Here is a 120,333-nt window from a genome sequence, read left to right on the forward strand (position 1 = left end):
TACAAACCCCAGCATAAGGAGACAATATGGTTGGCTGGAATGGATGATCTGAGCAATGCAGCGCAGGCAGAAAATACTGGCCTTGGACATCACTCCCAATATGAGAGGTTCAGTTTTAAATCATGAAAGCTAAGGTATTATGTATTCATAAGTGCAAAAGATGAACGAGTAGTAGAGTTTTGATGAGCAAGGTTATTAAGTGGAAGCTGGAATACCAATCACTATAATCAAACTGAACTAGATCAAGTGCTGAATGGTGTCTTCCAATCCTAATGTTCCTACAAACATTTCATCTTAATACATTGAAAGTGAAGCAATCAAAGAAATACTGCTATTAACATCCAATGTCATGACTAAATGGCATGGCCAAAAAGCAGTAAGTTCACAACCAAAACAATCACAGTGAATGAGCAGAACTCAGAATTTACATTTGTTCTTTATTCACAATCAGAGTCAACAATGTTTCCAAAATATCATTTCATTTGCAATGTTTGAGTACCCGTGTTTGACCAGGCAGTTTGTGATAAATTGGAACCTTACCCTCTTGATCTAATGTCACCAGTGGGCTTCTGACTGTAGGCAGGATTCATGAGCTACAATATCTTCAGATTGCAGCTTGTTCTCTGATATCAATTAGACCTGATACATGGGTTGGGATGATGCTCTTGGTAGGTTCTGAGGCAACGCTGTGTAACTGAACACAAAGGGCTGAACTTAGCTTCAGCACTGAGAATTACAGGTTGGAAAATAACCGTGGCCAAGGAGCTCTCTGAGAAAATCAAATGATGTCCTCCCCCTGTGATGCTTCCAAACACTCAGGCCATCGAATCTGTGCCAGCTGCCTGCAGGTGTAATCTAGTCAGCTCCTTACCCCAGCTCTTTCCGGTGGCTCTACATTTTCTACACCTCGATTCCCTTTCTCCCTGCTCTCTCAGAATCCTTTGAAAGCCAGGCTGGAAATGGGTAAAGTAAGTGAAGAAAGAGCACATTTCATTTTGGTTCCTTTTACAAATTTCTGGATCAAAAATTCATGATAATGCCTTCTTCATTTATTAATCAGATAAATTTCAATATTTTTTTTTACAAGTTTCTTTCTTTAGGTTTCTTTACATGGTATACTGTATTTCCAGAAAGAAAAAGTAGTTACTGCTGAAAAGCAGCAAGAAGTGAAGACCAGGTAAAACGCTATTTACATAATGTCACTGGTTTGATTAAGACAGGGCTTCAACTAGTTAGTGAAACTCACATTAGAACATCTGTGATACTTAAGGAAATTGCATTCCTAAAGTTATGCTATAGTGTCTCAAATGTTCTGCCTCCCCTCCTCTCATTGTCTCCTAGGCTCAGGCAGATAACATCACCAACACTTTAGAAGGTGAACCAAGAGGATTTGTATAAATTCTGCTTAGTGGGAAGAATAGTTCCATCATTTTAATTTTGCTAATTGTACTTCCAGAATCAAACTCAATCAGCAATTCCATGACAGTTCAATGAAAGGGCGAGATATCAAGAAGAGTTTTATAACATATGCACCATATGAGACGGACAACTAAAATGTCATATGAAAGTGTTCTTAGCATATAAGGTTTTCATTGGGTTACTTTAATTGCTGCTAATGTAACAGGAAACACATCTGTTCAGCTATAAATGCTGCAGTTACAAACCATTATCATAAAACAAAATGTTAAGAACTTGATAAACCTCCAAATTCCAGAAACACACTGAAACTGTGCACGTTTACCTTCAGTGAGTATTTGAGTCCAAGGTCGATCAACCCTATACTGACTGGTTCTTGTATCCCTAGCACTGGATGTTCAAAAAATTCCTATCCTCCATCGTTGGATGGCTGAGAGCTGCAGTGCTTCGTGGGGTTTACCCTTCCAACCCGAGCCTCTTCCCCAGCACGGGAACGGTCTTGAAGGCAGCAAATGGATTTGAGTACTGCAGAATCACTTCCGCTGGACAGTGCTGAACGGCGCTGGCTGCACGGTCTGGATGGACTGAAACACCGGCTTCTTCCTCACATCTGAATTCAGAGCTTTCACCGAGGGCAGTAACTGATTCCTTTTGATGATCTGTAGTGCCAACTGCGTGTTGCCTGTACCCACCAACCGAAGAAAAAGAAAGCAAAATGTACCAACTGGTGAAATTGTTCCCAAACACAACTGCACATTCATTGCAGGCAGAGACAAGATGCAAGCAGTATTAACAGAAAATGTAAACTTACAGTCAATTAATACAATGGTCAAAGCAAGGACTACTACATTTGTACACGAGAGCAAGGAGTTAAAACTTAGGCGGCCATTCAGCCCCTTGAGCTGCTTCTGTCATTCAATGAGATCATAGCTGATACCTTAACACACCATTTTCCTGACACCCTTTTCTGACATGAAGCTATAAATCTGTTTGAAATGGAGTTGCAGATTTCCACTGCCTGGTAAATAGGGAAATGTTTCCAAATGACATTCATGAAGAGCGTGATAATGCCAAGGCGATGCTCCTTTGTTGCAGAATCCCCTAGGGTAATAATTTCTCTCTGTTCTGCTTCAACCTTAAGCACTTTAATCAGATTTTCCTTAATCTTGCATTCTCAAGGGAATGCAAAACTTATCTTGCCTTTCAAATCCTTTTGTAGTCTCACTCTTTATCTTTGCAATCACATCCAGCCCTCTTCTGAGACCTATGCCCCAACAGTTCTACTCTCTTGAACATCTCCAGTTTTAATTGTTGCACGACTGGTGGGAATGTTTACCACTGCCAAGACCAAGTCTGGAATCACTTTCCAAAACCCTTCTCTCCTCATTTATGACATTCCTTGAAACTATCCCTTTTGGCTAATTCCTGCCCGTAGCCTTGACATCTCAATATTAATCATTTTCAGTTTTTCTCATCAAGTATATTTGATCTGTTTTTCATTCAAAACCTATTATATACTGGATATGACATTACTCTGACCAGAGACCCTGAGAAAAGTACTCATATAATGGGAAATTCATCCATGGAAAAGAGGAACACTGACAAATATGGGCTCAATGAACCTTCGTAATTCAGAAATATGACACAGCAATTGACAATTAGATCATAAGATCAAAGGAGCAGGATTAGGCTATTCAGTTCATCGAGTCTGCTCAGCCATTCTATCATGGTTGATCCCAGATCCCACTCAAACCCACACACCTGCCTTCTTGCCATATCCTTTGATGCCCTGACCAATCAGGAAATGATCATCTTCTGCCTTAAACATACCCATGGACTTGGCCACTGCAGTCTGTGGCAGAACATTCCACAGATTCACTTCTCTCTGGCTAAAAAAAAATCCTCCTTACCTTTGTTCTAAAAGGTCGTCACTCAATTTTGAGGCTGTGCCCTCCAGTTCTGGATACCTCTATCATAGGAAACATCCTCTCCACATCCACCCTATCTAGTCCTTTTAACGTTCAGTAGGTTTCAATGAGATCCCTGCACATTCTTCTAAATTCCAGTGAGTACAGGCCCAAACATATGCTACTCATATGTTAACCAATTCATTCCCAGAATCATCCTTGTAAACCTCCTCTGGAATCTCTCCAACAACAACACATCCTTTCTGAGATAAAGGGTCCAAAACTGTTGACAATACTCCAAGTATGGCCTGACTAGTGTCTTATAAAGCCTCAGCATTACCTCCTTGCTCTTGTATTCTATTCCCCTTGAAATAAATGCCAACATTGCACTTGCCTTCTCTACCACAGAGTGAACCTGTAAATTAACCTTCTGAGAGTCTTGCTGTACTTGCCTCCAACCTGTCAGCCACTCCTCTATCCATGCCAGTATCTTTTCTGTAACACCATAGGATTTTATCTTGTTAAGCAGCTTCATGTGTGGAACCTTATCAAATGCCTTCTGGAAATCCAAGTAAATGACATCCACTACCTCTCCTTTGTCCACCCTGCTTGCTCCTTCCTCGAAGAACTCTAACAGATTTATCAGGCACGATTTCCCTTTACAGAAACCATGCTGACTTTGACTTATTTATCATTAATCTCCAAGTACCCAGAAACCGCATCCTTAATAAATGGACCCCAACACTTTCCATACCACTGAGCTTGGGTTAATTGGCCTATAATTTCATTTCTTTTGCTTTCCTCCCTTCTTCAAGAGTGGAGTGACATTTGCAATCTTCTAGTCTTCTGGGACCATGCCAGAATAAAGTGATTCTTGAAAGATCATGACCAATGCATCCATTATCTCTTCAGCAACCGCTTTCAGAACTCTGGGATGTAGTCTATCTGGTCCAAGTGGCTTATCCACCTGAAGACCTTTCAGTTTGCCTTGCACTTTTTCCTTTGTAATAGCAAAAACACTCACTCTTGGACCTCTGGCACACAGTTGGTATCTTCCACAGTGAAGACTGATACAAAGTACCCATTAAGTTCATCTGCCATCTAGTTTTTTTTCCAGCCATGACTAATATGCCTACAAAGTCATATCCACCAATCTCTAATATGCCATGAGCTCATCCACCTTATTCTGAATGCTACGCGCATTTAGATACAGCACCTTTAGTCCTGCATTCTTTGCCCTTTTGAATATTGCCTCTGTGGTACAATTTTACTCTTTGCTCTGTCTGCATCTGTACCCAATCACTGGCTTGTCCTTCCTTACATTCATGTCACACCTATCATCTACTTGTAAACATAGCAGCTCATCCTCCACTCTATCGTCCTGGTTCCCATCCCCTTGCCATATTAGTTTTGTGCCAAGAGGCCAGGGAATTAATGTGTTAAGTTCAACTTGCATTGGGAATTATATACTGTACCAGTGAACTTAAAATGAAAATTCATGTGCTCAGACAAGTCAAGAAATAGTTGCATCAAACTATTTCTCTGGCACTTCTCTCCCCAGAGAAAAAAAGTTACTCTAATTTCTACACACTGCAACCTTAGAGATCATTATCAAATGCAAACGTACCATTCTGTAGCTCAAGATAAACAGCCAGTAAGATGCCTTCTGGTGGAATCTCTTTGGGACTAATCATTGATGCAGCCTTCAATTGATAAAGGAAAACACAAATGAGCTGGTGCCCAACTAAACCATTGACAGACTTGTTTAGAACAGGATATATCAAAACTGAAGCACTTCATTAAGGACTTCCTGAAAACTCAAACAGTAAATACTTTGAGTCATGTTAGTACATTTGCAATCCCCTTTTTAAAAAAAAGGCACAAGAAACATTTACAAGTAGAAAATTTGAGATCAGTAGGAAGGTGAATATGAGATGGAAAAGACAAAAAACTGCAAAATGAATTAAAAAACTATCAACTTCATTTAAGTATTTATAAATAAAGCAGTATATTCAAAAGTGAACAAATTACAATAGTGCAGTAGGGGAATATGTTATTTGTTCATTCAGACAAGACTATTTTCATTGGCCTCCACTGGTCAACACAAGGCTGACATGGTAGTGCAGTGGTTAATGTAATGCTATAACAGTGCCAATTCTGCCACTGTCTGTACATTCTCCGTGACTGCAAGGGTTTTCTCCAGGTGCTCGGGTTTCCTCCCACGTTCTGAAGACGTACAGTCCGTGTTAATGGGTTAATTGGTCACATGGGTGTAACCGGATAGTGCGGGCTCATTGTGGCAGAAGGGCCTGCTACTATACTGCATCTCTAAACAAATAAATCTAAACAAGGATCAAGCTTCAAACATCCACGTGCAAATAGTATGCAGCCCAGAATTCCAAAAGGCCAGTGAAACAGAGACTGAACACTACATTTAAAAATTCAATTGACAAAAAGTATGCAAAAGATTGAGGGTAGTTAAATATTAGAAGGAATGACACCGAGAAGCTAATCGTGTGTCAATTGTAAGAAACTATTAGATAAAATCAAAACACTGAGAAAGATGCTGATCAAAAAACTAAAATAAATAGGATCTAAATATCCTAAAGTTACTGGAATATACTGTGAAAACAGTGGAAATTACAAATTAAATAGATAATGTGGTCCATACACATCTGATAAAATATCATACAAATTAGATGGGAAGTTGCCAGCCCATGGTATAAACAAGTGGAGAAATAGCTGAAAGCCAGAAAGCAAAGCAATACGCTAAAGTTTCTCAGATTGGCAGCTATTGGGAAACCACAGGGACAAGGATTTGTATCACCAGAGGTTAACACACACACAATTCATTCCAGGATTTTTTACTGGATAGTGTCTATATTGACTAGGAATCCAATACCATAAGCCTGTTTGTTATCCGACGAATGATGTAAAGAAGTGACATGATTTTATCTGTTATTTTAATTTAAATGGGATTTAATTTGTTTTCTTTCCCCCACAGCAGGGAAAACATAGAAAATTGCTGTGTGAGATATACCAGTTCAATGTAGGTAATGTTGTATTCAAAGGAATGGGCTACAGCAACAAGCATGGGCTTTAGTGACCAACAAGATAGTCCTAACATTTGACAGAGCCTGGGTACACGTGCTGTAGTTTGGTCACGAGAGCGTTGTAGTGATCTGTGACTGTTGTGGAGGGACATTCAAATGCCACACATCTTGAAGTTACCTCAAACGAAGGTTAAACATTTTCATCCAATGTCAATCATTAGGATTTAGAATGATTGGCTGGAAATTGAAAATAAATTCAAGTGGATAAAGATTGAAGAAAACTAATTTTCAAATCACAGAGTTTCTGTCCAAAAGCAGGGTAGGAGACCGAGCAATTCACTCAGCTGATCAGTAAAAGCATAAAGGACCACACAACCACTCCTTGACAGAAACTGTACACATTAGTAGGCTCAAATGGGGTATCTGTCATCAGACAGCAGAATCAAAATACTGAATTAAAGTGCAGGAATAAAGGCAGATCCTCAACTCCCTAGTAGGTGGGCAGTTAACAAAAATGAAACATGCAGATATAAAATGGGATTATAGCCAGTAAGGAAACAAATACATTTTACTGAAGAACAAGATTAACAAATACAGTCGGCCCTCCTTATCCACAGGGGATTGGTTCCAGGAATCCCCTGATTCCAATCAGATACCAATGATGTCTCCGTGCAGTGGACATTAGGACCTGGCGGCGCAGCTCTGAATCCGCAGTGTTTCTGTTCACGAAAATAATCACGATCGCGATTGAAAATAAGGTGGAAGTAATAAAGTGATTGGAAAGAGGTGAAACGTCATCAGTCATTGAAAAAGCATTAGGCTACAATCGGTCAACGATCAGAAAAATTTTAAATGGAGAATGTGAAAAGCCCTGCCCCAATGAAAGCTACAACTATTACTAAGCAACGCAGTGGTTAAATTATTGAAATACACATGTTTCTTAAGTGTTTTATATGCATAGAAAGGTAAAATATGTACTATATACTAAGAAAAACGTTTGACTAACTGACGCTAAATAATACCGGATGTACCTGTTCCGACTTCAAATCCAACTTAAAGATGGACTCAGGAATGGAACTCATTCATAACCCGGGGACTGCCTGTACTCTTAAGTCATTTCTAGATTACTTAAAATACCTAATACAATGTAAATGCTATGTAAATAGTTGTTATACTGTATTGTTGAGGGAATAAAGACAAGAAAAAATAGTTTGTACATGCTCAAGCAACAAGTGCTGGAGAGAGAACTTCCGGGGTTTCCCGATCCGCAGTTGGTTGAATCCGCACATGCGGAATCCGCGGATAAGGAAGGCCGACTGTATATCAAATTTCATTTAGGAGTGCCTAGTACAAGTGGTGACTAACATTAAATCCTTTACAACCTTCATGAAGGCAATCAGCTAAAGAACACTAATTTATTTCTTGTGGAATGCAAAAAAAATCTTGAGAATCAAAGTTTAAAGTAAGGATTGAAACATTATCTCCACACCCCACCACCTTCCTCCCTCCACACCAGCAGTCTGATGACAACTGTACAGGAACTTTTTTCAGCAAGTGAAAGAAAGAGACCTCTCACACCACAGCTTCCACCTAAGGATTCGGATGGAGCAGTAAAAAAAAAATGACACTCTGCTTTCTCACCTGATGAAGGCACTTGCGTGCCTTGTCATATTCACTGCGTAGACAATATGCACTGCCAAGGTTAAAGAGCATCATTGCACGAGCTGATGTAACGGAATTAGGGTAACACTGCAGTATCTGTTTCCCAGCTGGTGAATGCACAAAATTTAGAAGAGCATGTTAGCTTCTAATCTGTTTGTTGATGACTGACTGTAAATCATTTCAGAAAAATCAGAATCTGGCTAGAAAGCATAGTTTCAACTAATAGAATGCAACAAAGATTTAACCTCATTGGAAGTATTCTGGTACTCACACAGTGGAGGGAGTATACAAATTTAAGTGTTCAGAAAGATATAATTTGTGCCAACTATAGTATTTATAGTAACAAACATACTAACGTATGAATCTAGGTCCTGACACTCAGTCTGGCTCATTTGTAGAAATATACACATTGCTTAATGGAGCAGAAAGCCTGGAAGAATATAGACAGTGTCAGAACAAAAGTTAAGTGGTAAGAATGAAATCAAAGAGTTTTTAAAAATGAAACAGCCGAAGGCTTTTCCTAACTTACATAATATGCAATGGGATAAGGGATGAAAGATTAAGGCCCATTAGGAACTTATCAATAAATAATTGTGGAGGTAGAGGATGTGAACAAGGTGCTAGATGAATATTTTGCAAATGCTTTAATGAGCAATTGTCAGTGATGTTGTTATTGATTATCGAATATGATAAACACTTAAAGATGAAGATTAAACGGTTTACATATTCATTAAATGGACAAACTACTAGGTTGGAATTCATGTATCTGTTTAAAAACAGCAACAGAAGGAATTGAAAAGACTAATTCAAATCTTTTTTCAATTCTCTTTGGCCAATTTAAGCAATGCCACAGGAACTAAGGACTGCCGATGTGGACATTGCTTATAAAGTTTGTTACAGGAAGGTTAGGTGTGACTAAGTTGATTCTTTGAAAAGGTAACAACAAAGATAAGCATAGTAAAATCTGACATCATCAACATGGATTAGAGGAAAGCTCCACTACATAACTGTTCGATAAAGTAAATTCCATGGGATTCAAGTGAGGAGGCAAATTGGATCTGAACTTGGTTTAGGACAGGAAACAGGAATGATTGATAGGTGTGTACGACTGGTAGCCTGACACCACTGGAATTCTGCAATGCTCTGTTCACCAGCCATGCCTATTGTGATATATATCAATTGGTGGGGTCTAGAACTCTCTGTCCAAAAGAGTGGTAGAGAAACCCTCATCACATTAAAATAGTACTCTAACATGTATTTGAACAGTTGCAGTCTGCAGGTCTGATGCCAGGAGTAGGATTAATTTGGCTCTGTGCCTCCTCAGTCATGAATTTATTAAATACAGTGGATTCTGGTTAATTGAGACACATCACAATCACTACGTTTTGGCCAGCTTCTCCAATTTAGCCGAAGTTTGATGGAAATAGTTAAAAAGGTATAAAACAGACAAAGTGAGTAACAAATTGTGTATTTAATTGAAATACAGAACAAATTAGAACATTACCTATACAACTGTAGACTATAAAACCCTGTACTAGTTCCTAATAGTAATTGCTGGCGAAATTCATCCAGTGTATGCAATGAACAAAACCAGTGCAGAAACATAGTACAGCTAATGGACTGCCTTCATACAATGCTACCACCTACTGCAACCTCCAGATCTTCATTTCCATTGTAACATTAAAGATTATTGTTGATACCTTCAAACTCTTTGTAGTTCCTAATTTGTTAAAGTAGTGAAATTGTTTCATTTTCACTCCCGCTCATTTCTGACATCTCCAAGCCTGAATGCTTGAAACCATAGTGAGCAAAGCAGCTCTCAATTGTCTTACTACTTATTCCTCACTGACTATCAGTGACAAACCTCACTGCTTTTTGAACACAAACACAGATGTAACTGATGCTATTTAAAAACTGATTGCTCTAAGCACAGTATAATGCCCAGCAGCCACACAGATGGGTGTGACTATTAGAACTTATTCGGCAACAGTCTCATGCCCAATTAAGTGGCATAGTGTCCCAAATTAACAAAGGGAATCCCGGCAATTTTCTCTTTAAATTTCTGTTCAAGAGTTGTCCCAAATAAGTGGCTGCCCCGATTAACTAACGGCCCAATTAACTGGAATCCACTGTCCTCAGCTGAAATATTCTCCATTGCACTGCATCAAACTAAATTAAAGCTGATGAACAACTAGATGAGCCTACTAGAGACATGTCCTTAAGCACTCAACATTTGCATTCCTGTATCTTCTTTAATCTCTTAAACCAAGTCTGAGACTGAGCCATTTCTGCAAGATAGGTACTTGGTGTTAAGCAGTGTTTGAAGGAAAAAGTGTTGTGGGGAAGTCTTCTATAGTTTGGGGCCAGAATAACTGGAAGTAAGAGGGTCAGTGGCAGAGAGATTAAAGTCAGAATGCACAGGAGAGAAGTGCAGAGATCAGAGATTTGAAAGCAGAGGAGGTTGAAAGATAGGAAAAGTTGAAGCCATTAAGGATTTGATCAAAACAATGAAATTTTAAACCAAGGAACAAATAAAACTGGCAGCCAGATAGATCAGTCAGCAAGTGATTATGTGTAAACCAAACACTAACATATTTATAAACACTTAAATTATATGGTTCCTACCTGATAATGCAAAAAATCCAACATACAAAATCAATTACAGGCATTTTATGCTTGACACAACCACCCATCTTATATATTACACCAATGCAGGTAGCTCAAGATATTCCTAGTTAGTATTTAAAAGCCACAACACTAAGTTTTTGAGCCATAAAATGCTTTAGCATTTTTTTTTAAAGAATCGGACTATTTAGAATAATCTTCTATTTTCCAATTTTCCAACAAAGAGACTTTTGCAATTATTCTTTCTTTACTGCTTCACATCAGCTCTGAGACACTACTCTTAACCTGGCTCTACACTAAACACTGGAAAATCTCTGACCATCTTCCCATTCTGATGGGAGGTCGCCAACACAAAACATTAACTCTGTTTTACTCTACAAATAATGTCTGACAGTGTGAATGGTTCCAGCAGTTTCTAATTTTATTTCTGATTCTAACAATGGCATTCATGTTTCTAGATGTGAATTTTTCTTAAATGTACACTTACAGCTTTCCATCTGTTCATTTTCTCCTCGGTCAGAACCTGAAAAGAAATGCCGAAATGTCTCAATTCACGTCTCCTTTCAAGCAAACAGAATTTGTGTCAGTTTAATTGCCGCAATGCCATTCTTCAAACTGAAGATTATTCCAGCCTTGACACAAAATGTAGTGAATTATAAACTTACATAGCACTTCCCAAACACACAGCCTCCAGAATGAGGGAAGGCAAGGGCAGTACACCCAGAAGATTCCTCAGAAACAGAACCATTACAACCTGGATAAGTGACTGCCCTCAACTTCATTGCTGCCAAGTCAAAATCCTACAATATGCTCTCCAATATTGAGAGAGCACCATCCCCAGATGAACTTCAATGTCAATGGAAACAGAGGTCATGCAGCAACCAACAGCCACATAAAAATTTAACATTAGAGGCCAAAGACCAAATACTCGGATGAAGCACGAGTGCCCTAGGGTTACCAGTGTCAGGATACGGAGAGGACTACTAGGGTCACTGGGAAGACATAGTTGTAACTCTGGCATCTGGGTATGTCACATTTAGAACCATGTCCAAAATTAGGAGTAATCACAACAGATTTGCAATTTCTGAGGTCAGAGGTTCAGGCCCTGGAAGCACGAAATATATCAAAGCTCTTGTAGGAGAAATGGGAGTAGATGGGGGGTGGGGGGTGAGGGAGAGTGGAGTGAAGATAAGAGCACCAGAAGCAAGATAAGTAGTGGGGAAAAAGGACATGTAGATTGAGTTTTGCTAAAATCAGAGAGGAGCTTGTCACTAAACGAGTAGGGATCAGCTACTGATATATGCAGTTACTAAACATGAACCATTGATTCAGGGCAAATTGCTCCATTCCAAAAACCTCCAACAATAATCAACTCCATAACCTTGCAAAATACATTTCAGGCAGCATTTCAGGGAAATTCAGACAATTTTAGGGAAAATTATACTCATTTTTTCAATTTCTTAAAAAATCTTTTACATACTACCTTTTGTTGAAAAAAAACTACATATCAAAGAGAAATAACAGATGGAAAGTATTTTCAGGAAGTGTTTGAATAACGGTGAAAGCTTGCTTCAACTACTCCCAAGAAATCAATTCATTTAAGTCTCAACCTACACTTTAGGAAGACCAGCAATGCTTTGGAAAGGATGCAGACTAGATGACTGAAATTGCCCCCAGAATGATGGACTTTAGTTGTCTAGAGACTAGAGAAGCTGGAGTTGTTCTTCCTAGAGTAGGTGAGATCAAGGGGAGATTAGATTGGATTGAAAATGACTTCAAATGGCATAAAGACAGATTTCAGTGAAGTGGAATAAAAAGGTTATAAGATTTATCTTTTTATTTAAAAACAGTGACTTGTAAACTGAAGCTTCCTGCCAAATAAGAAAGTAGAATATTCTTTTCAGAATTTCTCAGAAGAGAGCTGGAAAAATACTTGTAAAAGAGGAAGGAAGAATGCAGGACTACGGGGAAAGAGCAGGGATTGCTGTTAATCAGTAGTTCATTCCAGTATTGTGTGTGGCACCATTCCAAAACTCTACTGGACGAGGAGTGGAATAAAGGTCTTAAAATGCAATACTTCACAAGCGCATCTGTCTGATATAATATGTTCCCAAGTGGGGAAATATTTAAAACTTGAAATTATTTACCTTGGTCCTGTTCATTTGAAGAAACTCCCAAGAACACGTCAGTAACATTTTCAGGATTCAAATGAGTGATGGCATCAGAGATTCTGTCCAGCGAGATGAGGGATTCTGCTGCATACAAGTGACCCAGGAACCTAAACAGAATTACACATTAGAGAATGGCTGCACAGCAGAGGGGAATTTCTTCCTCACCCATCAGTCAATACCCTCCTGATTCTCCCCTGTCTGTTTCTGGGTTGTGGATGTCATTGGCAGACCAGCAATTATTGCCAATCTTCATTTGTCCTTTTTCCAGTGGCTTGGCAGGTTATTCAAAGACTGGTTTAGGAGTCAACCCCACAGTTGTGGATTAGTATGGCAAACTTTACTCCAAGAGATTTGTACATTCTATGATCTGGTAGCATTTTGATCATGATACATTTTCACTCTGGATTATAACCATTTAAAATTCTCCAGTTGCTGACATGGGACCTCATTAGTTTAGCTCTCTGCAATGCTACCTATTAACTTATGCTATTAACTTCACATTCCACCTCAACATCACTGTGTCTCTACTTTCGCCTCTAAAGTTACTGAATCTTAATGCCCATTGTCATTTCCAATTTCAACAGCAGCTTTCCTTTTTTATATAAAGTAATTCCCTTTTGAAAAATATTCAGAGTTATGGGGAAAGACTAAGACTATTTGGAAAATGGGCTATTGTTTCTTTTCAAGTAAATGCCCAAGAGGCAAAGTTTAAGGAAGCACTTTTCTCATAAGGCTCAATCAATCCTGCTTTAATAATAACCACCTGGTTGCATATCTTCTGTTACTTACTTTAGAGATCCAGACAATTTGGGCTGCTGTAGAAGATTCTCTGCATGATTTAAGGCCATTAGGTTGTCACCGAGTGCAAGGGCAACATATGCACTACCAGCCAGAATGGAGCACCTGAGAAAACAGAATGCAACAATATTCCAACTTCGGAGTTAAAATCTGTCCAAAACTTTACATTGTTAATTCCACTTGGATTCCCACTACTTGGGATATATTCTGTTTTCTCACCCCGTAGCAATTTGGATTCCACTGCAGAGCACAAACCCTTCAGATTTATACAAAACATTGTATGAAATAACACTAAAGAAATGGATTAGATATTGAAAAAAAATTATCACCTCAAATTGTCTAACTCCTGCTTCCTTAATGGAGACGATGGTGGGCCTGGAACCAGGTATTTCTCCCCTTCGTGAGGCTTGCCACTAGAGGATGGAATAAAATAATTTTAGCACGTTACTTGAGCTTTCTCTAGCCACAGGCTCGACTGTGATGGAATTCCCTTCATTTACACGGGCAAGTGCAACAGTTCAACACTGTCCAGGACAAAGCAGTTGTGCTTAAATGTCATCCTATCCACCACCCTAAACTTTCTCTTCACACCCCACCGTATGCCACTTTCAAAATGCTTGTCAGTATGGCTGCTTCCATAACTGTCCTGCCTATAACCTCTCGCACCTATAAGGATTTGGCCAGTTGTGTTTGTGGACTCTACCACTGGGAGGCTCTCTTCCAATTTATTTTAAATGTTTTCCTGCAAATATATCACTCCTGGGTGCTACAAATGAATTCTACAATTCCTTTCCCAACAACATTGTAGAAGAACATTCACTAGAAGGTCTAGTGGTTCAAGGAAGCTTCTCCAAAGCAATAGAAGTAAAAGGAAAGGGATGAACTGCTGTTACATTAAAACAGTAAGGAAAGGATTAATATGTTTGGAAGTGAATGTAGTGACAACGGAACAGGGTTTCTGGTGGAACCATGGCAACTTGGGTCTTACTGATTCTTAACTTAAGGAACTGTTCGTGCATCTGCGAGTTCAGCAAAGCAGCACCAGAACAGAGTCAAATGGGGAAAATGGGAAATGGAAATGACAGGACACACACACACACAATACCAAGGGCAGCATGTTCATGAGGGAGAGGACCAGCTTCTGATATTTTTAATCTAAACACATGTACTGATCCGTTCGGGGGGGGGGGGGGGCGGGGAATGGGTGCTCATCAAATCTATGTGCATTACATTCCACTCTACTCGTCCACTGACCTATAAACACATGTTCCATTGTGCTGTACCTGCATGTCTCACCACTTTCATTGTTAGTTTCACTATTGCCTGACTGATTGAAATGTCTTAATCCATTATCTTTCTTCATCTCTTGTTGATCTTCAGGGAGCAGAAGCAATGCATTTCTTAGACAGATGGCCGCAAACTCCATGCTGGCTACGGGAATGGCTGAAGACTGCCCGTCACTGTGGGAAACATTAAAGGAAGCCAAGTAAATTATAGGATTCCTATTTTCACTGTGCATATTTAAATTATATTAATCTTAAGTGTATCCTTCACTATTCCCAACACCTGCCATAGCCTTTATATCAGGACTCCCAAGGTTCATTGCCCATCATCATGAAGTCACCATCAGCTGAGAGAAGGGAGAATCAAAGTGATACTGCACAACTGTCTCTTTGAAGGAGCTATTCAGTCAGTCCCATTCCCTCCCAAATAGCTCCATGGACTTCTTAAGCATTTATCGAATTCCATTTTGACAGTACTGTTTAATTTGCTTCCACCTTATTTTCAGGCAGCACAATGCAGAGCACAACTTGAAGTACTAAACACTCATTCCCCCATGACAGCCGTTTTCACTCATTTTGTTAAAGTCACAATTTTGAACCAGCAAACCACAGCCAACCTCCAAAGGAAACTGAAGACAAATTTAGCTGTGATGACTGTTGCAGGTGAGTGGCTCCCCTCCCATCTCTCACTTAATCTCCCTCAACCACCAGAAACATGCAACACTGCGCTTCCATAAAACTCGAGCAAGGTGCCCAAACCCGATAGCTCAGCCACTCTTTCTGAGATGCTCAGGGAACAGTAGGAAGTTAGAGTTATATTTTTAGGGAAAAACTTTGATGGAAGCTGGTGCCGAATACCACTTAAACTGTGTGGGTTCCAATTACAGGAAACCTCACATTTCCAATAAACAAGTCTGCTGAGTATTTCATTGTCCAAGTTTTCTAATTTAAAACAGGAGAACATGAGAATTACATCCCAGAGTCAAGCATCAAGAACATAGTTGATCATTTATCCCAGTGCCATTTTCCTACACTAGTTCCACCTCAACAATCTGTTGACCCATCATACAAGTCAGAACCACTGCATCTGCCTAGAACACAGACCATCATTGTTACAAAGTTAACTTTATTAAAATTTTATAGTTTTAAAGTTTCCATGGTGATAGACTGCATACTGTAAAAAGTAATATCTAAATATTGAGTAAGTTTAATCATTTATATATTCAACAGTGAACATGTTGAATCACTTATATCTAAGATTTCTATATTGCAATAGCATTGCCCATGTACATGCTGTGATCACCCACTTGTACACAGTGTTCTGCATGGACTGTGATGCCAATACTATCTTTCGATGATAGCCTTGACCTAGGATCGATTGTACAATCCCTTTTTTACTTGGCAGCCCTCTGGTCTCTTGTTCTGACGTCTGCAGAAAAACAATGGTGAAGTTTAATTTAACAAGATGATTCAGGTATAAGGGAATAGCTTTGGAGAAAATAAACTAGTTAGCATCTGAAGTAATCCACTCACCCCCTTGTTGGCAGCAATGCAACACTCTGCCAGCCTTAACCAAAGACGTGGGTTGGAATGGTACACCTGGACTGCCTCCATCAGGCACTCAAAAGCTGCCAAGGGCCTGCCTATGTGCAATAGTTGGATTCCACAGTTGTGCAACAATTCGTAACGCTTGTTTGTCAGTAGGGAACTCATTGGTCTCCCTGAAAACTTCTTCCCTAAATCACCAACCAAAAGTGAAGAAAAAGCCACAAAAAGCAAAATTAAAAAGGTTGCACTGTTCAATAAAAACATCTGAAAAACTTGCAAACTGCAGCAAAATTGACCACCTTCATTGCGAGCTATTTCACTGTTATTTCATCAAACCACAACCAGTTAAATGGAAAGTGACTTCAAAGCCACCTTCCAAAACAAAACCAGCCTGAAGTTAAAGTTCTAAAATTCTCACTTTACTCTTGAACTTGCAAAAGCAGTCTGCTTTGCTACAAGAATTTCTACACAAAGCTATGTTGAGCACAAATGAGATCAAACATCTATGGGGAAGTACACACAAAAGACACTGACTTAGATTTGTGAAATTAAATGACGTGACATGAGATAACACTAGTCCTGACAAAGGTTCTCAGCCCAAAATGTCTGTTTATTCCCCTCTCCAAATGCTGCCTGGCCTGAGTTCCTCCAGCATTTTGTGCCTGTTATTCTAGATTTCCAACATCTGTTGAATCTCTAACATGAAATCTGTGGTTTTGTGAAGGCAGTACAGTGCAAAGATAAATAAATTACAGAAACAAACAGATGAATAGTGTGGGGAAAAAAGGAATAACAAGGTACTGTTCATGGACCACTCAGAAACCTGAGAGCGGAAGTACACAATAGTAGATTATCAATTTATTTTTTTAAAAACATTTTTCACAACAGCAGGATGCCCTAAAGAAAGTTCATGCAAAGTACTGCTGAAGTGTGATCACTGCTGTAATGTAGGAAACACAACTAACTGTGAACATTCCCAAAAATGACCATGTAATAACAGACTGATAGTTTCTGGAGAAGTGAATATTGGACACCAGAGGGAATGAACCTTCAATTTCTACGTGATGTGTGAAATCTTAAATCTATTTGAAATCTGAAGTACCTTGGTTTAATGTCCCTTATGAAAGAAAGATTCACTTTATTTGTTATATGCACATTGAAACATACAACGAGATGCACTGTTTGCGTCAATGGCCAACACAGTCCGAGGATGTGCTAGGGCAGCCCACAACTGTTGCCATGCTTCCAGCACTGACATAACACGCCCACAAGTTACCACTCGTATGTCTTTGGAATGCACGTGGGAAGAGACACATGTGGTCATGGGAAGAACATACAAATTCCTTACAGGTAGCGACAGGAATTGAACTCCAACTGCTGGCGTTGTAAGCATAATGTTATCCGCTATGCTTCTTTGCTGGCAAGAAGACTGAAGTACTTTACTTTACCAACCCTCATGAAAGACAAGAATTTCTTTGATACATCACTGAGGTGGCAGCCTTAATATTATGCTCGAGTTTGGGAGTGAAATTACACCAAAATACTGACAAAAGCAAAATAGCACCACTTATTGACCAACGAGAAATATATCACAAAGGTGAGCACCAGATAGTACAAAAAAAAGCTTCAACAATCCGCAGCTGGACTGCACAAGCAACAAATCAGTATCCACCATTTGCATGCATATTTAACTTCAATTCATTGATAAAGAAATCAGTTTGATGATTTGTGTTAATTGTTTAGAGCCTCTAATGAGAAGAAACCCACCATGATCTGTGCTCGACCCTGTCAACTGCACACAGGCAACGTCATTCTCCTGCAATGCCTTTTTAAAGTAGAAAATTCCTAGATTGTGTTTTCCCATGGCAAAATGGATGCATCCAAGATTATTCCAGAACATGCACCGAATGCATTCACCTGTGGGTAAAGATTTTTTAAAGGAAAAATGTTAAAGGGTGGCACTGTACAAAAAGGCAACAAATTCAACATGACAGCATTTTGGCATAAGATTAAGATAAATATTAAATTACTGACAGAAGAAAAGGAAAAAATATATTAAAAATTTTATTGGCAGGAAGCTCAGTAATCAACAAGATGGATTTATGAAAAACAGACAATTTTTTGGCACAGGAAGGCAATCAGGAGGATTCAGCATGAAAAGGAAACTTTAAAAAAAAGGGAATAAGTACATATTTGAAATTTGTAAGAAACACAAAGAATGAGGCTGTGAGGCCAATTGCAGTGATTTTTCATGAGCTAGCAGCAGCACGAAGTGTGAACTGGCCTCCTTTTGTGCTGCAACATTCTGTAAACAAATAAGAATGAGCACTACTGTGGTCAATAAAGAGCACGTAAGGAAATTAATATATTCAGTAAAAGTCCCTTTCAAATAAAATGAAGAAGTCTGGGCAAATCTTAGGTAGCACTTACTGGAGATTTATTTCAAACATGTCTAGACCGAAATTCATATAAATAACCAGACAAGATTTTTCCCCACATGGATGAGTAACATACTTTGGCCAAGGGGCCACATGAAGGTAGTCATGGAAACCCAACATGATGTAACCTAAAAGACATTGTATGATACTTCAGTGACACTGAATAATGAATGAGAAAGATAAATAACTATATTAGTTAGATAGAAGATCCAACATTACCTGCTACACCCACATTCAAACTTAAGTTGTAATAAGTCCTGATACTTGCAGATGAAATCAAAATTTTCACCCTATAACTTGAATGGTTCTCCTACCACACTAACACCACTAGCACTTTATCTTTGGTCCATCTGTTTCTCATCGATATCCCAACCTCAGGGATACCACCCTGACAATATCCATTTCACAGCTCTGCATCACCACCATCTATCAAATCTTCTGGACATTACTTACACATTAGATGAGTACGGATTATTTAGGCTACACTTTTCACAATAGCACAACTGCTTTACAGCACCAGTGATGACTGGAGGTCAATTCCTGCTGATGTCTGTAAGGAGTTTGTACGTAATGCCCATGACCTTGTGGGTTTTCTCATGATGCCCCAGTTTCTAAACATGCACGATTAGGGCTAGTGAACTGTGGACATGCTATGTTGCCCCCACAACCCTTGAGGACTTGATTTGACACAAATGTCACACTTCACTGCATGTTTTGATGTACATGCCACAAATAAATCTAATCTTTAAAAAAAACAACAGCAGAATGTCTTAAAGAAGTTCCCAAAGTAGTGTGATCACTGCTGTAATGCAGAAAATACAACAGAGTGTGCACATTGCACAATTTCCCAAAAATGACCATGTTTCTTGAGAAGTGAATATTAGACACCAGAAGGACCAGGCAAACAATTCACATATGAAGCTGTGAAATCTTAAATATGATTCAAGACTGAAAAACCTTGATTTAATGTCCCTTATGAAAGATAGAGCTCATTTGTCACATGTACCGTAGATGTCGGATTATAAGCCGCTACTTTTTTCCCATGCTTTGAACAGCATTGAACACAGCGGCTTATAATAAGGTGCGGCTAATAGATGGTTTTTTCCCATGCCGCCAAAACATTTTGCCTCGTAACAGTAGACCAATAAAATTGATGAGTAGTTCACAGAGGTCCAATGAAATTGTACGATAAATCAAGCGCACTTTCACAATTAAGTTATTGTAAATCAGTCATTTGTACTCACCCTCATCAACATGGAAAACACTTGAAGAAAAGCATATGATGCATCTTTTAATTTAAAGGCGATCAATCTGGCGGTTGAAGAAGGAAATCGAGCTGCTGCGCGTAATCTTGGCATACATGAATCGATGGTGAGACGGTGGAGACGCCAGCGCGAAGAACTGAATCAATGCAAAAAGACGACAAAAGCTTTCAGAGGTAATCACAGCAGATGGCCCGAACTTGAAAACTTTCTTGAAGACTGGGTTAACACACAGAGAGCAGGCGGCCGCGGTGTTTCCACCGTGCAGATCAGACTGAAGGCTAAAGCAATCGCCACCAAAATGAAAATCGAAGATTTTAGAGGTGGGCCATCGTGGTGTTTTAGATTTATGAGACGAAAAGGCCTGTCCATCAGGGTACGCACGACTCTCTGTCAGCAGCTCCCTCCCGACCATGAGGAAAAACTTGCTAACTTCCGCACATTCACTCAAACAAAGATAGCGGAGAATTCCATCGGGCCAGATGAAATCATAAATATGGATGAAGTACCTTTGACGTTTGACCTGCCTCTCACTCGGACTGTTAATAAAAAAGGTGACTCGTCCATCATACTGAAAACAAGTGGCCATGAGAGAACGCATTTTACTTGTGTTCTGAGCTGCACAGCATCCGGACTAAAGCTTCCACCGATGGTGATTTTTAAGCGGCTGACAATGCCAAAGGAAAAATTCCCAAAAGAAATCATGGTGAAAGTCAATAAGAAAGGTTGGATGATGGAGAGTCTAATGAAGGATTGGCTCAGAGAGTGCTACGCCAAGCGACCGGGGGGATTTTTTCACATAAAAAAAGCGTTGCTCGTTATGGACAGCATGAGGGCTCATATAACAGATTCAGTGAAAGCTGCCATCAAGAGTACAAACTCAATTCCAGCTGTGATTCCTGGGGGCACCACGAAGTATTTGCAGCCACTGGACATCAGCGTGAACCGGGCATTTAAAGTGGCACTACGCATTGAGTGGGAGACTTGGATGACGAGCGGCGAGAAATCCTTTACCAAAACAGGCCACATGCGAAGAGCATCTTTAACTCAAGTCTGCCAGTGGATCCTAAATGCTTGGAGCCATGTCACAACATCCACCATCACCAACGGGTTTCGAAAGGCTGGACTGCTGCGTGATGAAGAGGATCGCGTGCGCTCAAGTGAGAGCGACAACGAAGAGATTGAAGTGAGTGATGAGATCCTGAGGTTGTTCAATTCGGACACTGAAGAAGAGGACTTTGATGGTTTTAGTGCGCAGGAGGAAGATGAAGAAGGCGATCAATAACTTTTCCTGGTAGGCTGCAGAATATATATATTTTTTAACCAGTCGTTAGGAGATGTTGGAATGTTGTTCATGCACTGTTCAGTAAAAAAGTATACCCAACTTAATTTGTGTGTTACCGATAGGTATGTATTTTAAAAGTAGCCGTGTTACAGGCACGGTTCGAAAAAAAGCATTTGCAATATGTATTTGTTTATGTTACCATACGGATTTAATTAAAAGTTTAAAAAATCCTCACGAGTGTTAGGATTTAATTTGGGACTGCCGCTTCAGGTCAGGAATGGCTCACGTGATATTAGACAGCAGTACAAGGGAGGGAGGGAGCGAAACTGAGGATTCCGCTGCACCGAAACTGCTAGCGATTCAGTAAACAAAAAAACAGTAAAACTCGTGTGTGAATGGTATCGGGCCAATAAGGACACAAGTGTCCGATGTTACCAAATACCGGTAGGTATAACAAAGTTTAGCCTTACCAAATATGTGTAGCGAGGGCTTGGTTTGGGGGAAAAAGGAGTATAAATAAGAGCAGAATGTAAGGGGAAGGCAAAACGCGTTCTGCAATAAAGCCACGCTGCACTGTAATCCGGTGTTGGTTGTCTCTCTTCCAAAACGAACACAGGGCAGAATTTGAAGCCCAACACGTGTAATATCTTTCTGTGTAAATATCTCATATTACAACGTGGGACACCTGCGGCCGAAAATCCAGTGCGCCGAAAATCCGGTCCGCCGGAAATCCAGTGCGCCGAAAATCCGGTCCGCCGGAAATCCGGTGCGGCCTAAAATCCGGTGCGGCCTAAAATCCGGTGCGGCCTGTACAATTAAAAAATTGATTTTATTTCTAAAATTAGAGCCAGCGGCTTTTAATCAGGTGCGCTCTGTAGTCCGGAATCTACGGTACATCGAAACACAAGTGAAATGCATGATTTGCATTAATGACCAACATAGTCTGAGGATGTTCTGAGGGCAGCCTCTAAAGGCGCTGCTCTTTTTTTATATAAACATCACCTCCTGTTCATAAGCTTTCTTTTACATCACTTCCACTTGGAACAAACATGGCTGAAAGCCACCCATCCCCATCCACTCTTTGTTTACCCGTGAAACAACAAAAGACTCACAGATAAAGCTTTCTTAATATTGGTAAACACTTAGTAGATGTACTCTGAAGGAAGTATTAGGTTTATTGTTCATCACTATTAAGCTACCATTGCGTCACAAGCTCGATCTAGACCACAGCATAGCTATAGAATGTTGTAAGTGTGGATCACCTTGCTTAGTGCTGATCATGAGAATAATCAATATTAGTATATTTAAGTGCATGACTATTCTGTATTGAATCTAATAAGTCTTACTTAACTTTCTGCAGTTTCACTAAGTTTTCACATCAAAATCCCTGAAGAAAGCTTCCAACTTGGGTGATTTTTGAAAAGGTGTTCAACTCCTTACCTAGTTTTGCACGCAATTTACTGAGAGGGCTGTAGAGTGAAAAAAAATAGCTCATCTTCAAAGGCATCGCCACAGACGGGAGATGCATCTGAATGCTGTACGCTACAATGACCCCAACAATGTCAATTGGCTAGCCCTGGAAATGAGGTCTGAACGCGGCATCTTCGCAACACTCTAGCACATATATGTCAAACTCAAGGCCCGCAGGCCGCGAGATAATATCTAATTACTATTAAAGCTGGCCCCAGTAATCGGAGCGCCTATGGCGTATGATATGGCTAATGCTGAGTTTATTCAGGTACCAGGTTTTCAGGGTTTTTAGTGTTTATTCGGCAGTCTTCTTCATAAGAAACGGAATTTGTAAAGTGAAACACTTTGTAGTTATAGCAGAGACTGAGACACATGAGAGCAGGCTGAAAAAACGGAGGCAACGAAAGCTGCGTTCGCACGCGTCCGACTGATCCGGCCCGCATGAAGCTGCATTTTGCTCAATCCGGCCCGTGACCTAAAATGAGTTTGACACCCCTGCTCTAGCAAAACCACACTTAATATAGCTGCAGCACAAGGCAGAGCCAGAACTGAAGCAGCAAGAATAGAAGCATATGCTAAGCGCAAAGCTGAAGGGGTAATTGAAAAAGCAAGCACGGACATGGAGAAAGCTCGTGCAGAAGCTACAGTGAACGTGCTCAAGCAGGAGGGTGAAGCTGAAGCTGCCTGTGCAGTGGCCAAGGTGTATGGGAAGCAGCTGACTTGGACAGTGGTAGTTGTGTCTAGAGGAAGGTGACTGAATAACAGACCACTGGGGCAAGTCCTTTAATATGACATGGTTGCTCAGATGGTGGAATCAAAGCAACAGACAAAGATAGGAACCAGATTCCTGTCATGGTTCACATCAAATCACCTATTCCTCCTCCTGAACTTGTATCCTCTGCTTCATATTCAAGCCCAAAGAAAGAAGAACCCTCATTTAAGGTATAGGCGAGAAGTGCCCAAAGTCACCCAACTTGGAAACGCATGGGTGTTCACCACTTAATAAGAGCACACACGAGCTGAACACTGCACCAAATGCATCAGTGGCCCATCTTTCAATAGAAGCTACCAGTGAACCAACTGCACAGCCCTCACCGACTGCACCAGGCTGTGGTGATACATTCTAAACATACGTCCTCGAACATCAGAAGTTAACAGAAGCAGAGCCAGTGGATCTGTTGCAGAGTTAATAATAGAAGATGTCTGCTTAACCCTGCCAACTCTTGCTGACTGGACCATATTCCCAGCAGGGATGAAAACTCAACTCCTGAAGCAGCACACGGTCGTTCACATCTAATGGTTATAGATGACAAGATCCCCCCCACCCAACTCTTCCCCTGAGATTCTCCTGGTGCTTGACAGAGACACCATCGGTGCACATAAGTGTACGCAGAGGATCATCACAAAGCAGGAACTTCTTCCAATCCAAAGTTACCTCAGTGAACTCTGTCCCTTTCTCGACTCCGAGGGGCTGCAGCGAATTGGAAGACTTATTAGGAAGGCACACCTCACTTCACAGGTACTACACGCAATCGTCATTCTGGGTGAGCACTCTGTCACCGGTTTGCTCATCAGATAATACCACGAGCAAGTACAGTGCTTCATCAAGGTCGACGCTTTCGAAGCGAGAACAGCAAGTCTGCTTCAGGACTAGTTTCTGAGACTGCCCTTCTTTTGATGGACTGAACAAAATGATCATTTGAAATTTAGTTAAGTTTGACATCGTGGATGTCAGGTAGAGAGTGTTCTGCCTCTAGAGGCACTGTTTGTTTTGTTTGCAGTTCATTTTGTACAAACATCACCTCCTGTTTGTAAGCTGTATTTTTTTTAAAAAAACATCATTTCCTGCACAGGTTAATTTGAACTTTGACTTGGCGCAAAAATGGTAGAAAGATATCCATCCCCGTCAAGTCCTTATTTCCCCTTGAAACAGCAATATCTGTGAGACTTAGGCTTTCTTAATATTGATAAACATTTACTGGATGTACTTTGAAGGAAGTATAATGTTTATCGTCATTCAGTATTAAGCTATCATTGCACCATAAGTTCACTCTAGTCCATGGCATAGCTATAGATTGTTGCATATGTGTATTACCTTATTTAATACTGATTATGAGAATAATCGATAATGTTAAATATTCAGGGCATGACTATTCTGTATTGAATCTAATACGCGTTTTGCTTAACTTTCTGCAGTTTCACAAAGTTATCTCATTAAAAACCCTGAAGAAAGTTTCTGGCTTTGGTGATTTTTGAAAAGATGTTTAACTTCTTACCTAGCTTCGTAAACAATGCACCTGAGGGCAGCAGTGTGCCGCTTCCAGTGGCAACATAGCATGCCCGCAACTTACAACCGTATGTCTGTGGGAGGAAACTAGAACACCCACAGGAAACCCACCTGATCACGGGAAGAATGTACAAACTCCTTACAGACAGCAGCAGTAATCATCAGCGCTGTAAACCATTACACTAACCACTACACTACCGTACTGCCAAGACACGAGTTTCCTTGATATACCACTGAAGTGGTAGCCTGAATATTGTGCTATATTCCCTAAAGACTAAATAAGTAATATTCCCTGCAGCAAAATCCTGTGAAAACTAAAGCTTTGTCTGCAGATCTAATTCCCTAGCTCCAATCTCTAGACACTGAGTTGATCCCAAGTTAACTCACAAATATGGGTGTCCGTACAGAGATGAGCTTAAGACCCAACATGTTCATCTCCAGACAGACACACCTGTTTCCATTTTGCTCATCTCCATCCACATCAGCTAAACAGCTGCTGAAACAAGATCCAGGTCTTTGTTAACTGAGCTGGACTAATCCAATATTATTATTTCTACCCTCTAAAAACCCGGGATCATTCCAAACTAGTGTCTGTATGCTAATTTGCAGTAAGTCCCACTCACCCAGAAATACTGCTTTCTTTATTTATTGGGCAACATCCAACCTAACAAACCACAGGAAGGAGAAGTGAACAAGGTTTTTGAAAACAGAGTAAGAAAAACACAAAAGTAATCAATAGCTGGAACATGTCAGGGAAGGCAGTGAAATCAGAATCAATTACTACATTTATGAGGCTTTGAGACAGACACTTAAATTGGCAAGACATAGAAGGACATAGTGCTAATGGAGGCAAAGGTGATTAGAGTTGATGGGGAAAGGCTTGACATGGATATGGTAGGCTGGAGATTCATAGAGCTCATACAACATAGCTCAATACCCTTGATTTCAAATTCATTTATGGACTCTCTCTCTCTTTTCTAAACTCTAGCCTGTAAGCTCTGTCTTTCTTTCTTCAGTTCAGTCCCCTCACACATCTCCAATTTAAACTGTACACCACAGACAATAATTAACTGTCCAAACCCCAAAGCAATAGAATTACACCCATAAACACCACAATTGCACTTCTTTATGTGACTCGGTGACTTTGTTTAATGACCTGTCTCTGCACTGACTTCAAATGGTTTGTTATGCTGAAAGTACTATATCAAACACCTGCTAGCATTGGAAACGACAGCTTGTATTCGACCACTGACCGTAGAATAATAATAACGAGGATGAACAGAACAAGCATATTTTAAGAGCTCACTGGAACAAGGTAGAAAGGAAATCTGTTTCGCAGAAAGCAGTTTAGGACTTTTTCTCATTCCCTGGAGAACTGAAGAACCAATCAAAATTTAAGAGCGCTTCTCCTGTCAAGCTCGTGATTACAACTTCAATTTACCAATAATTAATTCAATGTAAAACTTGTGCCCTTTGGATTCCTACCTGTGCTGAGAAACCCAGGATGATCTGTGATGTTGGCACTGTTCAATAGTTTCACTGCTTTTCGATAATTCCCCCTTAAATATTCAAAATTGCTCTTCAGAAACAGTGATGGAGCCGACTGTGAAAGAATAAATAAAATAGATAGGTACTTACATCCACAGGCATTGTGCATGTAAAAATGACAAATCAAAGCCCGATTATGATAATCCACCAAAATCTACAATGATAATCCTACTGTATACACTAACTTCAAGTTTGGAAAACAAAATCTATTAAATGATGTCAATTGCCAGGCATACAAAGATTACATTTCTCACAAACCTGTTCACTTATATATAAATAAATTGGATTTTTACTGTTTAACCTTAACCATGATTCTACTGAGCACAGTCCTGTAAAATTCCAAAAGTTCTCTAAAGATTGAAGAACAAAATCTCAGTCATCACACCCAGTACAGCACCTTTTCACATGAGCAGGGAACAGGTTAAAGAAGAGCAGTGGAATCTTCGTTATCTTAAAAAATATTCAGAAGATCAAAGTTGAGTTTATTGTCAAATGCACAAGTACACCTAAGCAGAGATACAATGAAAAGGTCACTTGCAGTAGCATCACAAGTACATAGCACTAGGGGCACCACATTCACAAGAAAAGCCAAATTATGCAAAAAAGAATGTAATTAGAACAATAAAAAGACATTTGAACCTGTAAATACTGTACACAAAATCTGGGATACGGAAATATGCTGGATGGCTGTTCTTCAACCTGTGAGGACAAGATGGACCCATAGGACCATTCTCTGCCTCAAATTCCAGATTCTCTTCCATGATCACATCTTAGCCCAACCAACATCACTTACACAGATTATCTGATCATTATTTTGCTGCTGTTAATAGAGGCTTGCTGTGCACAAATTGTCTGCCAGATTTTCTACAGTACAAATGTGATGACACTTCAAAAATCACTGCATTGTCTGTACTTGGCTTAAGCCAAGGTTTTGAAAGGCACTAGATAATTGTTAAAATATGAAATATAGTTGCTCTTTTTAATATATAATAATGGCATATGACGAAAAAAACGGAGGGTGAAGACAACCCTCTCCTCAACCTGGTACAGTGGTACTCCACGCCATAACTAATTGTTAAATCTAGTGCAATCATGCACACTTCATGGGTGAAATCAAGCCTTTACAAGGCACTTCTACAGCCCCGAAGCAGTGCAGCAAAGGACATCCATGCAAGCTGCATCTGGAATAGTTGGTGGAGATCTGCCCTCCCTACCCAAGGAAAGATACACGGCATGATAAAGAATCCAATAGAGGTTCAGAGTCAGAATCACCGGCTTGTCCTAAAATTAGAACTGAAGGAGCTTAAGCAGACCAGACCTGTAGTTGTGTTGAACAAAATAAGCTAACATGGAAACACACAAAATCCTCCCTGGCTGTCGTGTCTAAACTTGGGAGTCACAGCCTGATGAGGAGTCCACCATTCAGGACTGAGATTGGTTGAAATTCCTTCACTAGACAGTGAAGGATCTTTAAAATTCTCCTCCCAGGGAGCACAGACGCTCAGAAAATGGGTACATTCATGACAGAAGCAACTCATTTTTGGATGTTGAAGGAATTAAGAGATATGGTTAATGAAGAAATGGCAATGAAGTACAATGTCAGCCAATAATGGCAAAGCAGGCAAGAGGAGATGAACAGACTATGCCTGTGTTTACTTGCATTATGGTTAGGAAACAACCCAGAAATCAATAGTCACCAGATACAAAGAAACTGAATACTCTGGAGAAGAGCCCAAGAAAGAGTTTGATGTGTTATCAGTAACACATATAGTTGAATTAGAAGCTGCATGCTCAATGTTCTGTGTATTCATATTTCACAGGAGCACAACAGCAAGCTGAACCTCACAATGAAACTGTTTGCACTGGCAGGTAGGTCAGTAACCACAAGACAGATTTACAGAACAAGAAGGGCAACGGGGAATTTTAAACGCACTGATTGTTATGACCCAGTTAAACTACCAGGAAGGGAAAAACAAATTCCAGAATAGCTATTTAAAAAAGAAAATTGATACTTTTATACAACTGCAGGATGAGAGTAGGAGACTGGGATTGATTCGATGGTCCTTTCAAAGAGCTGGCACAGGCACATGGGTCAAATCCCTCCCTGTGGTGCAACATTTAATGTTTTAAGATTGCCATAAACCTCCATCCACCCATACCCAGATTTATATCAGACAGTGAAGGAAGGAAAATGCACACAGATTAAAAGATTCCCAAGATTTATTACAGATTTGCAGAGCAGAAACAGTTATGCCTGATTTACTTACATTTCCAGCTGTATTCATAACAGATTTGATTTCTCGTTTACAAGCCTTCAAAGATTTCATCTGGACATAAGCTCTTACTTTACACTGCAAAAAGAAAACAAAATGGAGATGGCCTTTGTAAGCCATAAGCATTATAAATGGAATACATTTGGTCTGTTTCAGAGAATCCTGGGGCGCTTACACAAAGATGGAATTGGGTCAACATCTCACTCTCTACCAAACAAAGATGATGCTTTCAATTGGGAAAAGATAGAAAATTACAAGCCTGACAAGATAAATATACCCATACCTGGTTAAGCACACACATCACATTTGCTCCATCGTGAGCACAATAAGTGCAAGAGAAGCTCCATTTTCTCCCACCTATTTTGAACCAAGTTGGGCCAATGTTCAATTCTTACCCAAGGATGAATAGAAGACTAATCATATGGTGTAAATACACCAACTTGTTCTCGTACAATCACATAGATGCTATGGCTAAGAGGGCACACCAATGCCTCTACTTCCTCAAGGCTAAGGGAGTTCATCATGTCCATGACGACACAAGGCAATTTTTACATATGCACAAATGAAAGCATCCTATCTGGTTGGTAAAGGCAGCTAGTCTGCCCATGACCTCAAGAAACTATTGAGAGTTGTGAATGCAGTGAAGTCCAACAAACAAACCAGCCTCCCCTCTAATGACTCCATCATTCTGTCTACAGCTCCTGCTGCCTTGGAAAGGAGTCAACTCCTGACCCCTCACACTGGTCATTCTCTCTTCTGCCTCCATTGGGAAGAAGGTACAAAAGCTTGAGAACATTATAAAAGAGAGCTTCTATCTCACTGATAGCAGACCCTTGATTGGATCTTTTATATGCTGAACATGAACCCCTGATCTCACAGTCTACCCTTGCACTTTCTCGGTCTGCCTGATCTGCACTTTCTCTGTAGCTGTATTATTAAACTTTGCATTCTGTTATTGCTTTTCCCTTTGTACAACTTCAATGTACTTACATTTTCAAATGATCTGTCTAGAATGGCAAACAAAAGATTTTCACTATATCTTAGTACATGTGACAAGAAATCAATTTCCACTTTACAGCAAAGGCCATTCAGTCCATCGTTCCCTTTACAACCACATCCCCATGACTCTGCCTTCATTTCCTTTAGAGCAATTATCCTTTGAGGCTTATTACTTTCACCAGCATTTCAAACAGAGCTTTCAAGAAAATTAAGTCAGCTTTGGTTTTTATATCCTTCATTTTAAATCAGTGTCCTTCAACACAGTCTCACCTGCCACTGAAAACAGATTACTACATCATAACTCTTCAATTTTGTTCACTTTATAAATCCTGCCTACCTTCCCCCCCCCCCCCCCCCGCCCCCACACCACTTATATTTGGACAAAAGGAAGTCTGGCTGAAGATAAATTATTCACATACCTGATGAATTTTAGACTTGGCAGCTTCCACCATAACTCCGGCATCAACCTTCTGACTGGCGGCATCTTTGCAAGCCTTTGTTCAAATCATACAGATCAGAATCAGCTTTAATATCATCTGCCTATGTGGTGAAACTTAACTTAGCAGCAGCAGTACAATGCTATATAGAAAAATAACAGTGCGTGTGCGTTATAATAGATAAACCAAAAATGGTGCAAAAACAGGGGGAAAAAAGTGTGGCGGAGGTGAAGATGCTGTTCCGGAATTGCTGAGTGTGTGCCTTCAGGCTTCTGTACCTCCTTCCTGACAGTAACAATGAGAAGAGGGCATGTCCAGGGTGATGGGGGTCCTTAATAATGAATGCCACCTCTGAGGCACTGCTCCTTGACGATATCTTGCATGCTGCGGAGGCTAGTACCCATGATGAGGCCGACTAGTTTTACAATTTTCTGTAGCTTCTTACGATCCTGTGCAGTAGCCCCACTGCCCCCCACCCTACCATACCAGACAGTGATGTAACCTGCCAGAATGCTCTCCACAGTACATCTGTAGAAGTTTGTGTTTTAGGTGACAAACCAAATCTCCTCAAACTCCTAATGAAATATATACAACAGTGAGAAGTGACTAGCAAACTTTGTATTGACACTTACCACAATGAGTACACTTTGCAGGTTAAGATTTAATTAAAAACATTTTAAAAAATGTTAGAAATACTTAGCAAGTCTGTGGAGAGAGGAGTTAACATTTCAGGCTGATGACCCAGCATGAGACAGGGCTGAGTACTTTTAGCATCCTGTTTTTATTTCAGATTTTCCATCTTGGCTGCTTTCTGTCTATCTAATGTCTAAATTATGTCCTGTAACACAGCAATAAATGTCAGAATACATTCCTCTGATTCCGGCATTCCCTGGATTTGGTCTACATTTAATTTCTGTGGATGTGAATGGGACACCCAGATGGCAGGTTGCCTCACAGGTTCCGAGGCAAGGGACATCTCGGATCGTGTCTACAGCATTTTAGAGGGAGGGAGAGCAGCCAGATGTCTTGCTACGTATTGGTACCAATGACATAGGAAGAAAAAGCCTGAAGAGAGAATTTAGAAAGCTAGGCAGAGAGCTGAGAAGCAGCTGAGGGATGTGATGCTGAGGCTTTGCAAGGCACTGGTAAGACCTCACCTTCAGTACTGTGAACATTTTTTGGCTCACCTTAGAAAAGATGTGCTGGCATTGGAGAGGGTCAGAGAAGGTCCACAAGGATAATTCTGGGAATGAAAGGGTTATCATATGAGGAACATTTGATGGCTCTAGGTCTGTACTCACAAGAATTTAGAAGGATGGGTGGGGGGAGATCTCCCTTTTGAATGCTGAAAGGCCTAGACAGAGTAGAAGTGAAATGGATGTTTAATGAATGTTTCCCATGGTGGGGAACGTCTAGGGCAAGAGGGCACAGCCTCAGGATAGAGGGCATCCATTTAAAACAGATGTGGAGAAATTTCTTTAGCCAGAGGATGGTGAATTTGTGGAATCTGTTACCACACGCAGCTGTGGAGGCCAGATCATTGGGTGTATCTAAGGCAGAGATTGATAGGTTCTGTATTGGACGTGGCATCAAAGATTACTGGGGGGGGGGGAGAAGGTCAGGGAGTTGGGCTGAGGAGGGGAGAAAAAGGATCAGCCATGATGAAATGGCGAAGCAGACTTGATGGCCCAAATGGCGCAATTCTGTTCCTATGTCTTATGACCTAACGGCCTTTAAAATGATTTGCAAAACAAATTTGCAAATATACACAGCATCTTGTTCAAATCTATCATTGAGCAATGATTTAATATGAAGATGATTTGGATAGGTTCATACATAGGAAAGGTTCCCAACCTTTTTATGCCATGGACCAATACCAGTAAGCAAAGGGTCCATGGACCCCAGGTTGAGAACCCTGGATTAGAGGGATATGCGCCCAATTCAGGAAGGTAACTCGATCAACATGGATGAGTTGGTCCAAAGGGCCTGTTTCCAAGCTGTGGTGGTTGGCATCCATCTGTCTCAAAGGACAATGGGTGACGAACATCATCATAAGCTTGGGCAGAAGGTATGAAAATCCTGAGATGCCCAGGTATCAAGATCCCCCTCTCGGTCTCACCAGTGTAGTCCAAAGGAAAGCTTATGAAGCAATATGTTTGGCACCAGCTTGGCTGCAGGTGCTGCCGGAAAGATGTTCCAGCCTCCTTAAGGGCTGTACTCCAGATTTACTGTCTGGGTTTACTCCACAGCTTTCATCTCTCCTGAGGATGTCCACCAGGCAATGGGGCTATTTACCCACACCTGGGGGTCTGGCTCACCTGTGTGCTACGTGTGCCGGAGCCAGACCTCCTCACAATCCTCTTTATTTTCGTCTGAGTCCGAAAGGAGTTCAGTTTACACGTGTCACCAGCAAAGAGGTACTACATGAGGCTTGCTGATGGAGAGACTTGCATATTCAGCTCTCCTTTTCACAAGGCTGCTAGCCAGTGGTGGAAGCTGAAAGTGAGAGCGACAAGCACTACCCACTACACTAGACATATCACAACAACCATTTTGAGCTGCGTTGCTCTATGAAATCTGCTGCAAAGAAAATCTTTGAAGTACATCCACTCTGAACACTATCCTGCTAATGAAATCTGATATTCTGATTGTCCACTTCAGATCTTTTTCCTTTAAGATTATTTTCATGCTGCAACATAGAACTACAAAAGTCTTCTGCATGTGGCCTGTCATCACAACTACAGCCATTATCAGAGTGAATCCTTGGAACCATATAGAGATGCACATGTCCAAGATCTTCACTGGGCAGAGTTAAGAACTGATAACATAATACCATAATACATAGGAGCAGAATCAGGCCATTTGACCCATCGAGTTTGCTCCACCGTTCAATCATGGCTGATACTTTTTTTTCTCCTCTTCAACCCCATTTCCCAGCCTTCTCCCTGTAACCTTTGATGCCATGTTCAATCAAGAACCTATCAATCTCTGTCTTAAATACACCCAAAGACCTGGCCTCCCAGCTGCACGTAGCAACAAATTCCACAGATTCACCACCCTCTGGCTAAAGAAATTCCTCCGCATCTCTGTTTTGAATGGACGCCCCTCTATCCTAGACTCTCCCACCATGGGAAACATCCTTTCCACATCTACTCTGTCTAGGCCTTTCAACATTCGAAAGGTTTCAATGAGATCACCCCATCATCCTTCTACATTCCAGCGAGAACAGAATCAGAGCCATCAAACATTCCTCGTATGATAACCCTTTCATTCCTGGAATCATCCTCTGGACACTCCCCAATGCTAGCACATCTTTTCTAAGATGAGGAGCCCAAAGCTGTTCACAATACTCAAGGTAAGGCCTCACCAGTAACTTATCAAACCTCACCTTGTCTGACTCAGTCCTTCTGCATCCTAAACACTACCTGCCCCTCCACCAATCTTCGTATCATCTGCAAGCTTGGCAACAAACCCATCCATTTCATCATCTAAATCATTTATATACAGCATAAAAAGAAGAGGTCCCAAAACTGACCCCTGCAGGACATCACTAGTCACTGGCAGCCAACCAGAAAAGGATCATTTTATTCCCACTCGCTGCCTCCTACCAATCAGCCAATGCTCTGACCATGTTAGTAACTTTCCCACAGCCCCATGTGTGGCACCTTGTCAAAGGCCTTCTGAGAGTCCAAATATACAACATCCACTGTATCCCCTTTTTCTATCCTACTTGTAATCTCCTCAGAGTTCCAACAGGTTCGTCAGGCAGGATTTTCCCTGAAGGAAACCATGCTGACTTTGTCCTATCTTGTCCTGTGTCACCAAGTACTCCATCACCTCGTCCTTAACAATTGACTCTAACATCTTCCCAACTGAGGTCAGGCTAACTGGTCTGTAATTTCCTTTCTGCTGCCTTTCTCCTTTCTCGAAGAGTAGAAGAGTGCAACTTTCCAGTTTTCTGGCACCATGCCAGAGTCCAATGATTGTTGAAAGATTATTTCTAATGCCTCCATAATTTCTAACATTACCTCTTTCAGAACCCTCTGGTCTAGGTGACTTTTGTACTTTTAGATCTTTTGGCTTTTTGAGCACCTTCTCTCTCCCTTGTAATAGTAACATATTTATATTAAACAAGATACTATGAGTGACATCACAGAAAACATCCTACCTAATGCAACACAGCTTGGTACAGCAACTGCTCTGCCCAAGCCCACAAGGAATTACAGTGAGTTGGGGACAAGCAGCTTAATCCATCACAAAAGCCAGCCTCCCTTCCATGGGGCCACCTGCACCTCCTACTGCCTCAAGAAAACAGCCAACATAATAAAAGATCCCTCTCATCTCAGACATTCTAAATTTCTTCCCCCTTTCACAAGCGAGAAGATGAACAAGCTTGAAAACTTGGGCCACCAGGCTCAAGAACAACTTCTATTTTGCTGTTATAGGACTCATTTAGACCTAGTGCATGTTAAAAATGAACCCTTGACCTCACATTCTACCTCATCATGGTCCTTGTTCTTCACTATCTATCTGCACTGCAGCAGTAACACACTAGATTCTGCATTCTGTTATTGCATTCCGCTTTGCCTTGTTCTACATACAGGTATTTATGTTTTGAAATATCTGTATGGAGGACATGCAAAACTGTTTTTTCCACTGCTTCTGGTACATGTGACAAGAATAAACCAAGTCCAATGTCAAAAATCACACAGGATCACAGAGAAAAACAATAGGGTAGATAATCAAAGATGCAGGTTTTAAGCAGCAAATGAAGAGTCTGAACAAGCAAAAGCACGGATACCAATGAGAATGAAGATATCCAGGGATGCACAAGAAATAGGATTTCCACACTGTACACCACATGCCTCCTCAAAATGAAAGGTTTGCAAAGTAATTCCTTGCATCCACTTCCCGATATGGAGTTTCACGGCTCACGCAGGCTCAGATCTCCAGGAAAAGATTCACCTGTTAAGTTTGCCCTCTAATAACCGATGGTGTCAATTGGACTGAGTGTTCCGAGGATCAGTGATAATACTCCATTGGTACTTATGGGGAGTAGTAACAAAAAATGCTGTTTTAAAAAAATGTAATTAATGAAAAAGATTTCTTTAAGATCAATAGATGATGTACAGTGTGATAATCTGGGGTGGAAAGCAAGAGTGAGAACTTTCTTAGAAAAGGCAATGGCTCAACACCTTTTTCTTAAGAGGAGTTGAAGGGTAGTCAATAAAAGATGACCATCTCATTCACGCTCACATCACATGGATGAGTATTAAAAAAATAGATTGGAGACTCAAATTGCTCAAATGCCCAAACTGATAACCCTGAATCAGCAAAACATATTCAGATTAGGAATCACTTTAACCATAAAGAAATCACACCTAAGCCGAGATGTAAATAGGCAAACCCCAAAGTGATAGTGGGATTAACGTGGAATGCACATTGTGTCTCAACATAGCATAGATCTCCTTATCCTGATGAGACAGAATTAACTCATGGCCTTGCTGCCATCACTTTCACGTTGCAACATTAAGCCACTGAATCAACATTCAAGCCATGCCAAGTGAATCAGTTTTGTACTGTGAACCAGCTTCATCAAATGACTCAACTTCATTTAACATCAGATTCAAACACGGATATCTCCTCATTGGAGTTAAACACCAATGCAGATTGTGCACGCAACAGGAATCACCCTGACAAACAAGGCATTGATCATTTAGATGAAAGGTGGAGAAATTTCTTCACTTGAGCCCCATGGCTGTTCAGAAATCCCCATATCAGAGGCAGTAGCAACGTAATCATTCAAGGCGAGTGTGGTGGTTTCCTAAAGGATTGTCGTTTGGTAGGTACTCAGGAGGCTGTAGAGTCCGATCCGACAACCACATATTCTGGTGCAGTGTGGACAAGAGTAAGTGGTGGCTGTGGTTACTAGTCGAGTCTGTCAAGGGACTTTGGGCACTCAGCAACTAAGTATACTCAAGGGTGTAATCAGTCATTTTTCCAGGCACTCAGCTGAGGAACTGCGTGATGTAAAAAATTATCCATGATCATAGTTGTATTCACGATTGACTTCCTGACTCCTGCTCCCATTACACTTCACCCTCTCCAGTTTGTTAAATTTCACTGTTCACCTCTCTTCAGGAAGTCTCTGTTCAATTCCATATAGCTCAGTTATACTGACCTCACCAGACTTGCCATTTTTGTTGTTCCCTTGTGAGATCATCTTTTCCAGAACTGCAAGCAGCAACAAAGCTTTCTCAGGCTGGTACGTCAATAGATAAAGGTCAACGAGCAAGAAACACAGGGCCTGGGCAAATTTCTCTTCTGCTTAAAAGTTGGAGATAGAAACAACATAAAAATTAAATTAGATTTTAGTGAGCAGACCATTAAGCACCTCAAGTCCAAAGACAGAATTCTGACAAAGTGCTACTGACCCAGAACGTGCTGCTATAAGTGTTGCTACTTCAAACATAGTTTTATCAGCTCACCGGTCTAGTTTTGAAAACCAGTTTGAATCTGCATTAATTAGCCAGGTATGGAGTGATTTATACCAGCAATTTACTAGAACACCGAGTGGAAAGAGGCACACCTACCAAAGGGTTCAATGAACTGGTAAAGTTTCTCCCCAATGGATATAGCTTCAGTGTACTGCCTCAGGTGGTAAAGAATAATTGCTTGGTTGTAATAGAGCATACTGTTCTCAACATCGTCCAATCCATCCATTTCTTCCACTGTGGAATGGACCTAGAAAAATTGAACAGTTTGCAGCAATCAAGTGCACATTTATTCTCCCAAGCGCAACATTCTCCCGAGAGGTCGGATATGGATACACTGAGAATTCTGTTCTATCTTCCCACCTTCACCCACGACTGCACCCTCAAACCTGTCTTCCTTCAGCTGGTGACTTGTTCCACTTCGGCCTCAATTCAGTCCCCAACCTTACAGCCTGCCCACTTCCACCATTATCGCAACAAAGTTCACAATAGAGAATAGTAGGCACCACTCTCGAAAGAAATGAGCATTAAACCAATGGTGGGCCTCACCAAAATTAGCATTAACAAAATATCAATAATGAAGCCAATAACAGCATTGCATAGAGAATGCCCAGGACCAGAGTACAAGGGATACAGCACACAAGCAAGAAAGCTGGCCTTGGAGAAAGTGAGGTGTAGAACTAATAGAATGGCACCTTGAGCACCAAGAGTTAAGCTACAAAAACAGATTTCATAAACTGTGTCTGTATCCCCTCTACAATGAAAAAGGTTTTCCAGATATTGAGGAGAACTGATAGTGCAGTCAGTCTGATTGGGGAGCCCTGGACCAGAGCAGTCAAACTTTTCAGACACATTTCTATACCAAGTGTGGAAACAGCATGGAACTCTTCTACAAGCAACAATTACACACTAGGTCAAGTTTAAGACAGAGATTATTTATTAACTATTAGAACAAGGATTTAAAAAGATAGTTAGATCATGCACTAGATACATTTGCAATGACTGATGAAACAGGAAGCAGAATTTAACGACTTCTGGAGAAACTGCTATAGGAACTGACTTAGGATGCACTTCATTGATATTTCAAAGCGTGAGAAAGTCAGACAATGTTTATAGTTCTGGGTACTTACCTGATTTTTCAGCAAGTTGAGTGTCTGCCTCAAGGTGTCCGTCAAGGTCTGCCCATTTTTATAGAATTCCACCACTGCTTGATTCAGGGATATTTTGTAATCATCCTTGTTTAGTTCTTGCAGATGACACAGGTACTGGAGGCAAGTGTCGAACTGCCCTGACTGAAATGAAGAAATACATAATTGCACACATAAAAGCAACCGCAATTTGCAGCAAATTATCTTACAGAAATTCCTGTTAATGTTCCACAGCGCAGAGGATCAATAAAAACAGTAATGGGAGTAGCAAGCAAAGTTTAGAGAGAGCAAAATGTCCAGAAAACAGCCAGAGAATGGCCCATGATACAAAATTCATTCCTGGAACAAACAGTCCCATAGTTACAGTACAACATAGGACCTCTGCCCATCAAGTACATACTAACCATTAAACACCCATTTTCCCCACTGATCCTACCCTAATCCACAAACCCACCAATTCCCCCAATATTCTATCACTTGTCTACACACCAACAGCACCTTAATCCAATTAACATACCAACCTGCACACTCTTTGGGATGCCGGAGGAAACTGCAGCACCCAGAAGAAACTCTCATTGTCAAAGGGGAACATGCAAACTCCACACAGACAGCACTGGAGATCAGGACTGAATCTGTGCCACTGGACCCTCTCTACTAGTCATGTCATTGTGCTGCCCTCTTACAGCACTGTGTCAAACTGCAGAAGCTACACCTTCCCTTAGCTTTAGGTAAACTAAGCATTTATCCATGATACTGTCTATATGAAATGGAGAGAATCGTACAGGGGTTCTGCACTTCACCATAACAAGCATACGTAAAATGTACAAGAGCCTCAGGACTCGTACCGCAAGATGCAAGAACAGTTACTGCCCCACAAACATCAGGCTATTGAACGGAAGGGAATAACTACACTCACTTGCCCATCCATTCAGATGTTCCCACAAGCCATAATCTCACTGTAAGGATTATTTATCTGATTATCTCATGTTCTCATTACTTATTGTTAGTCATTTATATTTGCATTTGTTCAGTTTGTTGTCTTCTGCACTCTGGTTGATCTTCCACTGATCCTGTTATAGTTACTATTCTATAGATTTGCTGAGTACGCCCACAAGAAAATGAATATCAGGGTTTGAATATAGTGATATTTGATAATAAAATTTACTTTGGACGCCAAACTGGTCAAGGGGTTCAACTCAGGGCTAACAACCCTGACTGGTCAAACAAAACTGTTAGGAAAGAGCAATGAAAAATACCTTCTGCTTGCCGCAACATTACACATGAAATTCTCTGGATGGGGTTAGAGTCAATAAGATGCTCCTGATCTCTACAGCTATTTTATGGAGCTTTACAGGTCCACAAGTCTACATCCTTTTCTACAGATCTGAAGGGCTTATGGTAATGGCCCAAAAGATTCGCTTCAATCTGTGCATTTTATAGAGGATCCTCTACTCTAGGTCACCCAATTATAGAGGTTAAATGATTAAGCTAGAAGAGGCACAGAAAATGTGTTGCAATGATGTTATCAGGACTGGAAGATTTGAGCTACAAGGAGAGACTGGATAACCAAGAACTGTTTTCCCTGGAGCAAAGGAGGCTAACAGGGGTTTATAAAGTCATGGGAGTCACAGATAAAGTGGACAGTCAGCTTTTTCCCAGGCTATGAGAGTCTAAAACCAGAAAGCATAGGTTTAATCTAAAAGGATTAAAGGGAACTTGAGGGACGGGTTTCCCCCCACACAAAGGGTGGCGTGTATATGGAATGAGTTGCCAGAGGAAGTTATATCAATTATATTTAGAAGACATTTGGTCAGTGCATAGACAGGAGAGATTCAGTGGGATAACGACCTAATGCAGGGAATTGGGACTAGCTCAAGACATTAGTTGGCACAGACAAGTTGGGCCTAAGGCCCTGTTTCTGTGTTGTCCTTATGACAGGTTTTCCCACTTCTCAGCATGGGAGAGCAATTAGCAAACAACATTTTTGGATTTCCTGTGCTAAACAGGACAAGCGGCATCGTGTTATTTTCTTCATATCATACTACAGCTCTTTTACAGGAAATGGTGCTGAGTAAAAGAGTACAGCAAACAGAGACAGTGACAGCAACCCAAAAGGAAGAAATACGGGAAAACAAAAAGAGACATTTGCTGGTAATCTGAAATAGAAACAGAAAAAAATTGGGGATAATCAGCAGGCCAAGTTCTGATGAAAGGTCATTATTAAACAGAAACATCAGCTCCATTTTCCCCTGTACAGGTGCTGCCTGACCTTTCGAGCATATGACAGCTACTATTTTAGTCGTTATATCATAAAGATCAACAAATGAGAAAGAACGGAACGTGAAAGGTAAAATTTAAATATAATGCTTACAGGCATGACTTACAGCCGCTCGGTTTCTCTGTGATTCTCAACAAGCCAATACTTACTGTGTAAGCTTGATAAGCGTTGTTTGCAAGCTCCTTTTCATGGTCAGCAACTCCTGGTGACAGAGAGTTGTTCTCTGTTTTCACATCAGTGCCCTGATCTACAACACAAAGGCAAACATTTAACAGATCAACTCTAGTGACACTTAAGAGACTACACCTGATAAGGAGTTAATAATTTCTTTGGAAATTTAATAAAATACTACACAGCTAAACTACCGGTAAACTTTACAAAAACAATTAAAGTTCGTCGCAGCATTTCCTTTCGGTATTAGCCTAAGATTTCAGTGGGGTCACAGATATGAGCCATAGGGAAATAATTAGCAATTCAGAGAATCGTTTGCGATTGGCTTCTGAGGAACATGATATGGGGAAAGGACGGCAGATGGGTCATTGCAAGAAAACACTGGCCACATCGGCTCTGCTCCACACAAACTGAGCAACGGGACCAAAGGCAGCGTCCGAGCCGGGGGAGCGGGAGGGGGAGGGCAGGCACGGGTGTCCGAGTCGCGGTGCCAGGAATGTGGGTATCAGAAGCCCCGACCACACCCCCACATCCACGGCCCGGTGCCCACCTCCAAAATCCCGGACCCAATCCCCGACCTCACCCCCCGTTCCCGCCGCCGCTGTAGGCTCCGCCATCGCCGTCGCTAACGACCGGCTACCGTGCACCAATCACGGCGGAGACGCAGCCAAATAACATCACTTCCTGCTTCGAAAAGGCGACGAGTCGAAATAGGATGGAGCCAAGCCCCGCCCCCGCGGTTGACGGACGTCCGCTCAGCGCACCTGGAAGCGCCCCGTCCGGAGGGTCGGTCCAGTGGTCACTGGGGGCAGTGAGGAGGAAGTTTAGTGTTTTTCCTCGCCCGCTGCCTCCTGCAGACCCAGACTGGCTGATGTCCTTCATGTCTGAGCCTGAATGTTATTCACTTGTTCAGATACAGGTCTTTGGTGTTGTACCTCCCAGCGACCCTCCAATATGAATCCTCGCCTAATCACAGGATAATTTACAATGACCGGTACGTCTTTGGACTGTGGGAGGAAACCGGAGCACCCGGGGGAAACCCACATGGTCACCGGGAGAATGGTCAAACTCTCTTACAGACAGTGTGGCAGGAATTGAACCTGGGTCTCTGGTCCTGTAAAGTGTTGAGCTAACCACCACACTACCATGTCGCTGTCTGAGTCTACAAATCAGTACAACGGCCGCTCTGAGCTCCCAACTCAGTCATTCTCACTGGTTCTTCTGAATGTCGTTCAACATTGAGAGAAAGTGAAAGGTGGGACTCTCCCACGTACGACCCGATGCCCTGAGACTCCATGAAGATGGGAAACAAAAATAGGTGCATCTGCTCGAAGCTGAAGCAAACAAGTGCTGGAAGAATGCCGATGGGCAGCATCTGTGGAAAGAGAAAGAGGGAAAACTTTGAGCTCCTGGCCTGGGATTTCCCTTCCACCTAACACCACTGTGCCACTTGCCTGCTGGACTAGTCCCGCTGATGGCGGAAGGCGTGCCCAGGGATCTGATGGAGGAGCCCAGGATATTGGAAGCTGTAATTATGGCTACATCGGGCTGTTGCTTCACTTTTCAGATTCAGATTCACCTATTAATCACAAGCACGCAGTGAAATGGAGTTCGAGTTAACAACCTAGGGATGTGCTGGGGCAGTTCACAAGCATCACCTTATCTAGCGCCCACAATGTTCCACTGAAAAACACAAGAACAACAGCGACACAACAAACCCCTTTCTCCCTCCCTCACACGCCAACAGGTCTCCAAACCCAGAACACACCATCTCTCGGCTCCCAACCTACAGTGCCTGGTCCAGACTTACAGACGTCGGGTTTCTAGTTTCTAGACCGACTGACCAAAGGGACTCAAGCATTGAACCTCGCCAACTTTAGACTTTGACCTTCAGGCTTCAATCTTCGATATCAGCCCCAGGACTTGCCGATTACGGCCTGGCCTTGGACTCTGGATTTGCACGGGCTTCCAACCCCAGAACTTGCCAGCCTGAAGTGTCATGCCTGACTCAATTCTCAGACTTGCAGTCTCTGTGCCTCTGACTTCCGGACATGTTTCCATAGACACCACAAAGTGTATTAGCTCTCTTTGGTCCACGTCCCCATAGTACGGGTGAATGGTAAAACTTGGGGGAACATGGGGAAATTAAGATTTTAAGTGTAGTATTGGTGTAGAAAGGTTCCTCAAGGGCCTGTTTTTGTGCTGATGAGACTGATTTTTTTTTCTGAACAGCGTGCAAGGCAAAATGTCTTCTCGTTTCTCTCCCTTATTTTCTTGTGATGAAAACGGAGGCTCTTGTGCAGCAAGGGCTGCTGAGAACAAGCTCTCCTGCAGACACAAACATGAAAAAAATCTGCAAATGCTGGAAATCCAAAGCAACACACACACACCCACCCCACCGCTGGAGGAACTCAGCAGGCCAGGTAGTATGTATCTGTGGTAAAGAGTAAATCGTCGTCATTTCAGGCCGAGACCCTGTTCTGGTCCTGATGAAAGGTCTGGGCGTGCCTGGGCTGTTGAGTTCTTCCAGTATTTTGTGCGTGCTTATGTAAGGGATGCGGTCGCACAATGAGGCTGATGAGCGCTGGCTCCTGCTGTTTACCGGCGTCACCACTGGGTGGGGCTGCTGTTGTGAGGAAGGGGGGCGTTGGGACTGGCTCCTGCTGTTTACCGGCGTCACCACTGGGTGGGGCTGCGAGTGGGGGAAGGGGGGCGTTGGGACTGGTTCCTGCTGTTACAGGCGTCACCACTGGGTGGGGCTGCTGAATGAGGAAGTGGGGGGGGGCGTTGGGACTGGCTCCTGCTGTTACAGGCGTCACCACTGGGTGGGGCTGCTGAGTGAGGAAGTGGGGGGGGGTTGGGACTGGCTCCTGCTGTTACAGGCGTCACCACTGGGTGGGGCTGCTGAGTGAGGAAGTGGGGGGGGGGTTGGGACTGGCTCCTGCTGTTACAGGCGTCACCACTGGGTGGGGCTGCTGAGTGAGGAAGTGGGGGGGGGGTTGGGACTGGCTCCTGCTGTTACAGGCGTCACCACTGGGTGGGGCTGCTGAGTCGTCTCCCGTCCCAGGTGGCGAGAGTCGCTTCAATTAGTCGATCCCGCTCTTTGAGCTTCGGTTGCTCCGCTTGGGATCGGCTGGGCCTGGCGGGGGTGAGTAGGGGCTTGGGGTGGCGGGGAGTGATGGTAGCAGCCCGGCAATCGGTGTACGGCAAGACTCCACCTACCAAGCATGGGCCCCGCACCTTGCGGTGAGGGCCTGCCGATGGGCTACATTCTCGGCCTGTCCCGCTGATCCGGAGGGGGAGTGCGGATATTCTGCCTTCAGGGGAGGAGAGATGGCATTAACGTGGAACCGGCCTCCAGGGTGCAGGGGATACTCAACGGGGTCGGGCAAATGTTCCCCGGAGCGGAGGCTGAGAGGAGCCGATGGAGATTGACAGAGTTGATAGGGGTGGGGGCAGTAGAATAAAAAGTTTTTCCCCCCACGTAAGAATATTTTATTGTTGAACGTGTACTGAGGTACAGTGAAGAAACAACTCTGCAAGCCACGAGTGCTTTGAGAGAGTACAGGGGAAGTGCAGTAGCAGAAGATGGGAGGAGTTGTGGATGGAGCTGCAGGTTGTCGAAGGTTACGAGAGGATATAGACAGGCTGCAGAGTTGGGCAGAAAAATGGCAGATGGAGTTCAATCCGGACAAGTGTGAGGTGATGCATTTTGGAAGGACAAACCAGAAGACTGAGTACAGGATTAATGGTCTGTTACTTAAGAGTGTGGATGAGCAAAGGGACCTTGGGGTTCAAATCCATACATCTCTCAAGGTCGCTGCACATGTTGATAGGGCAGTTAAGAAGGCCTATGGGATGCTAGGCTTCATTAACGTGGATTGAGTTCAAGAGTAGAGAGGTTATGTTGCAACTCTACAAATCTCTGGTGAGACCGCACTTAGAGTATTGTGTTCAATTTTGGTCATCTCATTATAGGAAGAATGTGGAAGCTATGGAGAGGGTGCAGACAAGATTTACCAGGATGTTGCCTGGTTTGGAGAACAAGTCATATGAAGCAAGGTTAGCAGAGCTGGGACTTTTCTCTTTGGAGCGTAGAAGAATGAGAGGGAACTTGATAGAGGTCTACAAGATTATGAGAGGCATAGATAGGGTGGATAGTCAGTACCTGTTTCCCAGGGCACCAATAGCAAACACCAGAGGGCCAGGGATGGTGGTGGAGGCTAAAATATTAGGGGTATTTAAGAGCCTCTTGGACAGGCACACGGATGAAAGAAAAATAGAGGGTTATGGGTTAGTGTGGGTTTAGTACTTTTTTATTAAGGATTATATAGGTAGGCACAACATGGAGGGCTGAAGGGCCTGTACTGTGCTGTAGTGTTCTATGGTTCTTAATGCAGAATAAAGGTATTTATGTAGATGAGTGTAGTACGGTAGCTCGAGCATAGTGGGCTGGAGGACACCACTGCTTTGTGTGACTCCATGAAGTGTGAGGTAGGATATTGAGTGATATGCAGAAATGGGGATATTAGGGAGGACATCCTCAAAGTTTAATAAGAATGCTCCGTTTACTAACTGAAGAACAGAATACAGAGCTGGTGGGGGGGGGGGGGGGTGGCATGCTAGACCTGAATACAACTGTAGCTTGTCACAAGTTGAATACAATTCTGGTCACATTATAAAAGCACTGCATCAGGTATACTGGATACATCTCTGTGGGGGAAAAAAGAATAAGCATTAAGGAAAGATAGACTGGGTCATTGTGTTTTTGGAGAAATTTAATTTAGATGTATAAAATTACTAGATGGACTAAGTATCTGATTGGAGGGTTCAAAAGCCAGACAGAATAGATGTAATTTGTAGAATAATTATAGGGGAGATGAAGAAACAAAATAGATCCAGAGTGTGGTGGGGACCTAGAATTCACTGTCTGAAGGGATGAGAACACCTCAGCACACCCAGATAATAGTGGAGACGTACTTGAAGAGCTGTTCTCTGCAGAGTCAGGGACCCCAAGCTGGAAGGTGTTGAGAATTAACGTAAAGGACTTCTGTGCCATAAACTTTCTATGAATTTGAGGTGCCAATAAAATGTCCCAATGAGTGAATGGAACAGGTGATCTGAACGTTTTACCAGAACCTGAATTTGTTGGAAAGTTTAAATGCTGTTCTGTAGTCTTCACACACAAAATGCTGGAGGAACTCAGCAAGCAAGGCAGTATCTACGAAAAAGAGTAACCATAGATGCTGCCTGGCCTGCTGAGTTCCTCCAGCCTTTTGTGTGTGTTGCTTGGATTTCCAGCATCTGCAGATTTTATCTTGTACTGTAGATCTCCTCTGACGGTGTGTGTATAAACACTCCTTTTATTGGCAGGAGTAATGGCAGAAGGAAGGACTCGTGCCCTCAGTTTTCTCTCGGTATGCCTGGTGACCTTGCTTTGGAACAAGTGCAGTGGCCTTGCCGATCATGGTCCAGAATGTCCTGTGCTCGGCGAGCATAATCATGTAGAGCAGCCAGATCCAATGTCTGTGGCTATGGACAGGCACAAGGCAAAGTTTGAGCAGAAGTATTACCTGCACAAACTGTTCAGTCAGTATGGTGAAAACGGTACGCTCACGGTGGAGGGACTGGAGAAGTTACTGTGCAACATTGGGGTCGGAGGGATTAGGACCATGGTAACCAACCATGAGCACGTAGACCATGTTGCCAAGAAACGCACAGTGTTAGCGGAAGGAACCATCCGTCACCACTGTTGTCCCAGCTGCCGACAGATCCAGTTGAAAATCGGCTTGCAGACTGCTCCCAAGGAGGTTGGGCACTTGCCAAAGCGGGTCAATCTGTCTCAAGTGGAGGCCCAGAGCGGCTCAGGCACACGCTCTCACTCGGTCTCATCTGGTGGTGAATCGGGAGGTGAGCAGCATGCAAGACCGGCACGCAGCCCTCCAAGTGCAGTGTCCCTGCCAACTGAGCCGTCTCTGCCACTTGAGCTGAACGCCCAGCTTGCCACAACAGTCCGGTACCCCAACAACGCAGTCAGACAACCGCCACCCAAATATTCCACCCACAAGGTTGTCAAAGAGGTCCAGAAAAGAAATCATCTGCCTGAAGAACATAAAGACTTGAAGAAAGAAGAGGTAAGGTTCTTGGTGTCTTTCTAAGAGTGTCAAAGGGTTTACGGGGAGGAGGCAAGAGAATGGGTTGGGAGGGATAACCGACATCAGGTAACGAGAGCTAGCTTTCGGTCAGGAAGATGATTGAAATTTTAAAGGCGGAGCTTCAAGGCAGTTTCTCTGAGTTGAGGAGCAAGCAATTCATTAGAAAGAGCCGATAAACATAGCGCAGGTGCAAGTGGAGCAGCCATTCTTGTGAATGTGTAGAGTGGCTTTGGCTTATCGGGCTTGGGTGAGGCAGATTGTCTTGCAAGTTACTCTCACTCTGTCCTTTGTTCATTTTTGGTCTGTTAGGGCATAATAGATTACAGAGAATAGCTCCAGTGACAGTGTTTTGTACTGTGTGTGGGATGTGGGAAGACTGGGAGACCTCCAGTCTCCCAGATAAACACATCTGCACCAGCTGCACCGAGCTGCAGCTCCTGAGAGAATGTATTAAGGAACTGGAGCTGCAGCTCGATGACCTTCTACTCATATGGGAGAATGGGGAGGTGATAGACAGGAGCTACAGGGAATTAGTCACCCTTAGTTTACAGGAGACAGGTAACTGGATGACTGTCAGGAGAAGGAGGGGAAATGCATATCCAGTGCAGAGTAAATCTGAGGCTGTTCCTCTCAATAATAAGTACACAACTCTATATACTTTCAAGGGGGCGGCCACAGTGACTGAGTGTGGTGCTGTGGCTCAGCAGAGCAGAGTGGTGAGGAGCACTGCTGTATTGATCAGAGATTCTGTAGTCAGAGGAACAGTGACGAGGTTCTGTGGCCGCAGTAGAGGCACTCAGTGATACGTTGCCTCCCTGGTGCCAGGATCAGGGATGTCTCGGATTGGGTCCATGGCATTCTCTCAAGGGTGAGGGTGAGCAGCCAGAAGCCTTGGTGCATGTAGGCTCCAGTGACTTAGGTAGATGAGGCCAGGAGGTCCTGAAGAGAGATTTTAGAGAGTTAGGTAGAAAGCTGAGGTACAGGATCTCCAAGGTAGTAATCTCTGGATTGCCGTCCATGCCATGTGCCAGTGAGGTTAGGAATAGGAGGATTTGGCAGGTGAATGCGTGGCTAAGGAACTGGTTCGGGGGACAGGGTTTCAGGTTTATGGATCATTGGGATCTCTTGGGGAAGGTATGACTGCCACACCTAAACCGAAGGGGATCCAATATCCTTGCGGGCAGGTTAGCTTGAATTGTTTGGGAGTGTTTAAACTAATTTGATGGGCAGGGAAACCGGAGTGATAGTGCTGAAGATGAGGTAGCTGGTTCACAACAGAGGCAATGTGTAGTGAGGAGAGGCTATTGATAGGGCAAATTGCAGTCAGCAGGATGAATTGCAACATAAAAGGCAGACAAAATTGAAAAGGGTGATTACAGGAATTGAAGTTGTTATATTTGAATGTGCGCAGTATGCGGAATAAGATGAATTTGTAGCAGAGTTACAGATAAGCGTGATATTGTAGGCATCACTGAATCATGGCTGAAAGAATACTATAGCTGGGAGCTTAATGTCCAAGGACACACATTGTATCAAAAGAACAGGCAGGAAGGCTGAGGGGGCAGTGTTGCTCTTTTGGTAAAAAAAACTCAAATCAAATCATTGGAAAGAGGTGACATAGGGCCAGAAGGTGTTGAATCATTGTGGATAACTGCAAAGGTAAAAGACCCTGATGGGAGTTGTATACAGACCCCTGATGGGAGTTGTATACAGACCCCCCAGCACCAGCAAGGGTGTGGTCTACAAGTTGTATACAGACCCCCCAGCACCAGCAAGGGTGTGGTCTACAAGTTGTATACAGACCCCCCAGCACCAGCAAGGCCGACCGAAGGCGCTGGCTGGCTGGCAGTGGCTGGCTGGCTGGCTGGCTGGCCGGCCCCCCACCCTTGCACCCCGCGGTGCACGGGCGAAACCCGGGCTCGGCTGAAATCGCTTCCCGAGAGCACCGACGGACGCCGAAGCGGGCGGGCGGAGCGAGCGGGCGGTGCGGGGTGAGCCGAGAGGCGGGAGAGGTGCAACCCGCCAGGGTTTCCTCCATGCGGGAGGGTGCCACGTGCTGGGGGTATACAGACCCCCCAGCACCAGCAAGGGTGTGGTCTACAAGTTGTATACAGACCCCCCCAGCACCAGCAAGGGTGTGGTCTACAAGTTGTATACAGACCCCCCAGCACCAGCAAGGGTGTGGGTCTACAAGTTGTATACAGACCCCCCAGCACCAGCAAGGGTGTGGTCTACAAGTTGCAATGGGAGATAGAAAATGCATGCCAATAGTTTTGAGAGATTTTAATATGCAGGTAGATCGGGGAAAAAAGGTTGGTGTTAGATTCCAGGAGGGGGAATTTTTAGAATGCCTACAAGATGGAGTTTTAGAAAGGCTCCTGGTTGACCCCACTAGGTGATCAGCTATTCTGGATTGGGTGTTGTGCAGTGAACCAGAATTGATTAGAGAGCTTAAGGTAGAAGAACCTTCAGGGTAAAGTGATCATAATGTGGTCGAATTCACCCTGAAATTGAGAAGGAAGAAGCAAAAGTCTGACGTATCAGTGTTACAGAGGAGTAAAGGGAGTTGCAGAGGCATATGAGAGAGGAGCTGGCCAGAATTGAGTGGAAAAGAACACTGGCAGGGATGATGGCAGAGCAGCAACGATGGGAATTTCTGAAAGCAATTTGGAAGGCACAGGATATATACAAACTAAAGAGGAAGAAGTATTCTAAAGGTAAGATGACACAACCATGGCTAACGAGAAGTCAAAGCCGACATAAAAGCCAATGAGAGGGCATTGAATAGAGCAAACGTTAGTGGGAAGTTTTGGGAAGCTTTTAAAACCAACAGAAGGCAAGTGAGTAAGTCACTTAAGAAGATGAACGTGGAATATGAAAATAAGCTCACCAGTGATATTAAAGAGGATTCCAAAAGTTTCTTCAGACACATGAAGTGTAAAAGAGAGGTGAGAGTGACTGTCCAACTGCTTGACAGTGATGCTGGAGAGGTAGTAAAGGGGGACATGGAAATTGGCAGACAAACTAAATAAACATTTTGCATCAGTCTTCACTAGAGGTTTGGTGGAAGTTCCAGGTGTCGGGAGTCATGGGGTGTGTGAAGTTACCATTACTAAAGAGAAGGGTCTTAGGAAGCTTAGAAATCTGAAGGTAGATAAGTCACCGGGACCAGATGTTGTGCACCCCAGGGTTCTGAAAGAAATAGCTGAAGAGATTGTGGGGGCATTAGTAATGCTCTTTCAAGAATTACTAGATTCTGGAATGGTTTCAGAAGACTGGAAAATTGCAAATGTCACTCCACTCTTCCAGGAGGGAGAGAAGCTGAAGAAAGGAAACTGTAGATGAGTTAGTCTGACCTCAGTGGTTGGGAAGATGTTGGCATCTTCTAAGCATGAGATGTCAGGGTATTTGGAGGCACATGATAAAATAGGCCGTAGTCAGTATCCTTTCCTCAAGGATAAATCTTGCCTGACCAATCTGTTGGAATTCTTTGAAGAAATAATAAGCAGAATAGGCAAAGGAGAATTGGTTGATGATGTGTACTTGGAGTTCCAGAAGGCCTTTGTTAAGATGCCACACAAGAGGCTGCTTAACAAGTTACGAGCCCATGTATTACTGGAAAGTTTCTAGCATGGATAAAGCAGTGGCTGAGTGGCAGGAGGCAAAAAGTGGGAATAAAAGGGGCCTTTTCTAGAAAGCTGCCAATAACTAGTGGTGTTCCACAGGGGTCTGTGTTGGAATTGATTCTTTTTATGTTATATGTCAATTATTTGAATGATGGAATTGATGGCTTTGTTGCAGAGTTTGCAGACGATAAAAAGATAGTTGAGAGAGGCTATAGAAGGTCTTAGATTAGAATGGGCAAAGAAGTGGCAGATGGAATACAGTGTCAGGAAGTGTACGGTCATGCACTTTGGTAGGAGAAATGAGATGATGACTATTTTCTAAATGGAGAGAAAATAACAAAAAACTGAGGTGCAGAGGGACTTGTAAGTCCTTGTGCAGGATTCCCTAAAGGTTAATCTGCAGGTTGAGTCTGTGGTGAGGAAGGCAAATGCAATGTTTGCATTAATTTCAAGAGGACTAGAATATAAAAGCAGGAATGTAATGTTAAGACTTTATAAAGCACTGGTGAGGCCTCACTTGGAGTACGGAGAGCAGTTTTGGGCCCTTAGAAAGGATGTGCTGAAACTGGAGAGGGTTCAAAGGTTCACAAGAATGATTCCAGGAATGAAAGGATTGTTGTATGAGGAGTGTTTGATGGCTGTGGGCCTGTATTCACTAGAATTTAGAAGAATGACCTCATTGAAACCTATCAAATGGTGAAAGGCCTTGATAGAGTGGATGTGGAGAGGATGTTTCCTTTGGTGAGAGAGTCAGACCAGAGGACACAGCCTCAGAATAAAGAGGTGTCCTTTCAGAACGGAGATGAGAAGGGATTTCTTTAGCCAGAAAGAGGTGAATCTGTGGAATTCTTTGCCACAGGAAGCTATGAAAGCCAAGTCTTTATGTATATTGAAGGCAGAGGCTGATAGATTCTTAATTGGTCAAAGCATGAAGAGATTCGGGGAGGCAGGAAATTGAGGCTGAGAGGAAAATTGGATCAGCCATGATGAAACGGTGGAGCAGACTCGAGGGGCAGAATGGCCTAATTCTGCTTCTATGTCTTATGGTGCCTCTAACTTTGTCATCCTACAAAAAGATCAGTAATTTGCATTTATGTAGCACTGTTAATGTGGTAGCTCACCCTCAAATGACTCATGGACGATATTAGACAAACAGCCGAGGGTTTTAAGGAGTGACGGGGTTGGTTGGAGTGATGGGTTTTGAGGAGCACTGAGAAGGAACAGCAGAAGCAGGTTTGGAATGGGATTACCTTGGCTGTTGAAAACATGAAAAGCTGGTATTGGAGGATTGCTAGGATTTTGGAATTGCAGGGTTGGAGGAAGAGAGTTGGCAGGAATTTGAAAATATGGAGAATTTTAACTGTGATGCTAGCAGAGCTAGAACCAGTGAAGTCGGCGAGCAGGGGGCCACAGGATAGTGGAGGTGTGGATAATGTAAGCTTCTCGTATTTGTTCATGGCATGGACAATGTGAAGACAGCTAGGTGTCATCCATGTTGATGGAATCACATTAAGTGAAGGGCAAGGATGTATGTGAATACATTTGTAAATATGAGCTCATCAATTATGGTAATGAAAAAGAAAATGGGATTGAAAGGCCTGGAATTAAAATTCCAAGTTTAATGAGCTTGAATAGATTGCAGATGGGGAGGGGTTTGAGTAGGCAGATAAGTAAATTGATTGTTTTTGTCAGACATACCTGTTATACTCTTGTGTCCTTGTAGTGCCTGAATGCAGACAAGTTATTCTTGTCCCATGGAATGCCCCCACATACGACCTTGAGCGCGGAGCAGTTCAGCTACCTTTGCCCTGCCCTCCTGGACCAAATCGAAAGCAAAGCATGTATCGGACGTGAACCTGGAAAGTTATATTCCACCTATTCCATTGGGGCAGGTGAGTCACCTCATGTAGTTTGGCCGAGTGCCTCATATTGAGTAGTATACATGACTACAATCCATTACTGCAAAGAACAAGACTGGGGGGGTAGGGGTTGGTTTTTCAGTGTTTCGGGTTGAAACCCAGCATCAGCTGATGTATAATCCAGCAGATTGCACATATCTCATTGTTCTGGTGAAGCTCCCCGCAAAGCCTTTTAGGCATTGAGAGCTGAATTACTTCATTCAAAGATTTAGAAATATCTTGCATAACCTGCTTTCGTTTCACCATTTTTATGAAACTCAAGGATCCATGCGTTTAACAGCTTTAGTTTGGGGAAGTAGGATTTTTTTTAAAAAAGGCACATTATGGTTTACAGTACCACATTACCCACTACTACAAAGGTGCATTCTTTATGAAGAATGGAGAATAGGAGGTAAACTAGCAAATCACTTATCAATTCGCATCTTTATATCGAATAGACTAGAATAGCATAATATACTTTTTACTAACCTTCCAAAGCAGTCTATTGATAAACTTCAACTCATTTAGAACGCCATTCAACTAAAATCAGGATGAGGAAGCATATCACTCCAGACCTATCTGCTCTGCATGGGCTTCCGGAATCTTTTAGAATTGATTTTGAAGTTTTCTTACGTGTTTTAAAAGCTCTCAATGGTCTGGGACTGAAGTACATCACAGAAATGCTTTTGTCTTGTAATCCTGCTGGAGATCTCAGGTTGTCTTCTACCGATCTCTTCAATTTAAACAATTTCCCTTAAAAGATAATTGGCAGGTTAGCTTTCTTGAACTAAGTCAATACCTAAAACTATAAGGGATACAGACTCAGTCCAGCTCAAAACCTATTTATTTAATTTTGCTTTTAACTGACTATTTGTCTTTTGCTTTCATGTTTGCAGTTTCTCATTGTAAAGTACTTTGAACTTTATTGTCCATATGAAAAGTGCTTTGTAAATAAGTTGTTATTATTATCTAATCATTGAAATGGTTAGAAGTTCTGTTCTTGGAAGATATAATGAAGCATTTATTTCTGCCTGTTCCTCGTTTTACAATAGCTTGGATTGGAGGATTTGTGTCTGTCACAGTCATCAGTCTGCTGTCACTTCTGGGTATCATCTTCATGCCTTTAATGAATAAGACTTTCGTCAAGTTTCTCTTGACATTCCTGGTTGCTTTGGCTGTTGGGACACTGAGTGGGGATGCGTTTTTACACCTCTTGCCACACGTGAGTACTGTCTATTTGTTAAATCTATTTTTTAAGAAGTGTAATTTTTCAGACAAAGCCTACGAGCCCACTGAGGGCACAGCTGAGGACACTGCTAGCACTAGTCTATTGGAACCATGAACCTACTTTACAAAGGTGTGCTTACTTTTGGTAACCATTTCCATATCAATATTTGTTGAGGACTTGCCTAAATTTAAGTCTCGGCATCTAAATGTTTCACTCTAGCTGTTGACAATTCCAGGTTTTCCGCTGCTCTGAGGGACTGAGTGATGAACCAATAGGTCATATCAGAAGGTTGATTTGAAGGAAGGTTGTGCACTAGGTTAAGAGGTCCTTGTGCTGGTTTAAAGGGCAGTACCTCAGGTGTTTTGTTACTAGATCTTAGGCAATGCCTGTGGTGATTCCACCACCAACTGTACTCAAAATCTGGGATACCCATGGTCAGTTTCTCTCCACCTATATGATCACCAGAATCCCAGTGAGATGTGAAACAGACATCTGCTGTGTTCAGTGCTTGTAAAAGATCCCTTAGCTTCTGTTTTGAATGAGCACAGGAGGTTCTCCCGTACATTCTGGCTGGTAATGACTCCACCACTGACATCACCCAAACAGATTACCTGGTCACCAGCATGTCTGTGCAAGGTTGCTGCTATATTCCCAATGTTATAACAGTGCCTACCATTCAGATGTACTAAGATGATTGGGGCTAGAAATAGAATAAAAGGTGAAGCTTGTGGGACTCCTTCATTACTTTGAAACTAAAAAAAAGTATTTATGCTCTTTCCAGTCTCAAGGTGTCCATCACCACAGTGCCGAGCATCATGAACACACTGAAGAAAACCACGATCATTTGAATTATGTGTGGAAGGGGCTCACAGCTCTTGGTGGCCTTTACTTTATGTTTCTTATCGAACATTTGATAACTTTAATTAAATTATACAAAGGGAAAAGGAAGGTAAGGCAGTACACTCTGTCCCTAATATTTTAAAGAGGTTAAAGATCAGCTTTATTTGTCATATATACAGTGAAATGCCTCAGATCAAATCAGCGAAGATGGTGTTGGGTAGCCGGTAAGTTTTGCCGTACTTCTGGTGCCAACATAGAATGCCCGCAACTTACTAAGCCTACCCTGCAACACACACAAAATGCTGGAGGAACTCAGCAGGCCAGGCAGCATCTATGGGAAAAGTACAATCGACGTTTTTTGTCGGCTGTACTTTTTCCATAGATGCTTCCTGGCCTGCTGAGTTCCTCCAGCATTTTGCGTATGTTGCTGGGATTTTCAGCATCTGCAGATTTTTTCCTGTTTGTGATTAAACCTACCCTGTGTGTCTCTGGAATGTGGGAGGAAACCAGAGCAAGCTGATGTCGGGAGAACGTACAAACTCCGTACAGATAGTGGGTGCGAATTGAAACCCTATCTTACAACTGGTGCTGTAAAACTACTGTGATGAGCTAAAGGACAACTTTATTGCCATAGTAATTGTCTAGAATATTTGTCATCTGGTTTCCTCCTTTAGGATTTTTGAACAGGAAGGTAAAACTGCCTTAGTTGTAACTTTTCATGTATGGTTAATTAATGGACGGATTGGAGCCAGATAGCAGGCAATACAGATTGTATTATAATGAGAGAACTAATTCAGTGACACAATGAGTTTTTCAAGCAGAGAAGGTTAGGAGGAAATTTTAGAAATATATTAAAAATGAGGTGTTTGGATGAATAAATAAAAATATGTTTTCCAGTGACAGAGGTTTGGTCAATGGGGCCTGGGTTGTAAATGATTCTCAAGTGAATCCTGGATGCTATGTGAATGTTTTTAATGGACTGAGTTACTTTGGCAGGAAGGAACTGCCTGTAAGTGTGATGGAAGTGTATTTGAATGGGACCTGGATAAATTTTTCTCTGCAAGTAGGGCTGTCTGTGCACAAGTTGCCAGCATTCCTGTAATGTATTTTGCTCAGTCTTTTCAGTTTATAATATTTCACTTTTGTTTAAATCAAGGAAAAAATATGAATATTGAAATATTTAAGGAGCTAGTGTTGATTCACACTTACACAACATGATTTCTTCGAAGTCCAGAGTGCTCGTTAAGCTTTATTTATAGAGTAAATTATTACCTGAAATAAAAACAGAAAATACTAAAAATGGTAGTTCGGGCAACATCAATGGAGATAGAAGCAGAGCAAATGTTTAATGTATGTTTCTAAACCTGGACTAAGATCATCCTGAAACATGAACTTTGCTTCCCTCTCCACAGATGCTACCTGAATCTGTTTTCATAACCAGTAACAAAACAGGTTTGAAAAATTCAGCTGATCAGACAGCATCTGAAAAAAGAAAAAGTTAAATTTGGGGTGAATGCAGTCTTACGTTGCTGAAAAGATGAGATGGGATGGAGGGCACAAAAGGGTAGAAAGCAGTGAATGAATGACAAACAGTGATGGCTAATTGAGGCTTGTAGAGGCTGTCAAATAAAATATCATTCTGGGTGAAGTGTAAATAGAAGTTGAGTGAAATCTCAAACTGCTGGAAGGTGGGATTCTGAGAGTGGGAGCACGAGTGAAGTGGCTGATTGTAATAAATTGTTGAAATCAGTTTCCAGACTGAACAATGGACTCATTGATTTCAGACAAAAATAGCACTAATAATTTCTCCACCGTGCTCATTGCAAATCTTGGCCTATTGCCTGGTCTCCACCCATCAACAACTGCCAAAAATTGTGGTCAAACTCCTCACCACTGACCCAGCTACAGGTTGATTTGATGTCCCAAGCTTGCTTGGATATGCAGTATTCCAGTCAAGCTGCTCTATGCTAGAAGATACAGAGAAACCAACATGGTTGATGCTTTAGGCCGATACCTAACTCGGTAACTGTCTTACTGACCAAATCTGCTTGCAGCATCAGCGCTTTGGGGCAGAACACTGAAACAATGAAGGCATTTGCCATTCAGAATGATTAAAGTAACAAAATATGAATCAGATTATGAATTCTGAGGAGCATGTGGACTAGCATTCAGATCTTCATGCAGCTATTCAAAGGGACTGACTGAACATGATGCATGGTAACATGTTCAAGTAGTCTGGTTAGACAGGGCAAACCCATCTACATTCTAAAATATATGGTCTGTTCAAAAGAACCAGGATAACAAAATTAAATCAGAAAAGGAGATTAAAGTAACTGGAGTCAGAGTCTTAGGTTGAAAAATAGAATGCTGTTGGTGTCAAAGATTACCGCTCATTACAAATGGACATTATAACTTCCTTACACTAATCAATTGCAGATAATACATGGAGTGAGTGTGATTGCAGTGGAAAACAAGGTATCTAATCTCTGAAATATCTTTTAACTGTGTTTGGTGTTAAAATTTTACATAATACAGTACATTAGTATTTTGTTTTGAAGATTAGTTGGTGACACTGAATGTGTTTGGATGCTCCACTGGGCCCCTCAAAGGCTCAGGTTATAAACTGAACTGATTATACACATATTTCTACACCACTCTGGCTCCTGTAATGATCGTGAAGATTGAACACGGGTGCAGCCGATCTCTGTATCTTCGGGCACGTCCGAAGCCACTGCCAGAATCGGCAGCCTCTCACTCCAGGGCAACTTTGGCTGAGCTGGAGTTGGTAATGAATGGCAGGAGGTGGGCGGCACCACAGTGAGTGTGAGTGACGGGTCATTGGAGCTATGTGGGTGGGGGATAGAAGGTCAGAGGGTGAGGTAGAAAGGTGGAATGAGAGGGAGTTAGTGGGAGAAGAGAGGTGCAGTAATGGGCTAAGAGAAGTTGGGTAAGAAAACAGGGTGGTGTCCAAGGAGAGGCAAGTGGAGGAAGGAGGAGGCAGGGATTTAATGGAAATCGGGGAGCTGAGCAGTAGACTGAACGTTTTCTTTGTTCATCTGTGTGTAAGGATAGTGAACCTGTAGGGAATCCTGAGCCCAGTATGTTTGATGCCAAGCATGCTCTCCAATCAACAGAAGGTGTAAGAGTCGGGCCACTCAGCTTCTCAAGCCCATCCCACCATTTAATATGATTGTGGCTGAACTGTTCCAGGCCTCAGCTCCTCTTTTTGACAGTGTCTCATCACTTGCAATTCCCCAATATTTTAAAAACATATTTACTTACTCATTAAATAACCCCAGTGATCCTGTCTTCACAGCACTGAGGTAGAGAATATACAAATATTAACCACCTTCTGAAACTCCACCAAGCCCAGCTGAGAAAGGAGGATGGTTGGGCGTGGGCTAACAGTCCAATCCCATAACAACCCAGTGCTACAAAAATGTCCACAGAAGCTCCCGAGACCTCATCCCCGGGAGAGGGAGGATCTTCGCCTAGAAGACGTATGAGGTTGTATGGTGAGGGCTGCTAGTCCGTGGAAGCCACAGGCCAATAAGCCACCAAACTGGCCCAGGACAGAGGACGCTGGCAAGTTGCTGTTGCCCTGCCTAGGGGTGACAGGCTTAACTAACAAACTAGCCATCCTCTGAAGAAATCCCTGTGCACCTCAGCTTTAAATGCCCAGCCCCATATGTTGTCCCCTTGTTTAAGACTCTTCCCGCTAATGGAATCTCCTCAAAGGAGCTGTGCAGGTTGACTCTGTGGTTAAGAAGGCATACAGTGTATTGGCCTTCATTAATCGTGGAATTGAATTTAGGAGCCGAGAGGTAATGTTGCAGCTATATAGGACCCTGGTCAGACCCGACTTGAAGTACTGTGTTCAGTTCTGGTCGCCTCACTACAGGAGGGATGTGGAAGCCATAGAAAGGGTGCAGAGGAGATTTACAAGGATGTTGCCTGGATTGGGGAGCATGCCTTATGAGAATGGGTCGCGTGAACTCGGCCTTTTCTCTTTGGAGTGATGGAGGATGAGAGGTGTATAAGATGAGAGGCATTGATCGTGTGGATAGTCAAAGGCATTTTCCCAGGGCTGAAATGGCTGCCACAAGAGGACACAGGTTTAAGGTGCTGGGGAGTAGGTACAGAGGAGATGTCAGGGGTAAGTTTTTTACGCAGAGAGTGGTGAGTGTGTGGAATGGGCTGCCAGCAACGATAGAGGAGGCAGATACAATAGGGTCTTTTAAGAGACTTTTGGATAGGTACGTGGAGCTTAGAACAATAGAGGGCTATGGGTAAGCCTAGTAATTTCTAAGGTAGGGACATGTCTGGCACAACTTTGTGGGCTGAAGGACCTGTATTGTGCTGTAGGTTTTAGAACCATAGGACGTTATAGCACAGAAACAGGCCTTTTGGCCCTTCTTGGCTGTGTCAAACCATTTTTTTGTCTAGTCCCACTGACCTGCACCTGGAATAGAGTTTGCAGTTGCTTTGTGAAACACTTTGTACTGTGTCCCTCTGTACAGCTCCTTAGCTTGTGCTTGTGTAGTCTGCATTGCCTACACATAATCACAGTTTTCTAGTGTTAATCTTTTTCACAGACTAGGCATTCTCTAAGTCCATTATCTGGGAGTCTACAGATTATTTTGTCATTTTCTGTGTTACTCTTTGTCAATTGGTGTCGCACGCCCTCTCCACCTCACCTCCACGAACCTTTTATCTTTGATGCACTAGAATATCTTGATCCTTTTGCCCTTCATAGTTGCAATTCTTCTCCATTGAGATATCCACTTTTGTTTCCCTTTGCCAAACCATGTGACCTCACACTTTCCTACACAATCAGAACCACTGACATATAATGTTTGTTGCTTTCTGACAATAAAAATACTATAAATTACAACAAAAAATAAATAGTGCAAGAGGAAAATATTAAGGTAGAGTTCATGAGTTCAGAAATCTGATAGCAGAGGGAAGAAGCTGTTCCTAAAACATCAAGTGTGGGCCTTCAGATGTACCGGGCAAGACCCCAGTACTGAATCTGTCATCGTCTAAGCAAGAGACACTGTAGATATCTGCATTACCTATGTGACAAATGACCAAATTTTTCAAACTGGATGCACAGCCAATCTGAATTTAAGTGATAATCAGTAATATGATCCAATCAAGTAAGATGCAAATCCCATTGTTGCTAAATGAGGAGTGTGTAAAGCTTCCTGTGAAAGGGTGAGACAATTAAAGGCATGAAAGACAACTGATCTCAAACCAACCAATAGCATGGGAATAACTAAATCAAAATTCAAATATTGATATAAAACTAACTGCCTAATCCAGTTTGTTAACTTTATCCAGTTGATTCCTGACTAGAAAACAAAGCTGAGTGCCAAAGGCATCTTACTAAAAGCAGAGACATGGAGTGCCTAGTCACTTCTCAGGTCCAGTATCATTAACACCACTAAAGAGACTCTTAGCTTCTCTGCTAGAAAACACAGATCCCTGTTCAACCCAACAGCTGGTTAATCACAAGCACAAGGTTTTCTTGAACTGGGGACTCCATGTTTGAAAGTAGTTAAATAGCTTTTGAAAACTGAGGTGCAGGAAGTATGTAAAGAACCAGTCAGATAGTGTAGCTGACAACTCCAGCATATGAATTCTTCAACATTTTCCATGGTCCAAACATGAAAACCAAGAAAACAAGCGGTTATCAGTCTACTGAAAGGAGCATCTCAAGATGCCCTTGAAGGTAGACTTGATCTTTGACATGTGTTTGTGATTCCTGCCCATAACAATGTCATGTCTCTATCAACCCCAAGGCAAAAACGAGCAAGATCTAAACACAAATTCAGCAGATGCTGGAAATCCAGAGTAACACGTGAAAAATGCTGGAGGAACTTAGCAGGTCAGGCAGCATCTCTGGAAAGGAATAAACAGTTGACGTTTCGGGCCAAGACCCTTCATTAGGACTGGTGAAGGTCCTTTCCATAGATGCTGCCTGACCTGCTGAGTTCCTCCAGCATTTTGCATATTACAATGAGCAAGACCTTTCAACTCCTAAATGTTGTAGATGGCCCGTCAGATTATGTACTTTCAATTATATTTGAGTTAAATCTCATCTGGTTGGGGTGGTATTAAGATCTCATCTTAAACTGAAATACTGGGCATCTCTGCTTAGCTACCCATAAGGTGATTTTCTACATTCAACCTTGTACTTATCCTTTGTGATTTCAGCAGTACTTCACAATGTTTGAGATGTATTATTTTGCTTTAACAGCAAAAGAAATCCAACCAGGATGAACAGGACGTGGATGTTGATAGAAATGTGGATCCCCAGGAATCGCAACAGTTATCAAAGGAAGAGCCTCCGTCTCTAAAGCAGATTGCAGGTAGGTTTGTGTCTGCACCATTCATACCTTGTACAATTCATTGTGAAGATGAGATTACTATTGTCCTACTCCCTGAGAAGATAACAAGAGTTTTGTATGGATGCTTAGACAAAAGCTTGTTCTGGAAATCTTGATTCATTTTTTGTTTGGCTGGAGTGAAGCTACCGAAACTGGTAAATAGCAGAAATTATGTATTGTAGTAGAAAGGGGTGAAGAGAATGAACAAAGGAAGCAGCAGATGGAGAAGTGGGAATCTAAAGATGTAGTGAGCAGAAGCTATTTCAGTCAGAAATCAATGTGTTTCGATGAATGTGTCCTAAAGATTCAGACTATGTGGCATCTTTTTCCCTTTGGGAAAACGGATAATACTGTTTCAGCCATCCGGTATTTACTGGTGTTACCTAGTGCTCAGGGTGTGTTTTCAGGTATAATTGATTGAGTTTTAAAAGGGAGCCATTGCATACTGTGCTGTCATTGGCCACCATCAGTGACCACCTGCTCCACATGTACGAGTATGACTGGCAAACTGACAGAATGAATTCCCCAAGAGATCCTGCAGATGCTGGAAATCTAGAGCAGCACACACACAAAAAACACATAGGTTGGGCGGCATCTACAGAAGAGAATGAGTGTTGACATTTCAGGTTGAGACCCTTCATGAGAGGTGGAAAGGAAGAGGGCAGAAGCCAGAAGAAGGAGCAAGGAGGGGAGAGAAATTACCAAAAGTTAGAGAAGTTGTTCATGCCATCGGGTTGGAGGCTACACAGAAGGAAAATGAGATGTAGGTTTTGATTTTTTTTCCTTAGTACTTTACAGTAAAACTATCTTTTGAAGATGTACAGACTGGGAGCAATATATAATACTTCCCAGTTTTCATTGAAGACAGCTATGTGTAAATTTCCCCCCTCCCCACACTAAATTTCTTCTTATCTATTGGATGAATTAATTTGTATTTGTAAATGGATACATACTAATCTGGAATTCTTGAATAATTGTTTCATATAATGTTATTGTTCTTTGTATCTTTTTGAAATGTAGGAGGAGATCTGGATGACTCTCTGGTTGAATCCAAGGATCAGTCAAACCTCCCCTCTCTGGATTACAGTCAAAACTCGCTGACTCCAGAACAAGAAGTTATGATTACCCATGCTCTTCCAGAAGGAAATTACAGCACCTATGTGCCGAGAGGCTGTGAGAACAAGTGCCACTCTCACTTCCACGACACCATAGGGAACGCTGATGACTCCCATCATCACCACCACCACTACCACCACATTCTGCATCACCACCACCACCAAAACCACCACCCCCACAGTCACGGCCACTACTACCTGCAGGAGGACCTGAAGGATGCAGGAATCGCAACTCTGGCGTGGATGGTGATTATGGGTGACGGGCTTCATAACTTCAGTGATGGTTTGGCCATTGGTGAGATTTTTTTTCATTCAGTAATACAAAACCACTTCCAGTATGATGATTATCATGTGACAGAAACAATTGTTCTGGGAAGTTGTGGTTGAGGAGAATGTTTAGTTCAGGGAGGGAAATTACTCTTCCTACATTCTGTGACTGTGGAAGAACAGCTTGGGAAGGGGCAGTCAACCCATGTGTTCATTCTGTATTGACAGAGTTATAAGCATACTGGTCTATATAGTCATAGAGCAACACAGCATGGATAAGGACCCTTCAGCCAGGGTGCCTGCCAGTTAGTCCTAAACCACCTACTCGTGCACCAGATCTCTGCAGCCTTTCCACACTACTCCCCTTGCCCGTTAATACTGAATCATCATCTGCCCTTCAAGGCAGTATATTCATTGCATTTTGAAAGAAAAAGTTTCCTCTCAATTAAGACATAGAGCTGTGGCCCACGAGGCAGAATTATAAAATATATTTTAAAAACTGGCAGTAAGGATTTATGTACACAGAAACAGGCCATTCAGCCCAGCTCTTGTGATAATGCTGCTCACAACTTCCTCCCAGCCTGCCCTCGCGGCATATCCTTTCCCTTTCCCTCTGTCCATCAGCAGTGAAGCCCCTCGACTACCACCACCTGGGACTGAGTTCCGCCCCTCCCTACTCGGTCAAAATATCTAAATTGTTCTCTGGATGAAAGCTTGGTCTTTGTAAGTTCAGATTGGTTATAGGGCAGGTTCAGAATGCAGCTCTGGTTGAAAATGATGCTAATGAAATCTCTTTATTTAACACATGCAAATTTGGAATTTGATTTCTGGGATCCCTGTTTATGCTTCAGTATCAGAGCATGCCAGGTGTCTCTCTCTTGCCTTTCTCTACCACATGCTGAAGCAGAAACTCCACAGCACAGTGTTGTGTGGGAGTTGCTGCACTGGATGCCCCTATAGTTAACATCACATCCAGTTCTCCAGGGTAGTGTAGCGGTTAGCACGACACTATTGCAGCTCAGGGTGCTCTGGAGTGTGGAGTTCAATTCCATATTGCATTGGATTTCCCTGGGTGCTCCAGTTTCCTCCCATAGTCCAAAGGAGTACGGGGGAGGTTAATTAGTCATTGTAAATTGTCCGTGATTAGGTTAGTGTTAATTGGGGTTGTGGCGTTGTGTGCTTTGAAGGGCCTGCTCCACACTTTATTGCTAAATAAATAAATAAACAGGTAGTCCAGCTCTCTCCAATTTCCCGCTCTTAGAGCTGGTGCGGTTACATAGCTCAAAAGACATTTAGACGGGTGGATGAATGGGAAGGTTGAGAGGGATTTGGCCAAAGGCAGGCAAAGGGGACTATCTCAAGTAGGCTCCTTGGTCAGCATGACTGAGTGGGGCTGAGGGCTGCTGTCAAGCTGTATGACTCTATAACTTTCTGTAGTCCGCCGGTTATGGCACATCAGATGTTCTCGGTACATTCTAATGGTCACTGAGAGCCTTTCTGCTTCCATCGCCCGTTGCTCTGTTCAGACCCTGTTGTTCTTTATTTGAAAAATAGTTTTCCATAACTTTTCCCCAACCCTTCTGTGTCCCCGAGTCATTCGTACTGTGAAAATTCCTGCCCAGCCCAGTCAGATTTCTCGTGGCTTGTGCACAGGTAGGCATTTCTTGTGATTTGATTACATTTGACCTCATCTGTTCACGAGGAAAAAGATGGCACTGGTTTTTAAAAGGTCTGATAATAGCTAAAGGAATCCCAGGAACGGGAGAAGTTTATTCAGCCCCAGTGTCGGCTGTGCCCATCAGTAAAGTTACAGCTGATGTTTTATCTACATGTTTTTCATTATTTTCACGTACCCTGACATCTAAAAACTATAAATGTCTGCCTGCAATATACTCGCATATGGTGTCTATTTACTGAAATGGGAACACCTTCATTGAAGTTGCATTATGTAGAGGCACAGCTCAGGACTCGCATTGACTGATGGGAAGTAAAGGATTAACCTGTGCAATAAACAGACTTTGTATGTGTCTGCAATTATTATTCACTGTTTTCTGGTTCCACTTATCAAATGAAATCAACATTCCAGACCTGGGGTTCACTACATATTTATTACCCTTTACTGATCCATTTTCCAGACCATTTCAGTGGGCATTCTATGAACAGCTTTCAGAGTCCCAACACAAGCCCAAGCAATGTGACCCAGCTTTCCCCCACTCCCTCAAGGGACCAGCCTCCACCACAGTCACTCATTTGTTTCTTGTTCTTGATTATTTAGTCTCCATGTCTGCCACAGGAACAATGGCTGAGTTTTAAATTGCTGCATTGGCAGTGACAGCAGTGTTCGGCCAGTTAATATTTACAGAGAACTGATGTCCCTTTGAATACTTCTCCAGCATGTGTGAAGGGAGTGCGAGAAAAACCTCTGTTGGAGCATGCACCTATTGTAGTTCAATGGGAGTTAATTTATTTTGGAGTGGTGGTCTGAAAGTAGCTGCTTAAAATTCCTATCGAATAATGACAAATGTATTTTAATTTGAGCATATTTACACTGATGTTATGTTTAGCTTCATCTATTTAAAGCTAATTTTGTCTTTTGTGACTCCAGCATAATCAATGATTCAATCTTTTATTCAGGGGCGGCGTTTACTGGGGGCTTATCCAGTGGACTGAGTACCTCGGTTGCAGTTTTTTGTCATGAACTGCCGCACGAGCTGGGTAAGTGTTTAAACCAAAACACCCACACAATAGCATACCTGGCTGTGACTGCCAAGGGGAAAATGTACAGTTCTGTGCAGAAGCATTCATAGGGCTTCAGGACCTTCCAGTTGGGAAAGTTTCAAAGTTCAAAGTAAATGTATTACTGAAGTACATAGGTCACCATATTGAGATTCATTTTCTTATAAGCATTCACAGTAAATACAAGAAACACTATAGAATTAATGGAAGAACACCCCCAACCTACGTGCAAAAGACAACAAGCTGCAAATACAAAAAGGAAAATAAGTAAGCAATAATTATCAAGAACATAAGATAAAGAGCCAGTTTGCTCATCGAGCTAGTTCAAAAAAGTTTCAAAAATAATTATCACCAACATATCATTTGTGGTACTAGAGGAGCCAACACACTAGACCATTATTATACTACCATCAAGGACGTGTTTCATGTCATCCCACCCCCACATTTTGAAAAGTCTGATATCTTGGCTGTACTTCTACTCCCTGAGAATAGGCAGAGACTAAAGAGTGCAACACCAGCAGAGTGGACTAGAAAGGTATGGACGAGGGAGGCAGAGGAGCACCAGCAAGAAGCACTAGACAATATTCAGGGATTCATCTTCGAGTCTGAATGAATACGCCACACTTGTCATTGACTTCATTAAAACCTGTGTGAATGAGTGTATGCCTACAAGAACTTACTGTATATACCCTAATCAAACGCTGTGGATGAACCAGGAGGCCATGCTGAGGGCTAGCGAGCTAGAGTGCTAGATCTGTGGCATTCCATTCTGGCAACCCAGGAATATACAAGAAGGACACATACAACTTATGGAGGGCTATCTCAAGAGCAAAAGAACAATTCCAATTGAGGTGAGAGGCAGAATTGGATGCACGTCAACTCTGACAGGGTTTGTGGACCATTACTAACTACAAAGCAAAACACAACATTATGAATGGCAATGAAGCTTCACCTCCCAGACGAGCTCAGTGCCTTTTATGCTCGCTTAGAAAGGTAGATTAAAACTACAGCATCCGGTGACTCTGTCATCTCTGTCTCATAGGCATATAGTTATATTAAACCTGATTCTGACTCCATGAAAGTGAGTCTGCAGGTTGTAGCAACAGTTCAGTGATGGGTTGAGTGAAGTTATCCCCTCCGGTTCAAGATCCTGATGGTTGAGGGGTAATAATAGTTCCTGAACATCGTGGTGTGGGTCCTGAGACTCCTGTACCTCCTTCCTGATGGCAGCAGCAAGAAGACAGCATGGCCTGGATGGTGGATGCCCCTTTCCTGCAATAGCACTCCACGTAGGTGTTCTCAGTGGTGGGGAAGGCTTTACTTGTGACGGACTGGGTTGTATCCACTACTTTTTGTAGGCTCTTCCATTCAAGGAAGAGCTACTGATGCTCCCAAGCTCATCTCTTTGTAGGTTAGAATCTTACTCTGTACCTGATCTTCAAAGCCTCAAGATTTTTACAGTTAATGAAACAGGATATTTTCAAGTCACTGTTAAGAGAAAAATAAAAATCAGTCAATCTGTGTACAGCAGGCTTTACAGAGGCACAAGAGATTGCAGATCAAGTTCACATTTATTCTTGTTCAACCACACACATATACAGCTAAACAACACATCTACTTCTCTGGGAACAAGTGAAAAACAGTATATATAGTCACACACAGCACAATCCAGTGCATACAATCGCAAAATAATGTTAGCAGAAGACCCTGAGTGGCATGGCCTGAAGACTTACGGGTTGACATTAAGTATGAGGTACATGTTTATGTTACACAGTATAATGTTACTGGTGCTATAATAATTAAACAAGCAGTTGTACAAATGTGAGTCAGCAGCAATGAAAAGTGACCAGTGTAGGATGAGAGTGTGGCTGAGTTGGGGAGTGAGGAGAGGTTGGGGAGCAGGGCATTTAGACACATTGTGAATGCGTGTTGTGTGGCAGCAGCATGTTAAATGTGGGGAAAGAAGCTATTACCCAGCCAAACAGTTGTGGTTCTTAAAAGATTGGCCAAAGGAAGTCACGGAACCAGATGGGAGTTGAACTTACAATCTTCTTATCCATATTCAGACACGTTATCCATTGTTCCACTTGCCCAATCTGGAGCGGCACTCAAAGGCACTGGAGAAATTCAGCGAATCAGGCAGCATCTGTGGAGCATATGAAGAGTCGATGTTTTGGATTGTGACCATTTATCAGCACTGGTCATCTCCCCATTCTTGGTGAAGTGTCTTAACCTAAAACATCAACTGTTCATTTCCCTCCAGAGATGTTTCAGTGAGGTTGGGATAAATATTCTTACGGGGCACAGTGTTCCTCTTCAGATAGTCTTGTGGAATCTTGTTAAATCACACAACCTGAAGGGATGCACTGGGAGTTGCGTCCAGGATTTTGTAGTCCGCAGCTTTCTGACTTGGGCAAATTGTTTTCTTCGCTTATTAAAATGTCAATCAATTGTCTAAAAGCAATACATTGCACATTGAGGTGATGTTGCAGTGTAAGACGACAAGGCCTAGAAAACACATGGGTTTGAACAGTGAGTCCAAAATGTCTTGCACTATCTTTGCTGCAGGCTGTCTTGTCTTGGTTCACCCTGATCATCTGCACTGACCTGTGGACTGTTCCCAGGACATGCACCAAGACAGATTCAAGTGCTGCCAGAGGATCACGAACTCCTGGGCTGCCTGGAACTTGTTGGTCTTCCAGAACAATAAGATATATGTCAGGGAATGCAGCAAAGCATTGGGACAGGACCACAATCTCAGGTGCTTCACTCACTAGACATCAAGTGGACTAAGTTCAGGGTAGTTGTCCCTCAAACGCAAAATTTGTATTGTCACAGGAGTCCACATGAGCAGCGTTGGTGCTCTGTACGCAGAGTATGCTCAACTTGGTGTATGGAACAAATAACACAGGCTGTATAGGCTGAGCTACGCTACAAATGTAAAGATAACCTTGCACTGGATTTTTGTAATTTGGTATTTCGTGTGTGTATATATATATATATATATATATATATGTGTGTGTGTGTGTGTGTGTATATATATGTATGTAATGAAAAAGAAATTTTTTGAAATTTTAAATGTCTTTGCATGCAGGTAATTTTGCTGTGCTGTTGAAGGCTGGAATGACCATCAAGCAAGCTATTCTGTATAATGTCCTATCTGCTTTGTTGGGATACCTGGGCATGATAACAGGCACAGCCATTGGACATTATGCTGAGAATGTCTCTACGTGGATCTTTGCGATTACTGCTGGTCTGTTCTTGTATGTGGCCCTGGTTGATATGGTACGTATATACTATAGGGATTTATTTTCAAATGCACTCCAAGGAACTATATCTTCATATTCATATATATTCATACCACTATAACTTATTCATAGAAAATCATCCCAGAATAGCTTATGTTAATGTTAACATCCTCTTCTAATAAAATGCAAATGTAGTGATGTCTAACAGATCTGTTCTATGGTAGATAGATAGCTGATTTAAGTCTGTGTGCAAATATTTACCAAGTACATGCAACGCCATTCACATTCAGCTGCAGTAGAACACCAGGAATGTTTCATATATTTCAGGGTTTTGATTCAAGAAGGGGTATACTCACACTGCAGACAGTCCCAAAAATATTCACCTGGTTTTGGCCTTTACTGGTGCAGTTCTCCCTTTGTACTGGATTATCAGCATAGATTCCTGTGGTCATGTGCCTGGAGGAGACCTGAATCAACTACTTTCTAACTCAAGATAATTAAGTTCATTCTGCTCCTGCATCTTATCACACTTCCATTTGAAATCCACATCCCTTGTTCCTTTATTTCCCCCAAAAAAGATAATAAATTTGTTTGCATACTTTATCCTTTACAAACCTCTGTAGATTGTCCTGACTATTTTCAGTTAAGTATTAATTCTGTGTGTCGTGAGGTTTCACTGCTTATGGTGGTCTGGTTAGACTACAGTTTAACCTCCAGCTGTTCTGGACTAATACTCCTGTCAAATTATATCTAAAAGATTGTGATCAAAACTTCTGCTAGCTCTTCTCAGTAGTCCAGGATGTTTAGGCACTAGGACTGGGTGCCCGTTCCTCCTTTGCAGTTATCAGTGACCATGTAGGTAGTCCGAGCTTTGTTCAACCCATATTGTTTCAGCTAGAGGGAGGGACAGAGAGAAGTCGTGCAGAATTACTCCATTCTCACCCAGCGGAAGATGCTTGCACGGCCCCCCTCCACAGCAGCCAGAAAATCCACCCCCTTCCATCCCTAGGTACAAGGTATCCAGAAATTGGGCATTCATAATTGGGGAGAGACTATTATCTGGGAAGAATCTCAACTCTTCATCAGGGGCAGCTTGCCCCACTACTTTGCTCTCCAGAATTATAAAGTTGACACATGCTACCTGTCATCTCATTTTACAGGTTCCTGAAATGCTTCACAGTGACGCTGGTGACCACGACTACAGTCACGGAATGTACTTTCTGCTGCAGAATGCAGGAATACTCCTGGGATTCGGCATCATGCTCCTTATTGCTGTATTTGAGCATAAAATCTTGTCTGTTGTAAGACTGTAGAAGAAAAATGTTTGTTTCTTTACTGGTATTCATAATTACTGGATTTAAACTTATTTATTGGATATGTATGTTATTGTGTGATAGTGATATGATGGTGAACAATAAACTGCCCCAATCCATCCCCCAGTCTGCACCACTCTTGTCTCCAGGCCTAAACCACCCAGCTCATGACTTGTCCTCCAGTTATGCTTGCATCACAACATGTTCTTGTGTTAACATGGAGGCCAAACGGAGAACAGAATCCTGAAGGAAGTAGAAATACTAACTTGGAGCTCTGAAAAGGGTGGGGACTATGTTCTGCCAACATACCGAAGTCTGGAGTCAGATTTCAAGAGGTGAGCATAGAGTCAGACCTCAACTTTTCACCTTTTTACACCACGACCGAAGGATAGTTTCTCCCCTGCTACTCACAGTTGGCTGAGAGCCAAGCTTACCGTCCTTCCCCCCCCCCCCCCCCCCCCCCAAGGTGCTGCCAGCTCACTGAGTTGCTCCAGCATTTCATTCCTTATTTAGGGATTAATCTTTGGCTGGATTACTTTGCCTCATGCAATCCATGTTTTAAATTTAAGGCAACCAATTCGATATGAATTCCTGAATGTATGAGATACAAAACAAATTTAGTTAATAGCTATCTTAAATGATCATTTGACTGGACAAAGATTTTGAGACAGACAGGAAGGAAGCTGAATGTCTAATAAAGGGAGATAAAAGCTGAGCAGTGAAAATATTTTCAGTGCAATCCCATGGGCCTTCAACTTGTCATTTCAGCCAGTTTTTGTCAGCTACTAAGTTGACAGAATATTTATTTATTTATTTGATTATAACACTGTGGATAACACTCACACATTCCACAAGCTGCATTTATCCAAAAGAGAAGTTTGACCAAAGCCTGCAGGATTTGTGTTAAAAGTTATTGTAACAAGATGTATTGCACATACAAGTGTTACACAGTGGATCTCCAATATAGATGCTTTTTCAGCTGTTTATATGCAACTGTTGTTTAAAACAATTGCATTGTAGTTTCTGAGTGGGGTTGTTTAGTATGTGTGTATTTAGTAATAAGGTTGTAGATTGTTTTATTCAATCGATGCTGTTACTCTAGATTGATAATGTCCCAGATTGTAGATTTAAGTTCTTTAGTGTATTCTTAGTGTTTTGAAATGTTACAAAAGGGACTGGCCCTTCAGTACCTTTCACTGACTCGGGACATCCCAAAGCACTTTACAACCAATGAAATATTTTTGAAGTAACACGGTGAGATCACACAGTTAGTAATCTGACTGTGACCAGTCCATGAATGCTGTTATTTTTGCAAGGCATTCATAGATGGAAGTGTGGCCTGTAGCCATTGTGCTGCTGCTGTTATAACTGGATCCTATAGCCTTAAAAACAGTATTGTTTAAAATGTTCTGAAAAACAAAGTCCACATGTTAATTATTACAAATATTTCTTTGTCATATTTATAATCTGTATGCAATGAAATTTACAGTGGTGTAATGTTCCATTTTTGTGTATGTTACAGGCAGCTGTCACTGAGAAAATGTAACTAAACTATGATAAATGTTCAAGTAGTCTGTGACTAAAACAAACAAAATTTTGAGATGAAACTTAAAGCATGGTACTGTCAAAAATAGCATTGTTGTGTTTTTACATTGAAATCTTGATCTCAAGTTTTCCTGTAAGCTGTAGATTGACACAAGAAGACTGGGAATTTGTTTACTATGCGTGTGTTTAATAAAGTTGTAGACGGTTGTATTTAGTAAATCTTGTAACTTTTGACCAATAAAGTACTAGATGTTGTAGGCTATTGCAAAATGGATTCACTGTATGGTACTCATGGGAAGATCAAATGAACATAGACAACACATTTGTGAAGTAGCACTGTTCATGAGGTGACAATGACCATCTTGATGCAGGGTCGCCACCAGAAATTTAAACTATCTCTCTGCCCTACAGGTGCTGCTAGACCCACTGAGTTTCAGAGTTTTATAGGCAGAGACATGGGTCTTTTGGCTCAATCACAAATGAGAAAATCTGGAGATGCTGGAAATTCAAGCAACACACAGAATGGTGGAGGAACTCAGTAGACCCAGCTGCAGCTATGGAAGAGAGTAAACGGTTGACGTTTTGGGCTGAGATCATATATCATTCCCATAGATGCCGTCTGCCCGACTGACTTCCTCCAGCATTTTGTGTGTGTTCCTTTGACTTGTCTATGCTAACCAAGGTGTCTGCCTCCAGAGAAACATCTAAACTACTGGAGGAACTCAGCATGTCAAGTAGCATCTACGGAAAGGAATAAATAAAAGTCTCAGACGAAAACGCCAACTGCTTATTCCTTCCTATAGGTGCTGCCTAACAGCTGAGTTCCTCCAGCGTTTTGTATGAACTGATAACGCACTGTGATTAAAGGCAGAGTAGAAGGAAGCCGCTCCTGAGGCAGACAGGAGACAACCTGGATCGACCACATCAAGAAGTGGACCAGTCTGACCGCCAAAGATGTAAGAGGTTTGACTGCCTACAGATCGCAGAGTATGGTACATGATGATGACCGGAGATAGTCCCATTTCCCTGCATTTGGTTCCTATCTATGTACCTTGTCTAAATGTCTTTTACATATGGTTAATGTACCCGCCTCAGCCATTTCCTCAAACGTTCCTTCCATATACTGGCCACCCTCTATGAAGAAAGTACCTTACGGGTTAGTATTAAAAATCTCCCCCTACTCATCTTACATCTATGCTCTTTGGCTTTTGATTCCCGAATCCTGGCAGTCATCCTATCTGTGACCCATGATTCTATACGCCCTCATTCGCACACATTCCAGGGAATAAAATCCAGTGTTTTACGTGTTTGGTAAGGACCCCATCCTGCCGTCTCTATCCCATTGATTCCCTCTGAAGAGCCGTGCGACCTTCCATGGCTACCCGGCTGCAGCGGCAGCGGACAGTCATCCCTCTCTACCGCCTTTCTAAACAGTTCGGCTCTGAGAGTGTGGGCACAGAGACTTTGGAACACGGCTCACCGTTTGGAGACGGGGTAGACCCGGACTGACGGCACAGCAACAACCTGGTCGCCGGATCGATTGCGTGAGTCTGCCGGCGAACCCGTCCGCGGGCGATTGGTCGTGTCTGGCCCGACCCGACTCGACTCGATTGTTCAGATTGATTGGTGGGACCTGGCGGTGGTCTCGGAGGCGGCGGGGCCTCGGAGCCGGGTAACGGGGAGTCCGGAACCAGGGCGGCTGATGATCCGCGGGGAGCCGCTATTGCGGCGGTTCTGGGCGCTGAACAGGTGAAAGCGAGCCCATTCCTACCATTAGCTCCAGATCCCAGATAAACCCCCGACCCTCTTCCCACCTTAGCCCTTGATCTGAGCACCAGCCCCCCATCTCTTGGACCCTCTAAGGGACAAGCCCGGGCCGCTTATATTGAAAATGCCTCATGTTGAGCCTTGTGGTCGGCAGGCCGGACCCGGGCACTACATACAATGTCCGACCAAGGTCAGCATAATCACAGCAGAAAATCAAAACTCTAGACGCTGCAAGTACTCAGGCGGTCAGGCAGCTTCTGTGTAGAGAGAAACAGAATGGATGTTCCAAGTCAAAGGCCTTTCGACAGAAAGTGAGGAAACAAGCGTTTTAAAATGCTGAGAGGGAGGGATAAAGCAAAGGTCAAATGTGATAGCGCAGGCAGTGTTTCCCAAGCTATTTTGCTGTTTACAGAATTGCCTGTTTAATCGGTTAAAGACGGAGAGAAAACACAACAACGGAATATGTAAACGGTAAACACAAAGTGCACTGCAGATGCTGTGGTCAAATCAAGACGTACAAAAAAGCTGTGTAAACGGTGAAGCGCAGGCCAGAGCTGTTCAACTGGACAAAAAGGAGAGTGCTGGAAATGCCAGCACAGCAGGCAGTGTTTCCCCGGGGCTCAAATCAGTTTCCACGTGTTATTTTTAGTCCTCTACCAGTCATCTCTATTCAGTGTCCCCAGGGTCTTGATCCCTTAGCCAGTTAGAAAAACATCTGCCTACTCTGTTTATGCCTTTCAGATCTTAAATTCTTTCAAGCTCTCTTAGAACAAATCTGGCAGCTTCTCCAGTACATCCATTTAACTAAAGACCCTAATTCTTGGAATTATTATCGTAAATCTCTTTTGCAACTGTTGTAGGTTGCAACAGGTAATTGATAGGGTGTAGAGCTGGCTGAGATGTGGCATAGAGCTTAGATACTTATTAAATGGCAGAAGAACTTAATAACTATTTTGAGTCCGTCTTCACCCTGGAGGACACCACCAGTATACCACAAATTCAAGAGTGTCAGGGGGCAGAAGTGTGTAGTTATTAAGGCAAAGATCCTTGGAAAGCTGAAAGGTCTGAGGGTGGATAGGTCATCTGGATCAGATAAACTACACCCCAGGGTACTGAAAGGTCTGAGGGTGGATAGGTCATCTGGATCAGATAAACTACACCCCAGGGTACTGAAAGAGGTAGCTGAAGATATTGTAGGGGCATCAGTAGTGAATTTTCAAGAATCACTAGATGCTGGAAAGGTTACAGAGGACTGGAAAATAGCAAATGTCACTCCACTCTTTAAGAAGGGAGTGAGGTAGAAGAAAGGAAACTACAGGCCAGTTAGCCTGACTTCAGTAGTGGGAAGATGTTGGAGTCGATTATTAAGGATGAGGTTTCAGGGTACTTGGAGGCACATGATAAAATAGGCTGAAGTCAGCAAGTCTTCCTTAAGGGGAAATTTTGCCTGACAAATCTGTTGGAATTCTTTGAGGGAGTTACAAAGGAGAGTTAGTGGATTTTAAGAAGGCCTTTGACAAGGTGCTGCACATGAAGCTGCTCAACAAGATAAGAGCCCATGGTATTGCAGGAAAGATACTGGCACGGATAGAAGATTGGCTGACTGGCAGGAGGCAAAGAGTGGGAATAAAGGGGCCTTTTCTGATTGGCTGCCAATGACCAGTGGTGTTCCACAAGGATCTGTGTTGGGACTACTTCTCCACATTATATGTCAATGATTTGGATGATGGGTTTGTGGCCACGTTTGTAAGACGATACAAAGGTAGGTAGGGGGAAGGTAGTGTTGAAGCAGGGAGTTTGCAGAAGGACTTAAACAGATTAGAATGGAAAAAGAAGTGGCAGATAGAATATAGTGTAGGGAAGTGTATGGTCGCGTACTTTGGTAGAAGGAATAAAGGCATAGAGTACTTTCTAGGTGGGGAGAAAATTCAAAAATCTGAGGTGCAAAGGGACTTGGGAGTCCTTATGCAGGATTCCCTTAAGGTTAACTTGCAGGCTGATTTAGTGGTAAGGAAGATAAATGCAATGTTAGCATTCATTTCAAGAGGACTAGAATATAAAAGCAAGAATGTAATGCTGAACCTGTATAAGCCATTGATCAGACTGTACGGAGTATTGTGAGCAGTTTTAGGCCCCTTATTTAAGAAAAGATTGGCGTTGCAGAGATTTCAGAGGAGGTTCATGAGAAAGATTCCGGGAATGAAAGAGTTAATGTATGAGGAGCATTTGATGGCCCTGGGCCTGTACTCACTGGACACCAGAAGAATGAGAGGGGATCTCAATGAAACCTATCAAATTTTGAAAGGCCTTGATAGAGTGGATGTGGAGAGTGTGTTTCCCATAGTGGAGGAGTCTAGGACCAGAGGGCACAACTTCAGAACAGAAGGATGTCCATTTAGAATGGAGATGAGGTGGAATTTATTTAGCCAGAGGGTTGGGAATCTGTGGAACTCATTGCTACAGGTGGCTGTGGAGTCTATGACATTGGGTATATTTAAAGCAGAGGTTGATAGATTCTTGATTAGTCAGGCATCAAAGCTTACGGGGAGAAAGCAGGAGAATGGGGTTGAGCAGGATAATCAATCAGCCATAATGGAATGGTGGAGCAGAGGTCTAGTATAGAACACAACAGCACAGAAAGAGGCCCTTCAGTCCATCTAGTCCATGCTGAACTATTATTCGGCCTTGTCCCATTGACCTGCTCCTAGATCGTAGCCCTCTGGACCTTTCTTATCCATGTGTGGATCCATTTTTCTCTTAAATGTTGAAATTGAACTCCCACCACACTCTGAGTGAAGAAGATCCCCCTCATGTTCCTCTTAAACATCACAGCTCTCTTCTTTAACCCATGACTTCTAGTTTCACCCGACCTCAATGAAAAAAGACTGTTTGCATTTACCCTATCCATGCCCCTCATAACTTGTTATACCTGTATCAAATCTCTTTCCATTTCTTACACTCTAACCAAGCAATAAAGTCCTTACCTATACAATTTTTCAGGTCCTCAAACCTAGCAACATTCGTGTAAATTTTCTTCACCCTCTTTCAATGAATTATATTGATACATTTCCTGTAGGTTGGTGACCAGAACTGCATGCAATACTCCAAATTAGATCTCACCAACATCTTATACAACTTCAACATAACACCCGTATTCAGTACGTTGATTTATGAAGGCCAATGTGCCAAAAGCTTTCTTTGTGACTCTATCTACCTGTGATGCCACTTTTAAGGAATTATGGACCTGTCTTCCCAGATCCTTTTGTTATACTGCACTCAACAGTGCCCTGCCGTTCACTCTGTAAGACCTACCCTGTTTGGTCCTACCGAAGTGCGACACCTCGCATTTGTCTACATTAAATTCCATCGGCCATTTTTCAACTCCTTGTTCCAGCCGATTCAGATCCCTCTGCAGGCTTTGATGGTGTTCCTTGCTGTTCACTATGCAACCAATCTTGGTGTCATCTGCAAATGCAGTTGGAGTTCAATCTGAAAAATTGTGAAATGGTTCTCTGGAAGGTCAAACAGGGTCAGTGATGGGATTCTTAACGGTGTGGAGAAACGGATCCAAAGGTTCACATCTGTAAATCCCTCCAAGTTGCAGCTCAAGTTAACAGGCCGTGGAAGCTTTAGAGAGGATGCAAAAGAAATTTATCAGGATCCCGCCTGGATTAGAGAGCGTGTCTTATGAGGATAGGTAGAATGAGCTAAGGCTTTTCTCTTTGCTGAGGAGGAATATGAGAGCTGATTTGCTTTACAAAATGATAAAAGGCATAGATAGAGTTGACAGCCAGCGACTTCTTGCCAGGAGAAAATGACTGTTGAAAGGAGGCATAACTTTGAATGTGTTTGTCTAATGGAGATGTCAGAAGAATGTTTTTTTTACACAGAACACGCTTCAAGGGGGTTGGTAAAAGCATACAAATTAGGGGCATGTAAGAAACTCGGCGTGTGGATGAAAGAAAAATGGAGAGCTCTGTAGAAGGAAGGGTTAGATTGACCTCAGATTTGGTTAAAGGGTCAGCACCACATCTTGATGGAAAGGCCTGTACTCTGTTCTATGTTCTAACTGTCGTTCGCCTTAGCCTGTGGTCAGTTATAGATAAACCCAGCTGGCTTTTGTTTGAATTGAGTTTGGTTAAGGTGATCGGCATGCAAAGTCAGGATGTTGGATATCCAGTGAACACAAGTCAGAATTATCTGTCTGGATTGCTGATTTCCACAGTTCAGCGTGGTGTGAATCTGTGATGTCTGATGTCCTTGTGCTCAGTATGTCTCTCAGGATCCAGCATTTAATCCCTTTCCATCCTTGAGAAGGTGGGGTGGGGAGGGGGGTGAGTCACTCCTTCAGCCAGTACAATCCTGCAGCCATGTCAGTTGTGATCACACTGATTTGTTGCCTTGCCATTGCCCAAGTTGTCTAAAAATCAACCCTCTATGTGGATCACATATAGACCAAACGGGGTAAGGAGGGCAAATTTCTTCCCCCTGAATGACGTCAGTGAACCAGATGGGTTGTTATGACAATCCAATGGTTTTTATGGCTTCATTACTATATTCCAAAAAAATTAATCACATTTAAGTTGCACAACTGCTGTGGTGGGATTTGAACTGGGGTCCCTATTTCTGATGACTGGCCCAGTAATGTAATTGCTGAATCACCACCGCTCTTGTCCCGTGTACACTCTAGTTTGCTTTGGAAACTTCTCATTGTCGATTCATACTCTGATCTCTTTAATTGCGGCAGCTAGCTTATAAATATCAACTGCAAGTTAAAGATGGCCAGAATTGTAGGTCTGTTTGCTTCATTGAACATTGTGACCCTGTATGCACACCCATCCTTGGGAATGTTGCCACCAGGAAAGACGGGGATAGCAGATGCTTGAGAATATCTCCTCCAGTTGCTCTTCTCCAAGTCACCCCAGTCCTGATTTGCAAATCTATTGTCGTGCCTCTCTCGTCACTGGGTGTAAATCCTGGGCTCCCTCTCACACTGCAGAGTGCAAGCACCTTCACCGGACTGCAGCAGTTCAAAACGCGGCTCATCGCCGCCTCCTCAAGGGTAGTTAAGGAGTGGGGAATAAATGCCAGCCTTGACAGTGATGCTTGGGTACTGAAAAATGAATTTTCAAAAATAATTTGATGAAAGATTTTCAACAGATTGACATTGAGGTTATCTGTAGTAACTCCTTAGAATTTTCTTCAAAATGATGCACATGCTTCATTAGGAAAAAAAATTAATTAAAACAAGGAAGATCCACGAATAACCATGATTTCCCTTCTTAAATCAGGCTTAGTATCACAGGAGGTAATCAACATGCTCGCTGTGTGAGAACCTTCTCAGTTACTGATGCCATGAATGCACTGAGGCCATTCTACCTCGCTGTACACCCAGATTTCTTTGGCCAACATCCAAGAGAGAGGGTAAGTGGTGTGAGTGGGTGCTGTGCTGAAGAAATGAGTGCCTTGTGAGGTTTACGAGGGCCCAGTGGCCAGTTATTGGAGCAGCTTTTACTATTCCATCTATAAAATCCTTTGAGTTGCAGTACTGAGTAAAAGTCTTGGGCACATATATATAGCTAAGGAGCCTAGGACTCCTTCACGGTATTGTACTTGTCAATGTGGGGTGGAGAGCAACTTTCTAAAATCTGGTGGGAGCAGAGGATGTTGGGAATGGCAAGGGCAAAACGCCGTGGGAAGGGTGTGAGACAGGTGGCAGAGAAGGAGTACCATGGGCAGGTGCTGGTGAGACGCCAGGCAAAGTCATTTGATTCCAAACAATTGGGTTATTGATCATTTCAGAATGTTTCCCTGGTGCTTTCCACTCCCTCCTTTTCTCCCAACCATGATTCCCCTCTCACAGCCCCCTTCCCACTCTCAGCCCACCATAGAGACTCACACTAGAATCAGGTTTATCATCACTCTCATATGTCTTGAAATCTGATATTTGTGGCAGTACAGTGCAATACATAAAACTACTACAATACTGCACAAAAGTCGTAGGCACCCTAGCTACATACATGTGCCTAAGGCTTTTGCACAATACTGTAGTTCTGCAAGGTGCTGTAAGAAAATCTGGTTTTTTTTGTGCAGGACGTGAATGAGAATTCTCTCAAGAAGCTGAATAACCATCTGGAGTGCTTGCAGCGACCAGGGCACAGAACTCCTCAACCGACCCAGCTCACTTTCTATGTCAGAGAGACCGCAGGCAATGCGAGTGTTGCTCAGTGCGTGAATACTTCAGGTCTGTCAAGTCAGTTGTCATATTGACGTGATTTCACTTGCAACATGCTTGACTTAAAGCCTTTATCAGAATAGTTTTGGTATGTGGAGCCTCTATCACTGATCAGGAAGCAGGACACAACTGGAGGCATAGAGCTATAGAGGTGTACAGCATGGAAACAGGCCATTCAGCCCAGCTTATCCATGCCAACCTGTGAGAACTGAGTCCATCGCACTCTGTACCACGTGATTCATGTGCTGATCTCAACATTTTTCACATGCTGTTGGCAACTTTGCTACCACCACTCTACCAAGCAGGCTCTCCCGGTACACACTTCACTCTGGGTGAAAAGGTTCCCCCCTCAGATCCCATCTGAATCTGTTACCCCATACCCTAAGCTTGCGTGCTCTAGTATTGTCTTTCTCTAATTTGGGAAAGAATTCCTGTATCTATTGTATCCATATTGTATACACGTCAATTGTGGTGTACCCATTAATCCCCTCCGGTCCAGGGAGAACAGACCCAGCTTCTCCATAACCGGACAGAGTCTCTGCTCATCACCTCTTGCCCCGCTACTGAATCAGGAATTGTTTGGCTTTAGTCCTGGTCCAGGACCATGAGCAGGATGAATGGGTCCAATTGAAGAGTAGTCAGTGGGCTGAATCACCTCTTCTTGTGTGGATTTCACAATGCACTTTAGTAAGTTTGTTTTAATAAGATCAATAAACAATTATTTTGCTTAAGCTGAAAAGTTAAAGGCAAATGATTTATTTCAGGATTTCGAATTGTCAGCTTCACCCTTCATACCCAGGACCTTCTCAGTACTGTTGTAAATATCTTGAAATCCTGCAGTTTATCCAGTGAGCATGTTCAGCACTCAGAGCTTGCTGTGGACTTCTCTCATCAAAGTGGAACCATTCCATTCCGTCGACCCGTCCGGTGGGATAAGACATATTACACCTTCACAGGATACCGGGACCCAGAGGAGGAGCTGGGTTCTGCTCAGCAGCTGGAACCTACACTCGGGTATGAATGCCTCCATATTCTTAGAGAATAGGTTGTGTTTCATCTGGTGAAAGTTGTTGGAATTTTACGCTGGGGCTCAGTGCCTGTGGGTCAGGTTTATGTGTTTTATCTGCAGCAGCCAGCCCAACCGTTACCTCGGTGTTGGTGCAGAATGCAAACTGATAACCCACTCCTCTCTCAAGTGGATGTGAAAGAGTTCACAGCCTCCTTAACACACAACTCACATGACTGGAACAGAATCTCAAGTCAGAAACCTTAAGTCACAAGAACACAATTAGATCATTTGGCCCATCAAGTCTGTTCCACCGTTCAAACTGATTTATTATCTCACTCGACTGCATTCTCCGCCTTCTTTCCATAACCTCCTGACTAATCAAGAACCTATCAACCTCAGCTTTAAATATACACAGTGACTTGTCCTCCACAGCCATCTGCGGCAGCTGATTCCACAGATTCTCTCCCTATGGCTAAAGAAATTCCTGCTCATCTCAGTTCTGATGGGATATTCTTGTATTCTGCGGCTGGGCCCTCTGGTCCTGGACTCTCCCACTCCCACAGGAGCAGGAGTCACCTTCCCCCCCCACCCCCTCAGGCCCCTGAAGCCTGCCTGCCATTCACTATGATCATAGCTGATGTCTCCTGGGACTGTGTTGGTGTTTTGAAAGGGCTCCCGGTCACCTGACAAACTTCGCCCCCACTGTATCTACATGGTAACTTTTGACGGCTCATGTCTATGGATTCCCAGGTCCTGCTGAACACCCAAGTGGCTCACCCTTTTAAAGAAAATCTTCTATTTTCTTGTCAAAGTGGATAAGTTCACATGTCACCACATTAAATTCTATCTGCTGTGTTTTCTCTCTCGCTCTCACTCAACCACTGCACAGCCCACTAGCTTTGTATTGTCAGCATATTAGGATACATTCCATCCTCACAGTCATTGTTACAGAATGCAGGTGCTCAGGCCCCTCCACTGATGCCTGTGGCAGTGTGTGGCCAACTTGTTGAAATTTAGGTAATTCTAAAAACCAGAAATGAGTGTATTTGGACCAGAGAGCCTTTAAGGACCAGTGACACTGATCTTGATGTTCCTTTTGTAGGCTGTGGTTGAATAAAAATGTATCTCTCGCCTTAGAAAGACTGAGTATCAGTCTTCCACTGCGAGATGACCTTCAACGCCTAAAAACAGAGCTTTGTCAGCAACTGGAGATAACTGATATCAGGTATGTATGCTGAACACAAACTCAAGAAACAACGAGAAACACTGTGTCATTTAGAGGTTTTTAAATGTGTCCTTGTGTGGTTTATTAATTTGTGATCTTGTGCCTCAGAGGAGTGAACCCCACCTAGTCCTTTACCACATCCTGGACCTTTCTTTGGCAAGTTCCAATTACAGTGTGAGGTGTAGGGCTGAACTAGACCTTTGCAGTCTCATTGTCCTACTTAACTGACAGTCTGATCCTGATTCTGTTCCACCCCTGGCTGTATACTGAAACCCTCACCTGGACTTCTGTTATTTCAGAATTTGCCCCGGTCTGTCTCCAGTTCCCACCTGCCCAGCACCCTCTGTGCTCATTTACATACACCAGCATCCTGATTTTAAATAGAAATTTTTAATTATTTCTTTCAGATCCCTCCATGCGTCTTGCCCCTCTCTCTCTGTAACCTTCTTCACGTCTCCGACTGTCATCCATCCTGTACCATCTGGGTTTCCACCACAACTCTGTAAACTCTTAAGCTATGTCACTACATCACACTACATCACTCTTGTCTCTTTTAAGTCACTCCACAAAACCTTCACTACTAAGCATTTGGTCATCTTCCCTGGAGTTCCATGTGGATTCATGCAGACTTGGCTTAATGGCTTCATATGGAATGCTACAGGGTATTTTGCCGTTGTTTTATAAATATACAGTCACTCATTTATTAAGTCCCAGAGTGTAGGTTTACCTGCAGTGTGTAATAATGTCTGTCAGACTAGTGCTGGTATTGAGGGCTTCAGCTGATCATTAAACGGCCTTCCTGTTTTCACATCGCTGCATGTGAATCCATGAAAAGGTCAGGACTGACCTGGTGTCTGAATGAATGAATCATGTCCAGTCATGGTTACTGCTCACATAACTGCTTCAGAGAGTCTCCTGATCTCTGCCAACTGGAAAGCTAAGGGGCAGCAGGTGCATGGGAAGCCACCACATTCACGATTCTTCCCAGTCACACAGCAGCCTAGTTTGGAAATAGATTGTCAATCCCTGTTGCTGGGTCTGATTCTAGAACTGTCTACCTCACTGCAGCTTTCCTTACGCCTTCTCAAGGAGAAAGGTTGGGCCTTGTTGTAATGTCATTTCCCAAAAATGGACTTTAGAAGACACACTGTGATCAGTGGACTGGGAGGGAACTGGTATCAATAAGGGAAACCAACTGGATCTTGCGCATATTCAAAAGTATAAAGTGAAAAACTCCATTCACTGTTGCATGGAAAAATCCAGCAGTCAAACCTGGCCATCAGAGGGATTCCCTTCCTTCCCTTGAAGTAAACTGGAATCTCTTACCCCCTCCTGGAAGATGGCATACAGACCTCATGTAATATTTCCAGTGAGAGACAGTCCCTCAGATTTAATGGTCAGGTCTCTGGTGTAGTGCTTTAACCCACAAACATCAGAAAAAGTCTGCTTCACTCACGCACACACACTTTGATAACTGAAGTTGTAAAAATGCTTCTGATCCTTTAGTGCATGGAGCTGTGCTATGGTAAGTTGATCCTAATTCTGTTCTTGGCTTAGATGGCGGACGAGTTGGGGAGTTTCTCATCGATGCAGCCAGCTGCACAGCCTGAACCGATTTGCCCAGCAGAACTCTGCAGTCTTGCACAATATCAAAGGTGTGTCTTCAGATACTCACCCGCTCTCGACAGACTGATGGTATGCAAGTAAAACCTGTATTCAGATTTCATTCTGCGCCACCTAACCGCCTTTAACCGCCTCCCGCTAACATTGAGGCACAAGAGATGGCTGATGCTGCAGCCTGGAGCAAAAAGCAAAGTGCTGGTGGAGCTCAGCGGGTCAGGCAGCCTCAATGGAGGGAAATGAATAGCTGATGTTGTGGGTTGAGCCCCTTCATCTCTTTCAGACCACATGAAGGGTCTCGACCTGAAACACCGACGGTCCATTTCCCTCCACAGATGCTGCTTGACCCACTGAGTTCCTCAAGTATCTTGCTTTTACTTTCGCTGCTGACACTGTTTGAAGACCTAACTGTCTGATTTGCCCCCAGGGCTGTTGGTTTGAATATAATCCAATCTTTTTATGAAAAATAAAACACATAAATCACTTCTCCAGTGTCTTTCAGCACCTCGACAAATTCCAAATTGCTATTAAGCCAATGTGTTAATGTGTGGTGTATTCACTGTTGTGACGCAGGTAACATGGCTGCCACGTTATGCATAGCAAACTCCCATAAACAGCAATGTTATGACCAGATGATCACTTCTAGTTTCATTAGTATTGCCATTACACTGATGAGAACTTCGCTGACATAGTCTATGGGATGTTTCTGTTCATGTAAAGGAAGAATTGCCTCCGTTAAATGAGTCATCCATGGCACGGTGTCTTTAACAGTGTGACTCTCCCCCAGCACTGTGTGGCTCACATTCTGAAATGTTAGTGTTTATCTCAGGAGTGGGGCAGGACTTGATTTTGCCCTGGGGGTGAGATTGCTGAACCCTGAGCAGAACATTTCCTCTGGCTGAGCTGCCATGAATAAGGAGACTGGCTTCTCACAGATGAGTTCAGGGAGCCTTGAAAGCAAAGGGTGGCTGAAACCTGGGAATCGGAGGATAGTCAGGATCTCCCGGAATTCTTTTGGCTTAGAGCATTGAAAGAGGTGGAGCACAGGAGGATAACCAATTTGAGCTGTAGGTCTGCCATGATCCTTTTGAATACAGGAATGGCCTCATGGGGCAGAATGGCCTCTGCAAGAGCCTTTCTTCTCTCTCTTTCAGTACGTGTGCTCACTGACCGTGACTAAAGGCATTGCAAGAGGTTTGTTGGCTGTTACTGAGGTTTGTAGGGATTGAGGAGAATAAGAACATTCTCAGCCAGCTGGACAGCAGTGGACATGTCAACCCTAAATGTTAACTATCCACTCCTCCCCCCCCCCCATCTCCATAGATGATGCCTGACCACTGATCTCCAGAGTTTTGTGTGTTGCAGTGGAGGGGTGTTGGAGGATGGTAAGGCCAGCTGTGTTGAAGGCTGAAGACTGGTTGAGGGAAGACAGTTTACCTTGGTCACTTTGAATCTATGTGTGTCTTTGGCAAAGTAGCGAAGGCCAAGAGGAGACTTAGTAGAAGTGTTCAAATAATGATACAGTAAATAAGAAAGAAGTATCCCCTGTGGTAAATAGGTTTGTAACCAGAAGGCACAGAGTGAAGGAATTGGCAAAGGTAATAGGTGGCAATGAGCAATAATTTGTACAGTGATTGTGATCTGGGAAATCATGGTAGGCCTGTGTGGAGAGAGGGGACTGGGAGTAACTGAGACTCTTCAAATTTTGAACAGGTAGGATGTGTGGAAAGCCCTCATAATGTACAGAATCACACTGTGATATTGTGTTTAGAAGACCTTCTTGGTGCTGTGATGATGGAGAACTTCGGGGAAGTTCAAGCAAGGCAAGTATTAGGACGTGTGGAGCCAGCTGTTCACGTTTCCAGATGGGAATTAGAACAAGGTGGCAGCACTCAATTCGCTCACGTACTCGGTCACAAACATCTCCGAGCTGGCTAGCCTTGTGCTTCCTACTGCAGGAGGTTGCAGAGAATCTGCCTCTGTAACTCAGAACTACTACGTGTCTGAGAACTTATCAGATCTTATGCTTCTGATTGGCCCAGGTTTTTCTCAGTTCTGACTCTTTGGGGAAGGTCTGAGCAGAGGAAGAGCCATGCATCCTAGGGCCTTCTGCTCCTCTCTCAATGCTGTACACTTTCCCAAGCTTTTCACTCATGCTGCAGGTTCCTGGTCAACCCTAACCCTTGGGCCCTAACATTGAAACCACAAGGTTTTACTGGAAATTGCAAGTGGACTATTTAGCTTCCGTCCTGTTCTCTGCTGCTAGCTCCATTTTCTTTGCACCAAGACATTGCTCTAATGCTTCAGATTTCTCAAGCTAACCTGTCTCTTTTGAGCGAAAATATGAGTTCATTGACTTTGATTTATAACTGTGCCATAAACTAATTGCTACTTTCCTCTCTCCCTTCCCCCCCCCCCCGAGCATTTTCCTTATCCCTCCTCACCTCCTTATCTATTCTGTTACTTTGAGAAACAAAGAGGTGGTCAGTCCTTTGAATTCTCTCTTACCATAATCCGCTTGCTTTAATTAAACATTCCTGGAATTCTGTCCCCCTCAAATTTGAAAATTGAAATTGACCCTCTCCATCACTAGTGTTTGGAGAGACGAGAGGAGGCGGGTAGAGAATGGGACTGGAGGTGAGTTCCAGATTTTCACTAGTATGAAGTTTATTTCCTGAATTTTGTTGCGCCTTTTGTTACTGACACCACCTATCTCCTGACTAAGTCCTTAAATCAGATTAAACACCCTGTTAGAACTACTCCCACCCTTAGTCTTCCAAATGCAGGGACCACACACCCATTTTAATCCTGGTATCCACATAATAATTCTGCACTGTGTTCCCCATAACGCCCAAGTTCCTTCCTGAGATGTGGTGACTGTAATCTTGAATTGGGTCCAATCAGTTTAAAACAGAAGTCTGTGGTACATTTTCTGCATTACTTGTTGAAGTAAACTGCTTATGCTGTGTTCTGGATTTGGCTGTTTTCTGCACAGGGTGTACAATAATTTTTGCAGAGCACTCTGGAATGAATGCTGCAGGGCAGATTATGTTGGGAACTGTAGATGTCCATCATCACTGGACAAAAGTAAGTCAAACTAATTAGTAACAGTTACAAACATTTTTAGGTACAGCTTGTGCATATTTGTGTGTTCAGTATTTTGGTACTGATAATTGTATTGTCTCAGCTTAGTCTGGCTGTGCCCACTTCATGGTCATAGAGTGATAGGAAGATGCAGTGCTAGTTAATAAAGATTATCTGACCCTTCATCTTGTTGTTACATAGGAAACAACTTCCAGTTATACACCAACAAATCTTTGATAGCAAGATGTGATAGCAAGGAACAATGGCTTAAAAATCGTCAAAAAGTTAACTCTTAGCAAGTGGTTTAAAAGAGAAAGGTTTAGAGAAGAAATTTCAAACATTAGGAACTTGGCAGCTGGAAGCACCAATGGTGCAATAATTGAACCCTGGGACCTTTAAGATGTAGAATCAGAGGAGTCCATAGATGAGCAGGCTTTTGGCCTGGATGAGCTTCTGGAGGTTGGGAAGGGTCTATCTGTGGAGGAGTTAAAGCCAGCATGAGACTTATTTGCAGTTTGCGCATTGAGCCATGATTTGATCTAGATGAGCAAAGAGTAGTGAAAAGTGAACAGGACTTGGTGCTAATGAAGATAGTTGATATTAGGGTGAGTACCAAATTCCATAAGAGGTGAGAGGCCAGTGACGAACATAACTAAGGAATAAGGTACTTGAGATATGTGTAAATGCACCAAAAATTATTGCAATAAATCTTTAACCTGTTCTTACTTGAAGCTGTTGGAGAGGTTGCCTACCTACTGTGATCTTCACCACCATGTTTGCTTGTTGGAAGAGAGGATCAGCTTCCTTCTGGGAGACATGGAATTAATTTACAATGAAGACCTGCAGCCTGCAATGATGCTAGAGGATTATTACAGAATGTTAACAGCCTTCCATCAGAATCTGACTGTCAGCCGACCTCTGTTTCACCCACGAAGTCTAAAAGGACTGCGGATGATTCTAGAAAAGTGAGTGACTGCAAACAAAGTCTGATCCGTGAGTGTCTGAGCTTTGCCTCTGAAGTTGTTATGGTACTGTGCGTGACTTGCTCTGCAACCTGAAATAGAAAACCTACAGCACAATACAGGCCCTTCAGCCCACAAAGCTGTGCCCAACATGTCCTTAGAAATTACCTAGGGTTACCCATGTCCCTCCATTTTTCTAAGCCCCATGTACCTATCCAGGAGTCTCCATCGTTTGCGCCTCCACCACCATCGCTGGCAGTCCACTCCACGCATTCACCACTCTCTGCATTTAAAAAAACTTACCCCTGACATCTCCTCTATATCTACTTCCAAGCACCTTAAAACTGTGCTCTCTCGTGCTGGCCATTTCAGCCCTGGGAAAAAGCCTCTGACTATCCACACAATCAATGTCTCTCATCATCTTGTACACTTCTATCAGGTCACCTGTCATCCTCCGTCACTCCAAGGAGAAAAGGCCGAGTTCACTCAACCTGTTCTCATAAGGCATGCTCCCCAATCCAGGCAACATCCTTGTAAATCTCCTCTGCATCCTTTCTATGGCTTCCACGTCCTTCCTGTAGTGAGGCGACCAGAACTGAGCACAGTACTCCAAGTGGGGTCTGACCAGGGTCCTGTATAGCTGCAACAATTGTAAATAGGCGGGGTCTGAAAAGTCCAAGGATAATTTTGCTTAGCATGCTGCAAGAGAGTTGCTCAATCTGTGAGTAGGCATCTCAGCTGCGTTTAATTTCAGTTGTATTTATATAATGGAGAACTTGTTTTCTACTTGTAAGCAGCAGTTGCAAATGTGCACAGTGAAATGGCCCCTTGATCCTGCTCAGCTCAGATTAATGGCTGATCTAGTTGTAACCTTTGCTCCTCACTCCTGCCCCTTGCTTATGTAACCCTGCCCCCGGGCTCATATACAAACTTGTCTCGTTAGTTAACTCTGCTAACGGCCATGTCACTCAGCAGTGAGAAGGCCACCTTTCATAAGCAAAATACATCTAGGGTCGGTATGATTTAGGGTTCAACCAAACAGAAAAGTTGGGATGTACCAGTTGAGGAACTTTGATTGTGGTGAATGCTGTGCAAATACTGCCCCATGCACAGTTATCAAGCACCAGGAAATAACAGATCATACACTGGCATAAAATTACAAAGTAAGTATATTTACCAATATTTCAACTTTTAAAACAGTTAACAGAAAAAAATAAAAATAAAAGGGCCTATCACAGTTAAACTAGTCCAATCGTGCACATAAACGTTGGAGCTCATTACTGTAGTAGTCAGGTGTATTGCTTTACCCACGCACTGAGCCCATGTTCTGCGTGAGAGACACCAGCCACAGTCAAAACTTCCCTCGAAGACCATCTTGAACGAACTGGCTAACTCAGGAGTAATGGCACTTATTCCTTGGAACCATTTGTCTACACAAAATACTATTTACAATGGGGTCTCTCCTTCAAGTGGTGTTCTGCAGTTTCCCTTGTGCCCCGCTCTGCAGCTCCTGCCAGAAGACCCCAAACCAGACTACTGTCTTTCAGAAATCTGATCCCACCCAGCTCTCTCAAATCTTCCATCACATCCCACTGAATAGAAAGTTACAACGTGAACCAAGACAAACCCGATTGTCTGACACAACGTTCCTAAATTGGACAAAATGGTTCCTTATCTTAGCCAAAGCCAAAACACTCTTAAGAACAGGATACACTGATTTACAGAAAAGTATTAAAATAAAAACACCTCACAGCATAGCAATAGAAATCTTAACCAAGGCGTTACACTTAACATGTATACGTCTACCTTGGTCTTAAACCTTGCTTCCACTCTCCTTTCACAGACTCTGAGTTCTCTAACAGAAAAAATCATTGCTTTGTCCCTGTCCCATCTCCAGTTCCACTGTTATTTCAAAAGTGCCAAGTTATTTTCTGGTCTCATGACTTTTACTAGGATGAGAAATAATAACCTTTTGCTCATGATTCTACCAATCTTTTGAAGAGCAGAGGACCATCTTACATCCTAGTGAATAGTTATCTCTCAGCAGCCAAAAATAATTAACAGTTGTCACATTGCTCTTTCTGAGCACTTGTTTCTGCAATTTGATTCTGACATTTCCTCTAATAGCTTTTTAAAAGCAATACTTTGGTTGTGACATTCTGAGGTTATGAGACACAGTCAGGGTCATGTTTTAAATGTTCCTTTGTCCTTCTCCATTCTTTCAACTGTGTCCACTAACCAGATGTTGTTCTGTCATTTCAGAGGCTCTTCTGCACCTAGTCTTCTTAAGACAGGCCAGCTGAGAGTGCCCGTCGCTTGTGACCCCACTACCTTGCAATGGTTTATTCTGAGCCATGCACAAACAGCCAGAGATTTCCTGAGGAACGAGGAAGAGTAAGTGAAAGATTCTAACCTGTCACACACTGAAAATGAGAGAACATAACCTGAAAGCAGTCCAATAGGAGTGGGATATGTGATCTAGGTGTCACATTGACACACTGCATGCTTGCACATGAGGTGTGTCCAGTGTGGTTTTGGGAACTGGGTGAGTCACTTAATTGTTTCTCAACTTGTGACTTACAGTAGAATGGAAATGGGAATCAAACCAGTTAGTGCACTGCTACCAATTTTAGTCATCCTTCTCAAATGATTATTTCATTGCTGTAAAAGTATATGCAACTTCAAACACTAGTATTTGTGTTTCTCGCTATAGCCTTGTATTCCTTTCTCCTTCCCTAGCTTCCTCTTCAATATGTCTATGCTATTCACCTATCACATGTGATAACGTTGTCCTGAATTCCTACAGATTTATCAATGACCATCTCAATTTTGACACTCTTGTGTAGCATCTTGGGATATTCACCAATGTAAAATGTTACCCAGTTGCAAATTGCTGGTTACCACCCGTTCATGGTGCTCTCATTAGAAGCCTGTCCATTCTAGGTTAAGGATACTACTGACTTACTGAGATTTGTTCAAAATGAGCAAAATAGAAAACTCTGAAGATTTGCCACCTATCTTACATCTAAATTCCCTGAAATTGATACACAATTTATGCCTGAAAGTCACTAATCACCCTTTTCCAACAAGTTCTAGGCCTGTTGTGGCATGAATGAAATCACCGGAGAGAGTGTTACTGGTAGATACAAAGCAGCTTCTTTATTCGAAGAAACAAGGTTCAACAGGCATCATACAGACGGAGATGCTTTCTGTGGAGAGGTCTGCTAGCCTAATGTGGGCTCGATATTTATTTGCTAAACACAAAGGACAATTCATATTTACAAGTATAGACAATGTTTTCTTTTGAAGCTACATACAAAACATCACACCTTCTGACTTTATCCATTCCTCCCAATGCCAGCATGTCTGGGCTGGTATTCCCAGCCTTTAGGAATAGAAGTTAAATCCAACAATACATGAATTTGGTATTTTACATGCTAACAGAGGACAATTCATATTTACAAAGTATAGATAATGCTGACTTTGAAACTACCTGTAAACTTCACACTTCCATCTGCAGCGTCTGGGCTAGTATTCTGGTATTCACAGCTTTTAGGAACAGCATTGTTACAAATGAACTGGGTTCGTAGCTTTTAGGAAATGCATTGTTATGAACTCAATCCACAGTACTTTGTCAGAGAACAGAAGATTGGTGGCCAAAGTCATTTAAGTATAAATGAATCATCGACCCAAAAACTTACTCTAACAAGGTCCACATGTTTTTACTGCAGAATATAATGGACTTTTTTCCCCCCAACCCAATAGGTTAAAAATACAACAGGAAGATCTTCTCAAAGCTTGCACAGAGAAGTTTTGGCTCAAGAGACTGTACAAAGAGCAAAGTATATCCAGTGGACAGATGATACAGTCATGTAAAAGACTGCTTGAAGAACAGATGGAGTTACCTGGGATACATCTGTGCATTTCACATTTCTATTCAGTGTTACAGGATGGTGACTTGTGCATTCCCTGGGACTGGAAACAGTAGATTGGAAAAAAAAGCAGAGGGAACAGTTGGGTGGTTTCTGCTAGGATGGAACAGTGCCAAGTGACTACCTGAAATTCACGTGAAAACTGGACACCTGCGTGGTTTTTTTTGGAAGTGCAGTTGACATCCAGGACTGGGCAATTCTAGCTTGGCAACTGTATTCTGATTTGTGCAAATATAACAGCATATAATATGCCAAATGTGATGAGTCCCACCAATTCTTTCATCCTTCTCCCTGGTTCTTGTTATTGAGTGCAGCCAGTTCATATTTCAAGCAAGAGGATTCTCAAGCCTCCTTCAGTGAAGGAAATACAAATGCAAGCAGTTTTTGGCTGAGATTTTGAAGCTTCACAAAGGATTGTGGAACTTACCCGTTCTCTCAGCAGGAATCTTTGTGCAAGATTAGTGAAATCTTGGTGATTATGGGAATGCTTAAATAAGGAAGAGTACAATGATGCTTGGGCTTAGCCAATGATAGCCCAGAATTGTACTGCAAAGAAATTCCTCCAAGATCCATAGGAGAAAATAACAGCAAGTACCATCCAAAGAGGAAAGAAAGAGACATGGCACTACAGGTGCTGTTATCTGCTGAAGCAACTCAGCAGGTTGAGCAGCATCAGAAAAAGGACAGTTCTTCATTTTCAAAATAAGTCCTTTCCTGATGATGGAGCTGCAGATACATTTGACCCACAGACCCGGAAGCTGAGCTGTCATAACCCTTCATTGAACTGAAGTCCTTGAGATGGTCTGTACCCGGTCTGGGCTGGTTATGTGTTGTAGAATTGCTGCCTCTGTTGTACTTTGTTCTGTTGACTTCAATTCTTCAGCAGGACACCTTCACAAATGAAGCTAGTTTATCAACTGCAAGCAGAATATATCATTACTACCAATTACAACCCCATCACCATTCAAGAGAAGTGATTTCAGTGCTCCCTATCCAAATAATTTTGTTACAGCACGACATATTGGATTACCTTAAAGTCATTTTCAAAGTCAAATGGTTAATTATACAGTGATTAGCAACTTGATGTAAAGTGCTACAGTGGATTCTGGTTAATTGGGGCAGCCACATATTTGGAACAACTCTTAAAGAACAAAATTGGGAAATAAGTCAGGACTCCCTTTGTTTATTTGGGAATGTTATGCTGCTTAACTGAGACAGGAGACCGTTACCAAACAGGTTTCACCTAAAATCTGTGGCATGCACTTGGACGGCCATTAGGCATTACGTGAACACTTTATAAATAGCATCGGATGTGTGTGTGTGTTCAAAAAGCAGGGATTTTTGTCACTGATAGTTGGTGGGAAATAAGCAATAAGACAATTCAGAACTGTTTTCCTCACTGCGGTTTCAAATATTCAGATTTGGGGATGCCAAAAGTGGCTGGGAGTGAAAATTAAATTTTTTTGCTACCAGCAAGTTAGGAACTACCAAGTATTTGAAGGCAATGACAATCATCTTGAAATTTACAAAGAAAATGAAGGTTTGGAGAATACCATCGTCAAAAGCATTATATGGAGGCAGTTCATTACACTAGGTGTCTGTGCTGAACTTGTTGATTTACAGTCAAACAAAAGAGCACAGCAGTGCTGGATGAATTCCTCTGATTATTATGAACTAACACACAGTTTTATAGTATTGTAGCAGTATGGGTAGTGTTCTAATTTGTTCTGTATTTTGTTTAAATACATAATTTGTTACTTAGATAAACAATAGTTTGTCTTTTTTATGCCTTTTTTACAAATGCCATGAAACTTCAGCTAATTGGAGCAACCGTTTAATTGGGCCAAAATCTATTGGGCCCAATGTGTCTCAATTAGCCAGATTCCTCTATTAATGTTCAAGCTGAACTAATACTTATTATTAGCCAAAGAGCCAAACCTTGCCTCTCAACTTCATTTTCTTTTCAAGGTACTTGAGGGCAGAGGAGTATTACAAACTGGAAATCTCTTCTTTCGCAATGTTGATGGTTGCACATTGTATTTGAAGCTTTGGTTCTGAAATTCAAGCAGCTGCCAGTGGTCTGTTCACTGCTGCTTCACATTCTCCATTTGCAAATGAACTGTTATCTTCATACCCTTTAGAGTACAAAAACCAGTAAATTAACACACCTCCTTGAACATCAAACAAAGGATATGTTCCAAAAGAGTGAATATCTCTTCAGCACAATCTGCTGAGACACTAGGACTCTGAATGTTGCTTGCATTTGTTACTAGAAACATTTCATTGACAACAGCATTTCCAGTTCTAACAAGAAACAAGGAATTGGGAGTGGTTTACATTACAGGTTGAGTACCCCTTATCTGAAATCATGTACCGGTAAGTAGGTTGCCCCCTGATTAGGTTAGGGTTAAATCGGGGGTTGCTGGTCCTGCAGTTCAAAGGGCTGGAAGGGTCTATTCTGTGCTGTCTCTAAATAAATAAGATTAAAATCTTTGGGTCCACGTTGCTCTGATTTGAGTTACTGAGCACATGTTCAAGAAAGAGGATTCATACAAGAGTATAATAAGTAGGCCTTAGAGCCCTTCAAAGCTGCTGTGCTATTCACCAAAGTTGTGGCCAATCAAGTTCAATTCTACTTTCCTGTCCTATATACTAGTGCTCAAAAATCTGTCCATGGCAGCCTTGGTGATTAAGAACTCACTGCCTTCTTAGGAAAGAATTCCAAAAATTCATAACATTCTGAGTGAGATTTTCCCCTGATCCCAGGCTTAAAAGCTGCAACACACCAATTTGAGATTATGACCTCCTGTTCCTAGACATTCCAACCTCTATCTTAACTGGGTAGGAAAATGGTAGCCGCTTCTTAAGATGTCCCACATCATGATGACCTCCAGTAAGCATTTCTTCCCTTTCCCTCCTTTCAGAGGCACGTAATCTAAGAGAGGCTGTAAAGACACTCCATGAAAGTACAGGCAATGACCATCTCCACAAGAGAGAATCTCACATTCAATACCTGACAACACCAGGGACTTGGATTTAATCCTGACATCTGGGTCCGTCACTGGAGTTTGCATGTTCTCCCTGTGACTGCATGGATTTCCTCTGGATTCTCTCTACATCCCCAAGGTAGAGTGGCCGCTGTAAATTGCCCCTAGTGTGAATGTGAGTGGAAGCATCTGGGAGGAGTTGATGAGAATGTAGGAAGAATCTTTTTAAAAAAGTTAATGATGAGCAACTCAAAGCCCTTCACCATCTACAAGGCACAAAGTCAGGTGCATGATGGGATGCTCTGCTTTTTCTCAAATGAGAGCAGCAGGAGGTTAACACCATCTAAAAATAAAGCAACCCACTTGACTGGCATCCCATCAACTGCCTAAGTATTCTCTCCCTCCACAAGCAATGTATATTGGCTGCAGTATGTACCCTTTACAAAAGGCATTGTCGTTACTTGCCCAAGCTGCTTTGTAAGCAAATCAGCTTCACTTGTACCACCACCTTACCAACCCGCAACCTCTACCACCATGGACAAGGACAGCAGGGTCATGATTACACCAAGACTTGTAGGTTCCCTTCAATTCTTGACATCATCCTGTTTTGGAAAAAATATTGACCTTTCCTTTTACTACACCCAATCCTGGAATTCCTGCTCTAAAACATCATCGATACCTCCAGCAGAAGGACACAGGCTTTCGAAGATGGCTCACATCCACTTTCTTGAGGGAGATAAATATCTTGTTAGCAATGCCTAGATCCTGAAAGTCAAAACAAAATAGTTCCTACTGAACCCTGTTCCCTCTGACAATCTGTGGCAATCCAGGTGATCACTAGTACTGAATGCTATATGAAAGGCTGCATGCCTTACAGAGAAGGGGCAGCCCAGTGCCACAGCATAGACCATAAGACATAGGAGCAGAATTAGGCCATGTGGCCCATCGAGTCAGCTCTGCTGTTCAATCATGGCTGATCCTTTTTTTAAAATCTCCACCTCAACCCCAGTTGACCTGGCCTCCACAGCTGCATGTGGCAACAAATTGCACAAATTCAACTCCCTTTGGCTAAAGAAATTTCTCTGCATCTGTTTTGAAAGGGCGTCCCTCTATCCTGAGGCTGTGCCCTCTTGTCCTAGACTCTCCCACCATGGGAAACATCCTTTCCACATCTACTCTATCTAGGCCTTTCAATATTAGAAAGGTTTCAATGAGATCCCTCCCTCATCCTTCTGAATTCCAGTGAGTACAGACCCAGAGCTATCAAATGTTCCTCATATGATAACCCTTTCATTCCTGGAATCATCCTTGTGAACCTCCTCTGGACCCTCTCCAATGCCAGTACATCTTTACTAAGATGAGGGGCCCAAAACTGCTCACAGTACTCAAGGTGAGGCCTCATAAAGCCTCAGCGTTACATCCTTCTTGTATTCTAGACCTCTTGAAATAAGTACTAACATGACATTTGCCTTCCTCACCACTGATTCAACCTGCAAGCTAAACTTAAGGGTGTTCTGCACAAGGACTCCCAAATCCCTCTGCATTATCAAGGATGCATCTCACCCTAACCATGGACTTTCTACTCTCCTCCCGTCCGGTAGGCACTACAGGAGCCTCTGCTCCCACACCAGCAGGCTCAGGAAGATCTCCCGAGGCTGTGACCCTGCTGAACCTCACATCACAGCGCTAAGCAGTATTGCACCCATATTGCACTGTCTCAGTACTTTTATATTTGTGTGCTACAGCACTTACTTTTTATTGGCAGTTATTTTGTAAATAACACTGTTCTTTGCATTTCTGGTTAGATGCTAACTGCATTTCATTTGGCTTTGTATCAGTTCTCGGCACAATGACAATAAAGTTTATCTTATCTAATCTAATCGCAGATTCCTGTATTTTCTCCCCGTTTAGAAAATAGTTTATTTCTACTACCAAAGTGCATGACCATGGATTTTCCAACATTGTATTTCATTTGCCATGTTCTTGCCCATTCTCCTAATCTGTCTAAGTCCTTCTGCAGCCTACCTGTTTCCTCAACACTACGTGCCCCTCCACCAATCTTTGTATGATCTGCAAACCGGGCAACAAAACCATTTATTCTATCATCTGAATCATTTATATACAGCATAAAAAGCAGTCCCAACACCGACCCGGTGGAACACCACTAGTCACCGGCAGCCAACCAGAAAAGGATCCTTTTATTTCCACTCGCTGCCTCCTACCAATCAGCCAATGCTCTAAACATGTTAGTAACTTTTCAGTAATACCATGGGCTCTTAACTTGGGATAAGCAGCCTCACGTGTGACACCTTGTCAAAGACCTTCTGAAAGTCCAAATATACAACATCCACTGCAACCCCTTTATCCTACTTGTAATATCCTCAAAGAATTCCAACAGGTTCATCAGGCAAGATTTTCCCTGAAGGGAACCATGCTGACTTTGTACTATCTTGTCCTGTGTCACCAAGTACTCCATCAGCTCATCCTTAACAATTGACTCTAACATCTTCCCAACCACTGAGGCTAACTGATCTATAATTTCCTTTCTGCTACCTTCCTCCTTTCTTAAAGAGTGGAGTGACGTTTGCAATTTTCCAGTCCTCTGGCACCATTCCAGAGTCCAATGATCTTTGAAAGATCATTTCTAAATGCCACCATGATCTCCAACACTAGCCGTTTCTGTGCAGTTCCTCTGGTCTGGGTATTTATGTACCTTTAGGTCTTTCAGCTTTTAAAGCACCTTCTCTCTTCCTTCACACACTACAACATCAGGCACACTGCTAGTGCCTTCCACAGTGAAGACTGATACAAAATACTCATTTAGTCCAGCAGCCATCTCCTTGTCCCCCATTATTATTTCTCCTGCCTCATTTTCTAATGCTCCTGTATCCACCTTCATTTCTCTTTTACTTTTAAACATACTTTGATATTATTTGCTAGCTTGCTTTCATATTTCATCTTTTCCCATTAATGATTTTTTGTAGTTGCTCTCTGTAGGTTTTAAAACCTTCTCAATCCTCTATCTTCCCACTAATTTTTGCTTTGTTGTATGCCCTTTCTTTTGCTTTTACAATAGCTTTGACTTCTCCTGTCAGCCACGGTTGTACTATTTTACCATTTGAGTATTTCCTCATTTTTGGAATACACATGTCCCGCGCCTTCCTCATTTTTCCCCAGAAATGCACACCTTTGCTGCTCTGCTGACATCCCTGCCAGCTGCTCCTTCCAATTTACTTTGCCAACTCCTTTCTCATACCACTGTAATTTCCCTTACTCCACTGAAATACTGCTACAGCAGACTTTACCTTCTCCCTATCAAATTTCAAGTTGAACACAATCATATTGTGGATCACTGGTTCCCAAGGGTTCTTTTACCTTGAGCTCCCAAATCGCCTCCAGTCCATTACATAACACCCAATCCATCTGATCCCCTAGTAGGCTCAACAACAAACTTCTCTAAAAATCTATGTCTTAGGCATTCAACACACTCACTCTCTTGAGATCCATTAGCAAAATGATTTTCCCCAATCAACCTGCATGTTAAAATCTCCCATGACTATCATAACATTGCCCTTTTGACTCGCCTTTTCTATTTCCTGTTGTAACTTGTGGTTCACCTCTGAGCCGCTGTTGAGAGGCCTGTATATAACTGCCATCAAAGTCCTTTTACCCTTGCAGTTTCTTAACTCAACCCACAAGGATTCAACATCTTACGATCCTTTGTCATCTCCTACGTCACATCTTCTTACTGATTTGATGCCATTCTTAACCAGCAGAGCCACGCCACCCCCTCTGCCTACCTTCCTATCCCTCCAATACAACGTGTAACCTTGGACATTCAGCTCCCAACTACAACCATCCTTCAGCCACAACAGCATAACTGGCCATCTGTAATAGTGCAACAAGATCATCCACCTTATTTCTTATACTCCACGCATTGAGATACAACACCTTGAATACCGTATTTGCTACCCTTTTTGATTTTGCATCCCTAATGTATTGTTGGCTACGCCTATGTCTTATCACCTGCCTGCCCTTCCTGACAGTCTGACTGCATGCGATCTTTACTTTTTTCCATCCGTCCTATCCTGAGTCCCTTCACTCCAGTTCCTACCCCCCCCCCCCCCCCCCGCCAAGTTACTTTAAACTCTCCCCAACAGCTCTAACAAACCTGCCCGCCAGAATATTGGTCCCCCTCGGGTTCAGGTGCAACCCATCACTTTCAAACAGGTCGTACCTCCCCCAGATCAGATCCCAATTATCCAAGAGCCTGAAGCCCTGCCCCTGACCCAACTTCTCAGCCACTCGTTTATCTGTCAAATCATCCTGTTTCTACCCTCACTGGTGCGTGGCACAGGCAGCAATCCAGAAATTACTACCCGGGAGGTCCTGCTTCTCAGCTTTCTACCTAGTTCTCTAAATTCTCTGTTTGGGACCTCATTGCTTTTCCTTCCTATGTCATTGGTACCAGTATGTACCAAGACATCTGGTTGCTCTCCTTCCCTCTCCGAAATGTTGTGGACACACTCTGAGACAGCCAGTGCTTCAGTGCCAGCAACAATCCTGACCTTATGTACATACTTGCTATGGGTTTCCTCCACGTTGGTACATTAATTGGCCTCAAAATTGCTGGATATAGGTGAGTGGCAGAGTCTTGGGCAGGTCGCTGGGTATGGGGGTGGGAGGGGGGAGAAATCAGTGGGAATGTGGGGAGAATAAAATGTGATCAGTGTAAATGAGAGCTGATGCGCAGCATGAACTCTATGGGCCGAAGGGCCTGTTTTGTGCCAACTCTAATCTCTGTTCTGATCAATCCAATTCCCTCTTGAAGAAACAGCATCTAAGTGTACTAGCATTTAAAAATGTTCAATAGTTTTTGAAACTTTTTTTTAAAAAGGTTCACTAGTGTAAGGAGATGATCTATTAAGTTAAAGGTGAGGGTAGAGAAAACAAAACTATCATGATACTGGCTTATCGGACAGGAAAATGACAGGGTATGATGACAGATGCCACAGTGAGTAAATATTAATCTAAACCAGGGGTTCCCAACCTGGGTCCACAGACTCCTTGCTTATTGGTATTGGCTCATGGCATCAGAAAGGTTGGGAACCCCGTCTAAACAAACAGAGCCTATCAGAAATGAGCAGTTGACAGAACAAATTCCAGACAGAAGAAACATTTGGCTTGGGTGCACTAAGCACTTCAGACCTACTCTTACACTGAGTTTTGCTTTCAGCCACAAATTAGATCTGCCCAGAGCTGCAATTATATTTCTTTCAGTTGAAAAGTTAATCGGAATGTTTGTTGTCCTTACGAATGCTGCTGTGCCAGAAGACGCCCCTAGACAATTATTCTGGATCCACTGATCGAGAAGATTGTGGAAAATCCTGGCATCCAAGGTACCTGTAAAACACAAAACACAATTTCTACATTATAATTTCTAAAGTGTTATATTATCAGTGGAAGTCACTGTTACTAAAAATACCTAACCAGTAAAGTTCTATAAAATTTCATATGAGTGTTGATTGCCAATTGCACTAGCACACACGAAATGCTAGAACAACTCAGAAGGACGAGCAGCGTCTAGGGAGGAAAATGAAGAGTCAAGGTTTTGGGCCGAGACTCTTCATCAGGTTTGGACAAAGAAAAGTCAGAAGCCAGAATAAAATGGTGTGGGGAAGAGGGAGCAGCATGGGTGAATCGAGGCGAGGGGGAAAGTAGGAGGGTGGGGAGATGTGAGAGCGATGATGAGAGGCTGGAAAGTGAAAGGTGGAAGCAGCATATGGCCAAAGAAGGAGGAATCTGATGTGAATAAGGGAACCAGAAGGAAGAAGGTATTGGTAATGGGCAGGTTGTGAAGGTGGAGGATGGGAAAGAGAAGGGGGTAAAGAGGCCAGAGGGATGAGGGAACAGAAGGGAATAGAGGGAAGAACAGCATCTTCCCCTCTGCCTTCAGATTTCTGAATGGTCCAAGAACACTACCTTGTTATTCATTTTTTTCCAACATCACTATTTTTATGTCTTGCACTATACTGCTGCTGTTAAGCAGCAGGTTTCATGCCAGGTGTTAGCAATAATGAACTTAATTCTGATTCTGTTGATGCTGTCAGGCTGAAGACTACCAAGATGAAGTAGGAGGTGCTGCTCCTCCAGTCTGTGTCTGGTCTCAGTAGAGGAGGCATCAGTGTGGGAGTGGAAAGTGGAATTAAAATGACCAGTGACCAGGAGGTCCTAGCTGCTACGGTAGAGAGAGCAAAGGTGCTCAAAGCTAACCCAATCTGCACTGTGTCTTGGTGATGTAGAGGAGGCCACACCAGGAACACTGGATATAATAAGCAACCTTGACAGAGTCACATATGGAATGCTGTCTCATCTGGAAGAAATGTTTAGGCAACTGGACAGTAGTGAGGAAGGAGGCTTAGGGTATGGTTGCAGGGACAAAAGTGAGTCAAGATAAGAGAACACGAATTCAGAGAGGCAGGAGCAGGCAGAAACAATAGGCCTTCTGGAGTAGTTTGGGGTGTGGATTTTGGAATTATAGGTTTTGAGGTTTGTTGAGCATCTTTGCACCAATAGAACTTCCCTATCGGCAGCCATTTTGATTCTGCTTCCCATTCCCACACTGACATGTCTGTCCACGCCCCCCTTTACTGCCACATTGAGGCCAGATGCAAATTGGACAGGCAACACCTTATACTCTACCTTGGTAGTCTTCAATCTGACAACATCAACAACCCCCCCCCCCCCCCCCCCCCCAGTATTTCTCCTTATCCCTCTTTACCCAAGTAACACACACAAAATGCTGGAGGAACCCAGCAGATCAGGTGGCATCTATGGGAAAGAGCAACCCGGCAATGTCTCAGGCTGAGACCCTTTAATGTTATGGGGACAAAAGATGAGAAGTCAAAGCAAGAAGGTGGGGGAGGGGAGGACGAAGTACAAGGTGGTAGGTGATAGGTGGAACAAAACCAGGAAATGGAGTGGACTACCTTTTACCTCTCCACCTCTTTCCTCTTAAGAGCCATCCGGTCACCTGTGCTGAATGGTCAACTTTTGCCACTGAGACTCTGACAACAGCTTCAAATCTTTTCCTCTGTCTTCTTTAAACCATTTATCATGACACCAGTTGGACTTTTAGGAGCCATGTGTACAAAGTTGTGTCCTAATTGAGTGTGATAGGATCTCATTTCTGGGAACATTGGTCCTGGAAAGAATATTGATATTGTTTCACTGATCTTGTCAAGGACTCTAGTACAGGAGTTCCCAACCTTTTTTATGCCATGGACCAATACCATTAAGCAATGGGTCCATGGACACCAGGTTAGGAACCTGTGCTCGGGAGGATTAAAGAGATAATTTCGGTTACCTCAATCCATTCAACAAGAAGCCTGTCGCAAGTAAAAATGTGAATTATTTCTCAGATCTCAGGAGTCACGCCTCTCAAAGAATGACATTGATAATGACATTCACCATCTCTTTCCAGTCTTTGGCTGGGAATAAATTTGCTCTACAAGTGGTTTAAGTCAAGGGGAAATCGCCAAGTAAATAACAACCCTACATCAACCATCTTTCTCAGCTGATGCTTCTGGTCAGCATGATGAAGAAGCTTGACCTGAAATTCCAGCAACCTCTTTCTGCTACAGTTGTTGCTTTTGATCCTGAGCTCAAGGTTGGTTTTGCTTCAGATTTCAACGTGTCTCTGTTGCTTTCTCTGCATGCCTTATCTACTCCCCCCAGCATCATATCAGTTCCTTGCTGAAAATTATGCAGTGCCTTTATCCACTCTTTGGCCTTGCAATGCCTTACGTTTGTTCTACTTTTCGGTGCTTGGGCCCTCCAATTCTCTGCCTTTCCAAACCTTTGTGTGGTAACTTCCACTTTACAAACGACTACTCGACAATTTTACGGCCAAATGAACATCTTTATCTGGGACGACAAATGATATTTACAACACAGAGGTTTTCAGGTACCTCGTGCAGCATGGGTGGTGGAACTACATACCGGGAGTAAAAAGAGCAGAAGTAAAAACCCTGCTGACCCCGGAACTTGCCTCTTGCTACCAACAACTTCCCGATTAGTATTAGCTTACTTTTAAAAATACTCACATTACAACACTTTGCACAGTTCCTGTTCCAAAAACCCTTCAGTAACACTTCTGTGCTAATGATTTCTTTGATATTCTTCAGAACCACCTACAAGGCCGTCTGGTGGAAGAGTAAATGCAAAGGAAGTGACTAAGATCATTCTGTGAAATACAGGTAAAGCAGGGAGCAGTTAAGTGAGTTTGAGGAAAACCCATAAACCATAACATTTAATCTCTGTAGTAGGCTGAAAAAGGGTTATTGCATTTGAGTAAATGCCAAATGATTTTTTTTAATGCTTTTGTGGATATTGGTTAAAGACAAAGTCAGGCTTGGTTGTGAACCGACTTTTCAGAGAAGAGTACGCTGAACACAAATGAGGAATGTTATCCAGAGCAAATCACCAGAGAGTTCAGAGAACCGTACCTCTACAAGAAATAACTGCTTTCAACAACGTCAACCACAACCCATTAGCTTTTAGATGGATTATCCACATATCTGAAGGTAAACCAGCTTCAAGACTCTTATAAGGAAATACTTCCTTCATTTCCTTGACCAAGTGAAAAATAAAACTGGAGATACTGGATTCTGCATGCATACTTTTAGGTTAGGTTTGGCTTCATCTGTGGAATGAAAAACAAAAGTTTAGATTTCTCTCTCCCTGCAGATGTTGCCTGGCCAGATGAGTATTTTCAGTAATTTCTTCTGTATTCCCTCATTTCTCTGATTTGATAATTTTGGCAGATTAGCTGTGTCTCCACATTTTTTGTAAAACTTTTCAGTAGTTACATATTGTTGCTAATTAGCTACAGTATATTCAATAAAATTTTTGCAATTGTGAAAAAAAAAGAAAAAGACATGATTAAAGACTGCCAATATTCTTGCAGTATTTGTGCCAATTAAACTACAATAAAATGTCCCAATATATTGAGAAGAACTAGCATAAAGTTGCCCACCTACTGGTGTTGGCCTGGATCCTGTGTGTACCTGATTTTGTTGAGCAATCTGCAAGCCAGTTAGTAACAATGTTGATGCACCATCAATAACTCTTGGAGACGTGAGGCGAGAGATAGGCTTTTATTAGCTTGAAGAGAGCACTATCAGCAGCAAGAGACCATCACACAACATCCTGGAGACTGAGGAAGGGGCCGTGCCTCCAATCGCCTTTATACAGGGGTCAGTGGGAGGAGCCACAGGAGCAGTCAGTGGGGGGGTGGGGGGGGGGGGGGGGGAAGTGTCCAGATAGGTATATGTAGTTCACCACAAATGTCAATACTACCATTTATCAGCTGCTTTTGCAAATTCACAGAATTTCCATTACCCTCGCTTTTTATAAGGTCCACTGCAATGCAAGAGACAATCCAAAGGAGTTCACTTCGGGCATTGTAATTCTGAAGTAAACTTTGAAATAAAATTCTCATTCTGTTCCATTCTCCTTTTTCTTTATATTGCTGTAAAACAAAATAAGATCAGAAACGAAAATAGTCAAAAATCTAGTTATACTTAATCTGCACGGTGTAGTACAGAACGTATTGCCTAATAGGTGGGTATGTGGTGTTTCTATATTATATCTCCTGACCTCAGAAGTTCCAAAATATGATATAGCCAGTGCGGTGTATTTGATGGCAGTTGTTGTTATTTACGATCTTTGGCGATCAAAACACACCACTTCCATTACAGCTAGATAATATTTTGAAATGGTGAAGCACTGGGAAGAACTCATTATTCTTCTGCAAAATTGGTGTCACTGGATCCTTTACATCCACCTGGAAGGGACGCAGTTAACACTTCCAATGGAACAGCATTGTTTTAAAAATTAATTTTTCAATGCCTGTGTCACTAGTAAGCTAAAACTGTATCACCCTGATGCACCATCAATAACTCTGAGACATGAGGCGAGATATTGGCTTTTATTGACTGGAAGAAAGAACAAGCAGCAATTGACCACCATACTACATCCTGGAGACTGAGGGCAGGGCTCAGGCCTCAATCGCCTTTATACCGGGGTCCGTGGGAGGAGCCACAATCAGTGGGAGGAGCCACATGAGCAGTCAGCAGGGGGGCGTGTCCAGACAGGTATATGTAGTTCACCACACACCCATCATTAATTCTCCTTAATGATACATCATTGTGAACCTCTGCAGCTTTAACTGAAAATGTAGTCCAACAATATTGTTGGAGACAGTTTCTATGATTTTGATCTACATTAAAGTAAGAATGGCAATATACAGCATCAACAACTAAAGTAGAAAATAAAGGGAATTCTAATTGAAATTGTTTTTATTCAGTTTTGATGAAAGATATCTCTGTAATCTCTGCCCCACCAGAAACAAAAGGCTGTTTTTTAAAGTTTGCAGTCTTGAGAGATAAACCGCCACAAAAATCAAATAGTGCTGTGACTACTGGAAATCAGATGGCAAATCGACGGTGAGTGTTGGGAGTCTCCCCAGGAGCTGGGGCAGAGGGATGGGGCAAGTGATGGAGTGGTAGCAATGAACACAAGGAAATCCGGTCTTCATCCACAATGTTACTTGGAATATTTGAAATACAAATTCAAAACTCCACTTTATCTTTGATTTGTCAACAAAACCAAAGGTTTCAGCATCTACATGTAAACCTGAGATTAAAAGATTTTTAAAAAACCTTTTTCTAGTTACTGAGAAGTAAATATTACAACTAAGACTGATACAGATTAAGAGCAAACTTTATGGCAGAAGTGGACAACATTATAGAATGGAAAAGGCTAGACAGCTAGTGAAGCCTGAAGTATGACAAGTCAGAGTTAAAAAGACTCTTTCTAATTTCCTCCCCAGTTTAAGCTTTCTAGCTGATGCACAATATGAGATTTATGGCATTAGTACCACTTAGTGTTGAGGCCAAAATGTTCCACTTTAGTCTCATCCAACCACAAGACCTTCTTCCATATCTTTACAGTAACTTCTAAGTGATGCTTTGGAAAGTATTTACGGGCAAGGATATTTTTTTTTTCAGCCAGAGCTTCTCCTTAGCCACTCTTCCACCAATACCCTGTTAGTGCAAGGCCTTAGAGATTGTGGAGCCATGAACTTCATGTTGCAGCCACTGACTTCAGCTCACTGAGAGTGACTGTTGGCATCACTGCAGCCTCTCTTACAAGTGCCATTCTTCTCCAGCAACTAAAGTTGACCTAAGCAGTGTGCCTGTGGTTTCATATTTTTTCTATTTTTTTAATAATGGACTCCACTGAGCTCTGATGTATGTTCAGAGGCTTTGAGATGGTCTTGTACCCTTCCCCAGATTTATGCCTTTCTATTATCATTTCCATGACTTGTCTTGAATGTGCATTTGTCTTCATTTTGGTTTGGTCTGTTGAACATCTACCATACTGTTGGATCTTACAGAAAGAGGAGCTATTTATTCAAGTGATCCGCCAATTTTCTATATCAAGAACTTGGGTGAGTTGGTAAGGTAAAAGGACATTATGAAGTAGATTGTGAAGTTAAAACTCCACTTTACCGTACAAGAGATCCATTCAATAATTTTGTAACAATGGGATAGAATAGATAAAGGAAGAGAAAGAGTCAGTGATTAGAAGGAGGGAGGAGGAATACTAAAAAAAGGCAAGAGTGAGATGAGTCACAAACAGGAGGCAAAGAGGTAAATGGAATCAGCCCCAATTTCCTGCTTTCCCCCCCCCCCATATCCCCTCATGCCCTGACTAACCAAGAATCTATCAACCTCTGCCCTAAATATCAGCTGAATTGTAAGCCATTAAATATGATGAGTTGCAAATATCACAACTTTTTATTTGGACTGAATTCTGAGTATTTAAACTTGAAAACACCAGGTAGAATCAGGAAATTAGAGAGTAAGAAATTTTCACAGAAAACTTCCCTACAAAAGGTGAACACCTTTCTCTTGAAACTTGGGAAACCTTAGTTTGTGTTTTTCTTGAAGAGCTTTAGACTTGCTGAAACTGTTATGGAATTGAAGTGAGGGTAAATGTTTACCGTCACCAGTTTTTGTTAATAATTATTAGATATTTGGAAACGTTATGTCCTAATAAAACACAGTGCAATTCTAGTTATTAGGTATGAATCCACTATACCAGGCTCAAAATTCCTAACAGATGCTGGACCATGCTATAGATCAGCTGCTAAAGAAGGGTCTCGGCCCGAAACATCGACAGCGCTTCTCCCTATCGATGCTGTGTTCTACCAGCATTTTGTGTGTGTTGTTGTTTGAATTTCCAGCATCTGCAGATTTCCTCGTGTTTGCTTCCACTCCATTGATTCGGTAAATCATTGGGGCCACAAATTTTATAACAAATCTACCACGACTTTCCAATTAAAACAAGCCAAACTGAAGCTTTATGTTATTGCTCCACGTTACATTTGAATTTCAACCTTCCTTGCAAGCCCTTCACAGTTCAATTTATGTGGCTGGATCCATATAGATGATTCACCAATGTCAACTTGTGACAAGATTTTGACATTTTACTAATGTATCTCCTTATACCATTGGATCATATACCGTTAGCAATAGAATCATAAAGAAAAAGTTATCATGCATATGCCGATACTGACTTTGGTTCAATTGTATAATTCATTCCTTCTCTGTCACCCTGCAAAAAGGATCCTTGTAAAAGTTATCACTGAAACTACCTCTGCCTTCCTTTCAAGCAATGTTTTTCAGGTTTCAGAACATTTGAGGACATTTATTTTCTTAGTTTAGTTTCCCTCTCAAATTGAATGATGTAGCCCAGAGGAGGGGGAAAAAAAGACAGTTTAGTTATTTTCAAAGTTAATTCTAGATCCTTAGTTAGCAATAGAGAGAATAAAGAGAGGATGGAATAAGCAAGAGAGCTAACTTTCTTTTGCAGTTTTCATTTCATGCAGTTTCTCAATAAAGTAGTTCTTGTCTTCTGTCAACTGTAATACCAATTATAAACAAGAATAATTACCATAACATTTCCTAGGAGCTTTCTGCGAGTGTCACACTCTTTGCTCCATATCCTTAAACACCTGATCTTGACCTTTCAGTGGGTATTTCAACCATAACATAGGTTCAGTCTGGTCAGTATGGTCTGTGTAGCAAGAGGCTTTCAGGCTATATGGTATTATGGATTTTTGCCAGCTGCCCAAGCTACAGACGCGGGGTTAACAAATATATCCTACATTCATAAATGGCACAGTTAACACAATGCTTTATAGTACAGGCGATTCCCACCACCGCCTGTAAGGGGTTTGTACGTTCTCCCCGTCACCATGTGGGTTTCCTCCATTTGCTCTGGTTTCCTCCCACAGTCCAAAGATGTACTGGTTGGTAGGTTAATTGGTCATTGTAAATTGTCCCCTGATTAGGCTAGGGTTAAATCAGTGGTCTGCTGGGCAGCATGAGTCAAAGGGCCAATTCTGTGCTGAATTTCAACAAATTAAAAATAAATAAGTAAACTTTCAATATCATTAAAAAATAATCAAACTAGAATTTTTTAATTGATTTCCAATTAAAATACAATGCCAATTAAGAATTAAAACACAGTCAAATACCTTTCACTAAATTCACCAAGAGATATTAAAAACCAGAAACACCTCTCTCCCTTGCAGTCCTTCCTCTCGCTGAAATAAAGGCAGTGACCGAAACTGCCAGGCAATTATACGGTGTAAGAATATACTGGTGCAGGAAATATTACAGTTTTGTCAAATTGCAATGTGAGAATATTACATTTATAACAACTTCTCAGAAAGTGGCAGAGCAAATTGCACAGAAAAAGAAATGCCGATTTCCTGACTCACTGAAGGTTATAAAATGTTTGTGCAAAGTAAGTGTTCAGATGACCACTCTGAAATGTAATGGTTCCAAAGAGGTAAATGTATGCAGACTTCTCTTCATTTTCAATTCACAGCACAAAACTGGAAAAAAATCCAGTGTACTATAAATTACCATTGATTATAGGAATAGAAAGCATAACATTTAACCAAGATTCATATTATGTCATATTCCATAACTTAACTATTTTCTTGTCCACTCCCCAAATCCCTTGATATCCCTGATGTCAAAAAATCTACTCATTTCTAAATACACTCAAGGGCAAGTGATCCATAGCAACCTGCTTTTTAAAAAAAATCCAAAGATGAAGAATATTTTGGTGAAGAAATTTCATATATTGGTCTCAAACTGCTAACACACCCACCACCCCTTTATTCCAAGACTAGAGTTATATTACAATGCCAATTTAGATTTCAGTAAATTATCTATAACTTTATATACAAATTATATGTAGCATAGAAACAGGCCCTTTGGTTTACCACACCCGTGGCAACCTATAGCCTTTTTGTATCTGTCTAAATGACTCTTAAGTATGGTCATTGTATCTGATTTCACTGCCTCCTCTGGTAACAAGATCCAAATATCAACCACTCTTTATGTATTAAAAAAAAAATTGCCCTTCATATCAGTTTTAAAACTCCTTTCTCTCAACTTAAGCTTGCACTCTCTTGTTTTTGATATGCTGGACATGGGCTTAAGATTTGTCTTTCTACCCTTTAAATGGCTCTCATCTTCTCAGCCTCCTTCACGCTAGGTAAAACAATCCCAGTGATGCACCATCAATAACTCACGCTGAGACTTAGGAAGTGAGATATCGGCTTTTATTGACTGAAGAACAACACTACATCCTGGGAAAATGAGGGAGAGCAGCAGGCCACAGTCGCCTTTATACAGGGGTCTGTGGGAGGAGCCACAGGGGCAGTCAGCAGGGTCTGTGGGAGGAGCCACAGGAGCAGTCAGACAGGTATATCTAGTTCACCACACCCAGTTTATCCAATTTCCCCATTAACTGATGTTTTCCAGTCCAGACAACATCCTGGTGAATCTGCTCTGCACTCTCTGGGGGGTCAATCACACCGTTCTTACGTTGCAGCACCCAGAACTGCACTCAGCGTCCCAGTACATCTCAACCAGTACTTTGTAAAGTTCAAGCAATATGCCAATTGCCTCCAAGTCAGAAATCCTCTTAGTATCTAAATGTCAATTCCTGTAGGGATCATCTCTCATTTCACTAAATTCTAATACAGGCCTATCAGACTAAATCTTTTCACAAAGGGAAACCATCTCATTACCGTGAATCAATGTTGTGCCTTCTCAGACGTCAGAATAATTTTCTTTAGATTAAGAAGCTAAAATTCCCGTGTGCGCCAATATTTACCAGAATTTTTGCCTTAATTCTTTTTGTTAATTTCAAAGGAGTGAAGTGAAACTCATTTCCCAGCATTTGTCTGAATGTATTGTCCCTTTTTAGACAGCTTGCATCATCTCAAAGCTCACCTTCTCATCTAGTTTTGTCGCGGCAGAAAACCTGGACGTCACAAGCTCTATTTTCATCTCAATCCTTTATGCAGATTAATAGTAGCCCAGGGCCCGATGCAATCTGCCAGTTTATAGCCTGACAACCTGAATAAAGACCAATATAAATATCTTTGCCTAATTTTCCATTCTTTAACCAATCCATATTATTTGCTGACGTATTACTCCCAAATTTACGTCTTTATATAATTTTTTTTTAAATGAAGTATTATATCAAATGAATTTTAAATATTCATAAATGTTCTGTCCCCTTATTTCTCCAGTGTTTATTTACCTTGCTGGTAGCCATATTCAAAAGTATTAAATATGACAAATATAATTTCCTTTCATAAAACCATAGTAATTCTGTCAAATTAATTTTCTAAATGACCTTTCACTAATGATTTCTGGTTCTTTTTCAAAAAAAAAAAACAAGCTATCTTATTACAAATATACTTCCCTGTTTCTTCTCTTCCTCCTACCCTGAATAGAGTATTACATTTCCTAACTGATGGGACAGTACTAAACTAGAATTTTATTAGATGACTCTTACTCTCTCTGAAACCAGGCTTGTCATGCCTCTATGATGCTAGTTATCAGATGTAGGGATTTTAGTATCCTTATTTTTCTCCAATATATCAATTCCAATAATTTCCTCACCATCTTTCTTACTTATTGCAACACAAGTGGGGCCATCCTGCCCATTAAGACCATGTCAACTCCTAGCAGAGCAATTCCACCTTCTATCCCTTCTCATAGTTCCCCTGTGCCTTATTCCTTCTCACACGCCCTTCAATTTTTCTGCCACTCACTACACCGACGGGCAGTAACCCATAAAGCAGCAAGCCTTGGAATGTGGGAGTAGACCGGAGGGCTTAGCATGGGGAATCCGTGCAAAGGCACACAGTGCCACCATGCCATGATGCTATTAGAGCACTAAATGCCAACAATTTCCAGTGTAAGATCTAAAACAGAGTGATAGAGCAATGTAGCGCCGAAACAGGACTTTCAATAAAACTCATCAACGGCAGCCAGTGCAATTTGCCTGAATTTGTGTCTGAAGCCAAATGCCAAGTATTTAAGTAGTAGAACTAGGTCTCTGCCCTCGAGTCTATTTGACCCCTCCAATTTTGTAACTCTCCTTTTTCAATCAGCCATAGTCGCTCTTATAATCTTCTTAATATTTCCTGCTTAATTTAATATTCTATTGTCACTTTAATATCAGTTTTTGATCACTTGCTGTTGGCTCATTAGAACTCTTCCAGTTGTCATGCATTACTGAACTTGATGGTATCATCATAACCAACTTCTTTTAATCTAATACTATACTTAACCACTTTATTTCATTACTGGTGGATCACTTCTACCACGAAGTTGATATTAATTCACCAGCCCTGTTCAATAAAGGTCCCAAGCCCACCTCAGCCACCTCACCACTATTTATTCATCAATAGAAACTACCGATCTTTGTTTTGCTATTATATGCCAGTTTTTTCTCAAACTAGATTTTCTCCTTTCTTATGAGCTTAAGTATTTCACCACTGGATCCTACAAACTTCCCAGTCCTCTTTTATTAACCAGATTATGCTCCTTTGCTAAAGGAGGAATTTCTTTAGCCAGAGAGTGGTGAATCTGTGGAATTCTTTGCCACAGACAGCTGGGGAGGGCAAGTCTGTATGTATATTTAAGGCAGAGGTTGATAAATTCTTGATTGGTCAGGGCATGAAGGGATACGGGGAGACGGCAAGAGACTGAGGTTGAGAGGAAAAACGGATCATCGGAGCAGACTCAATGAGCTAAGTGGTCTAATTCTGCTCGTATGTCTTATGGTTTGATAGTCTTTCTCATAGAATGTCTCTTTCTAATTGGGATAAATTACTGCTAGGTGTGATGGAGCTGCTGTCTGAATATTTGCCTCTGTTCATCTACTGACGTCTTATTTTCACAGTCCACCGTCATAATTGCCCTGATTTATGTTGAAGACAGTAGTTTTGGTATTGGATTCAAATGGAGTTGTAAGAAAGATAAATATTTTCTGTATACAAGGACACTTGGATCCCTTTCAACATTAAAACATGCCCTAATTTTTCACCATTTAAAAAGTACACTTCTTCAGCTTTGTGCAACAAGCGGAAAGCGTCACATTTGTTCACATTATATTCCAGCAGCCACATGACTACCACTTCACATCACCCTCCCAGCTCACAATCCAACCTAGAATTGTATTATCAGGCAACTTGAAATATACCATTTGGTTCCCCCAGCCACATCATAACTAAACCCTGAAGATCCTCACTAGCCAAAGAAAGATTCATTAATCCCCACAAAGATCCACTTGTTCAATAACTAATTCTCAACCTACATTAGTCATCATTATCATTATGTTCCATGATGATTTGACAAGGGCAATTGTGGGTCTTCTTAGCAATTTGAGTAGAGATTGGTTTGCCATTGCCTTCTTCTGGGCAGTATCTTTACAAGACGGGTGACCCCAGCCATTATTAATACTCTTCAGAGATTTTTTGCTAGCATCAGTGGTCACATAACCGGGACTGGGGATATGCACCAGATGCACATATGACCATCCACCACCTGCCCCCATGATTTCACATAACCCTCAGGTGGGGCTACACCTTGCCCAAGGTTCATGGAGGGAAAGAGAGAATTACACCTCCTCTGGTAGAGGCCTATCTCTGCCCTGCCGCCCCTGTATTAGTATACCTATTAAATATTGAAAGGACTAGATAGAGTGATGTGGAGAGGATATTTCCAATAGTGGCAGAGTCTAGGACCAGAGGGCACAGCCTCAGAATACAAGGATGTCCCTTTACAACAGAGATGAGGAGGTATTTCTTTAACCAGAGGGTGGTGAATTTGTGGAACTCATTGCCATAGATGGTTGTGGAGGGCAAGTCTTTGGGCATATTTAAAGCGGAGGTTGATAGGTTCTTGATTAGTAAGGGCATCAAAGGTTAAGGGGAAAAGTCAAGAGAACTGGGGAGAGAGAATATAAATCAGCCATGACTGAATGACAGAGCAAATTCAAAGGGCCACATGGTCTCATTTTGCTTCAATATCTTATATCTTCTCCAAACTGGTGTGCTCTAACCTGCTTGGCCAACCTTCTGAGTACACTCTTATCAAAAGCCTTCTAAAACTCAAACACATCATATCCGCTGACCTGTTCTACTAACCACATCTTCAAAGAGCTGCAATAGTTCAATTCCCTTCAATAACCCATGCTGATTTTGCTAAATCCCATTACTCTGTTCAAGCTGCTCTTTCATGAATCCCGTTCATTATATTTCATTCTGCTTTTCCTTCCACTGATGTTGGCTTAACAGATCTGTTTTCTCTCCTTTTTTCCTTTTTAAGCAGCGCTGTGACATTTGTTTTTCTCTGCTCCACAGGCATAATCTGTATAATTGTAGAAGTAATAATCAGAGTGTTCACCATTTTGACAGCCACCACTTTCAAAACCCTGGGATCTATCAGCTTTTAGTCTTTCAATTTCTTCAGTTGTAATTTTTTAAAATTAATATCTATTCCTCCAATTCCACATTCTGGCAAGACCCCTGCACCTCAAATATTTCTGGCAGGTTTTGTGCCTTTTCTGTGAAGCCAAATACAAAGTAGTTGATTTAATTCCTCTGCTGGTTTCTTATTCCCCAATTATAGATTCATCCATCTATGTACATTTGCCCTAGCTTTTCTTTTAAAACTATATATGCCAGCGACATCTTTCTCAACTCAGCCACTGAAGCTTGTAACTCCTCCAGAGTTGTCATAGGTCTCTTGGTGGCCTCCCTCACTAATCTCGCACAGTCACTCAGTTTTTTGAGGACAGCCTGCTCTACACAGATTTACAGCTGTGCCATATTCTTTCCATTTCTTGATAATTAGAATATAGAAAACAGACAGCACAATACAGGCCCTTCGGCCCACAAAGCTGTGCCGAACATGTCCTTGCCCTAGGACTACCTAGGCTTTACCCATGGCCCATTATTTTTCTAAGCTCCATATGGCCATCCAGGAGTCTCTTGAAAGACCCTATCTATCCACCTCCACCACTACCACCAGCAGCCCATTCCATGCACTCACCACTTTCTGTGTAAAAAACTTACCCCTGACATCTCCTCTGTACCCACTTCCAAGCACCTTAAAACTGTGCCCTCTCATGCTAGCCATTTCAGCCCTGGGAAAAGCTTCTGACTATCCACATCTCATCATCTTGTACACTTCTATCAGGTCACCTCTCATCCTCCATCACTCCAAGGAGAAAAGGCCGAGTTCACTCAACCTATTCTCATAAGGCATGCTCCCCAATCCAGGCAACATTCTTGTAAATCCCTTCTGCACCCTTCCTATGGTTTCCACATCCTACCTGTAGTGAGGTGATTGACTTAACTCTTCTCCACAGGGATCTTCAGTGACTTGGAAATTTTCTTGTATTCAACTCTTGACTTGTGCTTTTAAACAACCTTTTCACAGAATTGCTTGGAGTGTTCGTTTGTCTTCATGGTGTAGTTTTTGCCAGGATACTGACTCACCAGCAGTTGGACCTTCCAGGCACAGGTGTAATTTTATTACAATCTTGACTGCACACAGGTGATCTCCATTTAACTAATTATGTGACTTCCAAAACCAATTGGCTGAGCCAGTGATGATTGGGCATGTCATATGAAAGGGGGGGTGAATACTTAAGTAATCAATGGGGGGGGGGGAGAGAATACATTTTATCGGCACTGTCCCTATTGGGCAGAAGAGATGGGAGTAGGTGGAAAGTACAGGGTAGAAATCAGAAATCTGAACTGGAACCTTTGAAATACCCAGTGGATCAAGCACGACCAGTAGAGGAAAAGTAACAGTTAATAGACCTTACTGACCACAAATCACTAACATTCTCTCTTTCTCCACACATACTGACTGACCAACTGAACATTTTGTTTATAGCTGAGCAGCTTAGCTTTCCCAAACAAAAACATGTGATCTGAAGGACGTACTCACTTACATACAGAAACGCAAAGACACAATGCTGGCATTCACACAATTTACTACAAAGCACCAAGATCAATCATGAAATACAAACTTGCATAAATCCTCAATGGGCACACACTATCTCTCAATGCTTACTTCCTAATTGAAGATCCTGAACCAAATAGTTTGAGGAGAATCATCTTCCAATTTAGGTTCACATATACAATAATACTCAGAGCTGCGGACACTGAAAGAAAAATGTGCATCAAATTATTAATGCAAATAATTTGAGACTATTTTATTTCATTTGGTAGACAGGCGAGGAGGAAGAAGAATACTCGAGCGTGAAATCACATGCACAACCCAGATTCCTACTCTGTAATTAAGTGGTTTTTAATAGCAAACAAATCTGACAAATCTTTACCTACTTATATTCAAAGCACAGAGCTTTCACTAAACAGTGCAATAAAAATATTATTATTCTATGCTGCATTGAGCACGGACTATCAATAATTAACAAGCTACCACGGAACTCATTAATTAGAAAGACCGATGCCATCAAGCTCAATTTTAAAGATTATTATGTTCATCCATATTCCATTCGTGACCACACTAAAAAAGAACTTCATTGTCTGTAAAGCAAGCTGGGTCATCCTGAGATTGCACGCAGCGCTTCAAAAATACAACTTCTTTCAGTTCCAGTAATACAAGTTACAGCCAGTAAATTTCTTCTTTATTGTTATATCTCTGAACAGTCTCATTCTGACCAAAATGACACAGAAAGTAAATGTGATAAATGACAATTAATCTGCTTCTGCTGTTCAGTGTGATGGCAGGAACGGTTCAGATGCTGAACATTGAATAATGACATTCGATAGCTTTATGCCCATTCGCATCAACAGATAAAACACCGATTTATCGACTCACACACAAACTAGCTGCTTCGCCTTTCTTGCACCCACATTTTAAAAAGTGACCTCATGCTAAATCCAAGGAAGTGCCTCTGTGTGTGAGTCCTTGTTAGAATCTTACAGCAGGGAAACAGGTCTGTACCAACCATCTAGCATCGATGTTATTCTCCACATCTTCCCTTCAATTCTGTCCAGATTCTACGCATTCGAGGTATTTACAGGGGCCAATTAACGTGCATGTCTTTGTGTTATGGGAAGAAAGCCATATGGTCACAGGACAACACGTGTGCTCCTGTTCCCTGCAGGAAACTCATGAGGTAATGGGTTGATTTAAAATTTTATTCCAAAGGTGGTAGTACAGGTCAAAAGGGTTTCTATGTAAAGTTTCATCTCAGGAACTCAAGTCTCTGTCAAAGGAAATGATCCCACTCAGACACAGTTACGCACATTATTAACCATTTACAAATTTCAGCATTACAAGACTGGGAGAGTAATATATTACCCATTTCACATCTGAAAACTAGTATTTAATTTTGTTTTTACTACCCATACAGCATTCTAGATCAAAACAGAACACTGCAGCCATCAAACAACGAACTTGCAGAACAAAAAGCTATTAGGATTTTGGACTGGTTAACCAGAAGAAATGAGCTGAAATCTCAGGAAGTACTGAGTTGTAAGAGCTGAGCGTTGTTTCATCACTAGCCTTTCACAGTTATAACATTGTCTGCAATTCTGAAAGATATTCAGGTAATGGAAATATCTAGTAAGAGTTAACTACAAATGGGTTCCACCCCATTTATTACAATCTACACAGACCATAGTGTAATATTCAAAATCTTCAGAAGTAAACGATTGTGCATTTGACAATTGGTGATCCAGCATTAGCATAAAGCTATAGGCCTTGCAAATGGGAGTATGAAGTTGTATTGTGACATGAATATTTAAGGATATTAATACAAAAATAAAGAAGAAATCATTGGATTTCCAAATTGAAAGGAGCCAAGAGAAGAGTAGTTAAAAAGAAGGGAAACTATCTTACAGCAGTACTTTAGTTCTTACATTCTGAATCAGTTAGGATTTCTGAAATATTTTAGCATGACCACAGTGTCTCTGAAAAAGGGGAGTCTGAGAGAGTGCAACTGCATTCAAGAAATGAGAGTTCTCTATAAAAACTCAGTGATTTCACTTACAAACCTTGTTTCAGTCTCTTGCTACCCTGCTGTTCAGCTGTCTCAAAAACAAATGCCGTACCCGAATTAATCTACAAATAAAAGAGAGTTTGAATCTGATTTTTAAACATGTCATTGTAAAGAATAAAGTCATGAGAGTAAATATGCTCCCACCAAGCCATGACTGATAGCGTACTTGGAATGACCAGCTCCATGCAGACAATATGTTTGTGATGTTTCAAAGCTCACCCCAGTTTTATTACCTGAGAGAGTGATGCATCTTCCTTTTCAATTGAAATTTGTAGAGCAAAATCCTATTGATATTCAGGATGTCAAAAAACAAATTTCATGAGGATACAATATCAGCACCTAGAGTCATGATGGCTAGGGTGTCTCTGTTATTTTCTACTTTGTCTGTAGTGGATTTTTTTTTATTCTAAGGCAACATTTCAACATGTTAAATGGGCAATCATTTGTGTTGCATTCCTGGAGCCTGTTCTCAAAACAAATGGCAGCTTCAGACTTGGCAACCCATGGGAGGAATCATACTGCACCACTTCATTCAATGGTGGGTCAAGTGATAGAGAGCATTCAGCAACAATCAACTGGAAAAATTGCAAATAATTTTGAAAATTCTGGGACTTCTCCCACAAAATATGAATTTACTGAAAAGAACGGAGCAGACACAAAAGACAATGTGATCATTCTGCTTGTGTCCAGATTCAGTTAACTCTCCTACCCCTCAACCATCAGGCTCTTGAACCAAATGGGATAACTTCACTCAACTTCACCTGCTCCATCATTGAAATGTTCCCACAACCCATGGACTCACCTTCAAGGGTTCTTCATCTCGTGTTCACGATATTTATCACTTATTTATTTATATCATTGTTTCTTCTTTTTGCATTTACACAGTTTGTTATCTTCTGCACTTGTTGAATGGCCTTTCATTGATTCTGATATAGTTATTATTCTATAGCTTTCTGGAAAATGAATCTCTTTTCATTGCTGACATATATGTACTTTGATAATAAATTTACTTTGGACTTTCACTTACTACCGTCTCCACTTGAGAATCCTCTTCCAAATCATATTTTTTACTCAAAGCTTCTTTAATTCTGAAATACATAAAAAGTATAAATTAGATTATGACACACACAAAATGCTGGTGGAACACAGCAGGCCAGGCAGCATCTATAGGGAGAAGTGTATATGCTGCCTGGCCTGTTGTGTTCCACCAGCATTTTGAGTGTGTTGTTGTTTGAATTTCCAGCATCTGCAGATTTCCTTATGTTTGCTAATTAGATTATGAGTTTATTGCATACTGGGATGAGAATATTAGTGGCCATAACTGATGGAACACAAGCGAGGGGTGATTGATAAGTTCATGGTCTAAGGTAGAAGGAGTCAATTTTAGAAAACCTAACACATTTATTTTTCAACATAGTCCCCTCCTACATTTACACACTTAGTCCAGCGGTCGTGGAGCATACGGATCTTGGACCTCCAGAAAGTGTCCACAGCAGGGGTGATTGATAGGTTCGTGGCCTAAGGTAGAAGGGGATGAGTTGTACAGCTCTCGTTACATACACATGCAGTTCAACTCTGAGTGATCATGCAGAAAGTTTGAAGTTAATAACTCATCTCCTTCTACCTTAGGCCACAAACCTATCAATCACCCCTGCTGTGGACACTTTCTGGAGGTCCAAGATCCGTATGCTCCACGACCGCTGGACTAAGTGTGTAAATGTAGGAGGGGACTATGTTGAAAAATAAATGTGTTAGGTTTTCTAAAATTGACTCCTTCTACCTTAGGCCACAAACTTATCAATCACCCCGGTAAATGCCTTCTGAATTAAATGGTCTGAAATATATTTGCAGATTAAGCTGTAATAAAATGTATAACATATTTTTTTTGCTTGCCACTCTCCTCCCAACCTTCAGACATCTTCACCACTCCCCAGTGTAGAAATTTCCATTTACACTCTTCCATCTCAGCATTAAGCATTAGGTATAAAACAAAAACCAAAGAGTTGTAGAAATTTACCTTCATGTTGCAGATTGGTACAGTTTGACATGTTTCCACAGGAATCCTCCTTGGGCACTGTGAATAGAAAGAGTCTACAAATTTTTAGACATATCCAAATATAATTTCCATTTTACAATCTTAAAATATTCACACTTAAAAAGAGGCAGATGTTTTTAAAAATGTCTATAAGGTAGTCACAGACACATGATTATAAGAATACATATAATATATCCCAAGCTGTACAGAAGATTTTAAAATTCATTTTCTTGTCCATATTTCTGGGGTTCTATCACTTGTAGGAAACCTAGAGGAAACCATTCTAATCTATATGGTGGTGTTGCTTATTTCAAGACAGACTAACACTTGAAAATTCTTGATCAGGGATACCTAATGTTTGAGATAATCTGAGAGACAGAAAGTCACTGGTGTTGTTATGTGGGAAGTGAGGAGTCATTCCTTAGTCTTGCATAACCAGGAGTTTATAAGGGTCAGTTATTATTGGAAGATGACAGAATCTAGCAGCCATGAGAGGACTGAGGAAAACAGACACAACATTTCTTCTTGGACTTTTTTTAAACCTCCTGGTCTACTGTATCCTGACACAGGTAGCCAGCTCATGACAACAAGGGTTCTCAATCACTTAGCACTTCTTAATCTATACATCTACAGTACAAGACCAGGAAACTTGTACTGAGATGGGGAGATGCATTTTCACTTCCAACAGCTCTCAGTTATTCTGCTTTCACATGATTTGCTCTTACCTATCGTATCTTGTTAAACAGTGCCACAAAACACCCTTCTGAGGCCACTAGGTATTCATCCATTATTCTGATTATTAGCTGAATCCTGCTCTTGGTACCAGCCTTAGAACAAAATGGTTATTGTAAGAGACTAGTCTTTAATAAAATTCAAATTCCACAAAGTAGCTCTCTAAAAGAGTGAAAGCTTAAGAAGCTTCCAAGTTGTGAACAAGTAAAGCATTAAAAAGTTCCAAATAAGCAGCTGCCCCAATTGACCGATGGCCAATTAACTGGAATCCACTTCATATACTAGGGCAGGAGATTGTAATCTTCTGAAGGCTGTAGAGAGCAGAAGCAGAAAAGAAAGAATGAATATACATATCAAATCCAGAACCAATTGTATTTCTAGGAAATCCTGTTTGTAAAGACTTTTTCTTCCCCTCCTGTCAGTCTACCGATTACCAGATGCAGAAAATTTGTGGCAGGAACTGCACTTTCCAAGTACGAGCCTCCACGGAACTACGCATTATTTTGATCACTTATTGAAATGACACTTTTAGGTCATGCTGTCAATGTACACATTCAACTCGACAAGTCCCAGGTTGCAGCCGATGTTGGGATTATCCTAATGCAATGCAGGTATTGTTACACATCGGTCATGGTGCTGTGGGGTCAAATTCCACAACATGAAAATGAATTCAATAATAAATGAGACACTCCAGAGAGCAGAAGCTCCTGATCGATGTGAAGCCCAGTGAGTTCATGTTAGAAAAGGAGTTGGCCATGCTTCTCTTGTGAACAATACATTGCGTATGCCACCAGTAAACCCTCTGAAGGCATTTATGATGCAGGCAACTATCTGTTAAAGGAAAGGCTCATCTACAACCTTCTGGAAAATAAATCATGTGAGAACTTTATAAGTCGTTCATTAGGTCTGGAAGGAGCATTGTGGAAAATTCAAGAAATACATTTATTTCAACACGTTTAAATTTAAACCAACACAGGAATAAGAGACCTGAATTGGAAGTTTTCAAAAGCTTGGAATGTTCTCTTTACTATACCAGGACATAAGCTAATAGAAGCTTTCAGGAGGTGAGGTATTTTAATATGCATAAAGAATGTTTTCCTTTCCTGCAAGTGAATTAATAACCAGGTCATAGGTTTAAAATTATCATAAAACTTCCAGGAAAAGATGAAAATGCTTCCTCACTTGAATTTGACAGAATTCATAATACTCTGCTCAAAAAGGTCGTGGAAGCAGATTTCATAAATAATTTTGCAAAAGGGACCTGAAAGGTGCTGAGGATGAGAATCACAGGGCACAGTCACAAAACTAAACACAATTGCTCTTTCGTAAAGCTAG

At 42.1% G+C, this 120,333-nt stretch overlaps 3 protein-coding genes across 6 annotated transcripts; 2 read left to right on the plus strand and 1 right to left on the minus strand.

Annotated features, from left to right (window-relative positions):
* Positions 1 to 417: 417 nt before the first annotated feature.
* cnot10 (CCR4-NOT transcription complex, subunit 10) lies at positions 418 to 41,235 on the minus strand. Of its 3 annotated transcripts, none has more exons than XM_073050083.1 (19): positions 41,137 to 41,235; positions 40,532 to 40,629; positions 38,087 to 38,248; positions 37,056 to 37,206; positions 36,644 to 36,789; positions 30,445 to 30,519; positions 29,021 to 29,104; positions 26,691 to 26,808; positions 18,231 to 18,380; positions 16,449 to 16,651; positions 16,223 to 16,344; positions 14,916 to 15,092; positions 13,962 to 14,045; positions 13,624 to 13,737; positions 12,811 to 12,941; positions 11,151 to 11,186; positions 8,018 to 8,145; positions 4,951 to 5,026; positions 418 to 2,098 (listed from the first exon to the last, which is right to left on the minus strand). In XM_073050083.1, the coding sequence occupies exons 1-19, from the start codon at positions 41,168 to 41,170 to the stop codon at positions 1,950 to 1,952; spliced, it is 2,238 nt and encodes a 745-aa protein (XP_072906184.1). In that variant the 5' UTR covers positions 41,171 to 41,235; the 3' UTR covers positions 418 to 1,949. The 3 variants fall into 3 exon arrangements, with proteins under 3 accessions (XP_072906184.1, XP_072906179.1, XP_072906178.1); XM_073050078.1 differs by having other exon boundaries at positions 36,644 to 36,786; positions 41,104 to 41,211; XM_073050077.1 differs by having other exon boundaries at positions 41,104 to 41,211.
* A 2,359-nt stretch (positions 41,236 to 43,594) lies between these two features.
* LOC140729916 (zinc transporter ZIP6-like) lies at positions 43,595 to 71,178 on the plus strand. Its single transcript, XM_073050088.1, has 10 exons — positions 43,595 to 43,701; positions 45,927 to 46,687; positions 52,058 to 52,226; positions 53,285 to 53,454; positions 54,242 to 54,409; positions 60,563 to 60,674; positions 61,713 to 62,102; positions 64,709 to 64,789; positions 67,905 to 68,095; positions 69,219 to 71,178. Exons 2-10 carry the CDS (start codon positions 45,932 to 45,934, stop codon positions 69,369 to 69,371), a joined length of 2,190 nt encoding a protein of 729 aa, XP_072906189.1. The 5' UTR covers positions 43,595 to 43,701; positions 45,927 to 45,931; the 3' UTR covers positions 69,372 to 71,178.
* A 1,100-nt stretch (positions 71,179 to 72,278) lies between these two features.
* tcaim (T cell activation inhibitor, mitochondrial) lies at positions 72,279 to 95,617 on the plus strand. Of its 2 annotated transcripts, none has more exons than XM_073050100.1 (10): positions 72,279 to 72,460; positions 77,975 to 78,107; positions 78,777 to 78,927; positions 79,683 to 79,932; positions 81,030 to 81,152; positions 82,710 to 82,807; positions 85,768 to 85,859; positions 86,589 to 86,821; positions 89,081 to 89,212; positions 90,584 to 95,617. In XM_073050100.1, the coding sequence occupies exons 2-10, from the start codon at positions 78,039 to 78,041 to the stop codon at positions 90,804 to 90,806; spliced, it is 1,371 nt and encodes a 456-aa protein (XP_072906201.1). In that variant the 5' UTR covers positions 72,279 to 72,460; positions 77,975 to 78,038; the 3' UTR covers positions 90,807 to 95,617. The 2 variants fall into 2 exon arrangements, with proteins under 2 accessions (XP_072906201.1, XP_072906196.1); XM_073050095.1 differs by lacking the exon at positions 72,279 to 72,460 and adding an exon at positions 72,525 to 72,665.
* The last annotated feature ends 24,716 nt before the right edge of the window (positions 95,618 to 120,333 follow it).

This window comes from Hemitrygon akajei, chromosome 1, assembly GCF_048418815.1.
Source record: "Hemitrygon akajei chromosome 1, sHemAka1.3, whole genome shotgun sequence".
Classification (NCBI taxonomy): Eukaryota; Metazoa; Chordata; class Chondrichthyes; order Myliobatiformes; family Dasyatidae; genus Hemitrygon; species Hemitrygon akajei.

Bases quoted from the DNA above. Each gene is read 5' to 3' on its own strand.
- LOC140729916 (XM_073050088.1), top strand. From the start codon at position 45,932: ATGGCAGAAGGAAGGACTCGTGCCCTCAGTTTTCTCTCGGTATGCCTG. The intron at 53,455-54,241 runs GTGAGTACTGTC...TGCTCTTTCCAG, and splicing joins TTTTACACCTCTTGCCACAC to TCTCAAGGTGTCCATCACCA. The intron at 62,103-64,708 runs GTGAGATTTTTT...TCTTTTATTCAG, and splicing joins CAGTGATGGTTTGGCCATTG to GGGCGGCGTTTACTGGGGGC.
- cnot10 (XM_073050077.1), bottom strand. From the start codon at position 41,170: ATGGCGGAGCCTACAGCGGCGGCGGGAACGGGGGGTGAGGTCGGGGAT. The intron at 16,345-16,448 runs GTGAGTGGATTA...GTTTTTCTGCAG, and splicing joins GCATTGCTGCCAACAAGGGG to ACGTCAGAACAAGAGACCAG. The intron at 5,027-8,017 runs GTGAGAAAGCAG...TATCAATTGAAG, and splicing joins CACGCAAGTGCCTTCATCAG to GCTGCATCAATGATTAGTCC.
- tcaim (XM_073050095.1), top strand. From the start codon at position 72,619: ATGATCCGCGGGGAGCCGCTATTGCGGCGGTTCTGGGCGCTGAACAG. The intron at 78,108-78,776 runs GTAAGTGGTGTG...TTTTTTGTGCAG, and splicing joins GCCAACATCCAAGAGAGAGG to GACGTGAATGAGAATTCTCT. The intron at 86,822-89,080 runs GTGAGTGACTGC...CTGTCATTTCAG, and splicing joins CTGCGGATGATTCTAGAAAA to AGGCTCTTCTGCACCTAGTC.